Source organism: Medicago sativa, chromosome 1 (genome assembly GCF_051527215.1).
Source record: "Medicago sativa cultivar Bolivia chromosome 1, Bolivia_mono, whole genome shotgun sequence".
NCBI lineage: Eukaryota > Viridiplantae > Streptophyta > Magnoliopsida > Fabales > Fabaceae > Medicago > Medicago sativa.
The window spans coordinates 81,952,318-82,096,496 of NC_140749.1; the positions used below are offsets into that span (position 1 = coordinate 81,952,318).

Sequence of the window (144,179 nt, forward strand, 5' to 3'; positions counted from 1 at the left end):
AAAGCAAAATTTGGTGTTTTTTGTCCAAACATGAAAGGTGTTCAATGCTAAAACACACCTTCACAAAAGTGAGTGGGTGTGTTGTAGCATTCCCCTATATATATATATATATATATATATATATATATATATATATATATATATTAATATTATACATCCTCATATATATAGAGGATGTATAATATGAGAATGACTATCTTATATGAGAATGATGAGAATAATTATCAACCATTTGATTAAAAGCTAATGACTGAGATTTAAATGCTCAATTAAAACATTACCCTATTCTATCAATTCTCATAAACACATTGCACCCTCCATCTTCTCTAACCCACCATCATCAATTTGTTCCTTCTCTGTGTGTTCCACCCTTGCAATTCACATTCACCACATAGTGTTACCTTTCATCTACTTTTGTAATGGATTTTTGGATCTCAATTTCAATCGGTTCAAGCATGTCTATTCCACTGCAATGAAATTGAAACTATTGAGAAGAATGGCATTTCATTTCCAAATCCAATTCACTCAATTGATATGTATTTGAATTTAGTAAAAAAACATTGCTTTAGCTTTTCGATCACTATCTCTGGTTTATTGTAAATTGAACGTTACCTGAACCAATTATTTCACAAAAAACGAAAAAGAAAAAAGAAGAAGCATTATTTCTGGTTTATTATCAATTAAAATATTCGGATCTTGCTATGTTGATGGTGATGAATAGCGACGTTAACAAAAATGGCGGTATATATATATATATATATATATATATATATATATATATATATATATATTGTGGTGGATCTTCTGAGTTGTCGTACGATTGTACAACCTCATGTGGCCCTTGCTTATCATTTCTTAAGAGCTAGATTTTGTGAGCTGGAGGCAATCATTGATAGTACGAGGAATAAAGAATATGACGTATACTAACTAGATAAGATAAGGACGCCTCATAGGGAAAATGATCAAAGGGTACAACATATAGTGGTTGACCTTGTATTATAAAAGGACAACCACATGTTAGTGTGCTAAGGGTCCGAAATATGCTTAGTGAATTGAGCGGCCAAGTTCCAGCTAGAGTTAGCAGCCACTAGAGTTTTCACTCCATCTCATCTCTTTCATAGATGAGCATGAGTGCTAGTTCTTAATATTTTGAGTTATGATTATTGTGGTGATGCTTCAAGATCACCTTTTTCCTTGCTGTAGTGTAATCTATTCATAACTCTATTTTGAGGCTGTTTGTTTTATCTTTTTTTAAAAATGGATTTTTATAGGGTAATAGTTTTTTGCTACAATTTTTTTAACAAAGAAATTTTTAAGGAAAGTTTCAAAAGAATAATCCGTTTGAATAGTTTATCTTAAAATATAATTCTAAGTATTTCATCATTTTGTTATAATTTTTTTTATACTAAAATTTTGAAAAAATTTCTAAAAAAAAAGCTATTTCAAATAGATTTTCATAAAAATCATTTTTTAAAGATGTCACTTTGAAAAAATATGTGATTTTTACTAAGAATATTTAAGCTAGTGAATGTCAAAATCTCATTTTTAACTTATGTTAAATGAGTTTGAAATAACTTCTACTATTTTTGAGTAAATTTCTAAGAAAATCTATTTTTAGAAATACAAAGAAAAATCTATTTTTTTAAAATCTAAAACAAGCAGGCCCTTTATCTATCAATTTTGTTTTTTCATGTTTTCATTTATGTTTCATTTCATCTTCATCTTTGTGGTTAAGCTCATTCTAGGCTAAACCCCTTCTTATGATTTAAAGAGCTATAACTTCATGCTTCTTTCAAACAAACTGTTTTAACACCAAATCTTTGAAAGTAAAACTTGATCACTTTTGTTTTTAATGCCGAATTCCCTAAGACCGAAAGAAGATGGGAATGTAAATGTTTGTTTGATATGAGTTACGTCCCCAAAGACTGAAAGGTGACGGGAGCAAGAAAGATTACTTGAATTTTACAAGATCTTGAAAAGCCTAGAGATGCACCAAGATCTATTTAGGATTCTCTTCACATGCCACAACTTAGCCTTTCCTTGGATTGAAAGCTATTGATGACCAATTTAATAATGTTGCATGTTAAGTATTATTATTGAACCCCGAAAGGTGCATCTTCCCATGCTTAACATGATGGCCTAGTCGAAAGACCCCAAAGGCCACCAGATTGCCAGAAAATCATAGAAAGCTATATATTTGTATATCGCAGCGAGACTATGTCATAATTGATTCATTATTTAAACCACGTTTTTACCGTTGAGAACTTATAAACTTTTTTTCACTACTTTCCTAAACTATTATTGTTTTTAAACTTCATTTTATTGTTATGACACCAATGGTTTATTTATTTCCTTGCAGACAAGTTTACCCCAGAAAAACTATAGAGCGCTATAACACCCCAGTTCCTGTGAGATCGATCTTTTTATACTATATATTATTTGGACGATATATACTTGTACTTAATCAAACCACCCAAAAATACTTAGATTATTCTGAGAGACACGAGGAAACATGTTCACTTAAAACCCAAACAAATCGGCCTATGAACACCCATAGTCCCATACTCTTGCTTCACCCCCTCTCTTGTTTGAACCGTGTTTTCTTGAAAATGGTTGAACTTTTATCTATATATAATGGAACAATAAGTTTGATTTTGCTAAGTGAAATTGTAGTTCGCTTAGCGAGCTACTCTTTCTTCACCTTGAAGTAATTGCTAGTTGTACTCAAGACCATTGAACCATCTTGATTCTCTTAGTGAAATTATACTTTTGCTTTGTGAATTTTACGCTGTTCTACTCCAAATATCCTTGACTTGCTTTGGTAAGCTAACATCCAGCTCGTTTAACAAGTTGACTCAGGTCTGATTTCTTCATTTCATTTCTTAGCTCAATGATCAAGATAGCTCATCCCCTTTGAGTGTTCCTTCTCTTTACCCATTATGTGTCAAAACTTAAATATTAAATAGTATATACAATAATTGGAAAGAAAAAACAATTGTTTTTTATCACCAAATAATAAGTGCTCAGTTGATCGGGCACTTATCAATTTTTTGACACAAAATCTAAACATCGTTTAAAGTCATATAAAATACATTTATTATAATTGTTAATTTGCTTGGGATTTTTTTTGTTACAATTTTTTTTCTTCAAGCTGTCCTTCGAGGACATCCGATAAAATTTGCTTGGGATAGAGATAAGTAGTTAAACAAAAATAAATTCGTATAGTTATATAGCGTTGATGGACAAATTTGTGTCAACATATCATTCATGAATCAAAATAATATTTTTTTGGTGCAAACCAGGTATCATCCGCGCGCAACTACAAATACTAACTTTTGATATTCAAAATTAAGACCTTGATTAAATTAGAAGAGACTCGTGTCATCTCATCTAATTGTTTTTAGTAAATCAAAATGATATTTCTCCCAAGCTCATGAACTTGTATTATAGAATAATATAACATGTATTTTTTTTTGAATAATATAATATTTTTATTTGACGATTCAATAATAATATAATATATCCCCTCAAAAAAAGCTATAGATAGGAACAATAACAGACAAAAGGAATAATCACCACTACTAATCATCAATTCATTTATGACACATATTCTTAGGATAAATTTTAAAAGGGAGACAAGATGGGTTGCGACACAAGGCATGTCATTATCAAAGTTGGGTTTAGCTTAAATTTTCTTTCTAGAAACTATGCTGCTAAAATATGCACGTAATGCACCCAAATTTTTTCTTTTACAGATAATATCCATTTAGAAAAGTATTAGATTATTCTTTTTTACACACACATATATTGATGGTCGAATTCCATGGTCTTACCTATGAATAAAAAAATGAATCCAAATCAATAATTTAACATAATTCACATAAAACTTCACCAAATTAATACAAAAGATGTATTAAAAAAGTGTAACAAAATGTTTTGTTACTACCATTTCGTATCCATAGATATGACATATATAATGAGAAGAGTTGAAAATGTACTATGCTTTATAAATACACATAATGTTCTATGTGGGACTCATTAGCCCAACCTCTTGCAGTCCCACAAACCGCCCCAAATGCCACAACTTGCTTGATATGCACTATTTCTTTGTTTGATGAAGCAACCCCACCACACCCCCCTTATCAAAATGATGAGAAATGCTGCATTCTAATAATGTGGGGTCCACAATTCACCTTCCAATAGTTTCTTTTCTGCGGCTGCTTTCCTAACAATCTATTGGTTATCCATTCCCTTTGTTCAGCTTCAATGAAAGAGACTTCATATAGTTGTCTACAAAGGTTTGGTTCCTCACATTCTATTCTAAAACTAGAGAATAAGATAAAGTGGGAGATTCTCTTTGTTCTGTTTAAAAGGACATGAGAAAAAGTGTTGGCTTCTTAGGTTTATATTTGTCCTTTACTAAGAAATTTGGTGGAAGTTTTTAGCTTTATATGTCAGGGTCACCTAAATCTTATTATAAATTTCAAATCTTATATTTCAATCATACAAAAGTTGACAAGTAGCTATAAGTTTTTTAACTAGAGTAGAGATTATCTATGTTTCTAAAATAACAGAATTTTATTAATATAATTTTGGGTGCATAAAAAGTCTAATTATGTAGCAAGTTTCAAAATATGTGGTTTTATACACCGAAAATTATGATAATAAGAACTATTAATTTCTTTAGAGAAAATGACAAAACCATTTCTTTGATGGAAAAACGACTTTATTAAGTATCGTTAAATCGGCTTAAATAAGAGAGACAATACAAGGATGACATTTATCTATTCAAACAAATGACATCACTACTCATAACTTTAATGTTATGAAATTGTAACATTTTCGTTACACGTGTGATATGATATGCACCATCGTTAATAGAGATTAATCTTTGTCTGTCTTGAAACCCGACGGCCGACATGCAAGATGGATGATTTCCTCCCAAGCAATTTTGTCGTAACATTTTATTTATGTTTGTGCTATTTAATGCTAGCTCCATATTAGAGGGATATAGTGATTAAAGTCATACCAAACATAATTACCAAAATGATATATTTTTAGCCAAAATAAGCAATTCTAAGGAAGTCAAATGGAGTTGAAGGCAGGATTATATTGCAAGTTCCTATTAAGACCACTCTGGTGGAATATCACTGGATCCTGGTGCCGTCAGGTCACCATTGACACAAGTTGGTTACCGGCCATGATAATGACAATTTGATGATCAATCTCACTTGCTACTGATTTTGACTTCAATTTCAATTCTTCACTATCTTAAGTTGACTACATTTGAACACACAATGAATTTTCAATTGTTCCACCTATTTGAATGGAAGTTATAATTAATTAATGCTTACTAAGATTAACCAAAAATTTGATGATGTCTCAACTACTTTAATTTGGTACTACAAGGCTAACTAGTTACTTCAAAATAGTGTGAATGGTAGTTACAATGTTATATGCTAGAATGTGTGAATTAATTGAGAGTGTACCCAAAAGCTGAAGAAAGACAAGAAAAAGAAATAACAAAAGATAAATTGTAGTATGACCCTTTTTCTGTTGTTACATTATACTGAATAAAAACAAAGGAACAGGTTATATATATGGCAATGATCATCCTTTGTTCCTTATATTGCATGCTAAAATAATAATGGCCCTTTTTTCTTTCAACCTATGAATTATGTATCTTGTTCACACACAAAGCTTGCACTGAAACCTAGATTCTTGATTTTATTTTTTATTTTTCTGAAATTATAGCAGTACTCATTAAACGAAATATCTAGTGGTGTGGTCCAAGTGGTGGACACCTTAGGTAGGGCATTTTCCTAATAATGGTTTTGCAAAATAGACTTTCATATGAAACTACAATCACCAAAAAGATAAATAAAGTGATTCCCAAAATTACAAAAAATGGTCCTGTATTATACTTTTATAGACAAAGCTAGCCAAAACTTTGATCTCCAAAATATGACAATGCACAAAACTATACAAAACATTAATTAATTATTGCTAGATGTGAATTTTCATTTAATTCCACAAATTTAATCAATCTTTGCATTGGACTTGAATTATATATGCATGTGTGTGTAACATTATAGTATAGCACATGCAGTGTCAGCATTATGGTATTTGAGAAAGGTTTGTGTAACAAACTTCATGTAGAAGTTGAAATGTTTACATACAGAGTAGTATTCTACACTCTCTAATTGAAGCAATTGGTATGGTGTGATCAATGTGAAGGAAAACTATAGTCACTTTCAGAAAATTTGAGTTCAACAACAACAGTATCTAGCATAAGATCTGTAAATATTAAACTCAATTGGTCATGCGCCCATAATAATAATGACACTTGTTTTCTTCTTAATTATTAATTAATTGTTATATATCTATATAATAATATACCATTAAATACTGATAATTGGTTCTATGATAGCCTATCTGAAATAATTAAAGACAAAACTAGAATTTCAAACCAATTTAGCATTTCTTAATCCAATTTGGTAGACGCAAATGATAGTGAACTACTAACCAATCAGAAGTGGAAAATCTATATTAGCCAATAATTACAGCATTAAAATATCATTCATAATGTAAAGTCGGTTGATCATATCTGGTTGTGATGATTTTATTAGATTGGATTCATGATTTTTTTGTGACCTATGAGAAATTTTGACATGGGACCCACTTTTCTTTTATCTTTGATTAGCTTATTTTTCTTCTTCTTAATTTGGTAAGATTGAATTAACTAAGGAAATACTACGTGCTAGGTAGTTAAAGAAATGTTTCATCTTTATAGTAAAAAGTAGTAAAAGGTTGTTAAGGTAATAAAATTAAGCTTTGTGAACATCAAAATCAAGTTATGCTTTTGTATGTTTCCGTTGAAAAAATTCAATGTTGTGCACCGACTAGTACATAAGAAGGAGTGGATAGGTTAATATCTTAAAAAGAAAAAAGACAATCACATTTTGAAGATACTGATTTGACAATTATGGAACTTATAGAGTTATTTTATGGTCATAGCTTTCATTTTGTTTTATGCAATTTTGTCTTTGTAGAATTCACATATCTTTAACTTTATTTCTATTGTTGATTAACATGATGTTTACGTCATGTTTACCAAATGAATGACTTTTTTGAAAATAATTAACAGCAAAAAAATGTCTTATGTCCTTAAAAAAAAAAGTCTTATAATTAAGGCACGTGAGAGTGTCAAAACTATTGAATTTGTATTGAAGACCTATCATTTGAGCTAGTTTTTGAAAGTGAGATTTAATCTCATTTAATTTAACAAGAAATCAGAGCTGGATTAAAGATGTCAATAGAATTGAACTCATAACCCACATTAGACGTGATGATGGGTGTTGAAATTGCATTGAAGATTCATATTATCAAGGTTTTTGGACAGTTGAATGTACATGTGGTTGAACACCTTCATCTTTTGAAGTAACTTTTGAGAGCGAGATTGAAAGTTTATTTTTTTAAAAAATCTTATTGGAGGATTCCATGCTTTTGTTATATTTTATTTTAATTTAGAAATCAGAAACAACTAGCGTGAAGAATGAGTAGTTGTCTGTCTCTTTTTCTGAATTGAAGAACATAGTTGATCTTAATCATGATGGAAATTAAGTTTGAACTTTTGAATACAATGCTAAGTTTGAATATTGTTATTTCTATATTAATTCCTATTTTGTAACTTAAAATGAAATTATAATTAATTTATATTTAATTTGTTAAGATTGATTGAAGAATTAAGTTAGATTTAAGCAAATGCAAACTTATGTCATTTCATCTATAATTAAAGAACAAGTAAGTAGATACATCATTAAAAATATAGGAGGGCTAGGATTGAATAAGGAATCTCTAGCTATAATATGAACAACCCTACTTGTTTTGTACTTGTCAATTCGCTTGGTTGGTTTGGTACCAAGTTTTTTAAGTGGGTTGGAACGAAGTGATCATGTGGGAAACATTATTTCTCTTTTTGATTATTTCTTTTCGTCCTCATCGAATGTTAAGCATCAGAAATGCCTAATATTAATATGACAAACTACTATATGGAAGACTTGTGAGGCAAGAAAATGATGTTATTTTCTCCGAAAATAATCCAAGGATAGAGGAATTAGTTGTCGCTATTAAGGTTATCTTATGAAGGTGACTTCTAGCTAAGAAGAAAGGGGACCCTTGTTTGTATTAAGAGTGGTTTTCAAACCCTCTTGATTGTCTTTTGTTTTAAATGTTTATCATTGTAGTTTGATGGATCGAGTATCCTTTGTACTTCTCCCGATGAACAGTTTGAACTATCTGTACTTATCTCATTTTTCAATTGCATTCATTTTTTTGTTAAAAAAAAAATCCAAAAAACTCTATTTTGATATTACGTGAAAAGTAAAATTTAAAAAGTTGAAAAAACTCTGACATCATACATAATTAAAAACCTAAAGTTTAAAGAAAAAATCACGATAAATTATCAAAACCTTAAGAAGCACTCCATGGTACTACATTGGAAAACTTTCCAGCCCTAACTATTTCATCTTTGTTCCATACCTTCTTTCGTCTTCATCAAATTGATCATTGGTTGCAGGTGGGGTTAGAAATAGGAATTAATTGGGCCCCACAGTAGGCCCTCCAAAAGTTCACAAGTGGGACCTAAACAATCATGAATTCAATATAGTTTATACATTTCATCTTCTTAAAATAAACAAGGGGGATATAATGGAAAACAAAATAAGAAACATTGATTCTAGAATGAGCTATCCGTACCCTTTGATTCCAGGCTTTAAAGCTTTAATTTATATCTTTGCAGTTGTTTGTAAGCTAATAAACCAATTCACAAAATTTCAGGGCTCATAAACAAGCAACCTATTCAACACCACAAAATAAAATATACATGAGAGATATTTAGAAGCAAAGAATACTTTCCATATTCATTTAACCTATGATTCATTCTTGATAGAGGTCTGCCTCGAATGCCTTTTATTGGTGCATAAATAATATATATTAATATTTTTTTTCATATTATGTATACTCTAAATTTCAAATTTCCTTTTCCTCAAATGGGAGACCTATACATAACAATAATAATATCACCAAAGTCTATTGCAGTGCTAATATTGTAGTCCTAATAGAAAACATTGATGCAAAATAAATTATATTAGAGTTTAGACACAATAATTTGGTCTAATATTGTAACATTATTTTCCTAAGACTAGGTCAAAGTAAAATAACATTAACATATCAAGAACAATGATTGAACCGCTAAAAGAATTATATTATAGACGATAAACACACTTATATTTCGGTGGCTTCTGTAATTTCAAATCCTATTCTTATTAGAATGAACCTTCACAATTCACCCAACAGCCAAAAAATGTTTATTGTGATATTGTTTAAAATATTTATTTTCACTAGAGGTGTTTTTTTGTTTTGTTTAAAACTTCAGTTCCTACGTAAAGAAGGGTTTTAGTAAACTGAAGTTCGACCGAGAGGTAAACAAAGTCTAGTAAAATTTGTTTCATTTAAAAATTAAATTTAGATTCTTCCAAATGATTCATCATTTAGTAAAATTTATTAACCATTTCAATTGTTTGGTTTCACTTAAGTCGTTTTGACTGGTTTGATACTTTAATTTTCATATAATCAAAGACTTAGTATATAAATATTACTCCTACTGATGTATACCAGTAAATTTTGTCTCCCCACTATAATAAAACAATCAATTTTTTTAGCACATAAAACAAAGCAAACTTCTCCTTTTGTTGATGACTAAAAATGATTGCTATTTCATTATTGTGGTTAATTATATAATGGTAATTATTCTGTTACTGTGAGTAGAATAATTTCAAACTTTTAATTTTCTTTAGTAGTAGAGTGGTTTTTTTTTTTTCACGGAATAGAGTGTTTTTTTCATGAACTTAGTAGTAGACTGAGTGTCCATAATCATAACCATATAATAAAATAGATTATGTAAACTTATATAAGAAGGAAAAAAAATAGTAACATCCCATAAGATATATATTAGTTATATAAGTCACCTCACATATATATTACATTTACTTTTCTATCTAATGTGAGACTTCTAAATCACACTTACCACATAGAAATTTAGGTTGTAATTAATACTTCCAAAACCTTGTCTTGAACACTTACAACAAGGATATTTTTTAGTTTTTTGAATAGGACAAGGAATTGTTGAACATATATTTATTTGGGTTACAAAACATGCTAAATCGATTTGGAATAATAGCTAATAGCTAGTTTCCATTAGACTGATAAATAAAAAATAGCCAAACACCAAACACCACTGCGAATAAAAAAGACAAGCTAAATATACAAGCAATTACTCTCTTTAAATTCATCTAATTTTAATATACGCCCTAGGACCAAGCTAACTTAAAAACGGATATATATACGTCACTAGTCATAAGAAAACCACAACAAAACAAAGTAGTACATATAAGCAAGTCTTGGGACAAAATGACGTCAGCGTCAGTATTTAAAAATTAAAACCAGTACTAAGTTAGTTTTATAAGTGATAGTTAATTTTTATTTATTTTTTGAAAGGCATAGTGATGACATTATATTGGTTTAAGTGAAATCGGATTTGTATTACTTAAGCAAAAATTAAAGTCTCGTATTCAAACGTTGTGTATAAAGAAAAATGGTGTTGATGGGCCACTAAAAGTGATTAACTGAATTCTCCGACGTAGATTAATCATCGACAAAACTAATAGATAATTTGCAACAACAAATAACATGATTATAAGAAAAAGAGTCTTTATTAGAAGGTTGTATTCAGTTGTTGTAAAAGGTACTTTCAGGGTGTATATAATATGGTTATTTTGGTATGTTACACTCAGATACATGTATATAGTAAGCTTTCTACACAAGCTTCCGGCTTGCGATCACTACTCTTCTTGTAATAAATAAATATAAGAGATTAGTTTTACAAGAAATAAAGATAGAGTTTTTTTTTTTTTTTGATAAATAAAAATATGAGTTATGTATTAGATTTGCAGCTAATTTTTGCATTAAATTAATGAACCCAATCTGAATAAGACAACAAACCATTGAAAAGTACAACATAGTTGGTAATCTAACATATCTAATCTAGGCTTAATGTGACGCATATAAATACAAATTAACTTCTATATCCTATGTGTATTTATATATCTAATTTAGCATTTTTCTTTATATATATACCCACTTCACCACACAAATCCCAAAATGGCCTTTTTGATCCAAGTATAATATACTTCTCCTGTCTACTCTTGAGTAGTCTTTTTATAATATAATAATAATATAAGAAAAGAGTTGCATTGTTCTCAAAGAAACCTGCATCAGAGATATACTACTATTACTTTAGCAAAGGATAATATATGAAAATGTGCATTCTTTCTCAATAATCAAGTCATGTAGCTGGAACTTTGTTAACAGAAGCAGGTGGTCTAGTAACTGCTCCAACTGTCTAATTTGTTTCATATATTGTTGTGTATAGACTCTGAATTTTAGCCAAATTAAGGGTAAGGTAAGTTTCTTATAACACAACAAGGCTTACACGAGGTCAAAAATGTTCATATAGTATTTAACATATTAAAATGTCACACATTCTGACAAAAATGTTAAACTTCTGTCCCCGTGAGCTTAACTCAGTTGGTAAGGACAATGCATAATATATGCAAGGTCCAGGGTTCGAACCCTGGGCACGACCAAAAAAAATGTTAAACTTTTCTCAAAATTGGTTTTATTAGGCCTCACTTACTCTTAGGCTGACATAGACTAGAATACTGATGAAGCCTTAATTACGACATTACATTAATATATGGATTTGATATTATATTATTCGATGGTATGATTCTGAAAGCAACTTATGACAATTAGAAGATGAACTATAGTGGAGCTCTTGTGCTAGAATGCTAAATCAAACAAGAACCACATAAACAAACAAACAGGATAAATTTAACTAAGGTGGTAAGCATATGAAAACAGTATAACTAATGCAAATGATGATCATAAACAGTTTGATGTGGACAGGTTGCATAGGTTCCAGGTGTAAACAAATGCAATGGTGCTAAATGGGACAGCGCACCAAACAGACAATTATATAGTGAAATTAACCTCCATTGAGGAATTAGCTAAAGAATAATGAATTTGTTTTTAATGGCAAATGTGTTATATGGACTTGAATCTTATCTCAAAAACTAATTCAAAGTGTGAGTGAGTCCAATTTTATATTCAACAGCAAGGAAATCTGAGCAATGTGGCACCCACTTCACGCTGATGTGGGTCCGTGTTCAATCTCACATTAGAGTATTTAACTTAACTCAGTTTATACATCTAAAAGTTATATCAAAGGATGAGGGTGTCTAAACACATTTATACATCCAACAACCTGGTAATCTGGACAATGTGGAACGCCAAACAAACTACAAATTAAACAACTTCAATATCGGGGCTAACTCATCACTTACAAAACTGACTTGTAAGTGATGAGTGCCTCCCACTTATTAACACATTAAAAGACCATATCTCATCCAAAATAGAACTCTTTAACAAAATGAGTTATATAAGTACCAAAAGAAACCAAACACAAGATAATAATTAATTGAGTGGTATCAGAGCCGTGATTCAGCTAGATGGAGGAGAGCTAGTGGATCGTTGTTAATTTTTTTTACTTGTGTGTAGTTAGGAGGCGTGTTCAATCTGTTTGTGTTAACGGCGGTGCAAATATAGGACGTGAAAAATTCCCACTAACCTCTAGTTGCTCCCGGCGCTCCCCCGACTTCCCAAACAAAATGTGACATAATGCATGTTCAGATACATTAATTAACTATATGTATATATACTATATAGCCTATAGAATGTAATGCAAGTAATTAAAACTAAATTAATAATGCATATTAGTAGTTAAGTTGGTTAAAAATAAAGACAGCATGCATATACAGTAGCAGTGTTTATATATGTTAAAAAACTTAGGGTAGAATATAGAGGTGTAACTAAGAGGGGGGGTGGCGTGAAAGCTCGGTGTCACGCCGTCCAAACAAAATACAAACACCTTTCCATCTATCTATCTGCCACCCCATGCGCAATCATCCATCAACAACTTAAATATATATTTATATATCTATATATTATTCTTCCTGCTTCTTTTCTGTACAACATTCTCATGCTTTTGCTAATACATATATATATAGCTCTATATCCTCTCTTTAAACAAACATTCACCACCTTATTACTCTCTTAACACATCTCTCTTCCCCTCTCTCTCTCTCACACACACACACACTCTTCTATCCTCTTCCAGTACTTGTAGCATCCTCGATCAAGAAGAATATGACATCAAATCAAATTACTGTGAGTATTCATTCGTATATTTGTACATGTACATTCCATATATAGTATATATATCCTTAGTGTTGTGTAACTATTATTTACTTTTATTAACAATCTCCCTTCTTCTCAGATGAGTCTGTTAAAGGAAGTCTTAGTCTTATCTTATACATCACTTGAAACCATTTGATAAATAAATCATTTTGGTTGGTTTTCTCAAGTGAACTGATCAAGCTTTTGATTTGCTATTTTTATCCATGTCTATTAGTTTTTTGGTTTGAAATGTTATATGAGCTCATATATAGTTTCTTTTCTTTCACATTTCTTAGTTTTCTAAATAAAAATGGAGTCTGATGGAAATGTTTTGGTTTTTATCATTTGGTATATCATGATCTCCTCAACAGTAAAAAAAATACAGTGAAATGACATTCAATATTTGAAAATCTTCAAATCATCAATGAAAATCTTCAATCAGTATTATGGATGGATTAAAGAAATTAATATATAAGAAGCATGAGTAGTGTAGTGATAATTTATGTCCTTTGAAAATTAGTGTGAAAACAACCTTATGCTTATGAGTGAGTGGAACTTTATCTAGCATGCCATGCTATGCTATGCTATGTGTTGTGTGATCAACGATTGTTTTCCACAGGAAGGTCTTTCTCCACCACCAACTTAAGTGTTGAGAGAGTGCACTGCACTCAAAGATATATATTGTAATTGTGACAGCAAAGTCAATCTTTTCGGCCAACTTTTCTGTTCAATTTACTTTTTTCATCAAATTCATTTTATGCAACTAAACCCATAAAAACACAACTTTTCTTAGGGTTAATTAAAAAATATTAGACCTATATATCTTGTTTGTTAGTTGTTTACTTGTTCTATATATTATTAATGGTGGGATCCACACATGGTCTGCCAATTTTGGAATTGCACATGCTGCACAATTGTTGGGTCCAAAATTAAAGTTGCATCATCATCATCATTATTATGGCTATATATCTTAGCCCTAGCTAGCTAGTGTAATTTTTTAGAGAGAAATTCTTAGGTGCTTCAGGACCAAAAAATTTTCTTTGGTCACAACCAAAAAAAGAAGAGAGAGAAGAGAGAGAAAATGTAAAGTATTTGTTTATTTGTGAAGAGAGAGAAGGCAAAAACTCTATGTGTGACCAAACCAAATTTCTTGGTCCTGGTTAGTTTCTATTTTTTAGAACTATGAGGTTGTACAAACTAAACTATCATGACAAATAAATAGCTTGAGATATTTATCTTCTAATGCTGCCTTAATTACCATTAGGCCTTGGCCAAAAAAGAAATATGTAAATTAGAAAACCAAAACATATATGGTAAAATTGATCCTGCATAAATAATGAATCATTTTGTTTTGTTTTTTTCAGGAGAGATCATCATCAATGGATATGGAATCATGTGTGCCTCCAGGGTTTAGATTTCATCCAACAGAAGAAGAACTTGTAGGGTATTACCTCAACAGGAAGATTAACTCACTCAAAATTGATCTAGATGTTATTGTTGAGGTTGATCTCTACAAAATTGAACCATGGGACATTCAAGGTACATTTAATATATATCTTGTACACACATAGTGATATAGTTCATAATCAAAATTTGACTTTGGAAATTTTATATCCTTATCAACATTATGGAGCATGATGTCATGTCATTATATAGCATAGTTAGTTAATTACTAATGATGTGTTTGTTGAAAAAAATGCAGATAGATGCAAGCTAGGATATGAGCAACAGAATGAGTGGTACTTTTTCAGCCACAAAGATAAGAAATATCCTACAGGAACAAGAACTAATAGAGCCACTGCTGCTGGATTTTGGAAAGCTACTGGAAGGGATAAAGCTGTGACTTCCAAAAACAGAATAATAGGAATGAGGAAGACACTTGTCTTTTACAAGGGACGTGCCCCAAATGGAAGGAAAACTGATTGGATCATGCATGAATATAGACATCAAACTTCTGAACATGGTCCTCCACAGGCAAGTTATTTTAGCATTCAAATCTTCTTTCATACTTCTACTATTTAACTTTTGTTTCAAGATAATAATAATGAGTGTTTTAGACATTCAAGATATGATTTACCTTTCTATTCTAATTTTATTTTTAGATATTTATTGTTCTTTGCATTCAATGAGAAATTGTAAAACAGTTAATAATACAAGTTAAGAATATTAGCAAAAAATTTCAAACATGTTAGTATTAAAATAAATAGTGTTGTCAAAACTACACACTTCCTCCATTTTCAAACATGCACAAGTACTTGTGAAAAGAAAAATAATAGAAACAAAAGATTTTTTCATCTTATTTCTATAAGATATATAATATAGCTTATGAAAATACTTTATAACTTATATAAAAATCGTTTAACTTTATTTTATCTTTTGTTATAGGAAATAACTTATACACGAGTACTTACACTAAGTTTTAATTAATTTGTTTATCCAAACAAACCTCAATTATATTATCATCTCAAGCTGCTTCTCTTTCATCCTTTGACTGTAAATAGTAAATAATTTGAAATTATTAATTACTGCAGGAAGAAGGATGGGTTGTGTGCAGGGCATTTAAAAAGCCAAGTCCAAGTCATAGGCCAGGTTATGAACCATGGTATAGTAATCAACAACAACCACAGTATTTCAGATCAGATGATCAAAGCTATGCAACTACAAGACCTTTATCAATTACAGATATTTTGCATGAAAATCGTTTACTCCTTCAAAATCCTGCAGCTGAAGGTACAAGTTTTAGTCACCCCTTTAGCAATGATCAGCAGTTTCTATCAAACCAAAATACTCTTGTTATGGACAATAAACAACTCATTGAACTACCACAGTTAGATAGTCCAACAACAAGTTTTGCAATCAAAGAAAATACTCATCACAATGGACTCACAATAGAAGAATATTGCAGTGAAGAAAGGAGCATTAATAATAATAACAATGGACAAGTAATTGATTGGAAAAGCTTGGACAATTTGTTCAGTTCAAATCAATTTACAGATACAGCTAATTACTTTTCAAATCAAAATAGCATGCCATTGATGATACCTCATAGTCAACATGAGCTACCATCTCATCAAAATCAAGCTAATCATATCTTAGGATGCTTTCCTGATTCATAACTTGAGTGTGACAATATATATATATTCATATATTATAGCCAATAAGTAAAAGTCTCTTTATAAGTAAGATGATATGGATTCATTATATCTTAGTTTTCCATTTCATCTTATTAAAAAGCTAATTTAGAATTTTCTGATATTATATACATTTTTTAAGTGATAATGGAGATTCACTTGAAGAGTGACCTAGCTCCATAATTTTCTTTCCTTCTTTTTGATTACCAATTATAAGTTTAACTTTGTACTGTGTCCTTCGCTATGTAACTCGTAAATGTACATTCTCTTTTTTTGCATGCATAGTGTGGCTTTATTTTGCTTTAAGCTATTTTACATCATTATCTTAATTCTGAGGGTTGTCAATGCATATTTACACTTTATGTATCAAAATCATTTTTTCCTTTGTCATTACAAGACAGGAGAGATTGTATCTAATTTGTAATACCTTTTACATCTCTAATGGAAGAGGCTACCAGTATATTATTCATTAACTATTACATTATTAATTATCTCTTATTATGCTATGATCATTTGACAACAACCATCAACTCGACATAGTTACAGTTCTAAATTTTTTGTGTAAAATATAAATTTTACAAGTTTAACCATTTGTTCATCTTATATTACTATGTTGATAACCATACTATAATTTATTTTTTCATAATTTGAACATTTCTGTTCATGTCATTTAATAGTACATATTTATTTATGTTTTAAACATCATATTATTCATTAAAATAAAGTAATTTGATTAAGTATATCAAATAATTTTAGGTTTTATAAAAGAACACCGATATTTAGACACCCATAATTTCTCAACACTTATTCAATAAATTATTTTATTTCTATCTTTCTCTTGCTATCACATGACTCTCACAGATCATTTCTACCTCATCACTTTATCTATTTCTTTCTCTCTCAACTTGTTAAACTAGTGTATGAGTGTACACAAATCGTTTTCCATTATTAAGTTTTGTATATTTGATCTATAATTAGTAAGAAATTTTAATTGAAGGGTTGAATTTATAAATTTTGTATTCTACACAAAGTCATCAGAGGTGTAGTTATGCCAATTAGTTTGTTATTTGGTATCAAGTATCAACATTCTGTGACTCTTTATAATATGAACATGTTCATGTATATATCAACCCAATTGGAAGTAGGCTCCGATGAAGACTAAGAGAGGCCATTGTCTCTTCTATGAGTGGTGTATTGATCCTATAGATTCTATATTTCTTAGCAAATATTTTTAGCATTTTTCATTTGAAATGTTTGTCATTTTGGCAAAATTCTCGATCGAAGATGAGGTTGAGGACCACATCCTTCAGCGCACCACGCCCAAAATCGATTGGTGACTTGTTGTGGAGAAAGAAAACAAAGAGAAATTGACTTTGAGCATGGTCAACCAGACATACAATCACCAATATTTTGAAAATAAAATCGAAATTGTCTTTTATAATTTGTGATACATGTGAACTGTGGAGTGTGAATTACAATCTGGATGCTAAATTACAAAGTAAAAGTGGAGCGGAGTCCAATTATTAGGAGCCCAATGGACTGGGGACGTAAGGCATCAATGAACAGTTTAAACTTTGAATTTGAAGGTATTAGAACGCTTGTGACAAGAAAAAATATTTGTCATATTTAAGGAAAAGTAATGATATTTGAACATTTATTTTACATCTTAAATAAGACTCATATTTTCATCATCTAAAAACTAAATAGTTCAGTTTATTTTGCGTGTGTAGATGATATTAGACTTTTTTTTTTTTGGGTCTTCTCTTTGGGTAAATAGGTCAAACCTTTCTTATAGACTTATAATTCAGTTTATTTTGTGCATAGATGATGTTAGACTTTTTTTAAAATTGTTATGGTAAATACTTTTTTATTAAGAAAATCCTATTTAATTAAGAGGGCTATGCTATATGACAACTAGTTATAAAAAAATTATGATAATATTTTTATTGTTCTTATTATGGAATTTTGTGTAGTGTATAATTAAGACAACCTACCTACTTACCTTTCTTAATGTTTATGAGGTGCTCATATATAAATGGAAAATGCTACTTCTCAAGAAAAATAACTTCAAGAATTTTTCAAGACACAGTTGGCAAATTTTAATTGGATGATTTATTTGTCCACTTCCTATTTTTCAGCCACACCTCCTTGAATTGTGGCAAATAGTGCATTGTGATTGGCTATTTTTTATTCTTGAAGAATTCTTGATGTTATTTTTCTAGAGATATAGCATTGCTCTATATAAATTTCACAAAGAACCTTTACAAGCAAGACATGCAACTTCAATAATTATAATATTCTATCATGGAAAATATTTAGCATACATTCTACAGGGGTGTATACATCTTAAAATGAAGAGAAAAAAAAGAGTTATGTGATAGATATGATAGGCTGATGACATGATTAGAACTGTCAAAAATGGGTCGGGCTGATGCCCATCAACCCATATTTTGAGTCAGATCGGGACTAAAAAAGCTAGCCTAAAATGCACTCGAGCCGGGCTAGCCCATTGAGATTTAGACCGGTCCACTATCAATATTTCCATTTAATTTTTGTTAAAAAAACACTATAATTTTTAAAAAAATTATCAACTAATATAAAATTTATTAATAATTTTTTTTAAATAAGTAAACTTAATAAAAATGGATGAACTTAGCTTAAAGTTTTAAAATATTATTCAATTGAAGGAATAAATCTAGAGTTTAATTAATATTCAATGTTAATGTAAAAATTATTTACACTGCTATCTATGTCCTTCCAATCACATTTTAGCAAAAAGATAGTTGTGAATAACTAATATATCAAAAATACATAACAAAGAGTGAATAAATTAACAAAAAACTAAAACGGGCCGGGAAGGCCCATGGCCCACACGGATAGGGCCAGGCTCTGAAATATGTGGCCCAATTACAAATGGGTTGGGTTGGCCCATTTATGTAGTCGGGCCTCTCGTGTTGGACCAGACATCCCATTTGACACCGCTAGATATGATTGGAGGAGAGCGATAGAGATAAAATGAAGTGTTGAATGAATGTAATGAAAAATTGGGTGTTGAAATTTTAGGTTCCTTTTATCGTATATTATGTTTGAGGCATTGAAGATGCTTCATCCTCAGCTTCTTAAAAGAAGAAAAAAAAACATGTTATATAGTTTCTGTCAACCATACATGCATTATGGATAGTCTAAACTTTGAAAGTGTACTTAAAAGTATACAATTTGTATAAAATGAAAACATAGATTCTATAAATTTACTTTGGAATGAGAGATTCTAGAAGAGACAAGAGCTTGGTTTTTGGATGAAACAGTTATTAGTCAGATTTTACTTACCCTAAACTGAACCTTGATCAATGGAGTCATTTTCTTCTCCGAACTAGAGTGTTAAGACAAACAAAAATAAAAGATTTTAGTGAGAAACAAATAACCCATCATGAAGTGTGCTCGGAAAAATACAGTGCGACACCTAGCCATTTCAAGATCGCGCACCAAAATTTTCAAGACATTACACAATCAAAGAAAATGATTTAAAGTTTCTTTAACACCACCTAAAATGGTTTGAACTTGTATATTAACTTGATAAATTATATAAGTGTTTGTAGATGTAATTTTCCACTCTGTACTAGCTGGCACATAAAATGATATTTAAGTGTTATATATGTGCTTCATTCTTGAATGAAATATTGGATTAGCATATAGGTAAATATCACTTATATTGTTACATAATAGAACTGGAGCAAGAGTTCTCCCAATCAACATCACTCAATGCTGCAAGCTTTAAATGCTGAGGCTTTATTAGTTGCAAACCATATGATATGATTGAGAGTATCTTTGAGGCCAGAGTCCTTTTTAGTTGCTACAGTGGCAATTGGTTGATGCATGAATTGGGATAATATATTGACGGAGAATGATAGACATGGTCTTGTGAGAATGGCATGGCATATTGTAATGCTCCTAAAATGCTCCTGAATTGCTTAACATTTGTTGCAGCTGAACCATGATACAACTTAAGTGGCGTCGAGGAGCATAGATGTGTGTTGGCGTGTTTTGCGGCTGCCGGTGAAAATGTTTCTTTGAAATCAATTCGAGGAATTTAGGTAAAAACTTTTATGGTATAAGGAGAAACAATTTCACCTTTAATCATACTCCTCTTACTGTTAAAAATAAGGTACGAATGAGGACAAGGGGATTCAAAACCATGCTGAAGAAATTTTGAATGACTAAAATTACGCTTTCATGGCTCAAATGTCACAACTCTTTGGTCTCCTCCCACAGTTGATTAGGTGAAAATCAATTGTGATTGCACTATGACTTATTCTTCTGGCATGGGTTGAGGCAAGTGATTATTTAGAGTGATGCTTTTATGGCTATCAACATGATCAATAGTAATGTACCTATTAGCATATTGTTTGTTAGATCATTGACATTGGATGTGGTGACTCAGGTGGATATATGTTGTCGTGAAGCTAATCAAGTTGTTGAAAATGTGATTCTGATTGCCTTATGGATGATTTACTTAGGTTTGATTTCCCTCAAGTCTTAGTTCGTTTTGAGCTTTTATCTCCATTATTTCACAAAAAGAAAACTAGAGTTTAGTATTTATGCGTTAGATCTACTTTTTTTGAGAATAAACACTTATTTATTCTTTAGCCTTTTTTTATTAATATCCTTGACCTAATCTTTTATTAAAAAAAAAATATTTTACCCAAGGATTTTACCTTTGAGATATCTAAAAGTCAAACTACTGTGGTCAAACTTTTTTTACAAACTATGGTTAGATTTTTTAAAAAATAAAATAAAGTAGTAAGTTAAAATTAACACCATAAGGAATTCAACACTTTAAAGAGGAACATACTCCAAAAACTCAAGCTAATGCTATCAAACTAGCTCAAATCAATTTTAAATGGTCAAACTTAATTATGTTATTTTGCTTAAAGACATCTTTTATTTTTTTTAGAATAAAGAAAAAGTCATCTTTGTCCAAAAGATTAAAAAAGAAAAAAGACATATAGTCAAAAGAATAGTTGAAATAAAGAAAGAAAACATAATTGTATTTAGCCTACATAATAAGGATAATAATTTTTTATTATATAAAAAGATAGTAATAATTTATCTATTTCTATGGAAATCAAATTATCAAAATACTGTTATGGAAGTTTACCAAAATAAAATTGCTGTTATAGAAGAAAGTATCCCATAAATATTCTGCATCAATATTCTTTTGTACGTTCGTTTTTCATAGCTCAAAAGATCCTTTCACACTTTATCTCTTACAAATCACATTGCACCTTAAATTTCACACAAATTTTAGATTCATTCACAACAATTTCTTCTATCACCAAAATCAAAATCAGAAAAAGAAAAAAAAAAAATCTCAGCTCAGCTCAGTTCATGGGATCGCGGTGATTTATTCAGATCGGATCCACCGTGCCGACGATGGCGGCGCCGAGGAGCTTCACGGCGGTTAAAGACGAAGAAACCGGTGGTATGGAACAGCTGGAAGACGATTCCCCCAGTTCCAAGAAACCTAAATCGGAAAAATTCCCACTCAATTCATGGGAATTCGCCGTCGCCGTCGCTGTTTTCTTCCTCTTCTCCACCGCTCTCTTCTGCATTTACCTCACCATGCCTGCAACAACCTCCGCTAACCTCAAATTGCCTCGTACCCTCTCCGATCTCCGCACTCTCAAGTACTTTTTCCCCTTCGCCCCTTTTGAAATTTTCATATAAAAAATTCAATCTTTTTAGTTTTTTGTTTTATGGGTATTACAATTCAGTGTTTTTGTTGAATTTTGTTGTTGAATTTTTTTGGTGGGTTTGTGCAGGGATCAATTTTCGACGTATGCGAATGAGAATCCAGTGCAGTTTATTATTGGGTATTGTTCAACGTATATTTTTATGCAGACATTTATGATTCCTGGAACAATTTTCATGTCATTGTTAGCTGGGGCACTTTTTGGAGTTGTTAGAGGAATAATGTTGGTTGTTTTCAATGCTACTGCTGGAGCTTCTTCGTGTTTCTTTTTGTCTAAGTTAATTGGGAGACCTATTGTTACTTGGTTGTGGCCTGAAAGGTTGAGGTTTTTCCAATCTGAGGTTTGTGCCTTCTTTTTGTGGCCTGCACTGACACTACATATTAAAGGTGTATCAAATGTTTGACATGTGTCCCAATGCCAATTTATGTGGGATAATCCATACAAAGCTTTGCTCTAACTTTAAATGGGACACTGGGATTGGTCCCCCGGATTAGTTTTTGTTTGACATGTGTCATTGTCCGATGTGACACTGACCCATGTGATTATATTCAATCACATCTAGGTGTCGGTTTTGTGTCTAGGGTCCGTGTATGTGGGAGTGTTTCTCAACTTTTTGATGTTTTTCTTGAAATTATGGCATTAACTCTTTTGAGTGCTAACATGTTTTAATTTTCCTTTTTATTTTTGGATTGATTCAGATAGCAAAGCGTAGGGATAAGCTGTTGAATTACATGCTTTTTCTGAGGATAACCCCGACATTGCCAAATCTTTTCATCAATTTGGCATCTCCAATTGTTGATGTACCATTTCATATATTCTTTTTCGCAACATTGATTGGCCTTATTCCAGCCTCTTATATTACTGTCAGAGTAAGCTTTTCTGCCTATCTTACCGTTATTTTACAATATTCTCACTCTACCATTTTCTAGAACTTGACATTTGTTAGTCTGAGTGTTTGTTTGTATGCTTTTATCATTCTGTGTTTTCACCTCATTTTAATCTCTATCTTATTGCATGCCTTAATTATGTTATATGGTCCTTAGTTATTATCGCTTATTTGCTTATACATTTGGAACTTTTTTAGATGTGTCTCAGTGTTTAAAGAGAAACAATAAAGAGAAGAGGGATGAAAGGCCTTTATGAACATTTATTGAATGATCGTCAACTTAAGTTGAGCAACATTGATCCGAAGTGACTAAGGAATTAAGATTGTTAACACACCTCGGTTGGCCTGGTGGTGTTGGCTTGGGTCCTTGGAGTGTGTTCCTCCTTAAGGTCTCAGGTTCGATTCTCCCCGGTGCCAATTTGAGTGGGCTAGTTTAGCTTCTTCAAACAAAAGGAATTAAGATAGTTTACCTCCTAATGTCAGGATTTCTGAGTTCATTCTGTTATTGGATTACGTTTTTTTAAAGGAGGCAGTTCAATGTTATTTATATTAAAGTAAATTTTGTTCAAGTATGTATGATTTTTAGATGATGTGTTTATTTACTTATGACCAAGTAGAAGTCAACTAAATTAAGCAATAACCGTGAATATCATAGAGATTATGAGTTCTCAAGGAGAACATGGGGTTGTCCTTGGCATCAAACAATTTTCACAAGAATATTGCAGTGTTGATCTTGAACAATATTAGGGATTTGAATGACTATGCTGGTAAAGTTTAAACTGAAAAGACACAGGTCAAGTTGTAGGAATATATATTAGAGGAGGCATTGTTCTCGGGATCATGAAGAGAAGTACCAAGTTGGTTAAGGATTTCTCTAGTATCTATTGCAGAGTTTAGTACTTTGAGAGAACAGCATCTAAGCTTCTTTTTTTTGGGCATCTGCTTAAAATGTCCTTCATGTTGTTCTTTGCTTTAAGTGATTTGGGCAACTGAAGTGACAAGAATGGTTCCATTGTTTACTGCTCATATATTTTGTTTCTCCAATCATTTTTTGCTGGATTTTTTATTATAATATATTAGTATGCTGTTCGCATTTATCCCTTGTATGTGTTTTGATTTAGTATGGTTTCATTGCTGGTGCCATACTAGTATTGTTTACACTAAAGGTCCACCTTACGCTCTTATCTTTTCTTTACTGAGTATATTCAAAAGATGGTGCCTTAGTGCATACTGTTTCGAGATGGTCTAGTCTTATTTGGAAAGTCGAGAAAGAAAAAAAAAAAAAAAAGGAAACTAAGAGATATGGATTGGAGACAAACCTTGGAAGCATGCAACTTCCGCACAAGGTGAAGTAAAATACATTATGTGATGGGGAGATAGGGGTATATGTCAACCATAACATCCAATTAGGGTGATAGAAAAGTACCATTAAGGATAAAAGAACAGCTTACCTTCATGATTATATAAGACTTGCAACATTGAATAAAACTCAATACTTGGCAATATAAAGCCATCAAGAAAGTAAGTTCAATGCAATAGAGCTAATATATTACATTATTACAGTGGGTTCGTGGACGTACAAGATAAAATGGTATTAGAACGAAATCATTGGCATGAACCCCATTGTAGAAAAACAATGGTAGAGGGTCTTTGATGATTTAGACATGTGTGGATAAGACCCATAAAACCGGTGATGTGGGTAAAGTTTTATGGAGGATTGTTCAAAGGTGAGGGGTAGAAGGAGACACGGAAAATTTTAGTCCAGAATATTAATAGAGAGCTAGATTTTAATGGTCTATCATAAGTTATGCTACATGACAATATAGTATGGCATCGTTCGATCTATGTGTTGTTGTAGCTCATATGACTTGGTGTGGAAGCATTTGGTTGGTGGTTTTATTATGGATTTTATTCATAATCGATTTTTCTTTTTTATAATTCCAAACCCTTGGATGAATAGGCTAAATACCTTCTATTGTGGTTTGTCAAACTTTTGTGGTAGCTATATTTTCTTTTTACCGTACTCTTAAATGCTTCTATTGTTGTTTAACCAGGCTGGGCTTGCTCTTGGGGATCTAAAGTCAGTGAAGGATCTATATGATTTCAAGACATTATCAGTGCTTTTCCTTATTGGTTTTGTTTCTATACTTCCGACAGTTTTGAAGAGGAAACGAGTATATGAATGAAGTTATGCTGGCACACCTGAGCTTGCTTAATCCATTGGTAAAGCCACGTTACAGTGGATCAAAGGGGATAATAGTTAACATGATAAAGGAAGAATTGTTATCAAATGAAACAGTAGCCTCATTTTATTTCTATGGTGGAGCCTCTCCTTTTGCTCTTCCTTTTTGATTGCGTGGAGAGAGTTAGGGTAGACTTAGCTAGAGATGATCAATATACTCAGCCATGGCTCGCGAGGCTTCGCTGGATCACTTAAATTACACCTAATCTAGCTTTGATTGTATCAGGAACGATGTGGTGAATGTTTATTGATGTGGTGAATGTTTGTTGATGTTGTTGGCGTATCTGCATTCCACCACATAGAAACATACATTATTTACCTTGTACTATTGCTTGTTTATCAATTACAAGATATAATAGAGAATTCCAATTATTAGTATTACTCTTTGTAGTTACATCAAATTATGACATGGTCCAACTTTATACGCTAGTAAAGTGCATGCATACAACTCAAATCCGTGATTTGTATGCAGCTGTGAGTACTAGGACTGTTCAAAAAGACCGAATCGAACTGAACAATTTTTTAACTGCACAAGAGAAGTAAAATGTAAACTAAACTGCTATTTCAAAAACAGTTTGTTAACCAAACTGTGTACTTCAATCCCAAACCTAACTTTATGAACCAAACTGTGGGTAATATAAATTGTTACACTTCGATTCAAGCTTTGCTCCAGTCTTCGATAATCCTCAACCCGGCCTCTTCTTGCTACATTTTGTTTCAAAGTCTTGTTTTATTTAGTGCAGAAACCAAATCACAAGGATTATTAATTTATTGTCGAAGTTGTTCAGTAGCGTGTGCTCGAACTTACAGTTGCGGTATCTGCAAAACAAAACGAAGTTTTCTGCTTCTGGTCATGCAAATGGTTACTTTTTCCCCCTCTTTTTGTACCCGTTTATTCCAGTTTTTTTTTTTAATGACTGCCAGATATAATTAACATGTTCTTCGGCCACCAAAGGTCCATCATCTTCAATCACAATTACTAGAGCACCAATCTAAGTCACGTTTCATTTCCATGTCTTGATAATGAGACTACCAGTGCTGGTTGTTGGCATTTCGTTTTCCCTCTAGTTTAGCTTTAATGTTTAATCAGTATTCTAAGCCTTGAATAATGAACTTTCTTTTATACTTTTCAAGGTAAAACCTGCTAATTGGTCAATTTTTGATGGTTCAATTCAGTTGGATGGTCTTTAATGGTTCGGGATGAAACAGCCTGGCTTGGTTCGGGATGAAACACAAGTAGTTCAATTTGGTTCAAGTAAACTATTTTTTCAGTTCGATTTGGTTCGGTTTTCCTCCCAAACCAAAACAGCCTAACGAGCATTGTGAGCAAATATTGCAATCTGCCTTTGAGCTGGTATTGGTTGGAAACCATTAATTGCAGAATACATATCAATACTATTAAGTGGCCAGTATTACTCATTTACCGGCTAAGTGGTAGATAAAGTCACAAGTGTTTTTGAACAGATTGCATTTTAGATGTTCATTTCAAAAATGTTCATGACACTACATCAGATGTAAATAAAAATGTTGTTCATGACACTACATCAGATGTAAGTAAAAATGTTCATGACAGTGGAGTAAAAACTTTTTTAATAAATAAAAACATACTTAACCTTAGATTTAAGGAAAATCAATATCTCAGTGTATTTTAAAATTAAAGATGAAAACATAATTGCTTGTACTCTTCTTTTTTTGGAAACTCGGAATCCGGTCCAAGGAGTGACTATAATTTGCTTGTATACTTAAAAAAAACAAAATACTTCAAAATACATGTATACTTGCTCCTCCGATTAGATGAAAGGAACCAATTAAAAAGGATTAACATTTTGAAATTAAATTTGTTCCAACAAATCTTTCAATTCAAGGTAAAGATAACTGAAAAAGTAACAATTCAAAGTAAATAGGCTCTTCATAGTAGGAATTGGAGTGATAATTGGAGACTGGAAAATAGCAATGTATTTGGAAACAAAAGATTACAATTACAATGACATACAATAGCTACATAAACATTCAAATAACTCCAACCATGATAAAAGCAAAACTAACCATGGCAAATTGATTGCTAATAGTTTTTATAGATGAAAGAAGATACAATACTCGCATAGTGCACAAAATGTTCATGATGATTCCAAATTTATATCGTCCATAGTAACTTTTGGGTAGTCCTCATAGCCCATAATGCTATTTATCCGGATGCGTGTATTTGGCTGTCACAAGTTGAAAATCAAATCAAACATCAAATTCTGGTAAAGCAAACATTCATAAAAAATGACATGGAAGCCTCATGTGCCTACAGGCAAACATTCATCATATATACAACATGGATTCCCATATTTCTAAGCTCCTTTCAGAAAGTCTAAGGGTAAGATAATTCGCCCCAAAGAATTAGTTCCCAAGCCACACAGACATTTCAATCGCAAAAAGTTTTGATAAATAATTGGATTGCACAAAGTAAAAGGAAAGCTATAATACCTGTCTGTGTCCAATAGTTCTACGGTAGTGCTTCTTCCTTTTGTATTTGAATACAATAACTTTGTTGTCTAAACCCTGCATTAAAACAAAATGGTTAAGGTAGGAGATGTGTTTTACTTTTAGCTTGTTTTCCTAACAGGAGAACAAAAGCAGAGAGAATGAAGAGTACCTGATCTTCCACTGTCGCATATACCACAGCATTTGTTACTACTGGTTTGCCAATGTAGCAGGATGTATCTGTTCCAACCAGTAAAACCTTATGCAGGGCGATCTACAATTCCAAGAGTTAAAATTAATGTACAGTGCATAAAAAAAAGCTTTGAAAATAACAGTAAATGTTCAGATAATGGAAAAGCAAGAAATCGTTTCAAAGAGAAAAGTGGCAAATTATAATCATTGGTTTGAAAACCAATGATTTGAATTTCATTCATTCATTTCTCACATCATATGGTCAAAATACCTCTTTAGGCCTAGTTTCTTATAATATACTTTTCCATTAAACCCTTTTATATTATATTTATAGGTCCTAACCCATAGTTCAGGTCATTAGTAGTTTGAAATTATTAATAACATATTGCTATAATCATCTATACTATCATGATGTCAATTTTACGGAACCAGAAAGGGAGCAGGAAGCACTCGCATCATACCTAAGCCAACCATAGTTTTAAATATATTGTATGAGCAAGCTAATCATTACTTAATAAATGGTAGCAATTTTAGAGGCAGTGCTTAAGGAGCAAAGAAAATGGTGATGATAATAATCACATATAGAACGAAATAATGAGTTTAACGAATGGCTGAAATTAAGAACAAACAAGTTGTATACCTTGTCGTTAACGTTGGCACCTTTGAGCCTCTGAACAACAAGCCAGCGGCCAGGGTGAACAATATATTGGCGTCCACCAATCTAAACAAAACAACACAAGAAAATATTAAAAAAGCACAAGAACAGAACATAAAATTTGAGACAAAGACCCCAAAACAATAAACAAATACCTATTTACCAACCCAACAAACTCGAAGTAGCCCAACAATACAATTACAAACAACAGTTTAAACCATCCAAACTAACCCTTTTACTAGCTACGTGATTGAGCTTAAGTGGTTAATAAACTCAATTATAGACGAATCACTCGGGAGAACCCAAGTTCAAAAATATAGGTTGAAACAATCATTGGATAGACTTTACTTATGTTTCGGCCAAACTCCAGGGTCGGAGGGATAAGACAACAAAAAAAAAAAACTACCCATTTTACTTAACCATTCCTAATCTTGAATGTGCAATACTTCAACCACAAATAATTTCAGATAAATGATTAAACATATAAAATAGATAAAACCATGGTGATAGAGCCAAAAATATGCAAACTCAATTGGGTCACACTCATCCATAGAACAATCTAGATTAACAATTCCACTCAAAGCATGTAACTTTTGAACAATTCAAACAAAAGGGTCACCCAATCCACACTCAACATTAAAAAAAAGCCACTAAAAACTCACCATTACAACAGCAAAAAGACCCTTCTCCCATGAAGGAGACTGAACAATTTGAGAGGATTCAGACTCCGACACTTGAGACTCAGACTCAACAGGTGCAACAGCAGATTCAGTGGATTTGGGAACGGGTAACAGAGGCAAGCGTTGTGAGAAAGTGGATTGGAAAGAGAGGTTGTGAGAAGGAACACGAGAAGGGAAAGGTTGATGAGAAATAGAGAATTGAGGCTTTGTTGAACAATGGGTTGTGAAAGAAGAACAGAGAGTGGAAAGAGTAGAAGCAGTTGCAGAAGCCATTTTGAACAAGAGAGAACTTCCTCTCTCTCAACTCTATCCTCTTTATGTTCTTCCTCTTCCTATCCATTTATTTACTCTTACAAACCCAATTTTATTATTATTTTTATTTAATATACAAAATATATATTTCTTCTACTTTTTATGCTATTTTTTTTTATCAAGTATTGTGGTGGTTAGAATTTACCTTTTTTTAGATGAATAATTGGGGTTACTGGGGTTCGAACCACAGCTCCTGCATATAACAATGCATGTCCCTGTCAAGTGAGTTATGCTCAAGGAGACTTTATGCTATTTTTCTAAACCCGGCTTATACATGCAATCGTTGAAATTAATCACTTGAATTTGAATTTAAAACATGATTAAGTTTGAAAAGACTCGTGTCATCTAAGCTTCTACATTTTTTTTATAGTTTATACACACAGGCTTACAAAGTAATATGTTGGGATTAACTAAACATGATGAGACTTGAAATTTTAGCAATTAACAATTTGCTGGGGAGGCAATGTTCATAACTAGTTAGTTACCAATCCTGTTATATTATTCCTGGTATACTTTGATTATTAATAAAAGAGAAATGATATTTGTACCCCATTACAAATATCTAAGTAAGGTAAATGATTCAACCACCACAAATGATAAGAGAAAGCAAAGTTAGGACGGTTCGCTTTCAGCCAGTATGATTGAAGTTTAATTTTATCGTAATTGATGAAACGAGGTCTATTTTTGGTGAAAGATCCGAATATTTCTATCGATCCAAATCACCCACACACAAGAAAGCCAAATTAGATTAAAAGTTGAGTGGTTGCTTTTTGAAAACCTGCATAAGGTGCCAAATTGATACAAATGACCTAACACATGTTCAAGAAACACTATGTGGAACCAAAGTAAGTGAGAAATACCGTACCAAAGTTTACCGAAAAAATCACAAGAGATGAATAAGTGATATCCATAGTGTTTGGTTGTAAAATTTGTCTTTTAACTAGTAATCTCCAAGTTGTTGTTGACTGATGACAACAAATAATTATAAGCACTTGTGGCATCATATTTGCTGGACACATGTAAATGCCAAATCCACCTGTCAGAATGATTAGGTTGCAAAACAATATTTGTATGAAGTTTTTTTGTGACAATATTTGTATGAACTTTTTTTTATAACATTAGGATCTTTAATTTAAGCCAGGCTTAGGCCTTTTGAGCTCATCACGAATCTAATTCTTGAATGTGTAACGAGTCATCTATTTTTTCTTTGTACGATGTTAGACTTTCTCTCAAATAGGTGACATCAAGAATTGAAGTTAAATTCTTTTCTTTGAGGAGAATATGTTACAAACTCTCGGACATCATACTGATTTATTTGTATGGACTTATATGTTCAAATTCAGTCTAAATATTTCGATAAAATGTACTATCAAATTAAAACCAATACTATATCACTACCAAAAAAAAAAAAAAAAACCAATACTATATTGAGACTTGCATGAAGTCAGTGCTGAATGTGCACCATCCACCTACTCTTGCTTTCTTTTTACAACTATAACCATCAAAGCCAACGACAATATATATGTGCTGAATATATTAAGCTTCTCTGAACGATTCTGAAGAATATGTAAGTCAATTAAATTAAACATTGATCAAGAACATAAACAAAGTTCCAAAATAAAACATATCATAATCATGTGGGCTATGAAAGTTATTAGACTATGATATTTCTTCTTCTACCATTCCTTCTTCCTAACTGTACATAAGAGTTAGCATATCAAGAAGATTCTTCTTTCACTCCAAATGCATCTGCAATATTGAAGTTTATATTCCCTTTCTTGGTTCTGCTCCTACCAACCTGATCATCGTCACCTTTTTTCATCATCGCCACAAACTCTCCATAATCGATTCTCCCATCCTGAAAGCAAAAACATATTTCATTTTCACTAATCTTAGAGATAATAAAATCAAGGGATATCATCAACTATATTGAAAAAACCAAAAATGGATTCAACGACGAAGTTGTTAGTGGAATTAAAGAGCGAAAACAATCACAACATCAGCACATGCTGGTGATTCACCAAATAAGCTCCAACGAACTTACATTATCTTGATCAATCTCTTTGATCATGTCATCCAGATGTACTTCACCGAGGCCAAAGTCTTTGCAAGCTTGTTGAAGCTCGTCAATGGTGATGTAACCGCTACCGTCTTTGTCAAAATAGGCAAAAGCTGCAACCAAATTCTCCTCTCTTTCCATCTTATTCAAGTGCAGTGTAGCCGCGAGAAATTCACCATAGTCTATTGTTCCACTGTTGTCTATATCAGCCTGCAAAAGAAGGAAAGCAAAATTTGAAGTAACATAAAACACCTTATATCTGTTACATTTTATGATAACGATAATCCACTTACCGACTCCATAAGGGATTTAATCTCGGATTCCATGAGATTAGAGCCCACTTGTTTTAGACCATCCTTGAGTTCCTCATAAGTTATTGTCCCACTGTTGTCGGTGTCAATCATTTTGAATAACTCTTTTAACCCGCCTATTTCTTCCTCTGATAGTCTTTCCGCTATGACCTGGAAATAATATTTCGATGTAAACTTATAAGTGCAAGAGTTAGATGAAAACTAGAAATGGATAGTATACAAATCATTAAAAATCATACGCGTAATGCCATCTTCTTAAGTTTATTCATCGCCGAGAAATGTTTTAGACGTGTCAAAACAGCAGAATCCAAAGGCTGGTCAGGTGCAACGGTATCATCAAGAATCCAAGGATGACCTGATAATACATATACTCCATTGTCATTAGATATCCTACGAACCGGCGATATTATAACGCCCTAGCACATAAAACTGCGGTAACAATCAATCAGTACCAAAGGAACTCACATAAGACTTCATGAGCAGAGATTCTTTTCTTAGGGTCCCTCTCCAACATCTTTTTTACCAAATCTTTAGCACTTTCTGAGATCGTTGGCCATGGTTCCGATTCAAAATCAAGATCTCCATGTAAGATCTGTCTAAAAATTCCTGATTCGGTTTCTGGAGGTTATAGAAAAAGTGATTGTAGCTCAGGTATAAAAATATAAGAAGTAGATCACTAAATAATATACTGACAAGGAAAAAATAACAAGCTCACTAATCCAAGAGAATTACAACAAAAACTACAATTGTTACCAGCCCAAAAAGGTGGAACACCGCTCAATAAGATGTATAAGATAACACCAGCACTCCAAACATCAACTTGTGGTCCATATATCTTACACAATAACTCAGGAGCAATATAGTAGGGACTTCCAACTACGTCGTGAAAGGTTTGTCCTGAAAAGAATTAAAGAGAATGCAATGATACATTCATACTAGATAGATAATCATAAACAACCAAGGAAAATATATGTGCTTAAACCGAGGGAATAGAATGGCATCTGATGAAGAAGTAAAATAGATAAAAATTGTACTGTTGAGTGGAACTAAATATAACACAGATCACAACACAACAATTCAAAGAAATTTAATTCATATAAACAGAAGTATGTGGTTTATTGTTGGGAATCAAATTTTTACAGTCAAGTGCAAATCCATCAGCTAGCTGCCAGCTTCAGAAAATTCAAGATTTAAAAGCAAATCCAGAAATAAATTGCACATAGAGAAGATACCGTGCCGTTCTTTTGACAACAACAAAAGATACATCAATGTGATAAAATCAAGAAAGAACAGTTCCTTTGAAAGAAACATCGAGGCGTAATAGAATTACAACAATTTCATCATTCATTTCAACATCAGCAACCTACAAAGATTGAATCTCTTGAAAACATTAAAATGAAACATATATTGGGGGAGCTATCATACTATTTTATTGAGAATCCCAAAATTGACACAAAAAACAAGCATCAATGTTGTGAAATCAATAAAGAATCATCACTTTGAAAGCAATGCTAACCAATGTTTCAAATAACGAGTGCAACCGCAATTAAAAACCTTATGCTAACACATAAAATAATTAAAATAATTTCATAATTCAAAACAATGTGAATCAAGCTATTGAAAAAGGGTCGGGACCGCGATTTAAAACCTTAATGCTAACACATAAAAGAATCACAGTAATTTCATAATTGATTTCAACAATAACAACAAAGATTGAATCTCCTTAAAGAACTGAAATGAAATATATCACAAAGCATTATTTAATCAAACAAGAAATCAACCTGGCTTGTAGAACACAGAGAGACCAAAATCTGTTGCCTTCATTTCAGCATCTTCACCAGGGGTATCAAACAAGAAATTCTCAGGCTTAAGATCTCTATGCATGACACCAAGAGAATGACAAGTCTCAACGACACCGACAATTGTCTTCATCAACTTTGCAGCCTCTTTCTCACTATAATGACCCTTTTGAATGATCTTATCAAAAAGTTCACCACCAGCACACAGCTCCATCACCAAATGCACAAACACAGAATCCTCATAGGTTCCTTGTATCTGAACCACATTTGGATGTTCAGATAAATGGTGCATGATCTGAATCTCTCTCCACACATCATCATAATCCTCCTTACACAAAAGCTTCCTCTTAGGGATTGATTTGCATGCATAGAGTTTCCCTGTGGATTTGTGTGTGCATAGATATGTTGTCCCAAATTGTCCTTGTCCAAGTTTCTTCCCAAGAAGGTAATGATCCCTTAATCTTGGTGTTTGATAGGGTAACACAGCAGTGCATTTTGATGATGATTTTGATGATCCTAAATTATGTTTCTGCATCTCAATTCAATTGGTATGATCTAAAGATGTTTAAGGTTGTTTCTTTTCACTTTTATGTCTCTTTTCTTCTCTCTCCTAACCTCTTCAACAAAACAAGATTGTGTTTTTTTGTTGGTTTGTTATATGCCACCAATTATTTTACTTTTTTGAGTGTTGTGCAACAATTGTCAATACAACAATCATTCTTGTTTGGATTGGAATTTGAGGCTGAATTTATTGGTGGAGAAGCAACTTCATTATAGGTGTGTGGGGGTGATCTAGCCTTCTATAATTAATATCTTCATCTATATATTTATTTAAGATAATAACATTTTTAATGATAGAGTGAAATAAATATGAAGATTACATTTAAGTTTTTTTGCTAGTATAATTTATTATTAAAATATTATCATTTTTATATGTGAAAATAATATGTTTGTAATATTATATACATAAAAAGGGATTCATAAAAAAAAATATGCATAAAAATGGACCTATTTGTTTGAAGAAGAATGGAATTATGAGTTAAAAAAATTAAGAAGAATGGAATTAATGTAATATAATATTTCTAAACCAAGTTCTTATTTTTGGTATTTATATTATATTTCTTTTATCATTTTTTATTGTAAAAATGGTAGACGTTTTATTTTGTTAATTTTTTATTTTTGGAATCAATGTGATATAATATTTAACCAATGGAAATAAAATAAAATATTTCAATATAAAATATATGATAGCTCTTGTTTTTGGAAGTAAATGTGATATGATATTTTATGAATTGATGATTCATAAAATAAAATAACCAAGTTCTTATTTATGGTAGTAATATATCTCTTATTGTAAAAATGGTAGAATTTCTTTTTTGTTAACTTTTTTATGTTGGTTATTTTTTTATTTTTCTGTGTGTTAACCCTTTGGTTTTTAGAGAAATGGGACCCTAAGAGTTCAGTCGTGTGGTAAATAAAATCTGGCATAGAATTATTTCATCCAAACATCAAACTCGGGTTCTCTCGTTATTTGGTGTAATTCATTAACCACTTGAGCTCAATCACTTGGTAATTTTGTGATTTCACTATAATACACGATGTATCATATAAGTTTTATCTAAAAGAAGTAATTAATTATTTTTAAACTTTTTGTTTAAATGCTAATAAAAGGAAAAAAAATAACACAATATTAATTAAGAATTGAAATTGTATTCGTTAGAAATGGAATGGGGATTCTTGCAACAACAATGCGTCTGTAGTCCAACGGTCAGGATAATTGCCTTCCAAGCAATAAACCTGGGTTTGACTCCTAGCAAACACATATTATTTGTTTTTTTTGAGAAATATTATGTTTTAGTTTTTTATTTTTTTTGAAATAGAATAGGAATTAGAATGGGAATTCTTACAACCACAATGTGTTTGTAGTCCAACGGTTAGGATAATTTCCTTCCAAGCAAAAGACCCGGGTTTGACTCCCGGCAAACGCATATTATTTGTTTTCTTTGAGAAATATTAGGTTTTAGTTTTTTTTTTTTGAAACAGAATGGGAATTATTGCAATCAAAATGTGTTTGTAGTCCAATGGTTAGGATAATTGCCTTCCAAGCAATTGACCCGGTTCGACTCCTGACAAACGCACATTATTTGACCCGGTTCGACTCGTGACAAACACACATTATTTGTTTTCTTTGAGAAATATTATGTTTTTGTTTTTTTTTTTGACTCGGGGTGTTGAGGATCGAACCTGCAACAACTAGCTCTTATATGACCAATGTGGAGGTGTGACGATGGAAAAATTTATTATTTATGTTTGGCAAAATTTGAGTTTGAGAATATCTATATATACTTATTTTATTTTATTTTTGGTACAAGAGAGGGTCGATGCCCAAAAGAGAAAATTAAACAATTAAACGAACATTTTTAAGCATACAAGTCCCAGAGATGTCATGAAAGAGGGGACTATTGAGCTCACTAGGAGGGATCTCCAAAAGAATAAAATTCAAGAATTCATGGTGAGGTTGAAGTTGGCAAGCTAATCAGCACTTATGTTGCCTTATCTCAAAGTGTGTGATGAACCTGAATGCGCCAATTACGATTCAAAATATTTTGAATACGCCGAATGAGCACATGGGTTCTTCCATTCATTTTACAATTATTTGCTACCAGGTCAATAAGCAACTTTGAATCACTTTCAATGCCAATATGAGAAATGCCGTCCCTCTAAGCCAACTCTAGACACCCATGTACATACCTCACATATCTGCATAAAGAGCGTCACAAACGCCAATCTTACGGAGAAAACCTTTGATCCATCTACCATTAGCATCCCAAAGGAGGCCTCCACAACCCGAACGACATCCATTCTCTTTGCACACCCCATCACGATTGAGTTTGACTCATCCCTCTTGAGAATATTTCCAGCCAATATAAATTGGTTCAGTGTATCGAGTATCCATTTGAAAATGATTATTAGTACAATCTTCAATATTACTAGTAAAATTTTGGATGATACTTATGGGATTCTCCGGTCTCTGGAAATTTTCCTCGAATATTGTCTTGTTTTGCCATTTTCATATATACTAGCAAGTAGTCATGAAAATTATCGTTCACTTAGAATGGGAATTCTTATAACAAGAATGCGTTTGTAGTCCAACGGTTAGGATAATTGCCTTCCAAGCAATAGACCCGGGTTCGACTCCCGGCAAACGCATATTATTATTTTTTCTCAGAGAAATATCATGTTTAAGTTTTTTTATTGCTTTGGTTTGGACTCGGGATGACGAGGATCGAACCTGCAACATCTAGCTCTTACATGACCAATGTAGAGGTGCAACTATGGTAAAATTTATTATTTATCTTAGAATGGGAATTCTTATAACATGAATGTGTTTGTAGTCCAACGGTTAGGATAATTGCCTTCCAAGCAATAGACCCGGGTTCGACTCCCGGCAAACGCATATTATTTTTCTTCTTTAGCTCTTGTAGAGGTGCAACTATGGTAAAATTTATTATTTATGTTTGCATATTATTTTTCTTTTCTCAAAGAAATATCATGTTTAAGTTTTTTTATTGCTTTGGTTTGGACTCGGGATGACGAGGATTGCAACATTTAGCTCTTGTAGAGGTGCAACTATGGTAAATTTTCTTCTTTAGCTCTTGTAGAGGTGCAACTATGGTAAAATTTATTATTTATGTTTGCATATTATTTTTCTTTTCTCAAAGAAATATCATGTTTAAGTTTTTTTATTGCTTTGGTTTGGACTCGGGATGACGAGGATTGCAACATTTAGCTCTTGTAGAGGTGCAACTATGGTAAAATTTATTATTTATGTTTGGCAAAATTTGAGTTTAATGTTTTTTTGGTTCAATTTTATTTAATATTTAATTATTTATTAAAAAAATATATGATTTCAATAGAAATTAAATTTCAATATTAATTTATTATTATTTTTTAATAATTATTATTTTATTATAATAAAAATGATTAATTTATTATTATTTTTTAATAATTATTATTTTATTATAATAAAAATGATATTTTGAAATATTTTAAAGTTAATAACTATCCCACAATTAGAGATCCTTCCTAGAAAAACCACAATTATTTTTTTATTTCAAAAAAATTGAAGAAACAATTTTAAAGTAAACATGTGTCTTTTTCGTATGTTAATCTTACTTATCGGTGGGCTGACCTTACAACTACAAGCCTTTCCTTATAAGAACCAAAGGGTTAAGACAAAAAAAAAGTATTCAATCAACATACCTTTACTCTAATTATTTTTTTACTTTTCATAATCTTTAATAAATATTCTTATTCAATTTAATATGATAATATATATAATATTTGTGAAAATATAAAATACTTCCAACAAATAAATTGTTTTGTTTCAACTTACTGTTATTATAAAATATTTTTTATCGTATAAGTTTGTTCTCTAGAGTTCATATATATACCAAATTAATATATGAATTTTCAAGGATTTCTCTCCTTATTTTCAAGGATTTCGGTTTATATATTCCATTTTAACTTCTTAAAAAAAATATCAAATTGATATTAACTTATCCTTCATAAGTATTCAACCAAATAAATATTTTTCTCTCCTTATTTTTTATTTTTCTTAATTTATTTCATGAGTTTTTGGTTAGTATAAATTGACACTGTAATTTTTTTTACATAAACGACTATTATATTCAATCATTTACATATTTGAACAAATAAGTTATAAAATAATGTTATAGCCATCACAACAAAATATAATTGAACGTACATATAAAGCATTTTTATAGTGTCAAATTAGTGTATAAATATTAGACCACAGTTTGTGTTTTAGATTTAACATATTATAAATAGATTATGACTAATTAGCAATTAGGCTCAAGTATTTAATGAGCATCGAATAGTTAGGAAGAATTCGAATTCAATTCTTAATGAATTTTTTTTTTATCAAATTTTACTTACCTTTCGATCGAACTTCAGATTATCAATACCCTTTTTCTTTAAAAACCGAAAGGTTAACACCAAAATATGTTAAAAAATAGAGGGTTGCTCAAGTATACTTTTTTTTTTTTTGAGGTGGAGTGCGCAAGTATATTCACCTAACTTCGTAAGGAGAGGTGAATCTGAATTGTATAGAAAAGATGTTTGAGCTTTTTATTTTTTAATATTTTCTTTCTTTTTTTATGAGCAAATATCATGATCACTTTGCAAAGATGTATCGCATTTTTGCATAATAACTTCACTCTACAAATAAATATTTTGATCGTGGGTCCGATCTCATCTAATACAAAAATGTTTCTTTAAAGGTGTCTTTGTTTGCTTGATGTCTTCTTTGTAATAAACTTCCCACAAAGGACAATTTATTACGAAGAGATATTATCTCGCAAGACTCTCACCTTTGTGTTAGTGGCTATGACAGGTCAGAACCAGCAAATCACTTGTTTTTGGATTGCAACTATTTTGGTTCTTTGTGGTATCTTGTGCGACGTTGGCTGGGATTTTCTTCGGCTGCTTCAACCGCTATTTTTGATCAGTTATTACAGTTTGGAAACTTAGCAAGTGTATCAAAAGTACGACGCTCCATTATGCGTCTGATCTGTCTTGCTTGCACTTGGGTTATTTTGAAGGAAATGAACCTCATGATTATTAATAACAACGCAAGCTTAGCACTTAAGCTTTTAGATAATGAGCAATGATATATCTCTAAAAAAATAACATCAAGAATTCTTCAAGTATAAAGAACAGCCAATCACAATGCACTATTTGCCACAATTCAAGGAGGTGTGGTTGAAAAATAGGAAGTGAACAAATAAATTATGCAATTAAAACTTGTCAGTTGTGTCTTGAAAAAATTTTGATGCTATTTTTCTAGTGAAATAGCATCTTACTTAGATAATATTAACCTTCTTTCTTTTTGACGACGAAATACAAAGTTTGCTAATGTTGCTTTTAGTTACCATATTTGGTGGCTTAACCCTCTTATCTCTTATGTGTGTGGGTATCACCTGATTGTTGTTTTCCTTTATGTTTTCGTTTGTCTATTACTAGTGCTTCTCTACATTTTACTTTCTTCTCTAACACGCCTTATATTGGGGAGAATGCGTTTTGATAATAATATAATTTATTTTGGTTTCTTAAAAAAAAAAAAAATATTGAGGTAGAGTGCCTGAGTATATATTCACCTAACTTTGTAAGGAGAGGTGAATCTGTAACTAGAGAAAGACTTCTGTGGACCAAGACCACACAATTGGGTTTGGTCACACACACAAACACATAGTTTTTTCTTTCTTTTTTTACTTTTTCCATTTTCTCTCTCTTCTCTCTTCTCTCTCTTCTCTCCCATTTCTTTGGTTGTGACCAAGAAATTGGGTTTGGTCCCTGGTCTACACAAGTATTTTCCCTGTAACTATATAGAAAAGATGTTTGAGCTTTTTATTTTTTAATCTTTTCTTTCTTTTTTTGATGAGCAAATAACATGATCACTTCACAAAGATATATCGCATTTGTGTATAATAACTTCACTCTACAAATAAATCATAAATGGTATTCACACACACAAAGGTTTAAATTTACTATGTGGTGGTTCCAGCACCAGCAGCACATGAATCTGCATATTTCTTGCGTTTAGAATGAGAACCTTGAAGAGCATATTAACAAGGTTCAAAGGAAATATGTAAAGATGTAAGGGAATCTCACAGCTGAGTTTCATAAGTACCAATATCCGTACAGTGGTATTCATTGCAAACAGTATAAAGATTAGAAGCATGATTGTAAAAATAAAGTACCCAAGTGAGTGATTAATGATAAATACAGGTACACATATATAAATGATTACAAAGAATTGTAATAATAAACCAATAATATTGGTTCTCCTTTGACACAACAAAATAATCATAAAACTAATCTTATAACTCTAGATGACATGAAAATAAACATAACCAAAACCAATATTTAGTGTAACTATAAAACCATATGTTTCTTTATGTTTAGTCTTTACAAATGAATCAATCACTCATCAGACCCTGTCAATACCTCAACCATTACCTTCATAACACTCACTCTATTTTGCAAAGACAATATGTAATTGGCTGTCTCTCTAAAAAGTCCATCCAACCCAATAGATTGATCACTATTTGGTATAAGTCTCTTCAATGTTCTCACACGTCTCTGAATTCCATAAGACCCTCTTCTTCTCTTCATTAAAGTTCTTCTCTTCACCCTTTTCTTTGTTACCTTCACCTTCTTGTCTTGTTCATCCAAAACTTTGCTCCATAAATATGATGAATTGTTGTTTACTTCATCACTACTTCCTTGAAGAAAATCTTTCAAAGTGAGTGAATCATAAGAAGGTTGTGAAGAAATTCCCATAATAACTAAAGAAAATTGAAAGTTTTCAACTCTTGATGAATATTTCAAAATTCAAGTTCCAAAGGGGTATTGCAAAATGATAAACCAAGAGAGAACATTTATAAGGTGTACCTAGTAGTATGTATTAATGGATAATTCAAAAAGATTAGAAGGTGGGGACCACAATACACACTTTAAAAGGAGGCTTCCAATGGAATGGGAGAGAGACAGGTGTACCTAAGTGTGTTGTTTGTTACTTTGAGCATGTTCTCCAACTCAATGCACATGCATTCACATGATGAATTCTTCTTCTCACATCATATACACCAAACAAAACCTCTCTATACAACAACCTTTCATCACAAACACACACCTCATCTAATTAAACCACACCCTGGATTATTCCTCTACAACTTTCCAAATTCATTGCATTTAATTTAATTACAAATCCATCACTCTCCTTCCAGCTCAATAAACGTGGCAACGTGGCATAAAACATGTACTAATTAACGTGATTCATTATATTTAGTCCTTGCTACTTAAGAGGAAACCATGTTATAAAACACTAAGAAAAAATAAAGTATCAGAAGATTGTTACTTGTCAATGCTTGTGTTAACAAAAAGTAGACAAATTAGATCACAATGTTGGGATAAGGTAGATTAACCTCTGACATTCATGAACCATAATGAATTCTTATCTGATTAAAAGAACCATCTTCTTATATTATGTGTATATATTGTTGATGCCATGACCTTTCATTGAAAATAATATTAATTATGATATAACCAAAACTATGCATTGTACTTCCACACAAAAAACTATGCATTGTACTTACAGATGATATATGAGATCTGACAAACATTCCTTCATCACCAAATAACACAAGGAGAGGTGCAAATTTAATTAAGATTATATTGCCTCCATTAAAACATTTATTAGGCTGAGAAAACTACGGAAAAAAAAAAAAGTCAAGGACGCTATAGCCTATGACCTCCCACATAAATACTATTACAGTAAACCTAAGTTCTGGACCAACAAAAAATTAACAAGTCTTTATTAAAAAAAAAAAAAATTAACAAGCCTCTTACTTGTGAGTTCTAGAAGGTAGCTAGTGAATTTGTTTGCTAAGTTCAATTTAATTGGAAAACTTGAAAGTATATTCATATTAATGCCAACTGTTAATTTGCCATTAGTTGTACAAATTATAATTTTAACTAAGGAGGTTGGGTCTATAGCCAACAAAGGACCTAAACTTCCACAATATGACGAACCAACGTTTTAATTCTGGATAAGAAATACATTAATGTCAACGCTAACCTATGAGAAATCAAAAAAGTTTAATTGTAATTTTGCTGCTTAATTTATTTTTTAACAAAACCTAAAAATATTTATTCTATATCTTCTTATATAAGCTTTTGATCCTACATAAATTCAAATCTTATTGTGAGGCCGTTAGTTTTTTTTTTTTTTTGACAGGTTGTGAGGCCGTTAGTTGTTACCATTACATATCAACTATAATGAAATTTTTTACTTCAAAAAAAAAAAAAAAACTATAATGAAATTTTTTTTTTAGGGAAACTATAATGATATTTGCACACCCTACTTATATTTTTCAATATTCATTCAACAACTCATTTTGTTATAAAAACAAAATCCTTGTTTTGATTTTTGTTTCATCTTATCACATCATCAATCTATCACACCACTTTTATATCTTTTTGAGTAAAATACACTTTCATCCCTTAAATTATTGTGATATTACACTTCTCTTCCCTTTTATTTTGAAACACATACCTCCCTCCCTTCTTCATAGATAACAAAATAATATATTTAATTCTTTTTAAAAAATTATATCACACTTCGTTAGAAATTATTGTTATTACTGTAATAACCTTTTAGATATATTAGTCTATCACGATCCTCTAAAATCTAGCATCCATTTAAATGTAGACACAGAGACTATTGTATGCAAACATTTTGGAATTTCTTGGTCTCAACAATGACGTTTTTTTTTATGGTCGAGGTTTGAACTTCGAACCTTGCATATATTATGTATTGTCCCTACCAATTGAGCTAAACTCATAAGGACCAATGGCGATTATTGTATGATTGTAGATGAAGGCGTATGTATGAAAAGGGAATTATGGTAATAAACTAATAATCATAGTGTCTACTAGATATTGATAAATAAACTAATTATTTAAAATTAAAAAAAGGATTAAATTTACTATTTTGTTATCTCTTAAGGGAGGTATGTGTGTGTTTGAAAACATGAGGGGAGGAGAGTGTAATATCACAATCATTGAGTGTTTATTACTCTATCCTTTTTTTTTAAAGTGTATAGACTTATATAGGGTGTTTATCGTCGATGAAGATTGACTCAATTGGTAAGAACTTGATTTATCCGCAATGTCGTGCGTTCAATTTTTGCTGTCAATGTATGACCTCTTTAATGGATGATACATATATACCTTTGTACACGCTTTTTGAACCTTCAAGTTTGTCCCAATTCTGATGAACTCCCGAAGTCCAACCCACCTAAACTTTAGTAACCAAAAAAATATGGGTGTTTATCAAACATTTTCCATTACATATATTTTTTTGGTGGTGACCGGGGTTCAAACCCCGGACCTTACATATTTTATGCATCGTCCATACCAACTGAGCTGAGCTATGCTCACAAGGACTTTCCATTACATATATATCAACCAACTTTTGGATTTCCTTCTTTTTTTAGAGAAAAAAAAACAGCGAAATATTTATCATTGTAGCAAATTCAAGCTAAATACTTTTCTCTTGCATGACAAGCATTTGAGATTTCCTCCTCTAAAACTTTTTCTATCATTCGTAGTCAAACAAAATACACCTAAACAATATAAACAATATTAGTACTGGTTAGGCTTCGGTGCATGACCTCATTAGGTCTCCTACCGTAGGAGACTTGGATTTTTTTTTTATTTTTTATGTAAAATGGATGTGTATCATTGGATCTATTTTAGAAGGTATTGAATGGTTGTGATTTGGAGATATGTGGCCCACTAATATATCATTATTTAAACATATATATTGTTTTTTAAAAATGCAATTGAATTTGGAATAACATTTAACAAAGGGTGTTTTGGGTATTGTCCTGAATTGGATTTTTTTTTTTATAAATTATCATTAAACCCTTAAAATTAATTTTCATTTTAATTAACTTCAATTGTACTCTCATGAATGAATAATTCATGAATTTATGATCTATGAATTATTCTTGTGGAATCTAATTCACAAAACTTGACTTTTGAACAAAGTCTGTTATTGACGTGGTTATATAGACAAATTTTTATTTTATTTTTGAAAGAAATTTTTATGTAAAAATATGAGAAAGTCGATATGATAATTTTTTTATATAAATTACAAAATATTTAAGCATATAAAATACGCAACGAGCACGATACAAATATTTAGCAATGCTTTTCATATAAAATAGCAAAATATTTAATAGAAATACTATATTAATGTTGATATTTTGAAAATAGTCATGAATTTTTAAATAGTCGTGAATTTTAAAATTATAACAGTCATGAATTTTAAAATTATAACAGTTTTTGTATATAATTTTTTTAATAGAAACATTACATTAATGCTTATAACTTTCATTTACTCTTCTTTTTGAATATTTTATTTATTATCTTTAAAAAATTTATAATATTATCAATATTATTATTTTGTATATAATTACCACATTGTTAAGCGGCCCGCGAATGCACGAGTCTTTTACTAATTTAGGAGAAAAATATGATATTCTACCAAATATAAACTACCTAAACTGACCTTTCCATTAAATATGTGAATATAATTGTAATTATAATACTTCTTATCCTGTAGCCAAAAAATACTTCTTATATCCACAATTATAAGTAAATTGATAGCACAGTAACGTACAATTATAAGTAACAATATAATATGTCTCAAATCTTGTAAAAAAAAATATATATATATATATATATATATATATATATATATATATACATGTCTCGCACCATGCGAGACCTACTAAGGTTGTGCACGGTAAACGGAGCCCTAGTATAAACGTATCCGTTGTATGAGAATTATCTGAGTGTATCTTGAGCGCTCATCTAAGCTAACTCGTTTTTTCATACGAGTTTAAGAGCCCGTTTGTTATAGTTTTTTTTAGGAAAAAATCATTTTTTTTAAAGAAAACAATCACTTTTAAGAATATTGCATTCGTTTGTTACAGATTTTTAGAAAAATAAAAATCTAAAAAAAAAATCTAAAAACAATTTCAAATGAGAAGTTGTTGAGAGCAGCTTCTTAAAAAATAGATTTTTTTTAGAGAAGAGAGAAAATATGGATCTAAAGATTGAACTAATTTTGTAACAAAAAAAATTGCTTTTATATAGTTGTATCCAAACAAATTAAATTATTTTTTAAAAAAATTGATTTTTATTACGGTAAACAAACGCAAAATAGATTCTGATTTTTCATAAAATGTCTAAAAAATAATCTCTAAATTATTTTATCTCAAAATCATTTTTATTTTAATCCGTAACAAACGAACCCTAATTAAATCACATGCACAAGTCATTCGCATCATTCTATCATACTTAGCTAAATTCCGATGTTAATTGTGATTTTGACCTTGGCTGTGAAATCTAAAAGTGATTTCATTCATCCTCTAATGATACAAGGGAGGCCTATGTATAGTCACACTCAAACATAAAACATAAAAGACTAGATTACTTGCATTTCGAGTAAGTAATTTGTTGAAACTTCAAATAAACCACCAAGACAAATCACACTTAAACTCTAATTAGTCTAACATATCCTCCCTTAAACTGAAGATGTTCAGTTTAGAACACTATAGTCCTCGCTCTAAACTTGACACATCAATTATGCCAAGTTTCTCTCTAAGCTTGCAAATGATTTCTAGCTTTAAAGGCTTAGTCATTATGTCTGCAATATGATGAATCTTTATCAATCTTGTTGATGAACAAGTGAACCAATAATGTGTGTAACTAACTTTTCGCACTCAAAAAGTGCGTTTTAAATATTATTTTCTTATCAAGGCCCCTTGATAGGCTTCTGATACCGATCGTAAAGTGTTGAAGTGATTCCATTCATTGTCTAATGATACAAGGAAGGCGTATTTATAACCAAACTCAAGCACACAACGTAAAAGACTAATTACATGCATTCCAAGTAATCTGTGTTTTTTTTTAAAGAATTCCAAGTAAAAAGTTGAAACTTGAAATAAACCACTAAGACTAATCACGCTTAAACTCTAATTAGCCCAACAAAACCATAACTACATACGAATTTTGTATCCACCTCATGGAAGAATATATTTCTATTCTTTGAAGCTTGAACTAGGACCATCATCTAAGTTTCGCAAATGTTCGTCGTTTCAAGCAGTGTGATAGTGTCTTATAGTGAACCTAAGTATAAATACATGCAAACAATTCAATATGCAGAGAAAATTGTCTCTCCTCCTCTGAATTACATTGTGTTCCTTTAAGAATTAAATATGTATTTATTTACAAAAAGGGCAAAAAAAATTTAATTAACTTTAAATCACAATTTTCAGTCAAAAAGAAAAATCAAGCAACCATTTAAAAAAAAATATGCATATTGGATGTCTTAGTATATTAAAATGGGCCAAAAAGTTTAAATAGAGGAGAGTGTAGATTTTAAATTACGGTAGTGCTATACATCGCGAGAAAATTCTCGCGAATGTATCCCGACTGTCAAAAAGCTTTGCTAACAAAAAAAAAAAACACAGGCCGCACTTACCATTCAGGTGGTTAGACCACAATACAGCTGCGCCATGTAATGTCGGGAAGCTCTCGGGATTCATTTTCTCGCTGGATTGAGCATTTCCCTTTAAATTAAGAGCAAGAGGAATGAAATTTAATGGGGACAGTTGTATTGTATTTTAAGATACAATTGGTGGGTAGTGCAAGCATCTCTTTTAAGGGAGGGGATTGTAATTCACTCCATTTTTAAATTTGAAAAAATTGTAACAAAAAAGTGCGACTAAAATATTGTAACAAAAAAGTGCAACTAAAAAAGAGAGTTGATAAGGCTAAAAATATCTGCCCTTAACCCTAAAAATATCACTCTCTCATCGCGCGCGTCCTCCACTTTCAAATTCAATGGTTGGTAGTACGAAGAATGAAGCTGTGAGGAATAAAATCTGCCCTAATCTCCAACGCCAGATAGATGAATACAGAATGAAGTTACACGATTTCTCCCTTGAAGAAGAAGAGAAACAAACCGTTTTCAACTTCATCTCCATCGACTACAAAAATAGGCGTATTCAGAATAGTCGATTTGCATGGAATGCTACTCAAAAGCGGCGCCGTTCCATAGCATACTTGTCTCTTTACTCTTTGCTCGACCTTTTACGTCGAGAGACTCCCGTCTCTATCCACAATCAATGTCTGCTGCGTTTTGATTTTTGGATTGCAAAACTCAAAGGCTATTTTAAGGGAGAATGGTTAGATGAACTGGAGGTATTCTCACAATTCTTGCATGAGCACGACAATGACAAGTATCGCGGCAACAAAGGAACTGTCTCGCGACTAGAGTTTAAATTGAAATATTTGATTGATTGGTACATCACTGTCTTGGAACTCCAGGACCGACCGAATTTTTCTGATGAGATATTTGAGGAGGAAGCATTGAAAGAGCGCTTTGAAGTTTTTGAAAAGAATCTTAAGGATATTGAGGCTCAGATTATGGAGGTTAAAAATGCTTTAAAGCTCAGAGCCGAACTAGCTACTTTTGAGTTCGACATTTCTTCTCCCACCGCCATTATTCGAAACAAAGATACAAAGGTAGAACCACCTATACCTTAGTTTCTTTAGTTAAAATATAATTGTCACATTAATGTGTCTACTCTACTGTCTATCTTATTTTTGTTTTCTAATTTTCAAACATCCTAATTTGCATTTTAAATATATGTTTCATGTAATGAAGGATCTTGCTTGCAAATTATCCCACCATATAATTACTTATGCTAAATATCCATTCTGTGTTGAAATCTTAATGATATTATATTTTCTAAGTTTTTAATTCGAATATACTTTATTTTGTATATGACAGGTTGGCTGGTTAGAAGGAAGAGATATAAAGGAAGCCAAGAAAGATAGAAAGGGTTGAATTAGTACCTAAACTCACTAACACTGTGAATTGCTTCAATTTCAATATGTTCAAACTTGAAGATGGTGTGTTTGTTTTTCTGTGATGCTCGCTTCAGGATGTATATATCTGTATATATTATCTTAATTTTCAGTTTTCAAGTGAGTCATTATGTACCGTAGCTAACATTTCAATGCGATGAACGTTAATTTGAATTGTGAAACTTCAGCAACTTATGACTTTACTGTGAAATTATTTTGTGTGGGAGGCGTGTGCTGCCATTTTAATTGAATGGTCCTGTAAAAATTATTCTTTGTAAAGAGGTGTGATACATAGTTTTATAAAACAAGTACTAGTAAATTGACATTTTCGGGGAAGCCATCTCTGATTCAAATCTTATTAAGCATTTATTTTGTCTAAGCCCCTCAAACAGATCTAATGTAGTGCTATGTTCATTTAGCATGTATACGAGGTTTTAGGAAATGTATTGTTGTCCATGTTATGATTGCCTGATATGTACATATGAGTCACTCGACCCATCAAAGGCTTTTTTTAGCAGTTAAGTAATATGATTTAATTTGGTGGCGTGACCTGGAGTTGATTGTCACTGCACATCCGGCCTGAACAAATTGGTTCTCTAATTCAATTGTTAGAAGGATTGGCAATGGTTAAACAACCTTGTTTTGGTCTAATAGGTGGGATGGAAGGAAGTTTGATACTGCTGAAGAGGCTCCAGAGACTTTTTTCTGTTTCAAGAAACAGGTTGGCAACTGTGTCCGAAGTAGGAGTGCACACAGGTGGCAGATTGGAGTGGAGCTGAGACTGGAGATGGCCTTTGTTATTGTGGGAGAGGGATCAATTGCTTGAGCTAGAGGCTGTTATTGCAGGGATCACTGTGAGTGCAGATTTTTCGGACAAATGGGTTTAGAGACACGATTCTGTGGCTGGGTACACTGTAAAGTCTGCATATATACTGATGCAGAGCAGCAGAGGTACTGTGAGCATAATTCTGTTTCTGCGAATTGTTGAGGGCTTTCAAGCGTTTTGTGGAGCGGTTTGGTTCCATTGAAATTCACGGTTTTATGATGTCGAGTATTGCAGGACAGAATCGTGACGAAGGATGCTCTAAAAGCAAGGGGTGTCTTAGCAGATAATGCCGATATTCCCTGTGTGTTCTACTATGCTGCAGAAGAAAGTAGTGATCATCTTCTCTTTTCGTGCCCTTTCGCTTACAGTGTACAGACTTCAATCGACGGCTGGATAGGATTCAAAAGCGCTTATGCACATAGCAGTGTAGATCACTTTACTCATCATGGCATTCTTGCTAGAGGAATAAGACGGAAGAGGTTGAGACATCTCATTTGGTTGGCTGTAATTTGGTCATTATGGATCACTAGGAATAAGGTAGTCTTTGAGAAGGGGACATTTGGCATCAATGAGGGTGTAACAAAAATTAAGTATCTATCATGGGGATGGTTTATTTGAAGGGAGGGAAGGAAAGCTCTTTGCACATTTTCGGCTTGTATGAACTCTCTATAAATTCCTTTTGTATCCATTTCCCACTTTGTATAAGATTGTGCATTGAGGGGTGCTATATCAAGCGAAGGAAATTTCCACGAGAATCCCACGAAGGTGTATTTTAAAACAATTTTGCTCACACTTTAATTCCTGCTTTTGCGGCATTCATGCAGGTGGTGGTACATGCGTAGCTAATTAACACTGCTCGGGATGATTTCGGGAAAACAACTTTCGCTATATGTATCTTTTCCCTTGTGCATTAGATGAAAAAATATGTCACTAAGTTTGACTCATACTCTATTTCTTTGCTTAGATATTCATGCCTTATTTTATTTTTTTTGTCTAGTAGCCTAGTGGCTAGATTCACACACATAATGTGTGGAGAAGTGGGGAATCCAGGGTTCGAACCCCAACCCCTGCACAAAGTATCCCTGATAGCTATCAACTGAGCTACACTTACGGAACTTCAAGCCTTATTGTTATTGTTCGATGAAAGGAAAATGAGGCCCAAATATTTTATTCTTTTATTTATTAATTTGTTAATGTTTGTAAAAGTGGGATCAATTTACTATTTTTCAATTTGGAAAACAATTTGGGACGAAACCTTTTTGCTTATTACTTGGGTTTTGAAGTTGGGGACTTCATGGTATGAGAAAGATTGAAGACTTGTAAGCGTACATTGTAACTTGGTCTTCTATCTAAATGTGAGATCCATTGGTCATTTTGGAATTATTCTTCTCATTTTGAATATCTTGAAGGACATGGAGTGGAGTCTTTTGGGAAAAGCCATGACTTGCTTAAATTCTAAGTAAAATTCCTAAAAGCATTTGGAGAAATGCTGATTGGAGTTTGCTGGTTATTTTTACTTGGGACTATAAATTATCAACCACCAATTTCATAAAACTTTTCGAGGAAACATAAAAATTATTAAAAAAATCCTTTTTTTTGGGGTATATTTATGCAACTTTAAAAGTTGATCCATAACTCAGAAGTTGCGGTAGCAAATGTCTCCAATGGTTTACTGAATAGGGTCACCTTATCAGAAACTACTACATCCCAAAAGTATCAAAATTTGATTTCCATAGGCTTGAGTAAGCCAGAAAATTATTGTGCGGGAGAGAAAGAAAGGGAATTTTCCTTCATTTCTAACAACTTACCCGATTCACTTCAAGGCTACTCATACAGGGTTGCAAATATTAAAATGCATTTTTTTATTATAGTTTATGTACACCTTAAAGTCTCATATTGCTTGTGAATCAAAGTTAACCGTTAGTTTATATACATCACCCACACTGTTCAACCTAACAAGTGTTTTTTATAAAAGACAACCGTAAAGGACTTGCATTCAAAATAGACAATTCCTTGCAACACGATGTTTGTACATGAGGGTAGAACAATTACAAAAATATTATAATGGTTTGAATGTAGGATAGTTTATATTTACAATCAACTTCTTTTGGTTTGACTTGTAGATGAGTTTTTTTTTAGGAAGACTTTTACACGAGTATGTCAACAAAATTGTATATCGTAACCTTTTGATGTATTCAAATTCTAATTTTTGAATAATCGGACATCTCATAGCATCCAATTTTAAAACATGTAATTTATCAAATATTCATATTTTTTTTAAAAGATCAAATATACTTATTTATTTCAGCTCACATAAAAAAAATAGAAAATAAATTTAAATATGTTTTTATAAGAATTTTGTTTTGATTAGGAGTACGTTTATTTTAATTGACTAAATTAAATTTGTTTTAGTTCGTTAGAATTGTCGGTTTTAAAGAGAAAAATGATAGGGGGAGGTTGAAACAACAAAATACACAAAATAGTATAATTTTGATAACATGTCAAATAATTAAAATTTGTCGTTATAGATAATTAGAGAATAGATTGACGGGAGTTTGATTAAATTTTTATTTCTTTTTTATGCAAAGGAATTTGATTATTTTGTTGATGGTGGTCCTCAATCACCACATATAGGTCAGGGTGGATTTAACCACTAATTTAATCAAAACCTCTCGATCTACTCAAGAAAGAAATTTCTCATTTTAACTTTTAAACTTGTTCCACATGCGATCTTTAACAATATAAAACACTTGTTAAGAGGTCCATCATTTTAACCTTTCAACTTCTTCCACACACGATCCTGAACAAAAACAAACACTTGTTAGGGATCCATCATTGAAGAAGTCTCAAGTATTTTGATTGTGTCTCCGCAGTCATCAAAAAGATTCATCATTGAAATTATTATTTTTTTCTTTTAATTAGGAACATTTCAGCTAAAAGAGAATACTCACGAAGGATTTGTTCCTTTCTTCTTCTCTCTCTTCTCTCCTTCTCAAACCCTAGCCGTCACACCTTTCTTCTTCTTCTTCTTCTTCTTCTTCTTCTTCTTCTTCTTCTTCTTCTTCTTCTTCTTCTTCTTGTTGTTGTTAGAGGGGTGATTGAGGGTCAATTTTGACCCAAAAATCACCCATCCGAGTTGTTTTTCCTTCTATCCTAATTGAATAAGTGATTTCACATATTTTATGTTTTCTTTCGTTTGTTTTTGTGATTTCGTCGTCTTTAAACGACTCTGTTTGTTTTGATTTCACGTCTTTGTGCGGTGTGTTTTTGATTTCCCGTCTTCGTGCGGTTTTTATTTGATTCAGGTTGAAAGATTAGCTTTGAGCAAGTGCAGATCCGATCAATGACAGTGACTTTGGCGTCGTCAACATTGCAGATCCGGAGACATGAATATTCCAGAGACTTGAATATAGTCATATTAGTCATATTTGTAGGCATATATACTTTGCCGTTTTATGTTATTAACATGGATGTTGTGAGTTTGTTCACGGATTCATCCTTTTTGTTTTTAGCGAATTTGGATTTGTATTGTATCGATGTACTCTATCAATTTGAATGAATGAATATCGTTTGCTTTTTAAAAAAAAAAATTCAGCTAAAAGAGATCTGTCCAATGCACACATTAATATATAAGAAAAAAATTGATATTATACATTACTATGGAAAAAATATTTATGTTTTATTATATGTCACTTTTCTAATATCATTAATATTTTTTCTTGCCATACCCTATTACTATTTATTATTTTTTTTTTCTAATTCTTTTAATATCTATTTTACATATCATCAAGGATAATAATTTTGTAAAACCATTCATAATTTTTGTTTTCAATATGAAAGTAATTACTTGATAGGCTCAAAAACTTTTTGATGCATTAAAATTAGAGAATTGATATTTGTACAACCATTTTTGTACAATTTTATTTCTCATACTCACATTATGTTTTTATTCTCTCTCTTCTTTTTTCTCTCTATTATTTTTGACCAATGAAAAGAGAGAACAACAAAGTTGTCTCAAAGGTTGTACCAAAATGGTTGTTAAAATATCACTACTCTTTTTTAAATAACTCCCTTTAACAATAAAAAAAAAATGTAATGTTGACAAAAAATAAAATAAAAAATGTAATAATTAATGATATGAAAAAGAATGAAAAAAACTTTAGCTAAGCAAAATAATTGAAAGTGGAAGATTCTCCATTGAACATTCTTTCTTCCTCCCCGGAAGAAAAAGAAAAAAACATCGCAGTAAAACTCAGATCTAAAATCAACAAAACCTCTTCTCTATCCCATTCCGTTCACATTCACCGGCGAAGCAGTGACGAGTTTCAGAAATGTCGAGCGACAGCGATGAAGACGAGCTTCTCCAGATGGCGTTAAAGGAGCAATCACAACGAGATCTCAACTACGGCAAATCCTCTTCCAATCCTCGAAAACCCGTCGCTAACTACGTTCAACCGCCGTCGTCTCAACCGAAGCGCTCAGCGCCTCCGGCCACCGCGAAACCTCAAACGAAAGGGAGAGTTGTCGATGATGACGATGATTCCGAAGTGGAGATGCTTAGTATTTCTAGCGGTGATGAGGATAATGTTAAAGATCAGGTTACATCGTCGAAGAATCGAGGGAGTGGAAGAACTCCGGCGAGGGAGGAGGATCGGACTTGGGATGGTGAGGAGCCTAGTCGTTGGAAGCATGTCGATGAAGCTGAGGTGTGTTGTTATTGCTACTGATTAGGGTTTTTTCATCATATACGCTTCAATTCCTTTATTCTATTTGTTTTCTTCGTTTAATTGTTCATTTGTTGAAATAGTTAGTGAATAGAATGATTAATTCATGTATATAATACTCAGTTTGGGGTTTTCATTTTACCGATACTCTGCTGAATATGTATGTTAGAATATATATTTTGATATTTACGTAGCTACGAAGCGCTGACACAAACACGGGACATTGACACATTGAGACCAATAATCATTTGTGAAAATGGCATAATCTTGGTGTCGGACACTGGCAACACCGACACGTCTGATACATCTACACAAGTAATAATTTTTAAAAATAGCATAATTGAATGTGATCACATGTGTCAACGTTGACACATGTTGGACACGGACACGCCTTTGATTAGAAGTATCTGTGCTGCAGAGTTATGTACTATCTTAGAATATCTTGTATTTTAGTTTCCAAATGTTGTTTGTTTTGCTGTGAATTTTGATCGATTGGATGTTGATGTGAATGATTGCTTGCATCTTCCACTCTGTGCCGCTCTGGCAGTGTCAATTCCTCGTTGGTTGTGCATTATTCGGGTTTTTTGATCGAGTTTCCTCGTTACTCTTCAACAAATGAGCTTAAAGTTTAGGAAGTTTTAGCTTGAGAGGAAATTTTAGAGTATATTTTAATGTTTTAAAATATCTTTTAGAATCATTTGGTCCTTTGGACATGCTTCCAGACTTTATTATGTTTCTATATTTGTTTCCTTTATTGGATTAACATTAGTAGTAGTCTTGTTGTATTACGAAATACGAAGGGAAGGCTTGTTGCAGCAGTTGAAATTGTTACGATGTGACCATGGACTACTGGTTTGAACCATGAAATAAGCCTTTTGCAAACCTAAGATAATGTTGCCATGAACCCTTGAACATAGCCGGAGCTTTATAGCATCATTTTTTAGAAGGTCTCACTGCGATGGCGAGCTTGGGCTTGTACTAGTATGATTGATCTAATTCTCAGTATAAATGATGGATAGTGCTTTTAATTTAGGCATACCAAATCAATCTAATCTTATATTATTCTTTAGTATGTTTATTCCATGCAAACCCAAACCCTATAATTTCAATAGGACGTAATGCTATGTTCTGGAAGTATTAACGTTCACTTTTCTCTAAATATATTTTTTTGAAAATTATTCCAAATGCATGAAATGCTAATTGATTTTTAGTCTTGGACATCCAGTAACCATAATGTCATAGTTCTAAAACTAAATTGAAGAACAGTTAATAGTGGTTAAGTATTGTATTTTAGTTTTATTAAAGAATAAGTATTACTGTTTCAATATTAAGAACTAGTCTTTATTAATTTCATTCTTTCTTGTTCTTTAACGACTATTTTAATATTGTATTTTTTTTTTTTTTTTTGCATTTTGCTATTTTCCATCCATTCAAATAATAACTCATTGTTTTTAATTTTTGTACTGATAACAATCCTGTGGGAAAAAGAAAAACCTGTTGAGTACTGTTAAAGAGTCCCATATTGGATGAGAGATGGCCTGAACAAGTGTTTCCTAGTGGGGGTAGTCCTCACCTCACAAGCCGGTTTTTTAAGGATGAGTTAGACCCAATTCAACAAGTACTATTAATATCCCAATGAACTTGGGCTGACTAATTAGCAACATCTTAGATCCTGATACTATACTCATCCTAACTAGGGTGAAATATTACCTAATAAGTTCTACAAGGCTGTCTACTTGTGTTGAGTGGAAAGCAATTCGATTTATTCGCATCTCATATTTCTGCAATATATTTGGTTTTTCATTTCTGTCTGTCATTCCTTTTTCTTCTTGTCCTTGCTTGTTCTTTTCCATTTTTTAATATACTACGACTCTTGGAATCTAGGATGGAAATGAATCTTGAGCATCCCCCTTTTCATATGCTACATTAGGCATGCTCTTAAAATTTGGATCAGGCCTATCTCAACTCTTAACCCCAAGCGATACCCAGAGGTGAGGATTGTCCAAGCATTTTGAGAACTACTTTGACCATATATATAGTCAATGTTGAATCTGAACTCATTCTCTCATGCCCAAGAGACATTTGGAGCATGGACAAATGCGGGCGGCAATAACAACACCCCTCATGCCTAGGACTTATAGCGTCGACAAATACAGGCCTGGTAACACATCTAGTCACTATCTTAAAAATTGGTTAAGTCTAATTCAACCCTAAAAGCTAGCTCGAAGATGTGAGGATTGCCCAAAGCCATGTAAGGATAAGGAGTACTTTAGCCATATCTCTAGTCGATGTGGGATCTCAACTCATGCTATTTATGCTCTACATAGTTTTTGTTAGTACTTATTTTTAAGAGTTCTTTTGCTTGAAGGATTAAAAATATCAGTGCTTTATTCATATTGGTTTTCTTCCGTTAGAATATTACGCATATTAAATGAAAGTACTTATCGAATTCTGTTTAATTTAATGTAGTTGGGCTTCTTTGACAGCTTGCTCGTAGGGTTCGTGAAATGAGGGAAACAAGGACGGCACCTGTGGCTCAAAAATTTATAGCTCCAAAATTTGAAAGAAAAAGTTCTGCATTGGCTAAAAAGGGGGGGCTTACCTACTTACAGTCATTCCCTCGTGGCATGGAATGTGTTGATCCACTAGGTTTGGGGTAAAGTTCATTTCTATGCTTGTCTTTCATTGCATGTGCCTTTCTTTTGGCTTATAGCTGGCATCATTTCCACATTACTTCAGTTTTCTTCGGAGGGATTAATCCTGGTGGTTTATTGGTATTGGTATTTGACAGGATCATTGACAACAGAACACTAAAGTTGATAACCGAGTCTTCAGACAGTTCTCCTAAGACTGACAAGGATGCTGATAGCAACCTACGTGGTAACTATTTTTTGTTGTTAATTATTATGTAGCATATTTTCATTTTAAAGTCAGTTTCTTTATGGTGCTTGTATTTTACAACAACAACAACAACCAAGCCTTATCCCACTAAGTGGGGTCGGCTACATGGATCAAATTACACTACAAGCTACTTGTATTTTACAATGCAATAATAATATAGTTTCGGCAAATCATGTATTTTGTGACAAAATTTGATTAAGAGAAAAAAATGCCTAGGAAGCAGTCTTACAGTCAACTATGACAGATATGAGGTATTGTTCTGCATTCAATATAAATGAAAATTCTTTGTACCTTAGTATTTGTGAAATTAAGTGAAGGTTCTGTTTTTGGAAGGTTAACTGTACCGGCAGGCAGTTATGCTAGAATTGAATTAGAATGCGAAAAGTTTATTGGTAACTGGCTTTACCTGTACAAAATAGAGTCTTTTTCTAAATAGGATGTTTAATTATTTGAAATCGGAGTTCAAAAGACGAAGATAGTGGAGGAAAAACACCATAGGCTTCACACCTAGGGTTCTCAGGTCCAGGCATTATTTATTGCTGAAAGTGGAATAAAAAATATGACGACTAGGGTCTCTAACATCTGATTTTTTAATTACTGATTATGTCACTTAAATAAGAGTATAGGTCTGAACTTGGGGGCTAACGAGTCCACAACTCAGGACTCAATCTAACAATCAACCTACAATAAACGTGTGCAAAAGCCTACATCTGGGATAAATTAAGGAAGTGGTCACAAAACTGAAGGCCATTAATAGATTTAAATAACCCCTTTCCTTAATTATAATTTCATGGGATAAGATTTTGTTTATGGTTTCTCTCTGGTGTTTTGCTCATGGCTGGTTCAAGAGAGTTCTATTTCAGTGTTTGGGAAATTTGGTTCATGCAGCAAATAACTATTAGTATTTCCTAGATTGGTTGGAAAACAAGTGTCACCTTTATCATTGTTATTATTATTTAAGCTCTTCTGGTTTGCATGTATGTGCTTCTACCCAAGTGTTGATGATGATATGACAGTTTCTTTGGTGCAACTATACAGAGAAATTGCTTTATTTTTCGGAGAACTTTGATGCAAAATTGTTCTTATCACGGATACACTGTAATACAAGTGCTGCTGACCTGGAGGCTGGTGCGCTGGCTTTGAAAACCGATTATAAAAGTCGTACTGAGCAGAGAAAGCAGTTGGTTAAGGACAACTTTGACTGTTTTGTCTCTTGTAAAACCACAATCGACGGTATGGACTTGATTTTTGCATGCATTCAAACCCTAGTTTAACCATACAGAAGTAGTCTTTTATTCTTGGGTGATTGTTGTTAAGTGTCATTCCCAAGTTCACACTCTCTTTCTCATTAGTTTTCCCTGCATTTAGGCAAACAATTTAAGATCAACGGTGCTTTCGCCTCCTTTATTTTAATGTGAAGCTCTTCTTTCTTAATTTACAGATATTGAGTCAAAGTTAAGACGAATTGAGGATGACCCTGAAGGGTCTGGGACTTCCCATTTGTTTAATATTATTCAAGGAGTTAGTTCGCAGGCTAATCGTGCCTTGAAGCCTTTATTCGAACGCCAGGTGGGTGAATTCTGAAGTCTAGATTTTCTTGTGACTTTTTTTCTAGATTTTGGAATATGTTGTTTATTCATGGCTTCTTATGAGTTGTGTAGGCTCAAGCAGAAAAAATTAGGACTGTCCAAGGGATGCTACAGAGGTTCCGTACACTTTTCAACCTACCAAGTACTATCCGTGGCAGCATTAGCAAGGGTGAATATGATTTGGCTGTCAGGGAGTACAAGAAGGCCAAGTCAATTGCTCTTCCCTCTCATGTATAAACCTACTGTATTCATTTCGATCTTTCTGTAGGTTTCTATTGTATCATTGTTAAAACATGTTTATCTTAGAGGTTTCTTGAAATTCTAGTATACATGCATGCTCCTGAATTTTTGTTCTCAAGATTCACCGATACAAGAATGATTCCATTTAAGCATATATTAGGGTACATAATGTTTGTGGATTTTCTCTGGTTATTGTACCAATTTACTCTGTCACATGCTTTTACTTATTAAAATTAATTCTAGTTGTATTTCTTTAGATTCAGGTAGGTATCCTGAAACGTGTTCTTGAAGAGGTTGAAAAAGTAATGAACGAGTTCAAGTCTATGCTTTTCATGTCTATGGAAGATCCGAACATAGATATAACAAATGTGAGTTATCAATCTCTTAAGTTTGCTAGTCATGTTGGACAGGAATTACTTGAATTATGTTGTATCTTTGCTTGTTGGGACCAGTGATGCTACTATGACTGTTTCCCTTTTTGATCTGTATCTACTATGTATATGCATAATAATGTATGAGAACTGTCACTTCAGCTGTTAGCAGTTATACTTAAATGTTTTTTTTTTTCTTTTTTTCTTTTTCTGTTTGATGGGTTGAAAAGAAAGGCATAAATGAAGGGAAGTGATGTGGTTGCAGTTGTTTTTTGCTTGAAGCTTTACCCTTTTATCCCCCTCGTTTTGTTTTAGCATGAAATTTATTCAGTTCATTGAAGTAGATGATCTGGACACACTACTGTTTTATCCCCCTCACTCTGCTTTGGCATAGGTGAATATCTACATATGAATCAATATTGAAAGCTATGTATTACATTGGTTCTTATCAATATAGTAATGTGACATTGTGGTGTTCTGGAGAACATAGGAGATAATTTGTGAACGTCACTATCTCTATATTCTTGTTGTTTGCATGGTTACAAGTAAAACTGACACTGACAGCAACATGGACATGCGATATTTTTTTATATGTTGATGATATGGTGATCAAGTTAAAGATTTATTGCAGTGGTCTTGGTGTTTTTTCTGCACGAGGGTGAATCTAATACTTTTTTGTTCTTCATGTAGCTTGAGAATACAGTGAGGTTATTGTTGGATTTGGAGCCAGAGTCGGACCCAGTATGGCATTATTTGAATATACAGGTTGGAAAATCCTATGCATGTCATGTTTTTAAGTACTCGAAATTTTGCGTTCATAATTACTGTTAGAGTTGTTTGAGGGGTAGCCTTAGCGCAACTGGTAAAGTTGTTGTCATGTGACTGGAAGGTCACAGGTTCAAGTCTTGGAAACAGCCTCTTGTGTAAAAACAGGGTAAGGCTGCGTACAATACACCAAATGGTGGGACCCCTTCCCGGACCCTGCGTATGCGGGAGCTTTAGTGCACCGGGTTCCCCCTATTTACTGTTAGAGTTGTTTGACTGTATAGTGTATACCAAAAAGTATCAGAGTAAGGAAAAAAATGCCATTTACTGTTAGAGTTATTTGCTGTTGGTACTATTACAGACCTTTGTAAAGACCAAGAACCATGTTGATTTGTACCTTCTTCCTTTTTAATCTTTAATTTTTATATTTTTTGGTACAACTCCCCATTAATTATTTCTTAATTTTTTAGTTACTTGCCCTTTAAGCATCAAATTTTTAGAGTGGTTTTTTTGCATTCCATGGGATAGCCAAATTGTTGAGTCCACTGGCTGTTGTTTTCTTCACAGAATCAGAGAATACGTGGCTTACTTGAGCAGTGTACATTAGACCACGAGGCCAGAATGGAAAATTTGCGTAACGAGTTGCATGAAAAGGCTCTTTCTGATGCCAGATGGAAGCAGATTCAAGAAGAATTGAGCGAATCTGTAGGTGCAAAATGGTTTTAAGCTATATTGAAAAATGTTTAATTTTTTCTTTTTAATATCCTTTCTATAACTATTGTCAGTCAGATATCAACAACTCCTATCCTGCGGTCCAGTCTCATTCAGTAGATCTAACTGGTGAAGAGGTGGATGGTCTAAGAGGAAGGTATATCCGTAGATTGACCGCTGTAATCATCCATCATATACCAGCTTTCTGGAAGGTTGCACTCTCCGTTTTCAGTGGAAAGTTTGCTAAGGTATTGCAAACAACTTTTAATTCGGTGTATGTCTATGCGCATTAGTTATTTATAACATTTTATTTTGATTCTGATTCAAGGCATGATTTAATGTTTTCAACTTCTCCTCTCCCTTCAAAAAAAAAAAAATCTTCCTCTGCTATCTTGACTCAATTGGATTCTTCTGGAAACACATTTAGCATCTTGTTTTGTATTTTACCATTCTATATTTCTTATTTCAACATTGTTTATTTTCTTTAATTTTTCATACATAATTACATCTGCTGTATTATCGTTCATTCTTTTTCTTTTCCAGTCTTCTCAAGTTCCCACAGATTCAAATTCCAATAGTTCTGCAAATAAAGTTGAAGAAAAAGCTGGAGATGTTAAATACTCAAGTCATTCCCTTGATGAAGTTTCCGCAATGATATGCAGCACAATATCACTGTATGGAGTTAAGGTAATTGTGTTTACATGCCCTTTTTTACCGGTGTAAAAATATGTTTGGGTTAAATATGTTTTTGGTCCCTATAAATATCTCAAATTTCATTTTTTAGTCCCTGTACCCACTTTTTAGTCCATACAAATTACAAAACAGCATACTTTTAGTCCCTTTATGGACTAAAACATTTAAGTTTTGTATTTTTCAGGGAGAAAAAGTGGGTACTTGGACTAAAACCAAGATTTGAGATATTTATAGGGACAAAAAACATATTTAACCCAATATATTTTTCCGACATTGCAGTCTATTTATAGTGATCACCATGGCTCTTTATTTATTTATTTATTTTATTTTTTTTTATTTTTTATTATAGCATTGTATTTTGGCTTTTTATTTTAGGTTAAATATATTTTGTCCCCAAAACTATGGTCTTGTGTGTGTGTGTGTGTGTCCCTAATTTAAACTTCTACATTTTTATTTCTTAAAAGTTTAAATTTCATGTGGTTTTAGTTATTCAAAAGGACTAAAAGCGCACTATTTTTGGATATCATGTGAATTTGGAGATTATTTTTGGGCCAGCATTGTTTGTTGAATTTCGCGTTTAATCTATCTGAACTTGAGTCTTGACTATTGAAGCAATTAATGTATTTACTTGACATTAAAATCAAACAAACAATGCAATTTTACATAAACATATTGTCCAGAGCCTAACAATTTTTTTTTTGTAAGTGCTATCAGTCGTGTTAGTCTTCTAAATTTAACCAAGATAACTAGTTTATTCAGACTAGTTTTTCCAGCATTATCTCCCTGCCTCCTGGTCCCACTCTGTCACTCCTAGTTGTTATATTGGAAGCCTATTTTCATAAACTCAAGGTCACGAGAATCCCTACATGGTATATGCCAAATCCTAATCCAGTTTTTTTTTTCTTTTCTTTCCTTGACGCGACTATTCCAGTTATTTAGAGAAGTGTTTATTGCAAAATGATTGACCTCTCAAACAGACAGGAATATGGTTTTCTCCTTTTTCCTATTGGTTTTGAATACATTGCTATATGCCAAATCCTAATCGAGTAATTTAGGAAAGTATTTTTTGCAACATGGTTGATTTGACAAATAGAAAGTACTTCATGGTTTTGCCTACATATCCTGATAATCTGCCATTTTTGCAGGTTACTAACATATTTCATGATCTAGAGGAATCAAATGTCCTCCGGTCCTACATGAGTGATGCCATTGAAGATATATCTAAAGCATGCACAGCTTTGGAAATGAAGGAAGCAGCTCCTCCGGTTGCAGGTATCAATTATCTGAATCTGGAAGTTATTGTGATCTGTTGATATTCTGAGTGTTTGTCTTTCTTTTTGTTCTAGTTGCTGCTTTGCGAACATTGCAACCAGAGATTATAAGGATTTATGTTCTAAGGCTTTGCTCTTGGATGCGAGCATCAGTTGAAGAGGTGTCGAAGGATGTCTCATGGGTTATTGTTTCAATTCTTGAAAGGAACAAATCGCCATATGCAATCTCTTACCTGCCTTTAACATTCCGCTCAGCTGTATCTTCAGCAATGGATCAGATCAATTTGTAAGTTTAAATATTATCATATATGATTTGATATGATTTTTGCTCAATGAAAATTAAATGAATTTTATAATTAACAATTATGTATTCATATTCAAAACCTGGCTCCCTCATGATCATGTCACCTCTTAATATGTTAATGCTCCATATGTCTGGTCATTAACTAGTTATTACAGTTTGTACTTGGGGAATACAAAAAGCCATAGAGTTCCTGTGACCTCAAACTTAGGTTATTCACAATTTTGGGCAGAAGAATCTTGGATTTAGTCATTTAGATTTATTAAAAGATCATATTTTCTAAAAGCCGAGTCTTTAGGATGTGGGCCAATAATGGTTTCATACATCAAACAAGTTGTTTCACATGATGACATTTAGGCTTGAAACATGAACATTCACAGGCCCCCCTCTGTTTAAGTTGACTAAATCATGAAGAATCCGGGTGGCAAGAATAGAACTCCCAATTACTTTTGCATGGAGGTTTTGGCACCATATCAAAGACCACCCTGCCAAAATGATTTTATATCCCTGGCAGCATTCATGTCAGTGAAGATTTTATGGAATTAGTTTTAGGAAACACATTAGGAGTTCAAAGGAGGAGGTCTCGGGTTCGATCCCCGGAAACTAACATTTCTAACTACTAACATGTGCATATCAAAAAACATAAAGGAACATTTCCAGCAAAATGATCTTCCAAGGAAATAACTTGATGCCAAAGATACAATAAATGTTGTTCGCATCAAATCTGTTTAATTTTTAAGAAATCCTTTTCAGTAAATATTTGGCAGCATATGCTTCAAATTTTCTTCGAAGTTTACCTCTTACTGTCTGATATTTATTGTCCCTACACTATCTTTGCTGTGATGTTTAAAATTTCTCCGTATGTCAGTGTGATGTTTACAATCTGTATCAGTCATTATCGTAATGCGTTTAATAGGAAAAAAAAAATCCCGCCCCCCGCAATACACTTGTCTTGGTATGTGTTATATATCTAAAATCAGTATTAACATTTTAACAATGATCCCTTCAGGATGCTTCGATCCTTAAGGAGTGAGGCAACAAAATCAGAAGATACATTTATCCAACTTCAAGAAATTCAAGAATCTGTCAGACTTGCATTTTTAAACTGTTTCCTGGATTTTGCTGGTATGTTGAATTTGTTAGCTCTATCTTTGATCATATCCATATTTTTCTAGATAAAGAAATAAAGTGAAATAAAAGCAAGATGCTGAAAGAACAAAGTAGTGTTGCACTCGAATTTCTAGTTACAAAATTGGCTTCTTCGGTTGACTGTCAGGTAATTTAGAGCGTATTGGAATTGAACTTGGGCAACATAGCTCACACAGAGAAGGTTCCCATTTCCCTAATGGGTATACACTTGAAGCAGAAGAAAATGCACCTTCTGATCTTGGAGGAGGCGTTACTGATCCTCATCAACAGTTATTGATTGTACTAAGCAATATTGGATATTGCAAAGATGAACTTTCTTATGAGCTGTATGACAAATACCGACATATCTGGCAGCACTCCAGGTATGCTGTTAAAATATATATTTATGTTGTGGAGCCCATATTATATTTTCCATTGTAAGGGTATATCTGTGTTGAGATATTTAAAATATTTTGTTGCAAATAATGTGATAGATATAAAGGTTATTTTAATCCAATATTATCTCTATTCTTAGAATTTGGATTTGGTTCTAACTCAACCCCTAAGGTTAGCTAATGGAGGCAGGGGTTGCCCTTTGTTTATAACCACTTTTCATGCCATATGACTATCCAATGCGAGACTCAATACACATCCCTCACGACCATGACTGGAGATATGGAGTGTTATTCAGGTGGCTTAATAATGGGTGGGTCAACAAATTTAAGATAGACTCTTATACTGTCTTAGAATTTAGGTTTCGGCCTAACTCAACTCTAAAATAGCTAATGGCGTGAGGTTACCTCACACTTTTTACCACTATTTCAGGCCATATCACTATTCAATGTGGGACTCTCGGAGTATCAACACACCACCTCTCGCCTAGGACTGAACATCTGGAACGTGACTAAGTGGTCAATAAGCGTGGCCTAACGGATCTGGATGGGTTGTGATATCATATTAGAATTTTCGTTTGGGCCTAACTCAACCCCAAAAGCTAGCTCCCATGCATGAGAGTTGTTCCCACTCATAACGCACTATTTAAGTAATATCATTATCTAATATGGGACTCGCAACACCTATCATCAAAGGATTTGGTTGTGCATATTTTATTATAAATAAACACACTCAGACACAATTTCTCAAGTCATCTAGAACCAATTTCAGATCTTCCCAAATTCAAATTGGCACTAGAATCTATTCTTGATCCATTATTGGGCCAAGATCTCTGTTCTTCCACCCACATTTGTCCAAGCTATAGATCTCCGGGCCTTTGTCTGAGGGTGTTTATTGAAATCTTTGTTATTCCATTCACATTAGTCCATGCTTCAATTGTCTAGTCCCGAGTGTTAGGGAATGTGTTGAGTGTTCCACATCTACTAGTGAATAGTGATATGTCCTATGTAGGGCTATAAGACTTGGGCAATTCTCATCTTACAAGTTGATTTTGAGAAGCTGAGTTAACATAAATAAGGGTTAGTGCTGAGTCTTTTGTATATTTGGGTATGATTTATCTCTATAAAATTGATATTGCCGAGAGAGTTTCTCTCGAGCAATCCAAATAATTCAAGTACAGTAATTTTTTAACTGATTAAATTTATCCTCTTCTATTGTTGCCTATGTGCCTGACTTCAAAATATTTTAATGAACACACACACACACATATTTACTAGAACATTCTGATTCTTGGGAACCTTTAATTCAGGGGGAAGGATGAAGGAAACAGTGATGTACAAGATCTTGTAATTTGTTTCTCAGGGCTCGAAGAGAAGGTCCTTGAACAATATACTTTTGCAAAGGTAATGAGAAAAATGTTGTTCCCATACTTTTAACTGGGAAAGAAGTAGATGATATAGAAGCTATTATAAGAGCATCTTATGACTTTTTTATTTGTTAATACCATTGTAATTATTGATTTTTCGGAAAGAAGCATTTCATAATTGTATGGAATGACTTCTATAGTTAACAATTCTCATGACCGGTATATAGACAAACAATCAGTTGGAATAATAGGCATTGTCTTTTACTTCTTAAATACCAAGGTGTTGCATTATTCTACAGAAAACAATGTAAGGTTTTGTATAGTGATGGATAATAGTCACAAGCTTCTCTGATACATATTAGGTTTTTATATTGGGTCTAACTCATCCTTACAAAACCAAATTGTAAGGTGAGGGGTGCCACTCTATAAACTCATTCAAGGCCTTATCTCTTTTCTATGTTGGACTTGGATTTTTACCAGTAGTCTCCATAAACTATTTGAATTCAGACTAACAGTGTTCCATAATAAAAAAAGACAGTTTATTATGAAGCAGAAAGGACAATGGTTGTTAATTAGTAATAAGTATACATTTCCTGTTCAAAAACTGCTCTGTAGTCTCACTTTCACTATTCAATACATTGACACTATCTTGGTTTCTCATCAGGCAACCTTGATCAGATCTGCTGCAACGAGTTATCTGTTGAATTCTGGCATTCAATGGGGTGCAGCACCCGCAGTTAAAGTGAGAACCTAGCAACAATAATGTTTATTGTAAATTTGACTTTTTATATTTGTTTCCGACTAAAATGATTTTCGCTTTGATTTTGGAAAATCGTGTTTTAATATGAAATTCTATTTTATCGTGGTTTCTTTTAGGGTGTCCGCGATGCAGCAGTAGAGTTGCTGCACACATTGGTAGCCGTTCATGCAGAGGTAATAATTGCATGTGATAAGGGATTCAAATCCCACATTTTTTTTTAAGATGCAAAAAATAAGCATTTGACTTGGTGATAATATATCATCTTAGAAATGTTAGCGAAGGATTTTTTTTTTTTTATATCTGCCATGAGATTTTTTTTAAGCCATACATCATGATCAGAACTCCTCAAAGCCATGAAAATACTGGCGTATCAAAAGTAAATCTTGTAATCGGATGTTTCTGTTAAAGGCCTGAACATTCTTCTCCAGCCATGGACACCGAAAGACAAGCATCCTATGAAGCACATATGCTCTTCGGATTAGGCGTGTGCCGGTGTCGGACATGTGTTGTGTCTGACACCGACATGACACCAGACGCATATAATTACGCTGAATTACGTGATTTTCTCAAATTACTAGCGGTGTCGGCGTGTCGTGTCCGGTGTCTGTGTCCATGTCTGTGCTTCATAGCTAGCATCAGATGACACTGCCTTATTATGCTTCTTACTCTGGACAAGACCTGTGAAAATACTAAAAAGGAAATGGTCCAAGTTGATTACCCGCCTGAGTTTTATTTGATTTACCAGAAACTTTCTTATAGTTACAGCTAGATGCTGCTCCGTGTAGAAAAACATGCTCCTAGTTTGAAATAGATTAGTGGATCTACATACACATCAGGGCTACTGTCCTGACGAAGGGTTTGACCTCGGAATATGTCAAATGGATTTTGAAGAAGGAATATTATATTCAGATTAGCTTTATCGTCTTCATATACTTTTTTTGTGGGCCTTGTGTTAATGGTATTATATTTCTGTTCGCATTGGTATTGAGGCCATATATGCAGAAATCTGAGTGAAATAACCCGAGTGTTGTTTTGATTTTGAGTGTTTTAATCACGAGAAGATCCTTGCTAAACTTAGCTCTTTAAATAAGTTTAAGAAATATCTGATCAGCACTAATTAAGAAAATAACTCTCTTCACTATATTTGCTCAATTGTAGTCCAGCTGATGTGAACTGTTGTCATAGGTTTTTGCTGGTGCTAAACCTCTCTTGGATAAAACACTTGGCATTCTCGTGGAAGGCTTGATTGACACATTCATCAGCATTTTTCACGAAAATGAAAGTACAGATCTTAGATCACTGGATACAAATGGATTCTGTCAACTCATGCTTGAGGTATGTTCTATTACTGTGACATTTTAAGGCTGATGCGATAATTAATATGCCATATGAAGCCGTTTACATTTTAGAATGTTCAAGCTTCTGCAAAAAATCAAATCTCTACTTTTTTTGATATAGTGCTTTGAATAGGTTTCGTAAAAATAAATTTTTACAATTGTAGCCAAATTTATGCGTTCTGTGAAATCTCTCAAGTCTTGGCATTAAATGCTTTGTACACAACCTTGCAATCACTATTTTTTTAAGTTTAAGAAAACGAACCCGTGTTGTTTGTCACTTGACAAGCTCGCTCCCTTTTCTCACTGTTCTTTCTCAGTAATCCAAAGTAGGAATGCAACTTCTATAATGAATTTGTAGTTATACTCAACTTTAAAAAATGCTTGTCTGGACAAAGGATAAAGATTTTTCACACTTACTTGGGGTGTGTACCACCCCATTAGGGAGGAAATACTATGCAGGGAGGAGAGATACGTGATATGTGATGTATTGAGAAAGGAAGAGATAGAGAAAAATGAGGTGAAAAAAAGTGGAAGGGGAGAAAGTGCACAAATATATTAATTCTTCTGCAACACTGGTGCTCTCCAGTCACAGTTGAAAGATTAGAGAACGCCTATTCTACCCTAGGGTGTGGGGAGTGACAGGGTGTTTAAGGGACGGGTTTAGATGAGTTATGTTTGTGCCTCACCCAACTCTTAAGTTTGATTGGGCTACATTTTAAACTCAAACTCAACACTAAATCACATGTTGTGCTAGTCTAATTAAGATTGGATTTACGTGGAATATGATTGGGTTGACCTGAAGTATAAATGATTTTTTTTATCATATAGCTATGTTCAAACGGAGAAAGTTCTTAGAACTTGTAAATAAATCTTATAAACTAGAATTTCTCTTGATATAGGAGGCATTTTCTACTCCACTGTAATTTTACAACATTGCTATAATAAAATAACAATAATATACCACTTTACACGTTTGTTTTGTTTTCAAAAAACAAAAATATGTGATAATTTAAATATGGCTACATAAAAGGACTGTCAAACTTCATGTGGTGGATGAAGAAACAAATAGAAACGCTAACTAGAAGAGTAAAATAAAACCCCATATTATGATTATATGTATATATAGAGGATAGGTTGGGTAATCCCAAATGCTTCGTTAGCTAGATACTGGGTCATAAATCAGACTCAACCTGCCATATAGCTGAGGTTGGGTCACCGGGTCAGGACGGATATGAACACCCAGAGATGTGGAATTATTTAGGAACCAATAAAATGTTTTCTTGACATTATTTTCTATAAATTTGCATAAACACGAGGTGCTTATATCATTTATATTTCATGGCCTTTACCTGCAGCATTAGATTTTATCTCTCTTAATTAACTAACATGATCCTTGCAGCTTGAGTACTTCGAGACTGTATTAAACCCATATTTCACATCCGATGCAAGAGATTCCTTGAAGTCTTTACAAGGACTACTTTTGGAAAAAGCCACTGAGAGTGTGATTGAGGCTGTCGACAATCCAGGACATAATCGCCGGGCAACTCGCGGTAGTGAAGATGCACTTGCAGATGATAAACAAGGAACAACTGTGTCACCAGACGAGTTAATTGTAAGCAACCGATTAATGTAGTATTCATTTCGTGTGTCTGAATTCTGAGAATGTTTATTAAATTAGTGATTATTATGCTCTCTTGATTTGTGCTGGGGGTGATGCAACTGTTCGGACATGTATTTACATTATGAAAATGACGTTTAGTTTGACATGTTTCGGTATCGTGAAAAATGGTTTAATTCTATGGAAAAGATTTATATCGGCATCTAGTAAAAGATTTATATGTTGAATCCTGCTGCTAAATTTACTACTGTCTAAAGCTGTATATTTTGTGCATTTCAGTCTCTTGCACAGCAGTACAGCTCGGAGTTCCTTCAATCAGAACTTGAGCGGACACGCATTAATACGGCATGCTTTGCAGAATCCATTCCTTTGGACTCTGTGCCAGAACCTGCCAAATCTGCCTACTCTCCCTACAAGAACTCAATGGATTCTCCAAGCAGATCATCCTCCAGAGGTACATATAATACTGGATCCTCAAATTTTTCACGGCATAGATATTGATGAATATAAACTAGCACCCCTATTCTTTTAGTTTGTTTGCCTATTATGTATTTATTGTTGTATATTTTTGTTTTTGTAGTTAATGAAAAGTTGTATTCTTTGCATTGTTGTCATTTCTTCTCTTTGTTTGTAAAGGTGGATGACAATTACCACATTTTAATAATTTTTGGACTGTATGTCGGCATTTTTGTATGCCACAATAAACCGTAAGTGCACTCAGTTTTGTCATTCGGGTTTTAAAGGGGGATGATTTGTTAGCTGAATTTCTGTAGCCTTTGGATGTGTGCACAGTAAATGAAATATGCGAATTCTACATGGAGTGAGATTAATGAACTACGTTAGGGAATTGTCCTGAACAAAACACCCACGAAGGAAAGATGATGCCAGTTAGAAGAAGAATAACAAACTTAGGGAAAAAAAGAGGGAAGAAAATGCAACGTAATAGAAAATATAATCATTTGACAATTGCATCTGTTCACTTGTTCTAACTAAGTTACAGGGTTATGATGATTTAGGGACATGATCCCATATTTGCTCCCTTTTCTTAACTGTATTTATGTTAACAAAGCGCCCCAACTTAAACCCTGTACTACATTAAGACCATTGAGATATGCAATTTGGTAGGGGTGACAAAACGGTTACAACCCGCCAAGCTGGCTTGTTTAACTTGCTATTTTTGGCGGGTTGGGTTAAAGTTTTGAACTCTTCGCCTCTAGCTGGTTTGCCCTCCTTAACTTGTTGAAAAAACGGGGCTGACCGGCCCATCATCTCGTCACTTCTATTTTTTAAATTTTTTTTATCAATGGATTAGATATAGTATATAGAGGAGTGACCAAATAACTCCTTATAATCCAAATTTATCTCATATAGCTTGTGTTTTACCCCAAATTTATTTGCTGTTTATTTTATTTTTTTAAATAACAGCAACACATTTTTTTAACAATAAAATTGCTATAAAGATGCATTAAAAAATATTTTTTGTTTGATGGGCCGGTCTGCCAAGTCGTCAACCTGCCATTAAGTGGGGCTGGGTGAAATTTTGGACTCGGTCATCTAAATTGTCTTGGCCTGGTTGTCCCGCTTTCGGCAGCCTTAAGCGGGGTGACCTGCTTTGCAATCCCTAAAATTTGGCTAGTTAGTTCGACGTTGACCGAGTTGATGGCTGGTTTGAATTCGATTATAGTGTAGAAAAGTATTAAGATGAAGAGAAAAGGAAAGTGTACAGAATACGAAGGTCATTTGTCCTTGGTGAAAAATTAAGCATCGATGACAAATGTCCTGGCAATGCCATTCGACCATTAACTTTATTTTTAAATCTTCATAAAGATAACCCATAGTTAAGGAACCAAAACCCAAAATGAAAACTAGGAAGTCTATCATCTTCTATGTCATGAAATCACTTTCATCTTCGTCCCGGAAGATCTAAATTCAATCTCTCACCTCCTTTCTTCTCGTCCTCACGGTCATCCCTCCCCTACCCCCCATCTCTTACTCAACTTCAACTGCCCCAACTTTCACCTAGGAGAATGGCCACGAAATATAAGTCAAATTCATACAATGAAATGATTAAAAGCGTAACAAGTAACCCCAAAAATCCATTTAAATGAACAAAAAGCAACACGTTAATCCTTCTTCTATCAAGCATGAAATCCAAGTAACTGAGTAATCGAAAGTGCAAAACAAGCAGCTTAGAATTTGAATTGGCACTATCCAAAATAAATATATCCTTTATCACATTAAACAAAATCATGGTTTTAGTGGACTTCCGACAACAATATAGTGACCCTTCAGGCACTTTCTTTAGTGATAGCCTCAAAATTTTCATTCTTTCCAATGTCCCCTCTATTTGCAATGTACTCCCTCCGGTCACTATTATAAGCAAAAGTTGACTTTTTAGGTTCATTCAATAAATGATGTATGTGGTCTATATATAGACTACATACATCATTTATTGAATGAATCTAAAAAGTGAACTTTTGCTTACAATAGTGACCGTAGGGAGTAGTCTATAAAATTCAGAGGAAAATCAAGCACGATAACATGATCTACATCCTATTCTAGACACTTAGCAGCCAAGTCTGAGCAAACCTCCATTAGACCAATCATCCAAAATATAGCATGACATGTAGTACTTCCTCTGGTCTTAAATATAAGCAAAAGTCAAAATGTATTTGGCTTAAATTTAAATCATATTCTTTTTGACTTTTGCTTGTATAAGACATGATGGAGTATGAGCGAACCAAGTCTATTATTGGGCTGTGTCTTGGAAGGAAAATGATTTGATTATGAGTTAATAAACTAGGACCTTTTTGTTGGTACGTTTAAATTTTATGTTACCAATTTTAGTCTTTTTAAATGAAATTCACATGGCATATTTGAAGTGACGGTTTTTGAAGATGCGTCATTGTTAAGACCTTAAAATATCATTAATTTAATAATTTAATTGTTTAGTATTTAATTTAATAATTTAATCTTTAATTTGAAGTTATAGAAAACTAATGAAGATTGTTTTTATAACAATAACGATTAAAAATTAAATTATTAAACTAATGATATTTTAAATGAAATGCCATAAAAAATAGAAAACTTAGAGAGATCAAAGTTTGAAAGAAATTTTTAAAAGGACTAAAATAAAATTTGTTCTATTTACATGAACTAAATAGAAAATTTATCTTAGTTCTTTTGTTTATTTTTGCTTCTTATATGAGTGTGCTTCTGTTTGAGTGAAATTTTTTCTTAGTGATTTTCCAACAGATTCAAAATAAGTTAAAATAAAACAATTTGTGTTTTGATATATTCACATAAACGTTAATAAAACTATATATTTTAAGACTACACAGGACTTCTAGATTGGAAACTTTTGTTATAACGGTGAAAATTCACAGCAAACCAAAACCTATCCCATGTAGCTTCAAGTAAAAGCATGTTTAGTGAAGCTACTAATTTTTCAAACATGCTATCCAATTTTAAATTAGAATCATTTCTAATTATAAAATCAAAGTTTATGCAAAAAAACATCTAAACATATCAAAATCAACAATTGTATATTCCAAAAACAATTTTACCCCTTTATAAACATAAAACCGAAACTTAATGCTACACATGCAAAAAGCAAAGAAAAGGTTTTGGAGTGCTTCTTTTGCACGGAAAGGAAAAATAGACTGTATATTCAATGAACTTAAATGTGAACCAAAGGTGTCCCATACGCAGAGTAACAGCAAAAACGGCATACTTATCCCGTTAGACACTTGCTATGTCTTCAATTTCACAAACACTGCATTCTCACTAAATGCACTTTTGTTTTTCTTTCTTTAATGTTTCTTTTCGTTTTCTTTTTTGGTTCTTTAATTCATTGAACCATTTTTGTTCATCGGCACCGATGTTTTATTTAATTTTGAACAATTCTTTACTCCAAAATGCTAACTAGTGTCTAAAACACTAGTTAAGGAAGCAAATATAGCAAAAAAAATCATAGGACTTGTATAGTTTAACTATTGAAAGTGTGAAAAACAATATTTTCAACGCAAACTTTTCTTCTTTTGTTTTCTTAATTAATGCCTCGGAAACACTAAAACTAGCATGTTATTTTACCATCAAAGAGATTTTCCTTTATTTATTTAAGCAGAAGACGGACACGTAGTCCGTCTATACACATATTTTATTGTATTTCATTTTATTTATACTAGAGTTTAGACGGACATCGTGTTTGTCTGTCTACTTTTTTTATTACGATAATGTATATAAATTACGAAAAGCAGATTTTATAAAATTTATATTTTGATTAAAATTGTAGGTATAAATATTTTGCCCTTTCATATTTTAATAAACTATGATAATTTTTCAATGGTACTAACAATATAATATAACAAATATAGTATAAATTCTTATCTTTTTTAAATGACAACGACAATATAACATTCTTATAGACAAATTTAAATAAGGGTATAATTGCAAGTGAAAAAGTCAAACTAAATCCATGTATTCTCTTTATATATACTAGCGGAAAGACGGACATTAATGTGCTCGTCTTCCTGCTCTTTTATTGCGCTAAGGCGGATAGATTATCAACGATATTTTATAGAAATTTTGCATGTAAATTACAAACGACATTTTATATAAATTTTTTGATATAGAAAAAAAATTATAAGTATAGATATTTATGACTTTCAAATATAACAAACTCAACAAACCATGTTTATATTTTTCAATGACAACAATAATATAACTAATATAACAAAAATTCTTATCGTTTTTAATAACATCAACAATATAACATTATTTGTTTAAGGGTATAATTGAAATAACAAAAAGGTTAGCCCAAAATCTCCCCAAAATCCTCTATTCTAGTTATATATAGCATAGATAATATAGATTTTATGTTGTTTTAAAAAGGATTTTTTTTAATATATTTGTTATATTATTACTAAAAAATAAACCTAGTTTGTTACTATTTAAAACTTACAAAAAATAATACTTATAAATATTTAATAAGAAACATTGCTTATTAAATGTGTTAGTGCAATGAAAAAATTGGACAGACGAGCATATGGTGCTTGTCTAAACGCTAGTAATATACATACATATATTGATATTTTTTGTATTCAGAACTAAGCACAGTAAAAAAGTAGTTAGACAGACACGTTAGTACCGTCTTTTCTCTAATGGAGCACAATGACGAACCCACACACAAATGCACTCTTCTGTTTCAAATATCTATGCAACGTAAAATTTTAATCCTAATAATATAGAATAACATTGTGTTTCCTTGAAGGTTTCTATTTTAACTTGGCGTCTTCTTCAAAATCGGTTGTCAGCGAAGGATAATTTGGTGGTGCGTGACATTATTTCTCTTAAGAATCAGTTATGCGTGACTGGGTGTGAAGGCATCGAGACTGCTCAACATTTATTCATTTCTTGTCCCTGTTTCGATTCCCTGCGGAGTCTGGTTCGGGCGTGTCTTGGCATCTCATCGGCTGATCCGTATCATTTACAAGACCATGTTATTCAGTTCGTTTATTCATCAGGAGGTTCGCGAGTTCGGTGTTCTTTGTTGCAGCTTGTTTGGTTATGTTGCATTTGGGTGTTGTGGAACGAAAGAAATAATAGAAATTTCTAGAACAAGGAAAGTGTCATTCACCAACTGGTAGATAAAGTCAAGTTACACTACTTTTGATGGATGAAAACAACTAATATTGATGTTCGTTTAAATTCTCATATGTGGTGGTCGAATCCGTTTGTTTGTATGGGTATTGACTAATTTGTTTTGGTTTTACTTTCTTTGTTACTTGTTTGGTTGTAAGCTTTTGAGGTCCTTTTTGGCACACATTATGTTATTAAGAGTCTCTTTTGTTCGTAATATATTTCATTTTTGTTTCTTAAAAAAAAAATAACATTGTTACAAGCGATAATAATAACAATAATGCTAGATCAAGCGAATTGCTTATCTTGACGTTATCCCGAATTTATTCCTATTGGCTAGCCACCCGTGATTTCTGCACAATTCCTTTTGAAAACCGCCTCCTGTATTTTCACAATCCACTCTGGATATGACACGTGCCTTCGTGAATTTTCAGGATAGATTTTATCGCGTTATATAGCAGCACTGATATAATAATTATTTAACACGTTTTTTTTTCTCTTTTTTGTGTGAACGAACACAAGGTTCTTTTAGAAAGCTGTCGTGTGGATGGATGCCAAGTAGAGCTATTTTATTTTTGACGAAAAGTAGAGCTATTGAAAGTGATAAATTTATAGTGCTAATAAACAAATGAGTAAATTCCTTCAAAACAAAAAAAACCAAAAAAAAAAAAAAAAACAAATGAGTAAATAAATAAATAAATTTATAGCGCTATATTCAATTTCTATTTGCGGATTTCTACCGCAGCATTTTTATTGTGTTCTCGACACGTTGTATTCTCACTTCTCAGAACAAGCAACAGTAATAATAATACTAATTGGTAAAAAGATGATGCCGATTCATTTTGTTCCTTAAAAAAAAAATGGTGCCGATTCATTACCAAAATTGTTTTTTTTTTTTTTTTTTGACAAAACCAAAATTGGTTATTGAGAATAAAAGAACCGGTCTCTCTTTGTAACCATAAAATTGTTAATGAATGATTATAAAAGTAGTCGAATCTTTATATAGCCATCAATAAAAGATAAATGATTTTTGGTGTCAACTTGTGAGTATCAACATTTGCACGAAAGATAAAATTGTTAATCGATCTTTGATGTAAATCAAGGGTTAGTTATTGTTTGTATCTACTGCCCACATTCATTCATGCATTTCTTTACTCACTATCTAAGTACAAATGAGCATTTCCCTAATGCAAAAGACTCGAACTGACAAGTAATCTCAAAGAAACGGTGACTACCACATGTTCGTAGAAGAATCAACCAAACTTCGTAGAAGAATCAACCACTTGATTAGTATATGAGAAAATATAAATCCCATAAGAAAAACAAGAAGGTCATTGAACCTCTTCCCGTGCCCAAGAAGATCCCATTTTGAATTGCCTAGAGCTTGCCATTGTAATAGAGCAAGTCCCAAGTCTGTAAGAAAATCCACAGAAAAAGGTCCCATGTACATTAATATACTGTATAATTTATACAGTACATATCTTAAAAATAATATTAATCAGTGATATATTTAGTATTTAATATGTATACAATGCCATTAATTTACATATTCATGATATAATACGTAAGGTAGCGCTTAATATGCCATATTCCCCTTTAGCATATTAGGGTGTGTTTGGATTGAGAGTTTAGGAGGGGAAGGGAGGGGAGGACTCACTTTTATTTTTTAAATTATGAACAATATAAAATGTCTTTTTAAAATAAATTAAGTGTTTTTGAAGTATCATATGATCATTGAGTTTGGGTATGCTCCATTTAGGCTAAGCTCAATTTACTCCATTTAGGGTTTGGATGCAAGACATGTGGCAAAAAAATATCTAACGATTGAGATTTTAAATTAAAAAACAAATATTTGTTTAATAAAAATACATAATAATAACAAACAAAATCATGTTCCCTTCTTCTCTCATATCACAACAACCTTTTATTGTTTTTTAATTTAAAATCTCAACCGTTAGATATTTTTTTAGCACATGTCTTGCATCCAAACCCTAAATGGAGTAAATGGAGCTTAACCTAAATGGAGCATACCCGAACTCATGATCATTTATCATGTTGTTAATTCAATTTTTTAAAACTCATTTTATATTATCCGTAAATTAAAAAAGAAAAGTAAGTTCTCCCCACCCTTCCCCTCCTAAACCCTCTTTCCAAACACAAGGGTTTAATTTATTTTTGATCCCTCCTTTGGTTATGATCAATTTATAATGTACATGATTTTAACGTGGGGGGCTTACTATACTCGGATTTTGATATTTTCAACTACTTTGAACTTGATAATTTTTCTTTACAAATGCATGAGTACATGACAAAATATGCTTCATTATCTATATTACTGTCATGTCAAAAAAATTATACAGTATATTACTTCATTTCCTTTTATAGTAAAAGAGAAAGTAGTACAATTTTTTTTTTGACAAAAAGAAAGTAATACACTTCTTACACGAGTTAACTAAAGTTACAATTCTTTTTGAAAAAAGGAAATGAAACTACTACACAAAAGAAATTTGTCAATGGCTGGTGTTCATGTACCTAACAATTTGAAAGAAAAAAATGATTGGACGCATAAAGCGTTGAATTTTGAGTGGGTTATGTGGCCCAATAAGCAGCTCACAGCTTATCATATACAGAAAACAAAACCAAGTGGGGCAAACAGATTTTGTGCTGTGCAATGTGCATCAACCCCAAAATAATAGAGAAAAGAAAAAAACATGAACATGTGTCATTTTCCCATGCAATGCAAGTATTTGTTTTTTTCGTAACCCTTTGATTTTTAAGAGAAAAGACTATTAATCGGTTGCTCGTCTAAGAGATATAAATAACTTCAAAAGAGTATTTCAGCAATATATTAAACTCACGATCTCTTAAACGATTCATCAATAAACGAAACTAATTAAACCTTGAAGAATGTTAAACAGTACCACAAAAACATTGGTAAAACAAACAAAAGAAGTAAGATTTTATTAAAAAGTATTTTAATAATTATTTGATTAAAAGTAACTGTTCATATTTTTAAGACAAAATTCCTATTTTTAGATTTCTTAACTCATGCCCTAGGACGTACCGGTCAATTAACAAGACCCTTAAACCTTTTTTAGAGGGAATAATTAAACATTTGAACACGATTACTTGGTGAATGCAAGTCTTTTTCATGTGTACGATTACAATTATTATTACTATGTTTGGGTCTCTATCTATTCCGAGTCATTAAATTAAACTTTCAAAGACGCAGCCCAATCCAATTGCAGTAAATGAAAGCAGCAAAATGGATGGTGGTGTTGGTGTGTCAATGAAGCAGGTCACATTAGCAAAGCTATGTTGTGTGCTGTGGGGGAGAAAAAGCAGAAAAGGATGCACACTTTTATAAAAAGTGATTTGAAATTAGATTGGAAAATTATCCGTATTTAACTTTACTAAAAAGTAATAATATTTTTTCCCTAAAATAATTAGTGCGATATTTATTTGATTTAGATTGAAATATAAGTTTAGATCAAGTGCAAATTCAAATAATGACTTTGAAATTGTCAACATTTCAGATCCGGAGACATGTGTATTTTGGAGACTTGAATAGTCATATTTGTAGGAATATGTACTTTGTTGTTTTATGCTATTAACATAGATGATGTGAGTTTGTTCGCATATTCATTCTTTTTATTTTTATCGATTTTAAATTTGTTTTATATTGATGTACTCTATCAATATGAACGAATATATCATTTATTTTTGTTAAAAAAAACAGGAAAGTCAGTTTTTTATTATGTATGAAAAAACGTTTAGGGAAAAGAATTATTTAAGGTCTACCGTATGAAAATTTGAAAATTGGGTGAGAGGTGTAACTTTCAAACATAACTTCAAATATACTGGGATGTAATAAGATTATTGAATGAAACGAACCATCCAAATTAGTCTTTCAAACCCAAGTGCCTCCAAATAGTCGACAAAGCAATATCCCATATAGCAACCATAGGTAGGAATAAGGCAGTGAAAAATAAAATTATACTACCAAATTTTAATTTATCACTTGCACTCCTCCATATGCATTTTGAGGGAAAGACAGAAATTTTAAGGAAAAAAATAATAAAAAATATTTAATGTATGACGACATCCTTAATTAAGCATGCATCGATCGGACATTGACTCATTTTTTTTGGGGCAATGTCCCAATTTTTCGGTTTTGCCACTTTGTCCTCTCCTTAGTTCTCTTAGTACAGTAGTTGTTTGGGCGGCCAATGTTACTAGTAGTTATTTAAAACTGAACCAACTCAATAGAAAAATTGTAAAATGAATTAATCTAAATCAAAATTTTAAAAAATTGTATTTGGTTATGTCTAAGCTCGCTTAAAACGGGACAAGACGAGCCGAGTCAAATTAGGTGACCGAATCCAAAATCTCACCCAATCCCGTTTAACGGCGGACGTACGACTTCTTCAAAAAAAAAATGGCGGACATACGAGTTAGTGGACTGGCCGCCAAACAAAAAAACTATGTTGCTTTTATCATGAAAATATATAAAAGAATAGACAACAAATAAATTTGTGATAAAAACAAGATAATTAACAAATTGTTGAACTCAACATCATATGTACTAGCAAATAAGGAAAATGCGCCAACATAAAACAAATCCTAAAATAAATTCAACAACCAAAATAAATCCAAAAGGATAAAATAAGTCTAAAAAAAGAGTTAAGTGAGTTGGTCTGCCCTGTGCCCGCCTCATTTTTTTCAATGAGTTAAGCGGGACGAGCCAAGCTATAGGAAGCAAGTTCAAAATTTCGACTCAGCCAACAAAAAATAGCTGGATAAACGGCCCGACGGGTTGGGCCCATTTTCCCAGGTTTTCGCTTTTATTTTAGCAACCAAATTAAATCGCATCAAACTGCAACTTAAGAAAAGCACCTAATAAACTTATATATCACCCAACTCAACACTTATAGAAACTCATGTGATATTTTATAGAATGCCATGTTTTTTCTCTTTAAGTTTCTTTTTTGTTTTTATTTCAAAAATTTATTTATGTTCTTTTATTTGATGTTACATGCACTAATTTTACATTTTATGTTAGACATATTTTAAATAATATAAATTCAATGAGAACTTTTAAAGAATGTAAACCGAAATGGTTACATTTTAGTCATGTTTTTAATTTGGTTTATGTCAATGAAATTTAAAACATTGCAGAAAATAAGTTGTTTTAACTTTTTAACTTAATTTTAATGTTGAAAAAAAAAATCGTCTCGCCAAATATACCTAAACTACATCGGTTTGATTTTTATTTTAAAAGTCAACCGAAAAGTCCAAAACCAAACAACATACTTTTTTATCTTGCAGTTAGGAGAACTTTTAATCTTAAAACCGAACCTAATTGTACCGCCGAACACTCCTAACTGATACCATACATAGGCAATTATTTGTATTTATTTATTTTTTAAATACTTTTTTATGTTTATTCTATCGCGGACCATTTTGTAGGCGGTTAAGGTAACCCCATTGTGCCTGTTTATTTAATGCATATTCATTTTTTTTAACATCAAAATTTATTATATAATGTGAGAAGTACAAAAAGTACTTAACCTATAAATCGGGAAAAGTACAAAGAGTATCCACCTTGCAAAAAACGAACACCCTACATTAAGCACCAAGACAAAGAGAAAGGTTCGAAAACCATTCGTAGTATAAACAAGGACCCCCTAATTTCCTATCAATAAATCATCTTCAAGAGGTGACTTTGATTGCTTTTACAATCTCCTCCATCTCCCAAGTTTTGGAAGAAAAAATAACCCCATTTCAAACTTCTCAAATTTTTTAAATTGTTGCATGCAAAATGAGAGTAAGTCTCTTTTGATATTTTTTTAGCCAAAGAAGAGTATAAAAATAGTCAAAGAATGAAACAATATTATCGAGTAAAATCATCATGCTCTAATCCATTTGAAAATTACATACCAAAACAAATGTAAGAAGATTTAGGGCTTCCTCTTCCGACCTTAATATGTAATGACTAATTATCTAAACATAATTATCCAGTGGCGGAGCCCTTCATGGGTTAGGGTGGGCCGCGGTCCACCTAGAAAAATTCAAAAATTAACGACCGTAGGTCTATGTTGCGAGATTTTAAACAATTTTGCCGCGGTTTTAGTGTTCAACAGATCTAAATCCCCACTAATTGGTGTAGTGGCCCACCTGAAAAATTTAAAATCATATGTCTATTTTAAACAATTTTTCAACGATTTGGGCGGCGGTTCTAAAAGTGACATGTGATTTTTGTCATGCTTATACTTGGTTGGGTAGCGGAGGTTCATAGACCTTCTAATTTCTTGGGGTTTCAAATCTCATTTATATTGTCTTGTCAACTGAAAATTCCTTAAATTAATTAATTAACAGTTGTATTATTAAAAAAAAGATTTGTTATTTATAGCAGTAGTAAACTATGTAATTTATTTTTATTTAAGTACTCGAGCTTTTTAGTCAAACTTTTAATAACCCATCCAAACTATTTTTTCGGCTCCGCCACTGTAACTATCAAATAACTTATAAAAATATCTTATATTTTATTATTTTCATGCATGTAGAATAGATTCTATCAAAGTAGATGCAACCATATATTATCTATCAAAGATGTGATAGTACCAAAGTAGATGCAATGAATACTAATACTATCATTTTATCAATGCTACGTTGCATCTACAATTTAACTGAAGCCTATTATATATGTCACATGATCTATTAGATCATTTTGCATTAGATCATTTTGCATTGTTAACATACAATATATTTATTTGTTTTTTTTTTCGTGTCTTTCTCTTTTTAAACGAAGCTCTCCATTTAAAAGAAATGGAGAATACTGACTTCCTCAAAGGCTCAAACTGTCTACGTATACTTTATTTAATATATATTCATATTTTTGCCAATAAAATTTCACCAATTATCCAAATAGTTTAATTTTCTTTTTGTTTTTTTAACAAGAGAAAATCCAAATAGTTATAACATACAATGTACTGGTATATAGAAACGGAAGCAATGCAAATGTTCCGGTGTCATACATCACGTTCAAGATAAACATGAAAAGAATATCTTTGTTGCAATAAATTTTGTTGCAATAAATTTTGTTGCGATAGAATACTATTGATGTCAGCTGTTAGATAATTAGTAACAGTTCTACAATTGAATTTAAAATTGCACATAATCTTAGTCAACAAGAGTGATCCATTTTTCATAAAGAAGATATTTGAGTGAGTACATTTACGGTAATATTTAGCTGCAGGTTATAACTTTTTTTTTATGGAATATATTTATAAATAAGAAAACTGATAACAAATGTACAAAGAAAAGAGAATAATGATATCTGTACAACTATTATGTGATAATTTTTTTGATAACTTTATTTTTTCTCTTCTTGTTAGTCAAAAACAATAGACAACAAAATGAAGAGAGAGAACAAAAACACGATGTGAGTGTGAGAAAAATTTATCCAAAAATTGTTACAAAATACAAATATTATTTCTCAAGAAAGAAAAAAAACATCAAATGTGATGTGACCCAAAACAAAAATCCCAACAAACAGCTAAAAAAATGAACATTTGCTTGAAGGCACTAAAAAATCAACACCATGACAAAAAAGAAGAAAAGAAACCTAGTCCCCTCCCGGTGCCCAAAACCAAGGGAGAGTGGATCAAGTCTAGCAAAGAGATAAGACACATGAAATCAGAAAACGGACCAAAAACCCTGCTTAAAGACCCCCACACCGAGAAACTATCGATTCCAACATAGAACAACATGTACTCATAGTAAAAACAAGGTGAATCAAGTGTAACCCAAAAAACGAATATCACATAGAGAACTTAGAATATCCACAATGGAGACCCTTAATCTTGATGTCTTAAACGAGTCCCACATGAAAACATCACTTTTTTTTATAATTTTTTTTAACAATAGTACCTAATAGGTAATCAACCATTCCAATAGAGACCTTTAACAAAATGTCTAAATGGACCCCACCAATAACTCTTTATCATTTACATTTCAACAAAAACAACTCAATAATGATTATTTTATTAAAAAGTGGTGTGAGTCCACTTAAGAATAGAGGTCTTAAGTGCATCTCCAACGCTAAGAGGAAATTGAGTTGCTTAACCCAATTTTGATAGGGCCATTTGTGCCAAATCATTTGCGTTAAAGATGGCATAAGTGAGATCCTAGGTCTTAAGAGATCATCAATTTCTCCATTTCTAGTATCTTACTACAAAACACATGATCATTACATGTTGTCCAAATAATTAACACAATAGAATGTCATATCAACAAAAAAAACCTCGCATAATCTCATCTCCCCCAACTAACCTAGAAACCCCTAAAAAATAGACACTTTTTTATAAATAATAATTATATATTTATTTAATAATAATAATAATAATAATAATAATAATAATAATTAATAACACAATATCAAAATCCCTAAAAAAAACACAATATCAATGAAAACAAGAATCAATATAACAATAAATCAGTTGTCAAAAAATATATACATATAACAATGAAGCATACAAAACAAGTTGATCAAGTTAGTGTAAAAAAAAAAAAATCTATATACAAAGAATCAATGAGTCATAGCAAAATCAGTTACATTGCAGAACTCTTAATTAGCTGACAAGTTGAAGAATTTTCGATAGGCACTTTTGTTATGTCGCAAAATTATAAGCAAGTTGACAACGAATAGAAGAAGAAAAAAAGAACTGAAATATAAATCCGTACCGCAGAAAATGATTTGGGGGGGAGAGCATGAGAAAATCACAAGGGTTTGTGTGAGATTATGGAAAGAATTTAGTATTTATATTTTCAATTAAAAAGCCTCATAACATCAATATTATTCCTTAAAAAAAAATCAATATTTAGTTTTTTAAGGAAAGAATTTAGTTAAAAAAAATATTCTTCAATATTTTTAAGGAAAGAATTTAGTTGCGTGGAATTTCAATTGAATATCAATATATTTTTTTCCTTAAAAAAAAATCAATATTTTTTTTCCTTAAAAAAAATCAATATTTTTTTTTGAAGTAGTATCAATAAATTTCTCTTGATTGTTTTTATTAGATACCACAATTATAAAACTTTTGATTGAATTACACAACAAAAATATTATAAAAAATCTTTTAAAGTCTCAATCCAATACAACCTCTCATTTATGGATCTTCTCTTCTATTTCTACCCATTTTACAAGCACATCCAAACATATCATACATAGTATTTCATTCTAACATACCACCGTCTCCAACGAAGAAAGAAAATATGTACATGACAAGGGAAGATTTTGACACATTATTACGTATGCATGGATTTTGACTTTTTTTTCCTTTAAATTTATCACCTAACACAATTTTCAAAGTTGTACATGGACAAAAATAAAAAGTAGAATGAAAAATAAACGCTTTAAATACGCACCATTTGAATTTAGTGACGACATCAGAAGATTCGTTTTTTATTTACAAGATGAGTAGGATTTGCCGCTTATAATTAACACACGAGTCCATGTCCATCACCTCAGACTCTTACTATCACCAAGCCGAGTCATAAAGGCTTCGATGGCTCTAGGTTAATCTTAGGAAAAGAGACAAAAGGAGGACGGGTCCAACTCCTTTGTAGTCGCATTACACACTCTTAGGTTTGATAGAACCATAATCTCAATATGGACAGATTGATGGAAGAAGTTGCTCGGTTGTTAAAGGATTCATATTGGAATAATCCATCAAATAAGCTTCGTCAATCGTGGAACGAGAGAGGTGTATCTGCAAAAGACACTTCAACATTAAAGAAGTGAATGAGATAAGTAGGACGAGAGAATGAATGAACATACATTGATTGGTAGTGTTGTGTCCCTTATATAAACATAAGAGAGAATATCGAGTTTGACACTTTATTGAACCTTACCTTGTGAATGGACTATTATCATTTGGATTGAGTCTTTGAATAGTCCAGAACACACACATTTGGAATAATTTTGTGTAGATTGATTGACGGTTGAAAACCTTCCATTCATAGTCGATTGTTTTCATCACATGATTTTTCGTTACTCATGTGCTCAACAAGATTTGAGTGTTTATTGTTTACACAATTATTTTGGAGTATTTTCATACAAATGTTTTGGTTAAATTAATTATTGAGGTTTTATTCTTGATTTGTCAACGATCAGAGTAGGTGTGAAGCAGTGGAGTGCAGTTGTTTTTCAATGGAGTGGGGGTGGTGTACCTACAAAAACACTCCAACACTTAGTTCATTGAGGTTTCAAATAACTTTGAGGTTTTTCTCAAAATGAGAATGTTTACATTCTCTTTTTGCAGTGGGTTGCTCCCTTTAAAGGTTGTTGAGAGTCCATGTAAGAATAATTGTTAGACAATTGCACCCTTTACAACGTGTAGGCCGAGCGATCATTTGATCGTAGTTTGTGGGCTCAGATTTACTCCAAAGCCTTATTCTCTGTTCAACTGCTTCTTGTCGGTATTGATGGTTTGTAGTTGTACTTATGCGTCTTATTTGAACTTTGACCTCAAGATTGGATTTTGGTCCAATTCAAAATAGTTCATCCCTCAAGTCATTTACTCATTGTTCAAGACAAGACCTTGAAACAGTAGACATGTCCATGAGTGCTCCAAGTTGATTCCGATTAACTATGTGCAAGTTTTGGACACCATTATTCAAAGATGTGGCTCATTTGTGGACTTAAGAGTTGTCTTTTTGTCCATCCATGTTGAATCTTGTTCGACCGAGGTTTGTTGAGAGAGTGGGTGACGTGCTTTGCGTAGACCGGTTCTTAAGGTGTTGTTTTTTGCGGTTCTGGATGTGTTTATTTTTTTCATGTTTTTGTTGGTGTTTATTTTTTTCATGTTTTTGTTGGCTTTGTAGTAAGGTCTCGAGTACCTGTCGTAACGCGTTTGATTTTCGTATCTAATGTATAAAAATGCTAACATATATCATAACGAAACATAGTAATTAACAACATGTAATTACATATAGTAGTTATGTCTCAAAAGTCATGTAATAATTCTCTTAAAAGTACAAAAACTATCTTTTTCAAAGCAAAATTTATACTTTCAATTTTTTTAACATATGCAATTAGGGTCCTAGTTAACAAGACCTCTAATACATATGTCCAACAATAAGTGACCCATTGTGTAAATAAATTGTCCCAAAGTGAAGGAACTCTACTTATATATATAAGAAAGGAAATGCCCCTTGAAATTACCAATTTGCCCCTATGAGGGGCATTTTGGTAATTCAATTATTGGAAGTGGTTTTTTTTTTTTTTTTTAAGGTTTGGCCTATGAATTTCCATTTTTGCCCCTAACCAATTTTTTTAATTATTTTCTTATTTTTATATTTTTAATAACATTTAATTATTTTCCAATTTTTATATTTTTAACTATTTTTCAATTTTTCCTCCCAAATTCAATTGCTTCTACATTGCCTTTGTGGGAGATTAAGGTATCGTTTGACCCGACTTTTTTCAAACTTCTCTACATTTTTAAGGAGAAGTTAGGCCGAATACAATATCAATTAAGTACTTACTAAAAAAAGTACTTTTTTTGAACGCATAAAATTGAATGGAATGAGCTTTGACCAGAAGCTGTTGAATGTTACTTTAAAAAACTACTTCTCGACAAGTTTTTTTTTTTTTTTTAAGGTTTGGCCTATGAATTTCCATTTTTGCCCCTAACCAATTTTTTTAATTATTTTCTTATTTTTATATTTTTAATAACATTTAATTATTTTCCAATTTTTATATTTTTAACTATTTTTCAATTTTTTCTCCCAAATTCAATTGCTTCTACATTGCCTTTGTGGGAGATTAAAGTATCGTTTGACCCGACTTTTTTCAAACTTCTCTACATTTTTAAGGAGAAGTTAGGCCGAATACAATATCAATTAATTACTTACTAAAAAAAGTACTTTTTTTGAACGCATAAAATTGAATGGAATGAGCTTTGACCAGAAGCTGTTGAATGTTACTTTAAAAAACTACTTCTCGACAATTTATTTCACAAGCACCTCTTTTCAACTCACGCCGGGAACTTTTTCTTTATTTTTTAATATTATATTTCATTATGTTTTTTTCTTCCATTTAACTTTTTTTTAACCGTTCCATTAATTTTATAAGGAGATTCCATTTAATTTTATTACCTTTTTTTCAAAGGAATTTTATTATCTTTTTATCACTTATATATTTAATTTCAATATCGTTTAATCATCACAATCTCACAAATATTTTTATTCACGATGTCATTTAATGATCCCAAATATTTTTATCTCCTTTCTTCAACCTCGCGAATATATACACACATTAACGTTTAGAGTAATATTTTATGTCCGTCTGTCTGTTTTTTTGTTACGCTAATGCATGTAATTTTTTTAGTGTTGCTTGGTTGAGTGCTACCTCACCAATTTTTTTAACTATATTCCAATTTTTATATTTTTAAAAACTTTTAACTATTTTACAATTTTTTATTTTTAACTATTTAAAACTAAGTTGATGATTCATGGTTTTTAAGGTTTATATTTTGACATATTATAATGATTCACAATTATCCGTCATTTTACCATCTATCCTTTCAATGTAATCTTTCAGACTGAATATTACTAAGCATATGTGAAGAGACTGAATATTGCTCAGTTGATATTACTTTTTTGATGTCAAAGAAATTTTTTATTTTTTAACGGTCAAAATATTAATAACCAAGTTCCTACACAAGACGCTAAAGAGTTTAATGTGTTTCTTTCGTTCATTTTGTGTTATGTAAATATTGGTGTTAATCCCTTTTTGGTAACTCTATGACAGTAGCGCTCACTTTTATAATTTTAACTATTATGTAATTTATGTTGTTTTCTTGCTCTTGATAAAGCTTTCATAAATATTTTGATAAAGTTTTTTAATTTTTGTGCAATATTCATTAATTTGTTCATTTTTCCTTCGGAACAATTTTTTTACAAAATACGTTACTGAACCCCATGCCTTAAACCATGCATCACAAATATTTGGATTATGCGAACTTCATTCTCAAATTTACTAAGAATGGTAATATTCCGTAATTTGAACATCTCTCCTTTAAAACAAGTTTTTAAAAGTGCGTATAATTCACATGAAAGGACTCGATACTAAATTGCAGTTAATATCTGCCTTTGCTGTAGATCATGTGAAATGATTTATATACGTTGAAACTGAAAGGTAAAATGATATAAATCAAGTAGAGAGACATTCAACTATGGCTCTGTTTGGTAAAAATAGCGGATAGCTTATAAGCTAGCTGATAGCTGATAGCTTATAGCTTATAGCTGATAGCTGATAGCTGATAGCTGATGACTTATAACTTATAAGCTAATTGAAGTGTTTGGTAAAATTAGCGGTTCAATAGCTGATAAATGTAAAATGACATAAAAGGACATTTTTAATTCATAACAAATTTATTCACTAAAAGGACATTCTTATTAAATAATTTTATTAACTAAAATTTTATTTCATATTCATTTTTAATTTAATATTTTTTTAATTGATGGATGGTCAAAGGCCAATCATTTTAATATTTCTACTACACAAAAAAATTAAACGTTATTATAAAATTTACTCAACTAATATAATAGGAAACTTTTTTTTTAAAGGAGAATCGTAACTTTCATATCTCTTCCTATAAAACATACAATTTAATTTATTTTAGATTATAAATAATAATAAATAAGAAAAAAAATAAAGGCTATCGAATAAAGAAAAGAAATTATGTAACAAAAAAAAAACTGAAACATTGATGGTTAGTGGCCGGTACCCAATGAGAAATTGAAAATAAAAATACTCAGCTGCCAAGTATTTAAACGTTACTCTCTCGGATATATATAAAAAAAAAATAGAGGGTAAAAGTGGATTTTAATTAAAATATTAAGGGTAAAAATGTAATAAAAGATGATAAGCTATAAGCTATAAGCTCAAACGCTACTTGAAGTAGCTTCTGAAAAATAGCTTATAAGCTCGTGGAAATTCGTGAAATAAGCTATAAGCTCGTGGTAAAAGATTGTTACCAAACAGAGCTTTTTTTGTCAAACGAGCTTATAAGCTATAAGCTTGATGAGTCATAGATTAGTATATTTTAATGCTTTATTTAGTTTAGTTTTAAATAAGATTTGATTTAATTATATTGCATTTTATTTCCTTTTAGAATATTTTACTTTAAATTGTCTTTTATTTTATTTTAGGAGCGAATATATGGTGGAAGGTGTCTTGGAGCAAAAGAAAGAGGACTGGAGCAAATATAGTGCGAAAATACGAAGATACGGAACAAAAATATGTTCCCACCAAGTCAGAAGCTTGGCACGGCCAGTGCCAACATGTGGCACGGCCGTGCCACCTCCAGAAGCCCCTTTTGCTGCTTTTTCTTCGGGCCCAAGTTACCCTGTTGCAGCTTTACTGTTTTACCCTTTTAGTTGCTTAGTTTCTAAGTCGATTGTAAAGCTATAAATAGAGTAGCTCTCCACCATAAACATTCACCTTTTACTTTGAATATTTCAAGTCTTTATTTCAATAAAAGTTCTTTACTTTATTTACTTTCTTCTTTGCAATTTACTTTTATCGCATTCTCTCTTCTTCCCCCATGTCTACGATGAACATGAGTGAGTAGACTTCTTTGTCTTGGGATCGTTGGATAAGTCTAATGACGTAATCCGGATCAAACCAAGCCTTAAACCCTAATTATTTGTTACCTTAATTCCTAATCTAAATTCACCGTTTTAACATGAATTAATTATTATCAAACTGTGGAAGCGAACGCGGAGGGTTTGATAATGGTTAATTCATCATCACAGATATCAATTCATAAAGCGAACGCGGAGCTTTGATATCCGATCAAGTGAATTTAGACAAGGTTTGCGAAACATGAGAATAGTCTAGCAAACCTTGGGACACATAAAGTTTCGATCTTCAAGGGTCCCAAAGGCAATCACCCATGAGAATAGGTGTGGTTGTTGGAGGGATACACTCACTGACTTCGAGAGGAGCTGTGATATGCTAAAGAGAGACTTGTCCTTAGTAATTAGGATTAACGTTTAATTATAAGTTTAAGGCTTGCTTGTGAAAAGATTCGTTATTATGATGAACCAATGATCCCAAGGCTTTTTAATATTATTGTTATTTACCTTCAAAAACTGCACTCTCTAACTTCTTATTTCTTTCTCTTCTAATCAATTTCTAAAAGCTAATTGGATTGACCAACTCCCTAGCGGAACGATAACTCTACTTACTACTATTACTTCGATAGGCCGTGCACTTGCGGTTTGGCCCTATCAAAGCTATAAGCTATAAGCTCATTTGGTGGGCTTACCAAACAGAGCCTATCTGTCTGATTCAGAAGTTTGTTCACCTGAAAGGAATGGATACTAAATTGCAGTTACTATCTACCTTTGTTGTAGATCATGTGAAAGGATTTATATACGTGGTACTAAATTGCAGTTAATATCTGCCTTTGCTAGGGGTGGCAAAAATACCCATGCCCATGGGTACCCGTGGGTAAAATCCGTCACGGGTATGGAGCGGGTAGCTAAACTGGTATCCACGGGTATAATAAACGGGTATTTGACTACCCATTATTATATGGACATAGACACGGATTGAATTGTATCCATACCTATGGGTACCCATACCCGATAATAAATTAAGTAAATTACTAATATATCTTTATATATCATATCTTATTACTTAAAGTTGGTACCTTATTGAAGAAAATTTTACCCCCCACCTAAAAATCCTCAATAATAACCTATTTTTATTTTAAATTTTTTTAATTCATCTTATTAAGTTCACCATTTCTACTTCATTCACAACATAAAACATATAGATTATATAAGAATCATGAATTTTCTATGAATTATGTATGATTAATGAAATTTGAGTGGATTATGTATGGATGTTTAAAACTTGAAGTTTTTTGGTAATTAAAAAAAGTTATTATTTGTACCAAAAAATAAATAAATTCAAAACTCCATGGGTACCCATGGATACCTCAATACCCACGGGTACCGGTATAGTGAGTACCCACGAGGATACGGGGCTGGCACGGGTATCATACTTATCCAACGGGGCGGGGACGGGTATCATATTATCCGTACCCATGGGTATCCATTGACATCCTTAGCCTTTGCTGTAGATAATGTGAAAAGATTTATATACGTTGAAGCTAAAACACAAAATGATATAAATTAGGTAGAGAGGCTTTCAGCTATCTATCTGATGCAGAAGTTTGTTCGCCTGAAAGAACTGGATACTAAATTGCAGTTACTGTCTTTGCTGTAGATCATGTGAAATGATTTATATATGTTGAAGCTGAAAGTCAAAATGATATAAATCAGGCAGCTTTGGTAATAGGGTTTTCATTGGTTTATAGATAGATATCAATTATTACTGGAAAAGTGTTTCTACCGCTGACAAAATATGTTTTCATTTGTTACTTGTGATCAAACCATTTTAAAGATTTAATTTTGTAATTCGTAATGCAAGAATACTCTAAATATTGTATTATGGTTTATAATTATCTGTCATTTCACAATCTATCCTTCCAATATAATATTTTGTCAAATACGTTACTGAACCCCCGTGCGAAGCACGGGTTTGTAACTAGTTTTGATTATAAAGACAATACTAATTACTTGTTTTCCTATTTTGTCCTCTAATTAATATACTACAATACATGATAAGAATAATTTCGTAAAGAGTCTTACTAACGAGTGCCTTTATATACCCTTTAAGGATTTCATATTAATAAATTATTCTTTTAAAAAAGTCAACTATTTCCATTTTTAATGCATTAAATATACAATTTTTTTTATATAAAAACTTACTCCCTCCGTTTCAAAATGAGTGTCGTTTTAGGTGTTTACACACATATTAAGAAATGCAATGATTAAAAGAAAGAGAATGGTTATTTTACCAAATTATCCTTATTAACTATTGGTTAGTTTTAAAAGTAATACTTTGGAAGTAGTGTGTAGAGTATTAATTGGAGGGTACAATTGAAAAGAAAAAGTTATTATTGCATTGGAAACTGAAAGCGACACTCATTTTGAAACAATTTTTTTTGGCTAAAGCGACACTCATTTTGAAACGGAGGGAGTACTATTTAAGATCATTCAAGAGTTCTCCAAGGAACTCGTTTGAATTAAGCATGACAACAAAACCCGTACTCGCGAGTATCCACCCGAACAAAATCCAATTTGATGGGCATCCCTCGTTTTGACTAGGTTTGAGTATGCGTTTAAGTTTTCTCCGTTTTAAAAACACGGGTATGATACAGGTAACATGGATATATACACCAACCTCAAACCCGTTCCAAATGTTGAAAATCAATTTATTATCCCTTTTATATAAATAGAAACCTAAATCCTAAATCATTTCACTCATTTCTCATATTTCTCTTTCTTCTCTTTTCACATCTCACACCCTCGTTCTCTTCCTTCTCTATCACCATAGTCATCGATCGACATCAACTTTTGGTTGGATAATGTATTACAACATTGCGTCTGAGATAGAGATGAGGTGGCGATACTCAAGCCCATCAAGAATGGGGATGAGATTTGATTTTTCATCCTCATTGAATATCGGTAGAGTAACATGTAAGTGTATGGATATTAATTAAAGTATGATGACGGAGAATGTAAAACATGTCCCCGCTCCCGCCCTATTGCCGTGTCTAATTAGCATTTTCCTTTCTAAAGCTATCACTCACTCTCATTCACTTCTACACTTTTCCTCAATCTATCTCAAATGACTAATTGAGTCACTCACTATAGAATGAAGGAAGTATGATTTTGCCATTAAAAAAAGTTACGGTAGTTGTGAATGTTGCAATTTTTAACTTGCATTGATTGAATTCAGCAATTTTAACTTGCATTAATTGAATTCAGCAATTTTATCCATTTCAAGAAACGAGACCTTACTTTATCATTAATTAATTTATTGTGAGACATGGTTGGTCAGTGGATCTATAAATATCTAAGAGTTAATTGTTCTTCATACTCCATTTTATGTAAACAAACATAGCGTTGATAACAAGGTCATATATTTCCTAAAAAAAACAAGGTCATCGATGAAGTCATATTCCAACAAGAGAATGGGTTGACATCTATTCTAATGTTGAAAGGTCACTGTCAGTCCTAAATATAGAAGTGGATATATAGGGAAAAAACTTCTGTGACATACTAGTTGTGTGACATTGTGACATAAGACCAATAAAATTTTGACACATATCAAAATCTTTCAAAACCAGTTCTTACAAAAACAGGCTTTAAATGGTTAAAAATAAAAGAAAAATAGTAACATGGATTAAAAATCCTAAAGGAAAAGTCATTCGTGTTCCTTTCATTTTAAATCCTAATTACCAAGAAATTTATTTGGTAAAAGCACAAATTAAATGGTGTGATGAAACAGCCACATACTATCTAAGAGAAAATTTTGATTATCATCTCTTTTCAAGATATGTAGTTAAAGCTGAAAAACTTAGAAATAATCTTAAAAAATTAGCAAGATAATGGAAGGTCTTATAAATCCATTTGGAAAAATAATACCACAATCATTCATATTAGAACCAAATTATAATGAAATAATGACAGTAAAAAACCAAATTGATTGGTGTAGAGAAATAGCATACTGGTATCTAATAATCGAAGACAATTATTTCCTATACTGGGAATATGAAAATTTAGCAAACCTTTTAAGTCTCAAAATACAAAAGTTTACACATGGCTAATAAGGGTGTAAGTGAAAATATACAAGATATTTTTGAAAATCTAACAGTACTTCAGAGACAGTTAGACAAAATAGTAGAAGTTCTATTAGAAAGAGAGTTTGAAGAAAAACTCAATAAAAAATTATCTAATATAGAAGAAAATCAAAAATTATTAGATGAAAAACTCTGTATAAAAATAGATGATTTAATTGATCTATTAAAACTCTTACCTATAAGAGATAAATGCCTAACCCTAGAAGAATTACAAACTTTTGTCAAAAAAGAAGGGGGAGATATGGTAGAAATTTCAGAAAATCTTGAAAAATCAGAAAAAGAAATTAACTTCTTCGCGCCATTACCCTGAAAATGGACGAAACAGAAGAAGAAATAGCTAATCAGCTAAGTGAATTACAAACATTAATGGCTTCTTTAGACATTAATAGAAAAAATCAAATAACAGAAGAATCTGATGATGAAAACAAATTTGTCTACGACTTCGGATCAGAAAGTTCTTTCAGTATGGAAGAAGAACCACAAGTAGGACTTGTGAAAACTAATGAGCAACCAGAATCATCAGAACAAGGACGTAAAAGAGGACGTCGAGAGGGTAAAGAAGATTTTATCGATCAACAAATCATTCAAGATAAAATGGATGAAAGAAAATTTAAAAATACATCATCTAAATATATACCTACTATAAATCGTCACAAGGATGAAGATATTTTAAATCTCGATTGTAGTGATGATGCTAAAAAAGAACTAAGAAGTTGGTATCATAATCACATGGTAACAATCCAACTAGATCCCACACTAGGGAAACTAAGTCCAAAAAGCATTTTTAACTATTTAAAAACAAAAACTATAGGAAATGCTTGGAGCTTTATATCTGAAAAATCAGACTCAGAACTTCCATCAACAACTGAGGAAGTAATAAATCATGTTTATTCAATTCTAAAAAAAGAATTTGTAGGTTTTGATGCGCCAGAAGCAGAATCAGACCTAGAAAGCACAAACATTCATAGAATCTTTAATCTAAGAATCTGTGATATGTTGAACCATTTATATGTGAGTTTAGCAAATATTATTATGCAATATCTCCACAAAAGAGAATACAGTATAATCTTTTAGGTTTGTTTTATAATAAACTTCCATCATCTGTTGGAACAATAATGGAAAAAGTAATCCAAGAACATTTAGAAGTAATCGTAGGATTAGATGATACTCTAGGAACAAGGATAACTGCATTAAGAAAATAGGTATCCGAAAAATGCATGGAAAAAACTGCTAAAAGAGAAGCAAAAATAAACGTTTGCTGTGATAAAATTCGAGACAAAGTAGGAAACTACGGATGTAATAAACCTAGAAGAAAGAAAAAGAAAAAAGTTTTTAGGAAAATAGATCGTTCTGAATATAAAAGAAAAAAGAAATTTCCTAAAAAATTTAATAAACAAAAATACTTTAGGAGAAATAAAAAATATCCTAAAAAGAATTCATGTCCTAGAGGAAAGAAAACATGCACATGTTGGTTGTGTAATGAAGAAGGACATTATGCAAATGAATGTCCTAAAAAGAAAGATTCTAAAAAAGAAACCTTGAAATTAATTTGGGAAGTAGGTTTCGAACCAATAGAATCAGATATAGATTCTGATGAGAGTAGTATTTTTGAATATACTACTGAAGAAGAAATTGAAGAATGAGTAGAAAAATTTTAAAAAATGGAAACCCTAATGCAACATTTATCCAGGTAACATTAAACAAAAAGAAAATCATGGGTTATATTGATACCGGTGCCACTTTATGTTTTGGTAGGAGATCCATAATTAAGGAAGGATGGATTAGACTACAAAAACCAAAAGAAATTATCTTTGCTGATAAGAAAAAACACCAAATCTGGTTTGTTCTGAAACATGTTTTTATAAAAATTGAACATAGATACTTCTATGTAAAGTCAATCTATGAACATGATTCTGGAATAGATCTGATAATAGGAAATAACTTTTTAAAGTTATATAATCCTTTTATTCAAAAAACTGATACCATAACATTAAATTGGTTTGATATCAATAATCCAAAAGAAAGTGAATTTGTTACAACGAACATTATAACAAAAAATGAAATTTTAAAGGCAATTTCAGAAAATCTTAACATACTTAGATGTATGTGGGATAAAAGAAAGTTTTACTTAACAACTGAACAAAATCTAGAACATCATCTAGATCAAGTTTGTTCTGAAAATCCATTGGATACTATAGTAAATAAAATACAAGATTTAATTGTTGTAAAACTTAAAGATCCTAAAAAAGAAGTCAAAGCCTTATACAAGATCCCTTACTCAGGAGAAGATAAGGAAGAATTTAAAAAAGAAATAGCAGAACTATTAGAGAAAGGATTAATAAGTCCTTCTATTAGTCCACACTCAGCACCAGCTTTTTATGTCAGAAAACACAATGAGATAAAAAGAGGAAAAGCTCGAATGGTGATTAATTATAAAAAACTTAATGAGGCAACTGTAAGTGACTCATATAAGTTACCAAGAAAAGATTACATTTTTGAAAAAATAAGAGGATGTAATTGGTTTTCATCTTTAGATGCAAAATCTGGATACTGGCAGTTAAGGTTATCAGAAGAAACAAAACCTTTAACAGCTTTCAGTTGTCCAGAAGGACATTTTGAATGGAATGTTTTACCATTTGGTTTAAAACAAGCACCATCAATATATCAAAGATTTATGGACAATACTCTTAAGGGTCTTGATCATATTTGTTTTGTATATATCGATGACATATTAATTTTTACTAAAGGAAGTAAAGAACAACATGTTAAAGATGTTATGACTGTTTTAAGCAGAATAAAAGATAGAGGAATTGTTCTATCCAGAAAAAAGTCAATACTTTTGAAACAAGAAATCGAATTTCTTGGTCTTATCATAAGAGAAGGAGGAAAACTCGATTTATCACCACATGTTCAAGAAAAGATTTTACTTTTTCCTGATCAATTAGTGGATAGAAAACAAATCCAAAGATTTTTGGGATGTTTAAATTATATTGCTAATGAAGGATTTCTTCAAGACTTAGCAAATGATAGAAAAGTTTTACAGATGAAGATATCTGAAAAAGTGCCATGGTCATGGACACAAAAAGATACTGAGGCTGTAAAATCTTTAAAAGAAAAATTAAAAGTTTTACCGCAACTATACAACCCAACAGAAAATGATTTTTTGGTTGTAAATGTTGATGCAAATCAGTTTACATGGGCTGGAGTTATGAGAGCTCTACCTAATGGTAAACAAAAATTGGGATTAAATCTCAATGGATATGTTGAGGATGAAACCCCACAACAATCCTATACCACTGTAGACGCAACCCCACAGTTAAAATCAGATATCCCTAATGGGCGATCAGATAAAACATCAGTTTCAACTGATTCAAAACTTGATTATTCAAGTAATAACATCCGAATTAAGGATAAAGATCTTGTTTTATGCAAGTATGTTTCAGGTTCTTTTAGAGATGCTGAAACAAGATACCATATCAATGAGAAAGAAACTCTTTCTTGTTTAAATGTTTTAGAAAAATGGAGAATGGATTTAATTCCATCAAGATTTTTATTACGAACTGATTCAACTTATGCTAGCGGATTTTGGCGCTACAATTTAAAAGTTGATCATAAACAAGGAAGACTTGTTAGATGGCAAATGCACATCCAACAATTCTATCCTTATATTCAACTAATAAAATCAGAAAACAATTGTTTTGCAGATACTCTGACAAGAGAATGGAGCAAGCTCTAAAAGTTCTCTACAATAGCTTGAAGCAAAAAGATGAACAGATTGAAATTCATAGCCAAAAGCTAAAACAACTCTCTTCGGAGAGGGGGGAGATGATTAAAATGATCGAAAGTCTAACCAAGATCATAAATGTTGAAACTCCAACAACAACAGAAGAACCAACAAAAAAGACTTTGAATGAACAACAAAGTTTTTCATCAACATCTTCAGTAGGTTCTATGCCAGAAGAAGATATGAAAAAGTCATGGGCTGAAAAAGTTGAACAAGAAGATGAAGAGTCAAAAAATGGCTTAGACCAACCAAGCGACGCTGTCGATCTACAACCAGAAAAGAAGGTGTATGTCATCTTTGATGGTCCAATGAAAGGAATTTACAACAATTGGGCAATTGCAAGCCTTCACATTAATGGCAAAAATGTCAGACACAAAGCTTATCCAACAATGGAAAAGGCAAAAGAAGCTTACAAAGCCTCCTATAAAGAAATGACCATTGCTAAAGAAATTGGCCAACCATCAAAAATGGAGTCAAAGAAAAAGATCTCAGTGGGATCCATAATAAACCTCCAGAAGGAAAAAAATAAGCCAAAAACCCTTGATGATTTCATGGGAAAGTGGAGATGGCTAGCCAACTTCAAAGAAGAGTTAGCTTTTGAATGTTTTTATCCAGTCAATACTACACATGGGGTAAAAGCTAATACAGTTCCAGGAATATCCAAGGAATTGATTAAAGAATTTTATGACTACGGAATGCTTAAGACTGTGTATCTTGAAGAAGGAGAAGGTCGAAGATTCCAAGAACTCGCTGATCTTCCAAAAGAGATTGGTGATACAGCAAAAAGATTTAATGATTTCCTTGCTAAAGGAAGGGAAATTTATCTCCAGTTTGAACAAACCTATCCATGGTTTTTTGAAGAAAATAATTTTATGGCTGTAAAACCAAGAACAGTCATCAAAATAGGAATCTCAAATAAAACTTATCTACCTCCAAATTCAGAAAGTGTTGGATGGACAGTAGATTCGTTCATTTATCAAATGAAACGTTTTTATGATAACCTTATTAGATATGGTTCTACCATTATTAATTATAAGGTCCTCTACACTACAGAAACCTGTCTCATGGTCTGTGATTCAAAAAAGAAGGTTTCAGAGGAACACCTCAAGCAAACACTTTTTTATGAAGAACTATTCTCAAGATTTGAGAATGCTCTTGACAAAGTCCCAGATGAAGTTCAACAGGAGTGTTGTCAACACTTCTCGAAATACAAAGGGCATATCTGTAAATGGTGTGCAAAAAAGAAAGTGTCGGTAGAAGAAGACAAAGTACCGACAATCACGGACAAGGCAAAAGAAAAAGCTTAACCACGCGTCATGTAGGTGGCCGTAGGAAAAAAGTTGTAATAATGGAACCTTATCATCTGAGTCAGATGGGGTCCATTTAGTTGAAAATCTTATCACCTGTGATAATGCCTTTACTTTTTCCTTTGCGTGTTTTGTTTGTTTTTCTTTTTAGCTGGCAAGACAGAGACATGTGACCAACTTGTGAGTCTCATCTGCCTATAAATAAGAGCCTCGATGCTCACTTGTAAATTACAACTTAAATCAATGAAGTAAGTACCTTAGTTTATGAAAAACATTGTGGGAAAGGGCTTCGCAGGATTTGAGATTGTCATAACCAAATCAAAAGATTTTAATTCTCAATATCAATAATCGAAAGATTATTTTAAATTTCAAAGGATCGAAAGATCAGAACCATCAAAGATCCAAGGCAAAGTCAGGTATGATTTTAAATATTTTATAATTTTTACATTTTATAATGGAATATAGCATGATAAAAGAAAATTCATCTGGTTTTATAGCAGATGTATTAACAGATCATATAGAAAAGGTAGATTTTACCTTAAAACCAGAAGAAAATTTTAAACAGAAAAATATTTTTTCTTTAATAAAAGAAAGACTATCTAGAGAAAATATTCTAAAATATGGAATGATGGTGGGAGAAGTTGCCATACCAATGGAATCAACAGACGAATCTGTTGTAATATCCTTGATTGATAATGAGCAAATTAATAGTAGATTAAAACATCTATCGTTAGAAAAAAGACAGAAGATAGGATATATTCATATATCAACTATCCAAATAATCATAAAAAGTACTTTTATGAAAGGAATAGATGCAGAACTAGAACTTCTTATCGAAGATGCTAGGATGAATGAAAAACATTCACTAATAACCCAAGGTGAGGGAAATTTAAAGTGTGGAAAATTAAAATTTGACATAAATCTACAGATAGGCTTAAGTCTAAATGATATAGATCTAGACAGATCCTTAGTAATTCATTATAAACTTAAGGACCAAACCCTTATGAGACCAGGAAACCATCCTTTTAGTATAAGCTATAAAATGAATTATGCATTAAGTAATTCTCATTACAGTATAGAATTTAGTGGAAAAGAAAAAATACAAATAGATGAACTATTTGCCCCACTAATAAAATTAGAATCACCAATTCTAAAACCACTAAAAAGGTCAAAATCAATTATGACTATAGAAAGAACACCTCTTCTAAAACAAGAAGAAAATACTAGTGAACCAAAGTTTCTACCAGCTAGAACTTCATTAGATAGTTATGAAAAAAGAAAGCTTAATAAAGCTTTATCAGAAATAAAAACTGAACTTTCAGGTATTAATAGAAAATTATAATGCCAGGAATAACAATAAAAAATGAACTAAAATTATTCAGAATAAAACTAGATGCCCTAGTTAACAAAATAGAAGAAAATTTCTTTAGAATAGAAATGAAGAACACAATTTGGGGAATCCATGATTTAATGATTTTACAAATTTCATATATAGATGAAATGATAAAAGAATTAGAAGAGATAGAAAATGTTTCTATTACACAAAAAGAAAGAGCCACAACCCTGTTATGGCCATCTCAAAAACTAACTGAATTTGAACAATCTTTAGAAAAAATTATATAATGCCTGGTTTAGGTCTTATAACAGAAGTAAAACTCTTTAAAGAAAGATTAGAGAACATAGTCTCTGATATAGAATTCTATCATAGAAGAATTGTCTTAAGGCAAATTCTTTTTCATTCTAAAGAATTCGTACAATATCACATAGAATATATTGAAGACTTTCTAAGAGAAATAGAAGATTTAGAAAATCTTACAGATATACAAAAAGAAAGAGCTAAAACACTCTTAAAACCATTTCAAGGTTTAATCAAAATCGAACAAATGTTAAATCAAGTTCGAGAAAATTTCGCTGGCGACACTGCGCTCAATCTGGTATCAGAGCCAGTAATACAATCCTGAGGGATAAATGGTGAAAACAAAAATAAAAAAGAAAATAAAAATATCTTTTTTCCAAAAACAAAAGCTTTTTAAAATCGCTTTTTCAAATAACCGATTTAAAAGGTTATATGGACAAAATTCACGTGGCACACACCGATTGACTATGTCATGTGACATAGCCCGCCATAATGTTACGCAAGTCTAGTCCGATATATAGGGAGCAGAGTATATTATTAGGATTATATTGATTATGAAATAAATTTTATTATATTTCAAAAGTTTTCAAATACTACCTCCGTCCCTAATTATAAGACCCTTTTGAGAATTTTTTTTGTCCCTTTTTATAAGGCCCCTTTTCTATTTCCAACTACATTAATTATTTTTTTACATACATGCCCCTATTTATTATACATCTTTTTCTTCAATAAGCAATAAATAACATGTTGAAAACATAAACCAACCCTCTCTCTTAAAGGATAAAATTGTAAAACCAATAGTAATTACAAACATATTTAATACAAATATCCACTATCTTAATTCTCGTTATTTTTTCAAAAGGGTCTTATAATTAGGGACGGAGGTAGTAGTATATTTTTGTCTCTTATTTTTAATTGAAAAATATTTTAGTAGAAAGTATTTAATTCAATTATTTAAAATAAGAATAACCGTGTATCTTTTGTCATTAAAGCTTGTTTAATCTCTTTTTTCACTATTGACTTTTTATCAGACAAAGGTTATTAAAGGTTATTAAGGCTAATTGTTAAGTAACGCACATGTTTTTGTACAATCCTAATTATATGCCTTATACGCTACTCCCTCCGTTTCAAAATGAGTGTCGCTTTAGCTAAAAAAAATTGTTTCAAAATGAATGTCACTTTCAGTTTCCAATGCAATAATAACTTTTTCTTTTCAATTGTATCCTCCAATTAATACTCTGCACACTACTTTCAAAGTATTACTTTTAAAACTAACCAATAGCTAATAAGGATAATTTCGTAAAATAACCATTCTCTTTCTTTTAATCATTGCATTTCTTAATATGTGTGTAAACACCTAAAACGACACTCATTTTAAAACGGAGGGAGTAATAATTAGGAACAATAACCCCCACCCTTTATAGTTATTCTTACGTTCTTTTTCTGTTGCTCAACGGTTACTTTGAAAAGTCTTGAAAGGTGCTTGTATATATTGTGTTGAGTAGCATATAAGTCTTACAGATTTTTTAGAAGAAAAAGCTCACGTATCAGAAAGAAAGAAATACTTCCTTCACTCTTTTAAAATTGTTCTTGGGTTACACTTCCTGCCTTCCTGTTACATAATATTCCTTGCCAATTTTGAATCCTCGACTTGTTGGGAAGGGTCTGTTAAATCCTGGGGGATTAGTGTTCTATACACGGAAAATCCTTGAGAACAGTGCGATCAGCACGTCTCAGATCTTCTCACTATTTTTGTTTTGCAGGTCTTCGTAGCATTTTATACAACAGGTTAATACTAGTATAAAATATGATCATATACTACTACCTAAATTCATTTTTAATTATCATTTGGAAATGAATTTTTGATACCAAAAGACATGGATATTTTTGCGTTTTAAAAAACATGGAATAAATAATTTTAGGTTTAATAGCAGTTTTCGCTCCCTAACTTTCACGATGTTGCGATTTTGGCCCCATAAGAAAAAAAACTACAAAACCGCCCTCTAAGTTTTGCAACTGTAGCAGTTTTGGCCCCCAAGGTAAAAAAAATAAAATAAAAAAATAACATGTGGCACCTCACTTAGGGTGCCACGTCAGCGTAGACCGAGTCAAAAATGGTCTTGGGGGCCAAAACTGCCACATGTGCAAAACTTAGGGGGCGGTTTTGTAGTTTTTTTTTCTTCTTAGGGGGTCAAAATCACATATTTGAGAAAGTTAGGGGACTAAAACTGCTATTAAGCCATAATTTTAATATGTTTATTATGGATGGTTGTTCACTAATCTACGTATTGTTTGTAAAAGCAATTTGCACATACATTTAACTACATTTATAAAAATTCAAGATCATCAATTTCTTTGATCTGGACTTTCTCTGTCTCAATTACAAACAAAAAAACGTATACATTTGTTTTTTTTTTTTTGAAACGGCTAAATATTATTAACCTACAAGCCTGTGCAAGATGCACTAATAAGCTCGGGTGGGAAAAAAAACATACAAGGGGAAATCGGTTGCCTATCATGATATGGCTCGAACAAAAACCCCTTAAAAACCACCCATAAACAATAAGGAACCTAAGAAATTGACGCAGGCATATACACAAGACAAACCACATGCATACCCTTGCGTCAACTCCGAGGCCACCCACACAGTACTAGGACAGGCCCCTCAAACCAAACTGCCGAAGCAGAACCCAGCAGGACACACAAGAACAGCAGCCGATAGCAGGAAAAAAGCCCCAGGCAGACACTCCGAGCACTGAACCGAGCCCTGCAGAAGCCAGCAATGCCACTGCACATCCCAATTATAGACCGTACAACCAAAAAGAAACACCACAGGGCCTGAAAACAGCAACCAGCAGCCTGACATCGCAAGAACCAAAGGCAAGGGTCCCAAACCCACTCAAAACCAGACAATGCCGACTCTATCACCTCAAAAGACAGTCCTTCGGGTTCCATTTCCACTCATACAACATACAAAGGGAAGTTTTTACCCGGGAAAGCAACCATCGCCTCGATAAAACCTGAATTTCTTCTACTATTTCTCCAACCTCCCAAAGCGAGTTATTGAAGATTTTATCATTCCTTGCTCTCCATATGGCCCAAATAGTAGTATGCCAAACCAGCCATAAGCCATTCCGGATTTTCTTATTTCTTTCCATATCGCTCCAGCACTCCCAATGGATGAAGAGGTCGGGCGGCGTTAAAAAAGAACAATCAAACCATCTCAATCCGCCAATTTACTCCCTCCAAGTCCACCAATAAATCCACCACAAGTTGCTCCTCCCATACAAAAAGTTGCCGTCTCCAAACAAAGCTCCACTCCCTATTTGTACCGTTTAAGACAAACAAATCATCAATACTTGCCTCTTTTTGGGTAGACAACATGAAAAGTCTTGGGAATTTAAGCCTTAAACACATGTCTCCCCGCCAATGAACATTCCAAAAGCTTGTGTTGCGCCCATTCCCCACTTTTCTACTAACCTCCGATGTAAACCAACCATGAATACCAAAATTGTCTATTCTAGAAATATCCCTCCACCACAACGAAGCATTAATAGGGGCGACAACCTCTCTACCTTCTATCAAACTAGTAAAGCTCGGCCCATATTTCTCCCTAACCACCTCTTTCCAAAGAGTATTAACACCATCTAACAATCTCCACCGCCACTTTGCCAAGAGACTCACGTTAACCACCCGAACATCTTTCACACCTAATCCCCCATTCTTCTTGTGTTGACAAACCCACTTCCACTTCACCCAACTTATCTTCTTCCCCCCTCCCACACCACCCCAAAGAAAATCTCTTTGAATTTTAACTATCTTCCTCCAAACGTGTGTCGGCAATTTCAAAAACGAGAGATAGAAAATTGGAATTGAGTTTAACACCGAATTAAGGAGAACTATTCTTCCACCAAAACTAATATATTTGTGACTCCAAGAATTAAGCCTCCTATTTAAAACCTCCACCATCGGTTCCCACGTAACCGCCTTTCTAGAGCTCGCCCCTACAGGAAGACCCAAATACTTAAAAGGAATGCTTCCTTGGCTACACTCCAAAAAGTCACAAGCCATTGCCATAAAATCGGGAGCGACATTAACACCAATCAAAGAGCTCTTAGCAAAATTAATCTTCAAACCCGACGCCATCTCAAAGCCCCTAAGCACCGCCTTCATTGTCCAAAGATTACCCACCGTCGCTTTTCCAATGCAAAGAGTGTCGTCCGCATATTGCAAGTGAGACACCACCAAACCATTATTACCAACCTCAAAACCCTCAAACAAGTTACAATTAATAGCATTTCTCATAAGACCACTAAAACCTTCCGCTACCAATAAAAACAAGAACGGAGCTAACATGTCACCTTGTTTAAGCCCTCTTTTGATACATATCTCTTCCGTTGGACACCCATTCACCAAAATTGACATAGTGCCCCCAAAAACACATGCTTTCATCCACTTCACCCATTTTTCACACATCCCTATACCCTTCCCATCATGTATTCCAAAAACCCTCAATCTACCAAATCGTATGCCTTCTCGAAATCAACTTTGAAAATTAAACAATCACTCTTTCTTTTCTTTGCATGATCCACCACTTCATTGATCACCAAAACACCATCCACTAAATTTCTACCTTTCAAAAAGGCCGATTGAGATAAAGAAATAATGGAGTCCATAACCCCCGCTAATCTTCTTGCTAAAACCTTTGCTAGAACTTTGTAGAGAGAGCCAAAGCAAAGAAATAGGCTGAAAATCCTTCAATGCCATAGGTGATGACACTTTGGGTATTAGAGCGACAAAGTAAGCCAACATGCCTTTCGGTAATACCCCATTCCCATGAAATTGGTCGAACAAAATTCTCACCTCATTTTTAAGTAATTACCAAAATTCCTTCACAAATGCAAAATTAAAACCATCCGGTCCCGGGCTTTTGTTACCATCACTCTCCCTAATAACGGATTCAATTTCTTCCAACTTAAAGGTGGCAACTAAGGACTCATTCTCGAAATCGGATAATCTAGCAAAAGGAACCCCGTCCAACCTTGGCCTCTCCAAAGGAAATGCCTCCACATGTCTAGTGAAATAATCCACCACCACCTTCCGGACCTCCGTCGGAGAAACCACCCACCTATCATTATCTCTAAGCGCTTTAATTGAGATTCTATAGGATCTCAATTTAACACTATTGTGGAAATATTTAGTGTTTGCATCCCCTTCCTTTAACCAAGTTGAACGCGATCTTTGAACAATAAGGGAGTCCTTTGCCCTCAAAAGTCTCCACACCTCCGCGAACTTGTCTTTACGCTCTTGCACCTCCAAATCGGTCATCACACCTTCCTCCCCCCTTTCATCTAAACAACTTATATCCACCACCAACTTCTCCAACCTCTCTTCCATCCCCCCATACTCCTCCTTATTCCACTCTCTAAGTTTGAATTTAAGGCCCCTAAGTTTTTCTTTTAAAATAAAACCCATCCACCCTTCTACATGTTGATTTCTCCAAGCCTCATCCACAACCCCTTTAAAACTCCTATTTTGAAGCCAAAAATTATTGAATCTAAAAGGTCTCGGCCCCCAATCCCAACCTCCTCCTTTTAACACAAGAGGACAATGATCTGAAACATCTCTTGGAAGCACCCAAAGAGTCAACTCCCCCCACAAACGAGACCATGTTTCCGACACAAGTACTCTATCAATTCTACTCATAGATATACCGTTAGCATGGTACCAAGTGAATCTACGCCTAACCACATTAATGTCATCCCACTCCGCCAATTGCACAAAATTATTAAAGAGATTCATGTCCATTAATTGAGTCGAAGTTGCCTCCTCATTCACTCCCCTTCTCTCATCGGGATGAGAAACCACATTAAAATCACCTACTACACACCAAGCTCCATCACCTCTCACATTACGTTCCTCCAAGAGAGCCTCCCAAAGTCTACGCTTCGCCCCCACATCACACTTTGCATAAATATTAATAACGAAACAAATATGTCTCTCCACTCCCCATTCCAAGCACACCCCCACATAGCCCACCCCTTGAAAAGAGAAGAGTTTATTAGAGCTAGACTTACACCAAATGGATAAAATGCCTCTGCTATTTCCTTCGGAAGGTCGAAACTCCCAATCACAATCTTGACTTCTCCAAAGATAATAACATAAAGATGGAGTAATATCTTCCATCTTGGTCTCTTGAATAGCCATAAAATCCACCTTATTTTGTCTTACCAAATCCTTTATCTTGTTTTTCTTCACCCTTCCCCCCAAACCTCTTATGTTGAATGACGACACTATCATCAGTCCACCTTCACCAAACCCTTAACTACCTCAATTCTATCCACTTGCGCATTGCCTACCTCTTTATTATAAGTGAGACCTACTTGATTTTGTATCCCTTGCAACCTCTTTTCCTTTAATTCCTGAGTTAACCCAGCTTGGTTATTAACAACCAGCTCCAGCCCGGACCCTTTCACCAAACCCCCCTTCCTTACTTTCAAACTAGAAGCTTTCCCCTCTTCCGCAGTTTTATCCTCCACACTCACCCTTGCCAAATCCGCCGTCGACAATTCAGAGGAGCTTCTCTGTTTCGTCCTCCCTTGGGTTTGTTTCTTTTCACCTCCACGTTGACCCTTAGTTAGTTCTGCCATCTGAATGAACTTTGGAAGGATTTGTTGAGTTGCTCCTTTCCTTCCTTCCTTTTTCTTTTGGCGAGATTTCTGTCTGATCTTCAAGATTTTTTCCTCATCCCCTTCAAAATCATCCAAGGAGTCACTAAATTCTGAAAGCTCTGTATCCTCTGCCTCAAACCGAATGTGGTTATTCACCTTAGCACTCTCCTGAAGAATTGGTTCAAAAGACTGGTTAATGTCTACCGCTCCCACCATCGATCGCCTCTCAGAAGTCGGAACACCACCCAACTCAGAAGAACTCACAAAGGGATCCTGGGTCGAGATAACCCGGTTCGGACCCGATTTATAACCCCCTGCCTCAGACAAAATGGGTCGATCCACATGGGGCTCCGGTTCAGCTAACTCCATTGGTCCCACGTTTAACATAACAGCAGGAGATCCTTTTTCCTGACCCACAAGGGGCGCGTGAGGGGACTCCCCACTTCCTCCCTGACTAATGTGAGGCCCCACCTCCAAAATGTCAACATCCTCACCACAACCTAGTAACTCCTTTTCACCCTCAGATTCCACATGTACACCTCTAGTTGGTTGATTCAAACTAGAACCTTCTTTTGCCTCTTCTGACTTCTTTTCTTCAGCACAAGCTCCAGACTGAACTACCAAAAGGTCTGTTGAAACATCCCCCACTTTCCCCTTAGTTGTCCCATCCTCCAAAACCCCTTGAACAATATCGTACTGCCTAGGAGAAAGAACCTCGTTAGCTGAAAAACAGTCTTCATCCCCTCCTACCACGTCACCCTCACGTGAGGCACGTGAGCTGACGTCATCCAGCCCCTCTCTGTCCTCCTCCTGTGGCCTTCTCCGGAACTCCTCTTCCTCCACCACCCACAACTCATAATCTGCTCCCACCACCCTAATCCTCACCCTTTCTTCTATTAGCCCCTTCCTAAGAGTAGAAATCTTAATCCTTGCAAAATCTAGCCTCTTTCTTTCAATGGTTGCCTCATCAAAGTCTATGAAGACTCCAAATCTTGCACCAACAGTCTTAAAAAGATGTTCACCCCACACATGAAGTGGGATTCCATGTATATGAATCCATGTCTGTCTTCTCTTAGCAACCAACTGCGGAGACCACCTCTTCACTTCCTTAAAGATAGAGTTCCACCAAGGCTGATGATTCTCAATCAGGGACTCCAAACTCTCCTTAGAAGTAACCTTCAAAAGCACCATCCTATCCCCCATGCCTGTGACTGAAATCTGAGATAGTCCCTCCATCACCAAGCCATACTTAAGTCTGTGAGGCTCTAAATCTTGAGATAGCAGTCCCACAATGCAGTCACTGAGATACTGAAGCATATCCTCACTAGGAAGGATTTCCATACGTTGCATCTCCTCCCTAACCATTAGCTCCTTAGTTCCTTCAGCGGCCAGAACATTCCTGAACGAAATCCCGGTAGTTACCTCAGTCAAAGCTCCAGCATTCACCACCCTCTTCTGTTCCGCCGACACCTCTTTCTCCTCCCTTCCAAACCGGGCCTTATTGACCTTCAAACGAGTGTCCCACAGCCACACCTCTTTCAAACGGTCAGCAAGCACATTCACATCACGCACCTCCCTGTATTTGACAAAACCAAACCTACGTCCCCATTTGTCCAGCTTGTTAGCCATGAACACTTCTCCAACGTAACCAAAACTCGCAAATAGCCTCCAAAGATCAGTGGTGGACGCTTGATCAGGGATGTTAGTGAAAAAGAAAGGAATGGAGTCCTTGTCGGATCTGTTAAAGTTCCTTTTCGGACGGCCCTGCCTATAACCGCTCCTCTCCTCCGTAGCTCCAATGGCAGCAACACTCAAATTTGTCCCAGTGGGCCCTACCCCCCCAGAGTGTCTCTCTCTAAAATCTCTCTCCTCATTTTTTATATACGTATACATTTGTTAATCTTAAATATTTGCAAATGTAGATTGCATGGATAAAAATTTCAACTCTTAATTATTATTATTTTTTGTATTTGAAGTTCGAACTCCATCTTCTTTTATCGAACTCCACTTTCTATATACTCTAACATAAATACTATTTGAGCTATGTTCACGGGTACCGTCAACTAATCTATTTACATTTGACATCATTGTTTCAAAAATATTATTTCATTAATAATTTAATATTGTGAGGAGCTGACCATTAAGGTTGTGTTAACTATATTCATCAATCCAACTCCAATGGTTTGATATTGAGGTAAAAAGACATGTCTTATACCCAGAGGTCTCTAGTCTTAGTCTCGTTGGTGCTTTTGGAGGGAGATAACTATAAATATAATTGTAAGTATTTTTTGAATCATAAATTTTTCTCTACTTATACTGGGATATCTTCCCCTCACCTTAAATTTTTAAGGAGAAAGCAAATGAGTGTCGTTGGAGCATTGATTAAAGTACTAAAAGAAGAAGATTTGCATTAAACAAAATGGTGTAATTTTTGTTAAGGTAAAAGTAACAACTTATATTTTCAAGACATAGTTTTCTTTAATGAATTACTTAACCTATACGTATTTAGGACACTCGTGAATAAGACACAATTTTTAATAAAAAAAAAGTACTATTCATATCCACCACTCCATTGTCTTTAAAATACCACACTTTGATCGTACTAACTTCGACGCTAAATATATGACGATGGCTAACATGTGTTTTGAAGATACTCTCTGCCTTTAATTATAAGACTCACTTCATATATATTTCATGTCCTTTAATATCATTAATGAAATATTCACACAACACACTTATTAACTTTAAATTGGAAGCATAAATGTATTTTCTCTCTCCTATTATATTATAACAAGTGTAAGATAATCAGTTAAAACATCATATATTTTTTTTGAGTAATGATATTTTGACATCCATTTGATGACAACGTTGTTGACAACCTTGTTTTTCTCACTTCTTATTGGTCAAAAACAATGGAGAGAGAAAAAGGAAGAAAGGATAACAATATCATGTGAGTATGAGAGAGAAAGTTGTCCAAAAGTTGTCAAAAAATGGTTGCCAAAATATCATTTCTCATTTTTTTTACAAACTTTATTCCTACAATAATTTTTCTTAAACTATGTGAAGGATATTGTTATCGATCAGCCCAAGGCTCATTCCTCCATCACCTCGAGGCCCATTTCCCCAACGATCCAATGCAACATAACAAATCTCCTAGCTTCAGATCATCTTTAGCTCGTAATATCTCAACGACTTGCGACACCTCTGATTGACTATTGGATCCTGACACTGATGGACATCGTTCATAACGATCCCTCCCCTACTCTCCAACGACTCTTCTTCGACGCCTGTAAATACATCCATTCATAGAAAATGCAAGGTACACAATTTTCACCTGATACCTCTCGCTATTTGCTGTCAAACTAACCTAAACGTTAGAGTGTTTACAGTTACCACCCCAAACATCCGACTTGACAAAATGCTCATTCACATCAAAAACCTACTCGATCAATGACGTCGTCTATGCGAATTGGTTTCCCTCACATCACAAACCTTACATTTGCTGTCTAACTACCTCTTTTGCTAAACCTCCATAGTTCATTTTCTTTTAACCCATTAAGAAAAGGAATCCAACTTAAATTTTCCAATCTCTTTTTCATTTTTATTTCTATTTGAATTGAAAAAAATAAAACTAAAAGATAACAAACAAACAAACAAAAAAAAGACATAAATAAAGAAAGAAAAAGCAAAGAAAGTGGATACTTTTCCATGAACAAATTTCACCAATTAAGCGGCTAGATGCACATATATGATTGCCACGTTGCAACCCTCAAAATGGAGGTTCCACATCGACGTGTGGCAGTGTCATGGGTCATGATCCCTCCATAAATACCCGATTGTATTCCTATCCCTTGTTCCTCTCACTTCATTCATTCACTACTCACACTTCTTCCTCTCTTTGCCATACCCTTCAACTCACTCACCATCATTTCTTCCATCCTTTCCAAACTATATATCTTCTCTTTTTGTCCCCAAATAACTTGTGAGACAAAACAAACATACAAACAACGTAACAAAAGTAATAATGCCAACAACAAAAGAAGCATTTGGTGGTGTAGAATCTTCAAACGTAGACTCTTCCAACACTCATACCCCTCCCAAACATAGCTCCCGAGAATCATGTGACCTTCCTCCTTTACTCTCTTCTTCTTACCCAATCACTCTTAAGGTACAATATTTAATATTACAACTATATATTATAATTACAACCATATAATAAAATAAATCACTAATCTTTAATTTTATTCATGACTCATGAATTTGACTAGGATGACCCTCTATACATACTTGTCTTTTTCATTGTTGTTAGAAATAATAATTATAACAATAATTAAAATGAAAACGAAATTTCAAATTTCAAATTCATTAATTTATATGCTCATTTCATGCAACGCAGTTCATGGACGTGGGATACCGAATTAAGATAGAGAACAAAACAGCAAAAGGAGGGTGCATCAAGAAACTCTTTACACCACTTGAATCATCACCGTCGGATCAAAGATCAACACAAGAGCGAATCATTCTTAACAACGTAACAGGAATAGCTTACCCAGGTGAGATCCTAGCCATCCTTGGCCCATCAGGAAGCGGAAAATCAACGCTCCTAAACTCACTAGCAGGAAGACTTCATACACACAACCTCACCGGAACAATTCTCGCTAACTCATCAAAACTAAACCGAACCATTCTCCGTCGAACCGGGTTCGTTACACAAGATGATATCTTATACCCTCACTTAACTGTCCGGGAAACATTAGTCTTCTGCTCCATGCTTCGTCTCCCTAGACAACTTTCTCGGGAAACGAAGGTGGCAGCAGCAGAGTCCGCGATTGCGGAACTAGGTTTAACAAAGTGTGAAAATACTATCATTGGGAACAGTTTCATCCGCGGTGTGTCCGGTGGAGAACGGAAGCGCGTGAGTATAGCTCATGAGATGTTGGTGGATCCAGCTCTTTTGATACTAGATGAGCCAACATCTGGACTGGACTCGACGGCTGCACACCGACTAGTCTCGACGTTGGGATCCTTGGCGAGGAAGGGGAAGACAGTGGTGACGTCGGTGCATCAGCCGTCGAGTCGTGTGTTCCAGATGTTTGATAGAGTGCTTGTGTTGTCAGAGGGAAATTGTATGTATTATGGGAAAGGAGTAGATGCTATGAGATATTTTGAGTCGGTTGGATTCGCGCCGTCGTTTCCGGTTAATCCGGCGGATTTTCTGCTTGATCTTGCTAACGGTACGTACAAATTCATTGTTTCTGTTTCTATTTGTCAAGTTGTTATTACACTTTCAATATATATTTTTTCAAAATAAATTTGTTTGTGAAAATAAGAATGTAGAATAGCTTTGCATGCGGTAATTATTCTTGAAAAATTAGGTGTATAATGGGTTTATATATTTGATAAGTTTTTATTATAGGTCGGTATAAAACTATGTATTATTACATTATCCATTAAAGTCATTTTGGTTTTTTTATATATCTATATCAATTTAATGGATATATACGGACACAACAAATTGGAAAATCATATTTAACTATAAATGTTTGTTAACTATTTTAGAAACTAACATAATAAAAATATAAAAGAAAGTGAGATCATTTGGACAGAACATATATCTATTAATTTAACGTGCTGATAAGTGTCTGCAAGATTTAAGTCAATTGACAATATTCATATTATTAATTTGGATGTTTTTATTGAATCTGAAATATCGTAGTTATGTGAGTTTGAGATGATTTGCCACTTCATTTAAAGTCAACAAGAAAATTTAGATTTTTAGTGTGAATTATTATTGTTGTGAGAATATTGAGAAGGGTCTCTATAATTAACAAATTGAGATTTAGTGTATCACTTAACTAAACTTTAGAGTTTTAATAAAATTAGGATGATATGATGATTTTGCCAAATTTAACACTAATATAAGAATATTTTAAAAAAAAATCTAGCTGAGATACAATTAACGATATTGCTTGTTAGATCTTTCCAAAAAAAACTTTGACTGTGATTGCTTGAGCTTGAGGGTGGACTTTTCAGAGTATGGGTATGGTGGGTAAATTTTGTTTGTGAAGTAGAACGTCATTAAAGACATTAAGTTAGACAGCATACTGTGGCAGGCATTATTTAATGTAATTCTACATTGCTATAATTGCCACCCATGGGTACGACAACACACCATGATATATTACACATGGTCCACTTCTGATCTAGGTTTTATTTCACCACTATGATTTTTGGGGTTTCTTATACTTGGTACATACTTATTAGTAACACTACCTTGTAGTACTTTCTACGTATCCAAAGTCTAAAGTCTAATTGATCATTCTATTTCTAACACCAACTCTTTTATTGGACGAAGTTCATGTAAGTCTCATACTTTATGTCAAGTTCATTTTCGAAATGGTGTAAATGAGGAGTAATGGAAACTGAATAATAAAGTTAATGTTGTTAGCGTTCCTCCTTAAAAATTCACTTCAAGTGTTCATTAGTCAAAACCATCCATAAGTTGTACAGACTCCTTTGCAACTAAAACCGGTAGCAATCATCATTAGAGTTCCATTATTTTTTGGTAAAGCTAATAATTTCATAACTTAAAAAGTAAGTTCAACTTGAGCATAAATATATAATATAGAATATGCTTAGAGGAGAACCATAGAAAATTATTTACATTAGAGCGGTCCATTATAACGGGAAACAAATATCCCGATTCCTTAATGATATTCAAGTGATGAATGATTATATAAGAGACCTTAATATTAGTAAAGGGTGGTCAAAGGTTTAATATTAACCGTAATTTAGGTTGAACACATTCCATAATCAATTAATGTTCTCTTTTCTGCTTTGCTTCCCCTGGGTCCCTTGATATAATTTTATTAAGTTTAATATTTGAATCACCTCTAAGTTAATAGGTTCTAATAAAAAAAAATGATATGTTATAATGTCTTAGTGCTTCTTGGCAGAGGTTGCCCATTCTTATTCTTATTCAACATATTGTGGTAGTGGTGAGATGTTTGTGATTTTATTTAGAGTTTATATATTAGAATACTATTGAATTTAATGAAACTATATTCTAGGTATAAGCAAGGGCAGAACTATAAAGATTTCTTGCATTAAGTGGAACAAATCGATTAAAAAAGAATGGGTTTTGATTTTCATATCAGTTGGGATATGCTTTATTTATTTAAACAATTATTACATGATGCACACCACGTGTCCATCTTTTTTGGAACAGTATGCCACTATGCTTCAATTTTTTCTTCTCTTCCAGATTTTTTTTTCCAAGTATATTTCTTCATGGCCAACCCAAAATCTTAGCCACAGCCTCCTCTGATGAGGCATGTTTTTTTTCTTCTTAAAGCTAAATAGTATCACTTTGATAAGAAAATAAAAATTAAGTCCATAATTTTTTTTTTTTTTTGTGTGTGGACAAAGTCCATATGATTATAGATAGATAATGTAGATCTCCAAATAAAGCTATGTTGTGAAAGACAGATGTGTGTTCAAATTTTTTGTTTATTCATCAACCACATTAATATCTTTTTCCAAAGATTTTTAGTGAAAACAGTGCAAACAGGAAAAAGGATTTCAATTTTCCAATTAATTGGGCTTGGTGCCAAATTTTATGTGGGGTCCAGAAATATATTCCAAAACTAGAGGAAAAATAATTGAAAGGCATCCAGTGCACTTATGGAAGGCATGACCCCTTATTACTAGAACCATCAACTGTGTCCTTTTCGACTGGAATAGCTTAATCTAACATCCAGAATCAAAATCACTTTTTTTTGCGACGTCCAAAATAGTATTTAGATTGACTTGTTTTGTAGCATGGGAATGAATAGATAAGCCAAAACAAATCATTTAAGTTGGTACAAATTTTAGTACACATTGTTATCGCAATTCATAAACCGTACTTTGTTTTCACACTTATACTTTAGACAAAGAAAGCTACACGTTATTTTTCTCTGTTTATCATGGCATATGCTCAAACATATTAAGTCAATAATGTTATACATGACATGTGATGTGAGCTAATCAGTAGAAATTCTTTGGACAATATTCAACCCTTTAGTGTTTGTGGAAGGAGTGATGTAATGACTAATGAGATATTAGACTAGTGTAGCAATGTGGACCAATGTTATATATTTTATGGTCAAAAGAGAACGTGCATATGGTTTAAAGTTGGTAATGCTTAAGTAGTGGATTGGACTTTAGTTGAATATAACTGGTCTATCTATTATATGTGCTGGGATTTTGCTTCTTTTAGTATACATTGGTTGATCTCTCAATAAAAAAAAGTTTAGCTAGGACCCGAAATGATTAATAATAATCCATGATATTTAACTGTGGTAAGTGCTCTTTGACTAGGTATTTTTATCTTATATGGAGTTAAACATCTTTGACACTGAAAGAGTATTATGGAGATGTGTTCTCTTATGTCTTAACCTTTTTCGTTGATTCTTGGGTCCATTTGAATATTATGTTGGTGGAAGTGATGACGCCATTGATTATGTGAGAAACCATAAATTTGCTGTAAAAGAAAATAAAAGATGAAAGAGCACCTAAGAAAAGTGGGAATGGATATTTTTCTATTAGATTTGTCATGATGCTTTTGTTTTCTTAATTATTTAAAACAATTATTAAAAACTTTCATATATTAGAAAAGAGAGGTGCAAATAAAACTTTATAAGATATGATAGTAAAATTATATTAAAAACTTCAAAAGGATTTGATTTTGTTGGTAAAGTGAACACACAATCACTGTCTGGGGACGATTGTTATTTGGTAAGTAATTTTTAGGGGTTAGGTTAAGCTTTTAGGTATATAATAAGAAGTAGTATTAAAGTTGAGTTTGAGGTCTTAACCAACTTGTTTACTAATGTTTCCAACGTTGGATGTTTTGCTTTTGCAATAACATTTCATTTTTATTTAAATTTATTCTTTATAAAAGAAGGAAAGATAGAAATGAATTGAAATTAATTTTTTCTTAAAATGATTGATCAACACAATACCATGGTCATAGGGTTTGTTCCTTATTCATCATTACAGTTGGAAAAAACTTGACCTTCACTTCTTCTTTGACAATGATCTTGCCCATCTTTTTCCTTACTTTGTTTCTTTTTCTTCTTTCTCGACCTTTTTTTGAGAATCTCTGTCATCTTAGTATCTATTAGAGAGCAACACGTGTTGGGCTGCTTTTACATCCATATAAACAATTCTCCACAAAAGTGATGTATGATGGCATAAAGTTTTATAATGAATAAAAAGTAAATAAATGGATATATTGATATTGATATATTATGCACATTAAAGTAGGTAGGAGCTGCTGGTCCAACCAGTTCCAGCACCAATTTTAGTGGAGACACACCATAACATTAACACATAAGTCAGCTTTTACAAATTCCACTATCATATTTAAGCATGTATATGCCCCTAGCCGATCTCTTTAGAATACTCAACTAATCAAGTATTTATTTGAATGATTAATTTAAAGACATTTTAGTTTAGTTTTTGTCCCTGTTTTGACCTATATATCATGTACTTTCTATGTTTTTGTGCAAATAGATTCGGCTATTTAAATGATATGCTTTGTGTTTTAGTGGGCCATTGCATGATGCTACATCTATCACTTTCTATCATTTATTTTGTTGCATATAATTGGACTATTGATAAAGTTTTTTCATATAAAGCTTCAATCTCACTTTTTATTGTAGATAATATTGCCCTTCTCTTTCTATCTGACGTGGTCCCTTATCTCTTTTGTTTCAATTTTCAAAGTTGATTAATCTCTACTTTTTAAAGGTTAAATAAGAAATATGATCAATTCCACTTCTTTTTGAATTTTAATGCAATCAGAACTCTTAAATTGATTAATCTGTTTAATTGTAATAAAACAATCGAGTTCAAGTGATTAATAAGCTCCAGAATATTAAACCTAATTTAAATGATTATTGGACCCTTATCTTGAGAATGAAAGAGTCGACACTAATTTTTTTTTTTTTTATCAAATCTTGGATCATGTTCTTGTTATTTTTCTCTGTCTTGCCACTGTTTAGCTAACATAATTGAAGTGCAACAAGAACATTTTATTGTTTGAGGGTGATGATATTAATCAAGCTTAATCTTGAATTTTGTAGGTGTTTGCCATGTAGATGGTGTAGGTGAAAAAGATAGACCAAACATAAAGCAAAATCTAATTCATTCATACAACAATGTTCTTGGTCCAAAGGTAAAATCTCTTTGCATGGACACAACCAATGCTTCAACCAAAGACAATCATCACCCTTCAAGAAGCAGCTCTTCAAAAGAACGTAGACATAATGACAGAGTTAACATCTTTGATTGGTTTTACCAATTCAGTATTCTTCTCCAAAGAAGCCTCAAAGAAAGAAAATATGAATCTTTCAACACACTAAGAGTTTTTCAAGTTGTTGCTGCTGCATTACTAGCTGGTTTAATGTGGTGGCATTCAGATTATAAGAACATTCAAGATAGGCTTGGATTACTCTTCTTCATTTCAATCTTTTGGGGTGTTTTCCCATCTTTCAATTCTGTTTTCGCATTCCCTCAAGAACGCGCAATCTTTGTTAAAGAAAGAGCTTCTGGTATGTACACATTATCATCCTATTTCATGGCTAGAATTGTTGGTGACCTACCAATGGAGCTTCTTCTTCCAACAGTTTTCCTCATCATTACATATTGGATGGGTGGATTGAAGCCTGATTTGTTGTCTTTTCTCTTGACATTGTTGGTTGTTCTTGGATTCGTGCTTGTGTCGCAGGGTCTTGGACTTGCATTAGGTGCTGCAATTATGGATGCAAAACAAGCTTCCACAGTTGCAGCAGTGACAATGCTAGCATTTGTTTTAACTGGTGGATACTATGTCCATAAGGTGCCATCTTGTGTAGCATGGATCAAATACATATCCACAACATTCTATAGTTACAGGTTGTTAACTAGAATTCAATATGGCGATGGCAAGAAAATTGCGAATCTAATCGGTTGCAATCATGTTGGTAGTACTAATGATGGTGCAAGTTGCAAATTTCTTGATGAAGATGTGGTGGGTCAAATTGGCACAATGGGATGCATTGGAGTGTTGTTTTTCATGTTTGTGTTTTACAGATTATTGGCTTACCTTGCCTTGAGGCGCATCAAGAGTTGAAATTGAAGTACTTCTTCATTGCATAGTTTTTTTGGAAATTACTATGAAAACTTAAAGGTGATGATTTCAATTGAAAGGGATGAATCAATTTGTTTTCTTCTAGTGCAAGCAACCATAATGTTCTTTAATTTCCACTAGAGTGGCTAGTTGATTTGTGCTAACTGTAATTGAAGAATGAGATAATTTCTGTAAAGGTTTTAGATAGGTAACATCAAAATTGAAGTGAAAAAAAGAAGGGTTTGAATTCAAATTCTGTAAGTTTCATTCTGTATTCAGAATTTATTCAGAATGTTCTAGGAAGAAATAAAAAGATTTCTTCCATATGCAATATATATAATCCTTTTTCTATTCCTTTTCTTATTTTACTGTTTTTCTTGATGCAATTTCTTTTCCTTAAAATAGATTACAATTACATACCACAAATTATTTCTTTTTTTAGTAATCTGAAAATATTGGAAAAAATTGTTTTTAATACTTATAAAAGAAAATGTTTTTTCTATATCATAAGAACACGCACATACATTTGGAGAAGAACACGTGGGAAGCATGCTGGTGTGGGCAACTGAGAAATTGTTTCCTGCTGAGTCACTTGAGAAATTTTAAAATACTTTTTCTCTGTTGATAAATTATGGTGTCATAAATTCATAATCAAAGAGGTAGAGGCTAGCGAAGAGTTAACTTACCTTGGGATTCGGTGTGCGTTAACTTACGTTGATATCCAATGTGAGTATGAGTTAACTCACATTGGATACATTGAACACGAGTCAACTCACGTTGGGGTTATTTTATTGAGTTTGAAGTGGAAATGAGCAAAATTGAATGGGAAAAGAGCAGTTTTCATGCCACTATCTTGAATAGAATTCTTCTTAATAGAAGGGAACCTACGAGGGAAAAAAATGTATGGTGTCATAAAGCATACCATAAGTTTGTAAGGAAAAAAAAAATTCTTGTAAGGTGATACGAAAGCGGTCCTCAAGCTCTAGGTGCCATAATTTGAAAAGATCATATTGGTATAATTTTGCAAAATAAAAAGAAATTGGAACAAAAAAAGCACGAGAGATTAAATCGAAACCTATAGTGAGATAAGACATGAAATGTACGTATTTTTTTGGTGATGGCCGGAATTCGAACCTGGACCTTGCATATATTATGCATTATCCTTACCAACTGAGCTAAGCTACGTATAATATAGTCGAATACTTTTTCTTGGGTGGAAATTTAGTCAAATATTTATTTAAAAGATATATAAAATAAAAATATATAAAATGAATTGTATATGCTTTCTTTCTCTCAATCACTTCTTTTTTTCTTTCTCTCAATCACTTGATTAGGATTGATTCTCGTTGTGATGCTCTCTCTATGTCGTATAAAAACTTAAAGGGTTTAATATGTGATTCGTCCCTGCAAATAGGGGTCGCTTAAAATTTCGTCCCTCCAATTACTAATCCTTTTTTTTTGCCCCTGCAAACTTTAATCAGTTAAAAATTCGTCCTTTGACCCAATTTAATCACTGCCACGTCAGCAAATGACCAAAAGGGCACGCGAAAGGACGAAAATACCCCTGGCTTATTTTTTTTTTGTTTTTTCCTTCAAAAAACTTTTTTTTCCAGATTTTTCCCCATTTTTTTTTTACGATTTTTTCTCGGAAAAATTTCAGTTTTTTCAGTTTTAATTTTAAAATTTTTTTCCGAAATTTTTTATGATTTTTTCAGATTTTTTTAAATTTAAAAAAAGAATTTTCAAAATTTTGAAATTTTTTTTTAAGGAAAAAAAATAAGCCAGGGGTATTTTCGTCCTTTCGCGTGCCATTTTGGTGATTTGCTGACGTGGCAGTGATTAAACTGGGTCAAAGGACGAATTTTTAACTGATTAAACTTTGCAGGGCAAAAAAAAAAGATTAGCGATTGCAGGGACGAAATTTTAAGCGAGCCCTATTTGCAGGGACGAATCACATATTAAACCCAAACTTAAACTAAGCTGTGGAATAATGTGGATACTTTTTAAAAAAGGTTGTATTTAGTGGTGAAGAGGTTAGCAAGTATCATATTTATAAATTTTTGTATCAGTATGGGAACTTTCCTACAAACTATTTGTGATTGACTAAATTAATGGCTTTTGCTTTTTTGTTGTTTTTGTGTTTATTGATTTTTCTTTGTTTATTATTAATGTCACATTTGTAGAAAGTAAGTGATCCGAACAGGATTGAGAGATTGACTATGTAAAGGGTGATACTTGTAAACACTTTGACGCTAAAATAAGTAAGCGAAGAAGAAATAAGGGGTATGGGATAGAAATTGTGTTCCCTTCCTTCTAATTCAAGAGGTTTTATTGCGGCATTGAGAGGACTTCTGTGAGCTAGATGTTTAATGACCAAACCCGCTAATGGTCGTAACACCTCCATGAATTCCATCCTTGTTCCATCTTTGTTTAGGTCGTTGTCCTCGCCGGCTGTAGTGACTTTTTGAAGAAGCTTCGACCCATATGGTTGGATTGTGCGTGTTAAGTTAAGTTTATGATGGATTGGGAACAATAAGTATTCTTAAAATAAGTGTTATTTTTATCTTTCAATGTAATATATATTAAATATATTTGCATAATTCACAAGTTAATATCGTCTACTTTGCATTTATGATAATGAACAATACATAATACTTGGTGAGATCAATTTGATAAAATTATTATCTTATTTTCGGTGGATTCTAGGGTGAACCATCAAACAAAGTGGTTCACCGGTGGACCATTTAATTTTTACCATCAGATAAGATTAATTGTTTAGATTTATTATAATTAAAAAAGAGAATATTTACAATTGCCCACATACAATCCTGCCATACCTCACCTTCTTCATTCACTCTGGTGCCTTTTCTATTAACGTGAACCATTGGTTTAAACTCATGTTTTATTTTGAAAGAATTAAAACTCATATGTTCTATGTTTTTACTAAATTGGTTTTAATTTTCTTTAAGTGCTTATATAAATAGAATGGATGTTAATCAAGAATCGCTGAAATCCCATTGATTTAAATGTTCTTCCTGTTTTCATCTTATTCAAATATTAAGAAAATTAATTAATCAACAAAACTTAATCCAAAGGACAAGCGCTTCAAACATAGGAATTTGAAATTGGATATTATAACATGTGGAACACCTACAACACACATGAAACACAATTTCAAATCTGGAATGAGAGAATATTAACAAAAATTTGATCAATTTTGCAGAGATCTTACATCTTTATAAAAGAGGGGGGAAATTAATGATTGAAATTTTTTTTGCCTTAAAAAAGAACCACCAGTTAGTAGTGGTGGTGGTGGTGGTGGTGGCGGTGGTGGCACCGTGGGATGAGGATGCAAGTGGTAGTTGTGATGAGACACAAAACAAGGGAGAAGAGAAAGGACAAGATTGGGTGTGGTCAATTGTAAATATTCTCTTTTTTAATTTTAATAAATCTAAACCATTGATCTCATCTGATGGTAAATATTAAATGGTTCACCGGTGAACCACTTGTTTGATGGTTCACCCTAGAATCCACCCTTATTTTCACTTATATATATTTTATTTGTTTTGTATTTTCTTTATCATAAACCAGTGACACTCATAATAAGTCTAAAGACCCATAAAAAATAAAGATAACTCCACCCTTGGGTTTAAGGTAAATATTAATTTTCATGTTATATATTTTCTTTATCATAAACCGGTGAATAATTTTTTCAATAAAAAGTTTATATATAGGGATATATAAAGGAAATATACTTTTTGGGTTGAACTTTTCTTTCATTTTAACTCTTCATTTAGTCCTCGTGAGCTTAGCTAAGTTGTTAGGGACAATGCATAAAATATGCAAGGTTCGGGATTCGAACCCCGGTCACCACAAAAAAAAACTCTTCATTTAAATTATTTTATTATTTTTATAATATTACTTAAATTATCAAATTTTTTTAGGTAACTTAAATTATCAATTAAATTTTTTTTTAAATCCCGCTAAAATCCACAACAATAGAAAGAGCAATCCACAATCATATAACAATATTGATCACTATAACAATAGGAGAAACAATCCACAATAATAGAACAATATTGAACACTAAAAAAAAAATTGACTTTATATAAAAAAATATTATTTTTGGTGTAACATCTTTTCTTTTAATTTTACCCTTCACTTAATTGTTTTATATTATTTTATCGATCATTGACAATAAAAGCTTAAACGTGTCCATCTTGACGATAGTGGTAGATAATAAGTTTATGGTACACATTTTAAAACACGTGGACCATAACCTTCAAGTCTATCCTTAATATTTTTTATTTTTTTTTATAAATTTATTGTAAAACATATGCACATTTTTTTAATAAAAAAGAAATGTACTTAAAATTTGTAATTTATGATGTATATATTTATATATTTTTATAAAAAGTTTATAAAGTTAAAAAAATGTGTGAATGGTATTTTCTGAAAAGTGAAAACGAGAGGCATGATATTCTACACTACTCTTTTTGTGCCCAACTATTTATTGAAACTACTAGGTCCATTATTTAGATTAATCTAGTACTCTAGTTTTGACCCAAACACTCAAAAAATATATTCACATTTGCATTTCCTTCTCACCATAAACGTCTTTAACATATTCAAGTGGAGAAATGCTAACGAATAATTTGTCCATATATGTTATTATCAAGTTTCTTTCGTCCCACTTCCGCACTCTTAACGGTGGGTAACTTCTTCCTGTTACTGCCCATCAACAATGGTCGCATATATGTCTCATCAAGCACACTAGCTAGGACTCTAAAATTTACCAGCTCCCATGCATACATTGAAATTGACTTGAACACTGAAGCTATATATGCAAATACCCCAACCCTACCTATGATAAATATGTCTCACCAATCTTCTACACAACTGGAAACTTTCTCTTTGTGTTGATCATCCGACATTGGAGGTTAGCCCAACACCAATGTCGTTTTGAATATTAAGCTAGTGTGTTTGAAAAGAATCAAAATTACACTGCTAGAATCCCCTGCGACAAAATACGAGACTAATCTATTAAGGTAACAAATATGGAGATTAGACTAATCCTTTGAGGTAATTGACATCGATATTTAAGATGTTGACTTCTTCCAACAAATATTTATTCATACACATTGGTCAAGAAACGAACACTGACCAACTCGTTAAGTGACTCAAAACATCTATCAATTATGCTAAACCATATTGGTTAAAAATTTCTCGAGATTTAATATAGTCTTCTAGAATTTTCCACTAGGTATTCATAATATTATTTGTTGCTGGGGACTCCCGATAGCAACAATTACCCTCTGCATACCACAAGAGAATAATACACCACATAACTATCCAAAATCTTGAGACATTAAGTATATGCGACACCTTTCTTGTATATCAAACATTAGTTGATGTTGGATTTGACCACTTAAACTTAACAATGTCTCCCTCAATTTTGAGTCTCGCCCATAATTAAATATCATTAGTTGTTATAAGTTCATTTTTTTGAACAAGACAAAATGAAAGTAATAAGAAACCATAATCTATCCAACACAAGGTGTGTTAGAGAGATTATCCAAAGATACAATCAGTCAAACAACAAAAGCGCAAAGCAAAAGCTAAATTACAGACATCAAACAAAGACGTGGATTAAACCTCCAAAGAAAAATAATGGAGGACAAAAATTGTCGGTGCAATGTGAACCACAGAAAAATAATGTATTTGACCGGTTCAAATTATATAATCTAAAACATGTTAAGCCTTCCAAAGCACAAATTTTAATTTAGCACAGTCTCGACATGTTTCATATTATATAATCTGAACAAATATTGGGCATACGTTCAAATTTCATATTATAGTTTTAATTAACCGAGTTGAATATGATCAAAACTAGGTAAATACAGGTCGAATTTTATAATTAAAAAATTGTCAAATACACTTCAGATTATAAAATTCAAACAAAGGTAAAATGGTCAAATGAGAGGGTGCACAATAAGTACATATGGTGGGAAAAGAAATTTTCTTATTTTATTGCTAAATTAGTAAAAAGTGTAAAGTGGGCTTGCGGTTGAACATGAAATCATGTTTTGCTCTCTAGACACCCATGTTTTGCTCTCAAGCATCTTAAACTTCTTAAAATACCCTATCAACATTTAACAACCGTTCACAGCTAAATGTGGTAGTTACAAACCATTCTTGATGCAGTGCACATGGCTTGCTTCAGCACACTACACCTTAACAAACAAATAGCCTATAGAGTGTCTCTGATAGCTGGAGCAATTTTCTAGATGGCATAGACAGGGAATGCTCAGGATTTGGCAAAGATTGCGCAAATGCAACGAGTCATACCAGCAATTTTTTTTTTTAATTAACATACTGGCATATCAAATTTAGGGGATTGAACGTATCCTAAAGGCAAGACAGTAATTAATTAAGAGCTGCTTTTATACCATGATGTGGTTAGATATAGAAAAAGAGAAATAACAATGAGCGAATATCAAGAAATATGATGATTTCCATCGTTTGAAAGTGCATATTGTTCTTCCTAAGGATTGTTGTTTACTTTGTCGGTGATAATGTTGTAATCAAGGTCTGAGAATTTGTATATATGCAGTAAAGACTAAAGAGTGAATGAATCAAAGTTTTTACTTGTAGACTGTAGTCCATATATACTAACGATCTTCCTCGTTTGGGTCTAATCGTCGCAACCTAACTCGGAGGATCGTCGTTACTCGGAGTATGATTTTTTTTTAAGCACTTTTATTCATTGTAAATGAAATAATTAGGTGAGTCGAAATGCAAAAAAAAAAAAAAAAAAAAAAAAAACAGAGGGAGTTACAACATAATTCCCATTATCATTTTTTGTATATTAAACAGTTAGCAATTAGTTAGCAACTTTATTTATTAGCTTTCCTGTTTATAGCGAATAAGTGGAGAATGAAGAGATCGAACTCCGATAACTAATATTACTTTTTTTGAGGGAATAACTAATATTACTTAAACTAGACCATCGACCCGTGCTGATGCACGGGTCATATCAATAGTAATAATTGACAATGAAATAAAATATTAATATAAAAGTGCAATGGCATAGTTCATTTTATAATGAAACATCTACTCTGCGAATATAACATAATATTGAAATAGCATGAGTCGTCTACAGTTGTGAGTCGTTAAGTAGATGTCACCCGTGCTGCCGCACAGGTCATATACAGTGTAAAAGTAGTAGACAAAAGCAAGATTATATCGTACAGTCCCAATTTAATATTCACAAAAATATCTCTTTGGCAACTCAAGGCCTATCTTGATTCTTGACCTGTTCTGCCTCCACTGGAATTGCAGATACCTAACATAAACACAAAGTTGTTCAGATCATGTAAATCATACACTTACTTAACAAAATATTAACAAAAATAATTCAACGAAAGTTAATGTATTCGCTTCAAAATGTGTACCAAATACATCAACTTTTATTACTCAGAGAGATGTCCAGATACATCAAATATTATAAGATATATATCAACGCTTGCCGAGTAAACTCTTGAAATGCATGCAGAGAACAAACATAAACCTTATAATCTTATAAGATATATTCTAATGTTTTTAAATCACTGTTGGTTATTTTTGTCCATACTAACACAACTTGCGGGCTGTTACACATTTTTTTCATGCAATCCTGCAATTTAAAAAACCATACATATTATAAAAAATACTCTAAATTAAGCATAAGGTGTCTAAAGAATAGATCAAAAGAGCACAATCACAAATAGCTTTCTAAACAGAAATTCTTAGTTCTCAGACAAATTGCAATGCTATAATCACCAATGTTCTTCAAAAAAAATCTAGCAGTAGAATAGAAAGAAAACTCATACATGCTTTGAGATCATAAGTCCCAACCATGCAGCTAGATTTGAAGTCAAATAAACTATAAAATGAATAACAACAAATAAATACTTTAAGAATATGAATGCTTTGAAAACAAAATAAGAAAGAAATAATGTTTGGACTGTTAACAAATGTGTGCGAAGGATGCCATAAATAAAATTCAAATAAGAAAGCCAACAATATGTACTAATGAGCTATCAAAGGTACTATTTGGTGCATAAGGATGTCAAATCCAACCAAGTTTGCAGGATCTTCATTCTTTAAATAGTGATTAATCCCTTCGTTCAAAGTATACATAATCCATGCTACATGTCATTAATGGAATTAAAGCAGTACACCAAATGATTTAAGGCTTTACTTAGTTTCACATTTTTTTGTGATCTATGTTAAGATTATTGATACCATGAAAAATAACGGCACTAATAATATATACGAACCAACAGTAGCAAAAGGTACAAATTCAACTTACTGTAAAGCGAGAAAAGCTACAAATTCAACTTACGGTGAAGTGGGAGTTCTCAATTGAAAGAACCATTTAAAAATGAATGACTTAACAAATGAATTCAACTTACAAATTCAATGTAGCTAGGGACTTTCATTAGGCACAATTTTGTATTATAAACCTAAAGGACTAACATAATGAACCATTTAAACAAATGAATCACTTAACATATAACACCTAGGTATACATTCAAGGTTCATACATAGTCCTAGTTTGCATAATTAGAAGATATTTGCCAAAAAATAGAAAGTATCCATGAATTTGATAGAGTAAACGATTCTAGTTTTGTTAGATTTCTTTACAACTACCAAAGGATTTCCACACAAAAAAAAAAAGAAGCAAAAGTTGCACTTCTGCTATGTTTTTTTTGTTTCCTTTACAATAGTTCAAATTCCTAAATGGCAAAAGTCTTAATAGTATTGAACTTGATTGAATCAAAATTAGAAAACCAAAAAAATAATAGAAAATTAAATATCATTTTTGCAATACCATAATACTACTTTATTGATTAGTAACTAATTGAATACAAATTTAGGCAAAAAGGTGTTTTATTGTTTCTATTAAGAGATTGCCGAAAAAATTACCGTGTCGGTGGTGATATCAAAGAGACTGGATCTACGACGACGGCGATTGAGATTACTTCGGCGGAGAAAGTACTTCTGAGCATGACTTCGGCGAAAAACAATAGTACTTCGGCAAAAAAATTACCGTGTCGGTAGGCACTGGATATACGCGGCTAACCTCAAGACAATCACCAAAAGTATTAGTTCCCTGTCAGCACACACACCCTCTACCAATCCGAGCTGCCTACCCGAAAGACCAGCAGCACAGCAAAGGGAAAAACGGAAAAACAACAGCGAATAAACACAGAAAAACACCAACAAAGAGCTTCCTGAAAAAACAGAACGGTTGTTGTCACAAAGAAGGGAAAACAGCCCAGTAAAACACCGATCCCAACCCAAAACTCCACAGTTATCTTAGCAAGCAATCCTTTGGATTTCAACTCCACTCATAAAATAAACATGAAGGAATCCCGACTCTATGTAAACACCATATCTACGACATCACCTTAATCTCCTCCACCATCTCGACAGGCCCTTTGTTATGATTATTAAAAATTAATAATGATTATTACATTCAGAATGATTATTAAAGTTAATTCTAAAAGAAAGTAAGAACTCACATGTCACTAACTTTCAGCCATAATAGTATGCATAGTTATCAAGTCATTATAGTTTAAGAAATTATCAAACTGTAATGGCCTTTTGTCATTATTCAGTATGAATAAAAGTAACATGGTATCACATGTAAAGATAAGTATCATAAAACAATCATGCTTAACCACCCTATATGCAACCATGCTCAATGCATCAATGCATCCAAAAACAAAAACAGGAAAATGAACCAACTTACCTAGCCTGAGCATAATTAAAAGGACAAATAAAACAAAATCAAGAATTTTACTACCTCAGACAAATACAACATTTCTCTTTTTCTTCTAAAACAAAATCACTAACGCAAAACATACTCACAACAAAATGAGAAGCAACTCTCAAAAGTTTTAGAGTACTAACAAATTACAGGGAGGTTCAAGCAATCATACATAAAGAATAAGGTCCCTCGATAAACTAAATTTGTTATGACTTATAGAAAGAATTCTAAATTCTACGGAAATTCATCCGTTATGTTAAAAATAAGACCAAGAAGAGAAAAAATTACATAAAAAAGATTAACTTTCAACATGTAGTGCTGCATCATTATAGATAAAAGATTAGAACACTTAAACATAAATTGCCACAATCGAACTATTTTTCGATGCACGGCAAGTAAATCACCTAATTAATTTATAAATAACTTATTGATATTAACATAATTAGCATTCTGTAACATAGCTTACTATCAAAATGTAAAATTAAATAGTCAATTGGTCTATTTTGTTGAAATTAATTACCTAAAAACCCATACTGGAATATGATATTGTACAATCCGTTTGAGAATTGGAAGCATATTAATGTTAGGATATGTATCACTGTAATTTAAAACACTGCAATAAAGGAAGAGTGCAGATCAGACACCAGATCACTAATGAAATGAAGGAAAAAAAAAAAAGGACATATTATCAAAATTCAAGGAAGTTTTTTCACATAGATCATGAAAGTACTTCATTATTTTAGAGAAAACTCAAAGCACTTCAATGGCACAAAGAAAAGGTGTTGCATGAGAGTCATGTGGAGAAAAAAATAAAGATAGTAAAAGAAAGAGAGAATGTGAAAAACTATCTTCATAGTTCATCCCACCTCTGTTGTAAACTATTTAGAATTATGGTAAGCAAGTAACCTTAAGCAAGTAAACTATTTGCAATTGCTGCTGCATAAAATAGTTTATCACCAATCTGACCATGGGTAAGGAAAAAAAATTGCGAGCCTTCACATATACTAAGGAACAACAAACCTAAATATAATCACCAGGAACTAAAAGAATACAACAACAACAACAACAACAACAACAACAACAACCAAGCCTTATCCCACTAAGTGGGGAGGAACTAAAAGAATAAAATGAAACAAAATTATACTCAAAAATCAATTTCCCATTAAAATTAATTTTTTTTTATCGAAACATTAGACTCTAATTAAATTAGTTTTCTCTGGGTATACACATAAAATTAAAAGAAAAGAAATGGAAGTAGGAAATAACATGTGGGTATCGTGCGGACATGAAATTATAATTTTAAAACAAAATCAAAGATAGGATTTAAATGCAACAACTATTGACGAAAATAAACAGGAAAGAAGGGAAAACTTACCAAATTGTTAGGAACCGAAAAAGAAGAAGCAGGAGCAGAAGAGTTTCAAGAACATCAAGTCTCCCAGTCACAAAACATAAGCAAGTGTGAAATAGAATATAAAAGGAATCATCAATAGAAGGGAATAAAAAACCAAAATCAGATTATAAATAAACACTTAAATGATAAACGTTTAATTAAGTTGTTCATCTAACCATAGACCAATTTGAGTAACAGCCACAAACAAAGAATTAGTGCATAAATCACTCTGAAAATACAAAAACAAAATGATATAGGATCAAACATTTCATCAAACAGGTAATAGGGGAAAACAGAATTGAACCAACAATTTTTATATTTCATTTATGAATTTGGGGATGATAACATGCAACCTATTTCCGTGGTAAAATACTATAACCTAAAAACATAACAGCGATGAAATTTGATAGAAGAAATTAATATGCAAGTGTATGGAGGAATTCATATGTAGGAAGCGAATAAAAAACCAAAATCATCAATGGAATCATAAATCGAAATCAATGCAACGAAAACACTAATATCTGTCCAAAAAAAATTCTAATCAAAATTCACAAACTTAAACAAAATCAAAAACAGAGAAAAAAAATCACAATTGGGCTTTAGATTAAGAACAAAATCGATCTTACTTAGATTAAGAACATCATGAACAATCTTTTTCTTTATATTGTCATATTGATGTAAGAACCGGCGGCAAAGCAACGACAGCCGACGTCAGAAAAGGGTTGACGGTTGATAAATGAATCGGCCGTCGAGTTCAGCGACTTGGAGGCACGGATCGGCTGTCGTTGAAAAAGGGAGAAGCATATAAATTTGTAGATGATGATGGCGGAGGAGAAAAGCAAGAAATAAAGGTGTGAAAATAGGAGATTAGGTGTGAGGAGATTAGGGTTAGCGGTGGTGATGATAATAAGAGGAAGAAGAATAAACGCGTTTTTGTTTTGGGAAAGAGAAAACTCGTGTGTTGTGGTGTTTTGTTATCAGCTTCTGTTATGAGCAACAAAATAGTAATATGGTTTTAATTGTTTATCGGTTTAATTGTTATTATGTTTATTGGTTAGGGTAAAACAGGAATTTTAGTCATTAGGGTTTAGGAAAAATTAGGGCTTCAAAATTGGCATGGGTTAACTTTTAATTGTTTATTTATCGGTTTAATTGTTATTATGTTTATTGGTTAGGGTAAAACAGGAATTTTAGTCATTAGGGTTTAGGAAAAATTAGGGTTTCAAAATTGGCATGGGTCCAATTATTTATTGATTTATACATTTCATGCTATTTTATTTATTATATCAACATCAAACTTATTTTCTCTAATTTAACAATTTCAAAAAATTATTTTTTGTTCTTTCAAAAAAAAAATTATTTTTTGTTAAATTATAAATAAAAGAATATTTAATCAGATTCTACCAGAAAAAGAATATTTAATTCACGCAAAATATAGAAAACTAATTAAATAATTTTTTATAATCTAATTGTTTAAATAAATAAAATAAATGCACAACAATGAACTAAAAAAAATAAATGGTTAAATGTAATTTTGTTCCCCTATATATTGAGTATGCAATTTTGATCCCCGGCCCATTTTCTAAATATTTAATTTTAATCTTTTACCCTTTTAATTTCAAAGATTTGGGTCCCGCGATCAATTTCGACATCCAATATTTAATGAAATTGATGATAGATAAATGATATCGTAACAAAGGTACACATGGATGCGACATCCTACAATGTGCACAAATAGACAAAATATGTGGAGTTTACATGGCAACACAAACAATATATTTATATTCAAATATCATAAAAAAAATATGAGGTCTGAAAATGTGGATTTGAAAGAAAAAAAACAAGGAACCAGTATTTAAGCCAAAAATAAATTGCAATTCACAGGCAGAGAATTTAAAGTGTATAACTACTTAGCACATGCTTCCTTAATTTCTTCTTAATACAAAACTCTCTTTATTTAAGGAACTAAAAAATTGTATCGGACGAGAAAGTTGGAAAATTTTGGAGAATTTATATGAATTCTTCAAATTTAATTGATGTTGTTATAATATTTTTTAAAATTAAAAATTTAGTAATCATAAATATTAATTTATTATTCTCTAAAAAACTACTCTTTCAAAAAACGTAAAAGATTTTTTCATTTTCCCCCATATTTTTCAATCTCCAAACTCCCAAATAAAGTCTAACCTAAGTCTCTTAACGGTTCCAAATCACTACCGTGTCCATAATTTCTTTACACAGTACAATAAGGAACATTCTGTTTTCCTTCTCCTTTTACCATTAAAGATTTTTATATTACAATAAGGAACATTCTGTTTTCCTTCTCCTTTTACCATTAAAGATTTTTATATATTTTACAATCAATTTGAACAAAGTAAATATTGTGCTTAAATTTATCTAATCTAGGTTTGTTCAATTTTTCATTCACATTCCAAAATTACAACTCTTTATTTTATTTTTTAGGATGGGAGTGGGGACTTAAGTTGGGAAAGCACCTTGGTTTTTAGTTATTTGATTCATTAAATAAAAAATTTAACCAATACCCTAACCATGGAACTGAAAGAGTACACTCAACCATATAAACTAGTAAAGTATTTCAATACTTAAAAGTCCCAAACTTTTGACTTTAACAATGGGACAAGCTGCAATTTTACAAAAGTGAAAAACTTGACCCTTGACATCTTCAAACATATACTGCATTCGAGGTTCCATGTGTATTTTTCTTTATTAAATTAATTGCCTATTCTTCCAAACATTCATAGAGACAGCTCTTTTTTACCCAAAAACCAACTAAATTTGGACTTGTATCTGCTTAGTATTAGTAGCTGCGTTTCCCTCGTTTGGCCATGCCACAACCATGTGATTGCTTCATAACCACATCTTAGATAAACACATCAATTTAAAACGTGACTTTATAACCTCCATCTTTATTGATTTTCATGTTTTGTCCCCTCCACCTCTACCCTCATGAATACTATGGGGTCGTTTTTTGTTAGAATACATTTTTGTTACTTACTTTTTATCCGATTTAGTTTTTTTTTTTACATATCCACACATGAAAGTAAAATAGAATCCACAATGATGTGGAGATTTTGGGGAGCGCTACGAGCAACGACAGATCTAGAACCAACCAAAATTTTAATATACTGAGAATATGCGTCGTCTTTTTTTTTTATATATTCAACATTTACACCACATGTCTACCCAAAATCTTAAGGTATTGATAGAATGAGTCATCTCTCTTATATATCTAACATTTAGGTTATTCATATTTGACGCAGAACGGAAGCAAGGGTTAGCAAGCGCTAAACCTAAAAGATAAACAGACAGACTGCAAGCGACAAACCTATAAAATAAGGATTTCCGGAATCCACCAAAATTGAGAAAAGTCTCGATAATTTTATTGAATGAAAAGGCGTCTCTTAGGCTGCATAAGTTATGTTTAAATACTAGAGGAAATAACAAATCCGTATGAGCCGAAAAATAACAAACTGAAATAAAACAGAAAATAATAAATATGCTGAAATATTAAAATGTTGTTTTGGGCCTTCAGACGACTTCAAATAACTAAAATCACCCCTACATCATGGCAAAGTGATGAGTTTTACTCGTGAGGTCCGGGGCTTTCCGAAAAGGGATATTTCGAGTCATTCTGATACCGGATGTCAAATTTGTGCTATTTCGAGTGAGCCTTTCTTGTGCGCCACTTCTTCCTCAATACGGGCCGCCAGTTTGTCTACATCAATATTCGATATGTGACAAACCACTTACATTTCAATCAACAATCTCCCTTTCAAGTGCGAATCTTCCACATTTCATACATGCAACAAATAGAACCTATATAATTGTACTTTACCATCGAGAATACTTTCAATACAAGGATCCAAAATACTAGGATTCACTCCTATTCATCATCATCGACCAAGCTGAACCAAGACTATGATATCAGTTGTTGAAGATTTCAAAAGAGTTCTAGGAGCAACAATTACTCAGGATGAACAAGAGTGCTTGACAATATTTCAAGGCAAACCTTTAAAGTATTGAGATTATGAGCCAACTCTAAATTCATTCATTATTTACAACAATAAATTCATTCATAATCGATGTTGGATAAGTCACTCACATTTGAACCCAATATTTCCCTAATTCGTCTATACAGTAGCGTGAAAGAAGAGGTGCGTGGAACATTTTTTAAAGAGAGGACGAAAAATAAGAAACTAGACTAAAAAGGCATGGAATCACATATTAAAAGGAGATGCATGTAACATATTTTAAAAAAGGACACATATAAGATGTTGCAAAAGGTCATATGTGTAGTGTAGTAGTGTATGAAGGTGAGAAAAACACAAGAAGGGGGGGTTGAATTGTGTTAGCTTTTTCTTCGTTTTCTCCTAAGCTGAAAACACTGATCAGAAGCAAATAGAGTTCTGCTTCTAAAGTGAAGTTCAGGACTAACTTGCAGCGGATAAAAACAGAGAGAGAGAAAGAAGAAAGACACAAAGCATTTATATAGGTTCCTTCCACAAACCGGAAGTAGTCATGTCCCCCTTGCACTTCCAAGGAGAGTTCACTATAATGTAATATCTGATTACAACTGCTCACTGGTAAACTTAGCAAGAGACTTCAAACTGCTCAAGCACAACTGCAAGAGACTTCCTATGCTCCTGAACACAATCAAGAGACTTGTATTGCTCAAGCACAACTGCAAGAGACTTCTAATCAAATAGAATTACAAAGAAAAATGTTTGAGGTTGAACACTTGATATACAATCAGTGGTGTTCACAATACAAATCAGATACAGACTCTTAAGACTCTAGAATTTCTAAGATATTAAAGTTGAAAAGAAATTCTAAGTGAACTTTTGAATGCAGAACAATTTCAGCAGAGTTTTGGCACTTGTAAATTGTTGTTGAGTCCTTGCCAATCTCTAAGTCTTCACTCATTTATATAGAGGTGTGAAAGAGACGTTGTGAATTGCCAGCACATCAAAAAAGAGTCGTTTGAAGCTTTGATCAATCACCAATGATCTTTTGCCTGATATGGTTATTGTCCTATGAAGGATCAATTTCAAATCCATTCCATTTGAGAAGGAACGTCGTTGCAGGCAGAGCTGTTTTTCTTGTCTTGTAGCAGAGACAAGAACAGAGTAGTGGAGGTAGTGGTTGTACACTTCGTACAATTGTACTTTGCCAACGCTCTTTAAAGAACAAGCATCCAATGCCTTCAAATCCTTTCAAAATGACCGTTGCTTCACTCTTCCAGTCTTCTGCAAAGCTTAGATGAGATTAAATCCATTGAACAACCTTTGAAGCTTTAAGTCTTGCATCTCCTGATGAACTTCAGCTTCTGGTGATGAACTTGCTTCTGATGACGTCATCACTTCAGGAGCACTTTGTCTTCAGGAGCACTTCTCTTCAGATGCTTCAAGCTTCCTTTTTGTTGATTCCTTAGCTCTCTTTTGTTCTTCCAAAACCTATCTGTGATGTCAAATTTTGTCTATGGTCATGTACACTTGAACAAATATTAGCTTATCCAATTGACAATTTTTAATACCTTGTTATCATCAAAACTCTCAAGGGTTTAATGTTAAACACATTTTGTTCCAACAGTGTATGTAAAAGAGCATTTGTAGAGAGAGTTGTAGATTATTAACATATGTTTGGATTAACTAATTTAACGTTATTTATTAGCATAAATATATGCGTGACTGTCTAGAAAAGCTATAGAAAAAACTTATGACATGTTTGCGAGTTGTTTTCAAGTTGTTTCTATAAGCTATAGAAACAAATTATGACATGTTCATGAGTTGTTTTCATGTTATTTAAATTTTATAATAACTTATATAATAAATAATATAACAATAAGTTGTTTATCGAAACATGTCCTGCCTAGATCTAAATACCTCGAGGGATAACAAAAGATATTAGAATAGGACTTGTGCTCTTGTTTTTCTCTTTGCCCTTGGCTTATATATTAAAATGTAAAGAAAAAAAAAAGGCTTGGTATAAAGAACAAAAACCAAGTGATCTACCAACTAAACACTCATCTTTTCTTTCTTTCTCACTTCCTACAAACAACAATGGATTCATCACCAAATCTCAGACATCATGCCAAGGATGTTCCAAAACAATGTGAAACCTTCCTTCCAGGAAAGTATCCATCTTCTCGCCGAACCGCTTCATTCTCCTCTTATTCATCATCACTTTCACCTTCATCTTCTTCCCTTGAATCATTCTATTTTCTTGATGATCCTCTTCTAAGCCCTGCCACTCCACTTAGATTCTCAGGTGTCCCATTTTCTTGGGAACATTTACCTGGAATTCCCAAGAAACACAATAGTTCCAAGAAAAATCATAAATCATCCATGAAACTATTACCATTACCCCCTCCTACTATTACTACAACTACTACCACACACTCTTCTAAAAAGCTCAATCATGAAGATACCAAGATTAGGAAGAAGAATTCAATTCAAAGGGATGATCCTTTCTTTGCAGCAATGGTTAAATGCTCAAAGGATGATGGTGATCATGAAGAAACAATTGGCAATTTATGGACTAATGGAGATAAGGTCTCAAGGAGTATTAGTGATCGTTTTGGATTTATTAGCCTTTATGGTTCTTGCAAGAGAACTTGTGCAGTTTCTGAATCTTTAGTTTACCTTCCAAGCACAAGAAGAAGCACTTATCAAAAAGTTAATGGCAGGTCCCTTTGAGATTTTTCCAATCAGTGATCCCAAAATCTACTTGTGTTCATGTTGTTAATTACTAGAAAGAGGTATCTTGTTACTTTTTTTTTTACTTTTTAATTAAACCTTGATCTTTGTTTTATTGTTTCTAAAATATGGTATGTAAAGACAAAGTATGTCTTTGGAAACCTAAGTTATTACTATTGTAATATATTATTACAAGTATAGGAACCAGTGTTTATTTTTAATCATTTTGTTTTTTGGAATTTTGTGGCATTAGACATCTAAATCTCTGAATACAATATATGCTCTTTGCTGTATGTCATGAGATGTATCATATTATGAGTGAAATTTACATGATCCCATGTGGGAATAATGTATAGGACCATGGTGGAAAGATACTTCCAAATTATTGATTTGACTTTTTTTATTCTATTTTCTATGCATTTTTATTTCAAAATGAATTAGATTCCCTAAGATTTTCAGTGATGGCTTTGTTTTTGTGTATGATGATGTTTGATAAGAACAAGTTGTTGAGCTACCAAATCTCTCTCTGTCCAGAGCTTCCAATCAACACAACTACAAAAATAATTATAAACCTTCCATATATATTTTTTTGAAGATTAGTTAGTTAGTGGTGAACCAAATTATCACCCTTAGATAATATATCCCTCTTTTCTACTTCCCAAAATATACAATTTGAAGGTATCACTTAAACTGGGTGTACTATCATTTTTCTAAGATATTGATGCTGAATCAAGTGCTTCTTCACTAATGTTCTGCTGAAACATAGTAAAAATTTACTGAACAAATTTGCTTTGTACACATAACAGTACAATTTAAGATTCACATGTTTCATTTGGTTTTCCATTTGTGACATATATTTGTACAAATTTACATGTACATTCTCAACCAGCAAAAGTGGAAAATGGTTTTTCTATTGGATGATCACCATAGGACTTGTAAGGTACAATTAATGTCTAAAATTACTCGCGCAAGTCACTTATTGACTTCATATGTTTGTAATTATTTGTTGGATTAATTTTTTTTCTCCTTCCTTGAGGTTTGTACCTAAAACCTCAAACTCTACTTTTTAGCTGAAATCAGTTGAACTACCCAACCTCCCTACAATATTTCATAATTCATATGTACCTACTCAATTTTCGATTAATGAACTTTAACTTTTTTTTTTGTCAAGAACGAACTTTAACTTAGGTCGAATTTTTAGACAATATACAAGTTAATTTTTTAATTGATTAGACCTTATTTTACCCCTTGACCCTACCACAAATTTATGTGAACAATTTGTTCTTGAGACAAAACAGACATTTAGCATTGTTACTTTGTTTCACCTCTCTAAAGGGAGAAAAATACAAATTTTTACTTAATATCATAAACAAGTGAGGAGACACCAACTCAACTATCACCATAATTGATGTAGACAATCTTAGAACTCAAGTTATGTAAATGGGCCCTTCTTGTTTTCCCTCACATGATCTTAATACATTCAATGCATTTCCAATAACAGATCTACTAACTACTATTAAATCCATTTTGATGGAAAGGGCCATTATTTTAATGTTTGAAGTCTCTATGCTCGTGTAAGAGTCCTAGCCAAAAAATAAATAAATAATAACCCTTTTATTTTTGTTCACTTTGGCTGTGAAGCATATAATGAAATGAAAGCTACATCACCATATATCTTTTTGTCATATTTTGGTAGTGGAAGTGCTAAAAGCATAAACTATATCATGGGCAAGAGACCCAGCTGCCTCGTGATAATGCATTATTTTATTTAGCGGTATCATAACCTATGCTCAAAAGGGCATTCATAAAAAGATCAATAATGCAAGTCAATGAAAATTATAAGTTATAGTGTTCATTATAAAAAAAGACTACAATGTTTGATATTTTGTAGTGAAAATGATGTAAGCTATAGTGTCACTACTAACTAATGTCCTTATTAGAATAAAAAATATCCATTGTACCAATAAAAGAAAAATCCAAAAACAATAAAAATACTACAGAAGTACGGAAATGTGAATCTAAATTGCACATACGGAAAAAAAAAACACTGATGTCCAAGAAAAATAATAGTAGTCTACAAATTGTACATAGTAGAGGGAGATGTGTCAACCAAATATTTCAAATCAATCTGACGCATTAAATTCTTCAAATAATTTCATTTCATGTCGACTATGTATAAGGGTTGAATTTTTGTTGGGAAAAACCAGTAAATGCCAATAATTAACTTACACAACCAAACATTTTAGATGAAACATATAAGAATAAAGAATAAAACGAAAATAATAGTATATATACATAAATATTTAACGTGGATTGACACCTATTCTCTATATCTGTACAAACACATCAATATAGTTTATTCATTATCTCAAATAAGATTACAATAATTTGTAATCCAAACATAATACATGTATCATCCAACAAGAGTTATAAAGAATTGCAACACTCATATCTAACATATCAAATTATAAGTTGTTGAAGGTGTTTAAGATGTTTGAGCAATTGTTTTCATTCACTTTGTCAATTAGTTTAAATCAATTAGAATTGAGATACATGGTGTTGAGAACTTACAATTCAGGGATATTATCAATCAAGAAGTGACTATGTTGGAATGTCAATTGAGTGAGGAGGAAGTTAAATAAGTAGTTTGAGATTGTGATGGTTACAAAAATATTAAGATGAAATTTCTATTGCCAATGAGGTGGTGGTTGAGGCAAAAAGGATGAAGAACGAAATAATTTTGTTTACGGTGGATTTTGAAAAGGTTTATGACTCGGCTAAATTGGAGTATGTAGGCTAAAATTGTTTATGAGCTTTTGACTTAGGACTTGATGGGGGATTCATGAAGCCAAAACGTCATTTGGAACAAGGATATTCCCCCAAAAGTATCATTATTTGCTCGGATATTTTTTAACGACAAGTTGTCAGTGATGACAAAAAAATTCATACTCAGATAAATCCGCACCTGATACGGACGGGTAACTTAACGAGCATCCATAAAAAAGGAAATGACATTTCAACTATCCATCAATTAATGGCTACGAACGTAATGTTATTTATACCCGCAGATATTTGTACTCCTTAGTAGATTAATAAGGCACCGTATTAGTTAAATACAAAAGAAACTCCATTTTTTTTTTTCACGAGGATTCTTCTGTCGTAAAATAAGGAAGGAGTTCTATGTTTGATTGAAAGTAATTTTGAAATTCTACATACCTATTTTTTTTGCATAAATACATTTTTTTTATAAATATTATGACATTTGTGCTGTTATGTACATATACGTGTGAATACTATCATACCGGATAAATACCTGCATGGCAAATATCTGCGTGGACATAAATATGGCATATATATCATTTTTATCCAACATAATGAATAACAGATGAGTATTAGTATTTATGCATGTAAATACTCTGGCATCTTTATAAGTTGCCAAGAAAAGATAATTTTGTCTAGTGAAATTACACTCTCGCAAACTCTCTTGCTTGTATAGGAGGGTGTGAAAGTGACAAAAATTTGCAACATTTATTCTTTGAGACTTTGACGGTGCATTTTTGGGGAGTATCTACAATGCAATTTTGAATTGTTTTGGTATTCCTTGTGCTCTTCTGAATAATGTTTGTAAATGTAACCATGTCCAACAACTTTGTGGCCTTGCATGTGTACGTGCATCAAGATAAAGATGTCAAGTAATTTGGTTTGTTTGCATTGGTGGATTTGAATATCACTTGATGATTGAATTCGACATTTTTTTGTTATGAATTACATCGACGGTGGACTAATTCACTAGTGTTTTTGTTATGATATAATTGAGGTTTAAGGTTTGTATCAAGAGGACATTCTTTCTGACTTGATGGTTTGTATATTTTTGAGGTCTTTATTGTCACATTTGTACTATTAAGAATACTCTGTTGTTCGTAATATATCTCATTTTACCTTGTTTAAAAAAAGTTTATATTGAGATATTGGTGTTGCTTGAATTCCCAAATTATTTATTAGAGTTCATATCTCCATATATTGTTTTTTTTTCCTTCCCTTTTTTTAAGGGATGTTGCAACATTGTTTGTTGAGTCCATTTTTGGCTTAAGAACATACAAGTCAAAGCTTCACTTCATGCAATAAATAAGAAAAACCACAAGAAGCTTCCGATAAAGATTTGTAATAAACAACACTTTAAGAACATATCGCATTTGTTTGTTTCAATCTCAATATTCATATACTGGTCGGGAACGTGAGAAAGAAACACACACGTAATATCTCAAACTTATTCGAATAGATCAAATCTTTTTCCTTGGCCTAATTTCTTGAATAAATAATTATAGGAAAACCTTCACTTTAGCTTCATGATAATATTTTTATTTTCTTTCCCATAACATTCTATCTCTTCCTCCACAACTCTACAATTACTCCACAAGTTCCCAACTCTTCAATATTTTTATTTATTTTTTATATATGTTGTAGAACAATATGTGCCCCACAAATTCCTAAGCAACCCCAGCTCGTGCATCTTTGAGGATTGCATATAAATGCAGCAAAAAGGGTGTTGAAACATAATAATTGATGTGAAAGGTTTTTCGATTTAATTTAAGAAAAAAAAGAAATAATTTTGTATTAATTTCATCATCACTTTCATCATCACGATATGTAGTGAAGTTGCTACAATAGTCTCCCACACCGACAGATAATTTCTGACATAAATTATTAACCATAGTCTTATTTTTGCTTGGTGCTAAAGACTCCTTTGGAATTGGGTCCTCTTCATTTTTTTTTTTTTTTGCATCCTTTTGGATATAGCACCCCCAAAATTAGGATCTAGTTATAGCAGATGCGTACTAAGAGGGAGAACTCAGAATGATAGTCAGTTGCTTAAGAATAAATATATATTTAATCACAAAAGGGTGGGATTTTTTTTTTTTTTTTTAACAATCAAAAGGGTGGGAAATTAAATTTAGATTGAGTATACATAAACATTAGTGTGTCAAGTGTCATTTAAAATTTTCACATTTGATATGAAAATTGTTAGCTTGTATCAAACACAATATGAAATCCGTAAGTTTAATCTATTTCTTCTAACCCTCCGATTTTTAAAGGAATGAAATCATAGTCATATGAAGTTCAACAACGAGGTAAATAAAGTCGGACTTAGAATTGTTACATCTAGAACTTAAACACGAATTCTCCTAAACGATTGATCATTTTATGGAGCTTATTAACAACTTAAGTACAATCATGTGGTTTGTATTAAGTTATTCTATTTCTATCTATATATGTACACTTTACAAATTTCTCCATAAATGACAAGACTACAGTTAAATGTATGTATTTTTCCGTCAACAAGAATCAAAATTCAGTACTCTAAAATTTACGACACTCATATACATCACATCAACTATTTGTGCTAGACACTCATATATGTTGCATCAACTATTCAGCACACTTTACATTATGATATGGAGTGAATTGACACTCATGAAATTAAAAAAAAAATCAATTGAAAACTTCAATTTCGCATTCGGTTTCACCACTTTTTAAGTACTACAATATGATGGAATAACCAAAATCTGAATGATTTTAAAATGAGGTGATAAATTTCGTGAATGAGTAAAAATAGGAGATCATAAGTATAATTAAAGGAAAATTGCTGTTGACATAAATATAAAGGCTGAGAAACACATGTAAAAGACGAAAATACCCCTCGGCAGTTAACTACCGAGGAAAACTAAAACCGGCTGCAGTTAACGCAGTTAACTACCGAGGAAAACAATTCTGCACATGAAAGGAACAAGCAAAAGCAAACAAAGCCATCGTGAATTTACTTTTTTTTCAATCACTGTTGTCCTTATCTCAATCCTTCTTCCATTTCGTTTTGGGGTTTTGCTTCAAATTCACATAGAGACATCCACACCTTCTTCCTAACAGATCCATGACACCCAATTGATAACTCCATGAATAGGTGTCCTTTTTACTTCAATTGCAGTATAAAAGAAATTAAACAAAAGTAAGAAAGAAGATGAAGAAATTGGGAATTTTTATGGGTTTGAATTGCAATATAAAAGAAATTAAACAAAAGTGAAAAAGAAGATGAATGAATTGGGAATTTTTATGGGTTTGAATTGCAATATAAAAGAAATTAAACAAAAGTAAGAAAGAAGATGAAGAAATTGAGAATTTTTATGGGTTTGAACACAAGGGTTTCAAAATTTTGTGAGGTTTGCTGATGGATTTTTTCTTGAATAGCAGCTTTGTTTGCTGATGGATTTTGTGAGCTTTTTTCTTGAACAAAGCGGGCTTCACGATGGCTTTGTTTGCTTTGCTTGTTCCTTCGTATGCAGAATTGTTTTCCTTGGTAGTTAACTGCCGAGGTAACTACCGAGGTTTTCCTCGGTAGTTAACTGCAGCCTGTTTTAATTTTCTTCGGTAATTAACTGCCGAGGGGTATTTTCGTCTTTTACATGTGTTTTTTCAACCTTTACATATGTGTCAATAGCAATTTTCTAATTAAAGAGTGATGCTATATAGTGTGACAAATACACAGCGAAAGCATCCTAAGTAAAAACTGACCAATCACATGTTGTTGTTTGGCAGAATACAAGGAGGAAAAAACGGAAGTTAAGAAATAGAGTAATGATATATGAACAACCATATGTGACAACTTTCAAGACAACTTTCATTTCTTCTATTTCTATTGGTCAAAAATAATAGAGGAAAAGGAAGAGAGAATAAAAACATGATGTGAGTATAAGAGAGAAAGTTGTCAAAAAGTTGTTATAAATTGGTTGTACAAATATCATTGCTCTAAGAAATAAACTCCAATTAAAACTGGCCAGCTACTGTCGGGAAGGATTCGGGAAGAAAAAATTCGCTATGTCCAGCATAATCCATAATTAAAACTATAAATGCCATAATAAATAGGGTTAATTATGTTTCTAGTCCCTATAAAATAGCGACCTTGTAAGTTTAGTCCCTACTTAATTTTAATAGCATTTTTAGTCCCTAATTTTGTTTTTCTGCACTGAGTATTAGTCCCTACTCAATTCAAATTTGTTTAATTTATGCTTAAACTCTTAAATTTTTGAACAATTTTTTGCAGACATGTTTAGAACATTATTAAAAGTTCGTCCGCAAAAAATTATCGCAAAATTTGATTTCTACATCCAAATTTTATTACTTTTTATCTTTAACTTTTGTCGTTTTAAAAAATTCATATTTAATTCATTTCATGTCAGAAAATTCTAAATTTTAGTAAACGAACCTTTCATAGTGTTCTAATCTTGTCTCAAAAAAATCGTTCAAAAATTTAAGAGTTTAAGGATAATTAATCAAACTTTGTTTTAGCAGGGACTAAAATTATAAGTGAATTTTTTTTTATAGGGACTAAAAATGCTATTAAAATTAAGTAGGGACTAAACTTACAAGGTCGCTATTTTATAGGGACTAGAAACATAATTAACCCTAATAAATATATATATTTTTCCAACCATAATTTTTTGGGTAAATATAGACTTTGGTCCCTTAACTTATTTTTGTGTCTCAATTTGGTCCCTTAACTTTAAACTGTCTCAATTTGGTCCCATAAGTATCTCTCTGTTTACCAAAGTGGTCCCTTCCGTTAGTTTTTTCTAAAAAAAACGTTAACTTTGGCAAGGTAAACGGAGAGATACTTATGGGACCAAATTGAGACAGTTTAAAGTTAAGAGACCAAAATGAAACGCAAAAATAAATTAAGGGACCAAAGTCTGTATTTACCCTAATTTTTTTAGAGTTTACTTTTGTGCATCATGTTTTGCCCATTTTTTTAATGTGTTAAAAAAGAAAGAAGAAAACAAAACAATTTTTTTCTTTCTAAAACACCAAAAATAGAAAAATCCATACGCTAAGCCCATTAGGCTGGCCCATCA

At 32.4% G+C, this 144,179-nt stretch overlaps 8 protein-coding genes, 1 long non-coding RNA gene and 2 other non-coding genes across 13 annotated transcripts; 7 read left to right on the plus strand and 4 right to left on the minus strand.

Moving 5' to 3' along the window:
* Positions 1-12,982: 12,982 nt before the first annotated feature.
* VND7 (vascular related NAC-domain protein 7) lies at positions 12,983-16,765 on the plus strand. Of its 2 annotated transcripts, none has more exons than XM_085741310.1 (4): positions 12,983-13,347; positions 14,721-14,895; positions 15,059-15,334; positions 15,892-16,765. In XM_085741310.1, exons 1-4 carry the CDS (start codon positions 13,327-13,329, stop codon positions 16,470-16,472), a joined length of 1,053 nt encoding a protein of 350 aa, XP_085597436.1. In that variant the 5' UTR covers positions 12,983-13,326; the 3' UTR covers positions 16,473-16,765. The 2 variants fall into 2 exon arrangements, with proteins under 2 accessions (XP_085597436.1, XP_085597437.1); XM_085741311.1 differs by lacking the exon at positions 12,983-13,347 and adding an exon at positions 14,537-14,642.
* Positions 16,766-21,706: 4,941 nt separating this feature from the next.
* On the plus strand, positions 21,707-25,743 carry LOC146958125 (putative membrane protein At4g09580). The gene is made up of 4 exons (XM_085741312.1): positions 21,707-22,171; positions 22,307-22,577; positions 22,936-23,106; positions 25,178-25,743. The coding sequence occupies exons 1-4, from the start codon at positions 21,918-21,920 to the stop codon at positions 25,307-25,309; spliced, it is 828 nt and encodes a 275-aa protein (XP_085597438.1). The 5' UTR covers positions 21,707-21,917; the 3' UTR covers positions 25,310-25,743.
* Positions 25,744-27,277: 1,534 nt separating this feature from the next.
* On the minus strand, positions 27,278-29,678 carry RPL21C (Ribosomal protein L21). Its single transcript, XM_085741313.1, has 5 exons — positions 29,344-29,678; positions 28,667-28,747; positions 28,007-28,108; positions 27,838-27,912; positions 27,278-27,572 (listed from the first exon to the last, which is right to left on the minus strand). The coding sequence occupies exons 1-5, from the start codon at positions 29,632-29,634 to the stop codon at positions 27,483-27,485; spliced, it is 639 nt and encodes a 212-aa protein (XP_085597439.1). The 5' UTR covers positions 29,635-29,678; the 3' UTR covers positions 27,278-27,482.
* A 1,549-nt stretch (positions 29,679-31,227) lies between these two features.
* Positions 31,228-34,471, minus strand: LOC146958127 (calcium-dependent protein kinase 11-like). Its single transcript, XM_085741315.1, has 7 exons — positions 33,825-34,471; positions 32,797-32,940; positions 32,509-32,661; positions 32,283-32,398; positions 32,026-32,193; positions 31,718-31,942; positions 31,228-31,531 (listed from the first exon to the last, which is right to left on the minus strand). Exons 1-7 carry the CDS (start codon positions 34,375-34,377, stop codon positions 31,391-31,393), a joined length of 1,500 nt encoding a protein of 499 aa, XP_085597441.1. The 5' UTR covers positions 34,378-34,471; the 3' UTR covers positions 31,228-31,390.
* A 2,509-nt stretch (positions 34,472-36,980) lies between these two features.
* On the plus strand, positions 36,981-37,052 carry TRNAG-UCC (transfer RNA glycine (anticodon UCC)). Its single transcript has one exon. It is a non-coding gene; the product is annotated as a tRNA-Gly (tRNA).
* A 175-nt stretch (positions 37,053-37,227) lies between these two features.
* Positions 37,228-37,299, plus strand: TRNAG-UCC (transfer RNA glycine (anticodon UCC)). The gene has a single exon. It is a non-coding gene; the product is annotated as a tRNA-Gly (tRNA).
* A 3,308-nt stretch (positions 37,300-40,607) lies between these two features.
* Positions 40,608-41,292, minus strand: LOC146958130 (uncharacterized). The gene has a single exon (XM_085741316.1). It carries the CDS (start codon positions 41,205-41,207, stop codon positions 40,848-40,850), a length of 360 nt encoding a protein of 119 aa, XP_085597442.1. The 5' UTR covers positions 41,208-41,292; the 3' UTR covers positions 40,608-40,847.
* Positions 41,293-53,369: 12,077 nt separating this feature from the next.
* Positions 53,370-70,073, plus strand: LOC146958131 (exocyst complex component SEC5A-like). Of its 2 annotated transcripts, none has more exons than XM_085741318.1 (21): positions 53,370-53,906; positions 56,394-56,580; positions 56,716-56,804; positions 57,864-58,058; positions 58,267-58,394; positions 58,487-58,645; positions 58,912-59,022; positions 59,716-59,790; positions 60,358-60,495; positions 60,576-60,749; positions 61,045-61,188; positions 62,340-62,466; positions 62,541-62,751; positions 63,776-63,891; positions 64,043-64,277; positions 65,597-65,690; positions 66,318-66,395; positions 66,530-66,586; positions 67,599-67,748; positions 69,150-69,362; positions 69,648-70,073. In XM_085741318.1, exons 2-21 carry the CDS (start codon positions 56,432-56,434, stop codon positions 69,867-69,869), a joined length of 2,865 nt encoding a protein of 954 aa, XP_085597444.1. In that variant the 5' UTR covers positions 53,370-53,906; positions 56,394-56,431; the 3' UTR covers positions 69,870-70,073. The 2 variants fall into 2 exon arrangements, with proteins under 2 accessions (XP_085597444.1, XP_085597443.1); XM_085741317.1 differs by having other exon boundaries at positions 56,411-56,580.
* Positions 70,074-111,050: 40,977 nt separating this feature from the next.
* Positions 111,051-118,703, plus strand: ABCG25 (ATP-binding cassette family G25). Its single transcript, XM_085741319.1, has 3 exons — positions 111,051-111,365; positions 111,594-112,431; positions 117,328-118,703. Exons 1-3 carry the CDS (start codon positions 111,222-111,224, stop codon positions 118,353-118,355), a joined length of 2,010 nt encoding a protein of 669 aa, XP_085597445.1. The 5' UTR covers positions 111,051-111,221; the 3' UTR covers positions 118,356-118,703.
* A 6,717-nt stretch (positions 118,704-125,420) lies between these two features.
* Positions 125,421-127,624, minus strand: LOC146958133 (uncharacterized). Its single transcript, XR_015025005.1, has 2 exons — positions 127,323-127,624; positions 125,421-125,697 (listed from the first exon to the last, which is right to left on the minus strand). It is a non-coding gene; the product is annotated as an uncharacterized LOC146958133 (long non-coding RNA).
* Positions 127,625-132,599: 4,975 nt separating this feature from the next.
* Positions 132,600-136,685, plus strand: LOC146958134 (uncharacterized). Its single transcript, XM_085739718.1, has one exon. The coding sequence runs from the start codon at positions 135,643-135,645 to the stop codon at positions 136,276-136,278; it is 636 nt and encodes a 211-aa protein (XP_085595844.1). The 5' UTR covers positions 132,600-135,642; the 3' UTR covers positions 136,279-136,685.
* The last annotated feature ends 7,494 nt before the right edge of the window (positions 136,686-144,179 follow it).

Coding starts and splice junctions, on each gene's coding strand:
- VND7 (XM_085741310.1), top strand. CDS start 13,327: ATGACATCAAATCAAATTACT. Junction 13,348..14,720: donor TGACATCAAATCAAATTACT/GTGAGTATTCAT, acceptor TGTTTTTTTCAG/GAGAGATCATCATCAATGGA. Junction 15,335..15,891: donor ACATGGTCCTCCACAGGCAA/GTTATTTTAGCA, acceptor TACTGCAGGAAG/AAGGATGGGTTGTGTGCAGG.
- LOC146958125 (XM_085741312.1), top strand. CDS start 21,918: ATGGCGGCGCCGAGGAGCTTCACGGCGGTTAAAGACGAAGAAACCGGT. Junction 22,578..22,935: donor TGAGGTTTTTCCAATCTGAG/GTTTGTGCCTTC, acceptor GGATTGATTCAG/ATAGCAAAGCGTAGGGATAA. Junction 23,107..25,177: donor CCTCTTATATTACTGTCAGA/GTAAGCTTTTCT, acceptor TTGTTTAACCAG/GCTGGGCTTGCTCTTGGGGA.
- RPL21C (XM_085741313.1), bottom strand. CDS start 29,634: ATGGCTTCTGCAACTGCTTCTACTCTTTCCACTCTCTGTTCTTCTTTC. Junction 28,109..28,666: donor GTGCCAACGTTAACGACAAG/GTATACAACTTG, acceptor TTGGAATTGTAG/ATCGCCCTGCATAAGGTTTT. Junction 27,913..28,006: donor ATGCGACAGTGGAAGATCAG/GTACTCTTCATT, acceptor GTTTTAATGCAG/GGTTTAGACAACAAAGTTAT.
- LOC146958127 (XM_085741315.1), bottom strand. CDS start 34,377: ATGCAGAAACATAATTTAGGATCATCAAAATCATCATCAAAATGCACT. Junction 32,399..32,508: donor CTCTGCTCATGAAGTCTTAT/GTGAGTTCCTTT, acceptor ATGTATTATCAG/GTCATCCTTGGATTCTTGAT. Junction 31,532..31,717: donor AAGAGATTGATCAAGATAAT/GTAAGTTCGTTG, acceptor TTTTGCTTTCAG/GATGGGAGAATCGATTATGG.
- LOC146958130 (XM_085741316.1), bottom strand. CDS start 41,207: ATGGGAATTTCTTCACAACCTTCTTATGATTCACTCACTTTGAAAGAT.
- LOC146958131 (XM_085741317.1), top strand. CDS start 53,532: ATGTCGAGCGACAGCGATGAAGACGAGCTTCTCCAGATGGCGTTAAAG. Junction 53,907..56,410: donor AGCATGTCGATGAAGCTGAG/GTGTGTTGTTAT, acceptor CTTCTTTGACAG/CTTGCTCGTAGGGTTCGTGA. Junction 63,892..64,042: donor CTGTTTCCTGGATTTTGCTG/GTATGTTGAATT, acceptor GTTGACTGTCAG/GTAATTTAGAGCGTATTGGA.
- ABCG25 (XM_085741319.1), top strand. CDS start 111,222: ATGCCAACAACAAAAGAAGCATTTGGTGGTGTAGAATCTTCAAACGTA. Junction 111,366..111,593: donor CTTACCCAATCACTCTTAAG/GTACAATATTTA, acceptor CATGCAACGCAG/TTCATGGACGTGGGATACCG. Junction 112,432..117,327: donor TCTGCTTGATCTTGCTAACG/GTACGTACAAAT, acceptor TGAATTTTGTAG/GTGTTTGCCATGTAGATGGT.
- LOC146958134 (XM_085739718.1), top strand. CDS start 135,643: ATGGATTCATCACCAAATCTCAGACATCATGCCAAGGATGTTCCAAAA.